Source organism: Synchiropus splendidus, chromosome 5 (assembly GCF_027744825.2).
Source record: "Synchiropus splendidus isolate RoL2022-P1 chromosome 5, RoL_Sspl_1.0, whole genome shotgun sequence".
Classification (NCBI taxonomy): domain Eukaryota; kingdom Metazoa; phylum Chordata; class Actinopteri; order Syngnathiformes; family Callionymidae; genus Synchiropus; species Synchiropus splendidus.
The window spans coordinates 2,239,722-2,383,900 of record NC_071338.1 but is presented as its reverse complement, the minus strand read 5'-3'; the positions used below and the strand labels follow the sequence as shown (position 1 = coordinate 2,383,900).

General features: G+C 44.0%; 1 protein-coding gene across 1 annotated transcript; it reads left to right on the top strand.

The window, feature by feature from the left end:
- Positions 1-41,885: 41,885 nt before the first annotated feature.
- On the top strand, positions 41,886-108,338 carry LOC128758621 (translation initiation factor IF-2-like). Its single transcript, XM_053864761.1, has 8 exons — positions 41,886-41,890; positions 96,147-96,154; positions 97,774-97,995; positions 99,250-99,473; positions 101,754-101,975; positions 103,803-104,024; positions 105,887-106,108; positions 107,513-108,338. Exons 1-7 carry the CDS (start codon positions 41,886-41,888, stop codon positions 105,923-105,925), a joined length of 942 nt encoding a protein of 313 aa, XP_053720736.1. The 3' UTR covers positions 105,926-106,108; positions 107,513-108,338.
- The last annotated feature ends 35,841 nt before the right edge of the window (positions 108,339-144,179 follow it).

Genomic DNA, 144,179 nt, shown 5'->3' with positions numbered 1-144,179 from the left:
GGGTTCCGGAACGCCAAACATAAAAATGTTGATAACTTTGGAAAAACACTTCAGACAGCTTAGATTTGATGTACAACTACTAGAAAGACCCTTTCTGCTATAGTGGGAGGTGAAAATTTCATGTTCTGAAGCTTCCCTGCAAATTCATGGCACAATGCAGAAAACGCGTTTTCAGCCTGAGATAAGGTTGGTTCCGGAACGCCAAACATGAAAAAGTTGACAACTTTGGAAATACATTTAAGACCGCTTAGACTTGATGTGCGACTACTAGAAAGACCCTTTCTGCTATAGTGGGAGGTGAAAATTTCATGTTCTGAAGCTTCCCTGCAAGTTATGGCACAATGCAGAAAACACGTTTTCAGCCTGAGATCAGGTCGATTCCTGAACGCCAAACATAAAAATGTTGATAACTTTGGAAAAAAACTCTTCAGACAGCTTAGATTTAATGTGCAACTACTAGAAAGACCCTTTCTACTATAGTGGGAGGTGAAAATTTCATGTTCTTAGGCTTCCCTGCAAAGTTATGGCACAACGCAGAAAACACGTTTTCAGCCTGAGATAAGGTCGATTCCGGAACGCCAAACATAAAAATGTTGATAACTTTGGAAAAACAATTCAGACAGCTTAGATTAGATGTGCAACTACTAGAAAGACCCCTTCTGCTATAGTGGGAGGTGAAAATTTCATGTTCTGAAGCTTCCCTGCAAAGTTATGGCACAATGCAGAAAACGCGTTTTCAGCCTGAGATAAGGTCGATTCTGGAACACCAAACATAAAAATGTTGATAACTTTGACAAAACACTTCAGACAGCTTAGATTTGATGTGTATCTAGTAGAAAGACCCTTTCTGCTCTAGTGGGAGGTGAAAATTTCATGTTCTGAAGCTTCCCTGCAAAGTTATTGCACAATTCAGAAAACGCGTTTTCGAACTGAGATTAGGTCGATTCCGGAACGCCAAACATAAAAATGTTGATAACTTTGGAAAAATACTTCAGACAGCTTAGATTTGATATGCAACTACTAGAAAGACCCTTTCTGCTATAGTGGGAGGTGAAAATTTCATGTTCTGAAGCTTCCCTGCAAAGTTATGGCACAATGCAGAAAACGTGTTTTCAGCCTGAGATAAGGTCGATTCCGGAACACCAAACATAAAAATGGTGATAACTTTGGAAAAACACTTCAGACAGCTTAAATTTAGAGATAAGGTCGATTCCATGTGCTACTAACTACTAGATGCTCTGAACTCAGGGTGAACTTGTAAGCAGACAATGTTTTTAAGCTGAGCTTGCAATTATGGTTAACGCTTAGAAGGTACGTCGTATTAATAGAACATTGCGGTCTTCACTTAGAAGATAAGTTACATTTATCAAAACAATGAAAGTAACACTCAGCATGTTCAATAAATCTAAAACATTTGCATAAGACATGATGGGTGTCTCTAATGAAGTTAAAACTTTCCACAAAGGACGACAGCTAGAACACGTGATATAAATTAAAACTTTCCACTGAAGATGACAAGAACACGTCATCCATTAATGACGCATTGGGGGATTGTTTATTGAAATCAGCAATGTTACTATAAATGTCTAGGATAAACTGACCCCTCTCTCTCTTGCTCTCTCGCTTTTGGCTTCATCCGTTTGCTGTAAGGTCTTGTATCTTAACTTGGGACGGTGCTCTTTCTCTTGCTCTTAGGCAATTTGATTTAACTCATTTTGTTGTTCTCTTATGGTTTTTATTATTGATTGGCTGATTTTTATTATTGATTCTTTTGACTTAATCTCTTTTATTGCATATACTTTGAATATATTTTTATGATATTTGACTTAATCCTTTTTATTGTTCGCATTTTGATTTTATGATTTTTTGACATTTATGTATGTGCACTAGCGTCTGGCAGTGCCTTTGACTTTGTTGGGTATTAGCGTCTGGCAATACCCTTGAGCTTATTGATGTTTATTGATTTTATTGTTTTTATTATCCTTTTTTGAATTTTACTGTTTTGTTATCCTTTTTATCATTTTTTGAAGAAATACTTTTGATATAAAAACAAAATAAAACTGAGTACGAATTAAGTACTGAAAAGGCACAACGGCATTGATCCCTGACTACTAAAGAATCGACTGGCTCCTGTACTACCATCAACTGGGTTATAGGTGAGTTAATGCTCGATTGAATTAATGTTTGATTTCCTTCCCTGTGCACATGTAGTGAATGTCTCGACTGGTAGCATTATTCCATCCTGAGTTATTATGTCAATGATAAAGTGGTAGTTCAGAAGGCTGAGGTAATATTTCATTTAAGGAATGGATTGAGGATCTAATCATGTGTCCCTAAACGAAGGTAAGTACAGAGACTACGGTAGAAGGTGTAGCATTGTAAGGTCAAGAACCTGTTTCTCAACAGGTCGGGCGAATTAAATAACCCGTTCAGTGAAGCGCCGACACTACTCACTAATATAATCAGATGAAGTTGATACATCTATTATAGTTTTTGAACCATGTCTGCAACAATAGGCTGACTGAGTTGACCACACGAGGGGGCCCTTTACCAAAAAAGGCAAAGGGAGGTAGTGTACTCGGAACTTGGGACGGCTTATGTTATTGCCAATTGCCCTGTACACAAAAACTTGAAATCCAAACCCGACGACATGGCGCCCGAACAGGGACATGATTGAAAAACGTACAATCTATTTGTGAGTAACTGGACACCAGAGTGAAACTCTGACCGGAAAAGTTCGGTAGTAAATACATAGATCCTACTATCTCTGAGTTTTGAATCAATGATATAGATTCAGACTCTATCACTCGACATAGTACGATTTAGTTGACTCTGTAATTTACCAAATTGTCTAAGGTGACCCTTGACCTCAATCCTCCTGAATCATTGGGGGTTGTCACAAATACGCAATTAGCACGATGGATGACGGCTACTTATGCGACGCTGGCCTCACTGGGTTATTTTGAAACAGTTAAGTGTCTGGTAGGAAACCGACAGCTGGCAAAACCACTCTATGACACAGTATTACTTTTAAAACAGGATAACTTTGCAATGTATCTAGATAATTCTCCTCAGCTGCAGCGTGGCCTAGAGGAGGAGGAGCGCAGAGAGCCAGAGGAGCCTCGGGTTTTCTTCTGACCCTCCTCTGCGTCTACACCATGCCCCCCAACTTCTCTACCCAGGTCCCCACGTGACGAACGCCCCTCAACCCCTCTACCCAGGTCCCCACAGGGCGAACGACCATCAACGCCCCCTGTTAACCGCCAGCCCACCCGAATGGTTCGAGCAAAAGACTCTAGAGGGCGTAGGATAACCTGGGGAGAGTACGACGCCACCAAGTGGCCGTGCGACCCCGGCGAGGAAGAATTAAGAGAACACCCTATGGCTCATGAGTATGATCCGCTGGTACACCAGCAGCCTCCGGAGCCAGGGTGGAATAAAGAAATAATTACACCCCAGTGGTTTCCTCATGATAGGAAGGAAAGGGCCCGGAGAATGCGATCTCCCTCAGCAGAGGAAATAGGTGAGTGGCAAGGAGTGTCAAAATCTTTTAAGCAAGGAGTGTCAAAATCTTTTTAGCGGGCGTATCTTGCACGAGGGTATGATGCACACCGAGATTCATTAACTGATATTTACTCTCATATGCCCAGGGCCACTCGCCAGCCGACGGAGCCCTGGGAGGGACAGTCTCCATGTACGAGATCTGGTTGATAAAGTAAATAGAGGAGAAATGTCTCTTTTACAGGCTTATTCTTTTCTGGCAGAAGAGGGGGCCGATGAGTCACAGGTTAAGAGTTTTCTGATTCAGATTAACTGCCCTGAGCAAGCAAAATTAGTTCTGGAGTTCCTCCAAAGCGAAAGGACTCGATGCAAAAACTGAGGTTATCACACGTCACAGCTCCCTCATGGGTGTGAGAAGAGCTCTTAGACAGCAAAAAGAGAAACAGGATGTATCTGAACCTCGACAGCCAAAAAACGAGCAGAGGGGGAAGTCCCTTCCCGCTACCGAATCGAAACTAGCAAACCAACAGCGCGCCCCGCCTCGCACTCGATCTTCCTTCCCAGCCAGGAAGGATCGAAACCAGCAAGACATCAGACCCGAGAGACAGGGTGGGGCCAAGCGCCCTCCATTCAACAAGAATATGAATAGCTCAGGCATGAATACCCACAGGCAGCCTCGCTGGAGGCAGAATCATGCCGACAATCGACCCCAAACAAAGGGGCAAGATCGCCCCCGTCCGAAACCAGTGTCCGACGAGGACTGGAAAACGATGACCCAAGAGCAAAAAGAAGCGGTAATACTTGCAGCGGCAGGGCGAAATCAGGATCAGGGAAGGGAACTGACCGCAGCCCAGAGGAAAGTGAACCCAAAACCCAATAATGAGGCCTTATAAAGTGCAGATATGGGTTAAAGATCAAAAAAGAGATTGCTATTATGATACTGGAACAGATATATCCATATTACCGAGAGAATGGATAGATGAAGAACTCGATCGATATTTAATGGAAAAACTGTGGCAATAGGGCCTAACCCTTTACTTTCTCCGAATGATTCAGAATGGATTATTGATGCCCCTTCCTCAAATTGGATGAGAGAACAGGATTACGGCCATAGAAAAATTAGTATGTGCCTCGCACATAAAAGACAAGGCACGCTTAGAAAAGATTCTCTATTCGGCCGAAAGGGCTCGATTTAAAAATGATGTAGGATTAATGAAAACAGAACCATATGTCATTAGGGGTGGTCTCCCCGGTAAACATAAACAATACCCATTAGGAAAATATGAAGATCAACTGCTGGCAGTGTTTAAAGAATTAGAACAATTAGGGGTCATTGAGAAAATTAAAGAACCACCCTGCTTAATGCCAGTGCAGGCAGTACCAAAAAAGGACAGTACCGTTAGGCCTGTCCATAATCTGAAAATGTTAAATGACGTGACAGTGAAAGATACTAGACAAATAATCAATCCCCGACAAACCATGTTAAAAATACGCCCGGGAGAATATAACTCCAGTATTGACCTCGCCAATGGATTCTGGTCAGTGCCACTGGCGGAGGAGAGCAGGCCAAAAACTTGTTTTATGATAAAAGGACAGGGCTACATGTGGACCAGGCTGCCCCAAGGATTTGTAAATTCCCCAAACGCATTTCAGGAAAGAATGGAGAAATTGTTGCATGACTTGCCAGTCACGTGTTATATAGACGATATATTTATCTCCACAGAGACAGAAGAAAAACATCTCGAGCTTTTAGAGGAAGTGATCCGGAGACTGAAAGATCATGGAATGAAGATTGGAATTGCTAAATGTGAGATAGGAGTACCGCAAGTTAAGTATCTGGGTGTTTTGGTTACAAAGCCCGTGATAACTTCCACTAACGAATATCTCCAACATGTGCACCCTACTACGCTTAAAGAGCTAGAAAAATGCTTTGGAAAATCGGGGTGGCTGAGAAGCATGATTCCTTATTACTCTACTTTAGCGAGACCTGTTGAGATAATTAAAAATAAGGTCACGTCATTCGACAAGCGGTCCCTAAAATTAATAGAGCACAATAGAATGCTAACGCCGGAAGAAACAGAAACCTGGAACTGTCTTATTCAACACATTCTTACAGATGGGGTGAAGCTCGCTCCGTATCGAGATGGACAGAATATCTCCGTGGTAGTGTTGGAGGAAAAGGAAAATGGGGGATACTCGGCAGTCTACGAGGAAAGTAATGACACACCGATTTGCTACGTATCTGTTAGATATTCACCCACTGAAAGTCGATTTGCCCCAGCAGAAAGAGAACTGAGGTTATTATGGAAAGTCAATACTGAACTGCCTTCTAACTTAGGCCAGGTTTATGTAAAATGTACAGTACAGAATGACCTCACCAAAGAAATGGTCAAGGACACGGTGGAGTTTGCTAAAGCTTATGCCTCTAGATGGGGAAAGTGGAAGCAAATGCTTCTAGATCCAAATTGGTCATTTGTAATGGCTAAGTCTAGACAGCAGCCTAAAATCCCTACGATGTCTCAACCAGACTATATAGGGATATACACACTTTTTCCCGAGGGATATTGGGGTTTTCTGTTATACAAACGAGACAACCCGATATATCAGGAAAAAGGAAGAATAGGCAAAACAGCACAGGAAGCCGTGCTACAGGCAGTTGTCAGCGGGCTACAATATGTGAAAAAGAAGGGAATAAAATCCATACGGATTGTGAAAGTGTGAAAGATAACCTTAAATACTGGCAGCAACGAGACTTCCAGAATTATAAAGGTAAAGAGCTGGAGCACCGTGACTTATGGACAGTGGTGAACCAGGTGCTGGAACATATAAAATTGTGGGTGACACATGTCAATAGTCACATGGGACTACAAGATTTTGATCACATGGGAAATGATGTGGTCGACAGACTAGTGCAGACGAGAGCAGTTGTAGTGGGCACCTTGATTTTTCCTGATAAATGGAAGAATGATCAAGGGAAGCTTGTCATCCCTCAGGAAGAGAGGCTGGATTATGTCCAGCATATATATTGCGCTTTGCTACATGTTGGTAATGAGAGAACGCGGCGATGGATGGTTGATAACGGGATTGACGCCGGCCCTCTCAAAGACACAATATCGCTGGTTAGACATAATTGTGAGATATGCATGGAGAAGGGATTGTTACCTCCTATTGCTTATCAAGAAGGCAAAATAGCTGAAGAATTCCCAGGCGTCTATGGACGTAGGTGTCCTGGGGAGTCACTTTGGTCATTCTAAAAAATTCCTGGTAATAGCTGATAATGGGGGAGGACACACCCGAGTCTACCCCATCAAAAAAGAAACCACAACGACAGCAAAATAGTGTGTGATGTCATTTATTCAGGGGAACCCAGTCAGAAGCCTCAGATCGGATAATGCCGCCATGTTTACTTCTCAACACTTTCGTTCGTGGTTGGAACAGGAGGGGATACGACATGTCTTATCTATCCCGCACCAATCCAACACTAATGGAGTCGCGGAAGGAGGAGCTGAAAACCTGGTGGGCGGGGTTGAATTAATGAGATCTGCCCCTTTCACGTTCTGCATGTGGTGCTGGGAGTCGTGGGGGGGTCGATACCAAATATTACGTAAAGACACCAACTGCAAGCCATGCATCTGTGGCCGAAGTGCGGGGGACTGGGCCGTGTGTGATACAGGCACCCCCTGGCAGATAAGCCCAGCACAATTTTTCATCGTTTTCATTCAAACGATCACCTCATGCAGCTCCCGCTTGCCTTAAGGGCCAGTACTGTTGATTCCTGGAACTGCCCCATCCTGATATATCAGACTATGATGTCTACTAGTGATGATAAATTGTCATCGAAGCTGAAAAGGAAACTTTCATTGATCCCCAAGGATACCACCATGAAATGGGAAGACTTCCTCCCGTGGAAGTGGGAGAATGGCTTACATCTGTCTAGAGACGGAAACCTATCTTTGCCAGGCTTTAGTTGGAGAAATTGGGAATCCACCTCTTTGGGAAGGTGGTGGACCGAACAATTATGGCCCCACAATAAGGAGGTTAAGGGGAAAGTGTACCACCCTGATGTGTACAACTACCCCCATTTATCCAACAATAAAAGGATTTTTACAACTTCTGGGACCTTGCCCAGACATCCTAATGAAGCAAAAGAAGTTAGGGTCTGCACTATTAAGCGTACTCTTATTCTTGTTACTGAGGTGGCCCTCGAACAGTGTCCGGGGCGGCCCATGTCCTTATTGCGTCCACCCGCATCGCATGGTACCCGTTGGGGGTCTTCATAGAGGTAAAGACTGGGGATTTGATGATTTTGACCAATGTCTCGATCCCGGTTGTGCCCTTAGCAAAAGAAAAATTGACTTGGTGGAGGTCAGCTTGGCTGAGGAAAAAATCTAAGCTAAGTCGTACTGGATTTTCTGAGGCTGTTCTGGCTCTGGAGATGCCAGGCAGCACATTTTTCCAGCAGCACCTGAGGCCCCGCCTAGCTGTATATGAGATTGGTCCAGAGGGGGAGAGGAATAATCCCAAAAACAACTCGGCTATTATGAACCAATCAGGAGAAAAAAGGGAGTCCGAGTTGCAAGAATTAATGCCACCGCCCACTTCTCACCCGCAGGATCTCGATAATCCTGGGTCAGAAGAGGGAGGGCCCTTAAAAAACGCGATAAAATTAAAAACAGTACACTGTAAAAACTGCACCATTCTGACTCCAGAAACTAGAGAAATACCCCTACCAATTGCAACAGAGAAAAATGGCACTCAATTTGATCAAGCTTTATGGATGAGACAAGCAGTTGTCTACCTAATATACACGGAGCTGTAAGTGGCACGTGTCAATATGCTGAGCAAAAATCTGCTGAACAGGAAATGACAGGTCGGGCTGTCACCGCAAAACCCAGACAGAGACAGCGCCGGAGTGTGAAAAGCTCTGTGAACAAAATCACAGAAGCAGCTACTATTTGGACAGCTACCATCATGACAATTACCCCCACTATAAATAGTCAGAAACAAAATGCCAATACTACTCAAAACCAAATGACCACTAGCACAGCTACTTCTGAATCTGAAAGCACCACCATGGCGATAACAGACGGACAAAATCAGGAAGTCACGACCACGGCCCCGACAAATCCTGTAGCTACACCTATCTCCACCCTGATCTCTGACCAAATAGAAACCTATGTTTCCCCGCCTGCTATTAATAAGACAATCCCATTATCAAACCACATTGAAATTAATAATGACACTTCAGAATCTGCGAGTCCAGATAAGAAGGACACCGCAGATTGTGATATCCAATTTAAAAGTGCCAACGTGTCAGATTGTGATAAAGGACTCATGAGCTGGCTTCTTCAGGCATCTCAGGCAGCATATGAAAGGCTGTGTAGATACAAGGCTCAGTGTGGTCAGCAGAACGAAACCTTATGTAGTTACAATACCTGGGAGGATATAGTATCTCGTTATGGACCCACATCCAAGGAATTCGTAACAGTAAAAGTAAAGCTAATAAATCATGAGGAGATGAGACTCTCTGGATGGTCCATCGGCATTAGCCATGTTAAAACCTGCCATTATAGAGTTTTTGCCCAACAGACGAGACGAGGCTGGACGATGGGAGAAGATAGGTATTATCAGACGAAAACATGTCAGAAGATTAATGCTACCCATATATGGGATGCCCCGATTATCAAAAGAATTGAACCAGACAGCTATGATAATAAGACATGGGAACAAGAACTGTGGGCAACCACGGAAACGCATGGAAATGATGAATGGGATAAATGTAATCAAATAGGACAGCTCCTGTTAGATATAGCCCCCCTGCCTTTTTCGGCCAACCCTGACCCCGATGTGTTAAACACTGATCCGTCTGACCCTGCTCCTAGAAGAGTGAGAAGAGGGCAGGAGTACACACTTGAGAGCCTATGCACTAAAGGAATGTTCCAAAAGGTAGAGGCATAAACCACGTTGTTATCATCTAGTGTTATTTTTGCCTCTATAGTAGCAGCGAATCAAACTAAACACAAAGGAAAGAAGAAACAACAAATTGCGTTCCTTCTCTCCAAACACGAAGACAGACAATTTGAGAATTGTTTTTATTTGATGGCAAATGGTTCCAGACCATGGTCGGACGGCAAGCCTCCCCCTGACACTCATTTCAGAGAAGAGGAGGTTTATCCGAGGTGTCAACCAGGAAAAAATTGCAGAAACAGAGGACCTGAAAATGATGGAGATGATGCCGACGCACGAGACACCGGATTACGCAATGTTTATTGGAGATGGCATTTGCTATCCACCACCAGTGAACTAAATAAGAACAAAATTAACGGGACAGGAAAGGCGTACATTGCAGATCAGCACTCAGATAGTAAATTTTGGAAATTATGGCTAAAATACCCTGTCGTGCAGCGAAGGGTCATGTGGTACAAATTAGGGGCGCTGCAAGAAAATGGTATATTTTGCCATAACATGCAGTTTAATGATAAAGGAGTGGAAAAAGGAAATGATTGTCACAAAGAGCCCTGTGAGTGTCGAAGGGATCAGATAGGACTAGCAATTCCCATGATGACTCAACAACCCTGGAGGAATTGGGTCAATAATAATCAGTCGACCTGGTGGGCTGAGGCTAAGCAATGTTTGTCCAAAGTACTAAGGATAAACATTACTCATGTAAGATATGCATATCAGCTCATTAATGAAAAACCTAACAATACAGAAAACAGAATATTTTATCCTATGAGGGGAGAAGACTGGGCAAGAGCAATGGAGGACTGTACCAAAGACCTACCGGTCAATCTATCCTGTCCACTCCCATCTAGAAACTCCATTGGTCGACGACCTAGTGGTCAAGGGCAAGGAGACCATAAGTATACTATTTCTCCGACATGTCTAAATAATGAGGCTGAAAAAGACCCCACGGTTTTCTTTAAAGCATGGGAATGGTCTCAGTTAGCCGGCCTTTTGTTAGGAAAAGGATTAGGATGGAACTCGTTTGACACAGAAAGCTTAGGAATGCTGATATGGCCCCATATTGTGTCATATAAAGAACTAAAAGAAAATACTCTTACTGCTCACCAGAAAGGAAAAAAGAATACTACGATAATACATCAATTTCTGGTGGGCTCCGGACTCCCACATCTAACAAACCCATTGAACAATTTGAAGGAAAGAGCTAAAAGATATGAGATAGAAGTACAGACTGAGCAAGGGATGTGGGGTTACGACTCAGTGTTCCAAGAAAATATTACTGAATGGAAGAGACCATCTACGGAAGGACTCCGAGATAATGACCAAAGGACGTGGTATGCTACACTTAAAGAAGCAACATTATTGTTTAACCCAAGCCAACTGTGGGGAGATATTACACAAATTACAGGAGGTGAAAGAACCTCGGGAATGGCCCTTCAGGATCAATTAGCTAATTATCAGAACTTTCTCAGAAGGAAAGAAGTCTCCTGGAATGATTCCAATGGAGAAGTGTCTATTCGGGCCTGGCCCCATTTTAATAACATGATAATTGTCCCGGGGAAAAATAGTGTACAAAAGGAGGGAATGGGGGTAGAACCTCCCATGAAGTACACAGCGCAGTTTCTGTTGCCCAATCATCTGAAAACAGTCAGACAATATTTTAAATGATACTCGGAATGGCACCGCGTAAGAACAATTCAGTCATCATTCCCGTTTGTCCACACTACTCTAATGACTACGGAGAGGTTTTTAATAGCAGGTCTAGACCTCTTTGAGATCAATAATATGAAGAAGACAAAAAACAAAAGATTTGACAAAACTGAATTTAGGAAAACCTGGTTCCCCATCCTAAGCAACATTCAGTACCCACAGCTCAGATGGCAACCCAATGACCCTGAGTATTTTAATTTAAGCATTACAGGATACCAAAAATGCTTTCGTGCACCTAATTTGAAACCTGAGGCGGTATACAGTCATGATTCTAATCCATGCGATCCACACCTCTGGGGTTATATTCCGTGTAATACCTCCAGATGTTTTAATGGATCTCGAATAGCTAAACAATTAAAAAGAAAACATGAGTCCTATTTTACCACAAGGTGGAGGACACATGGTATACTGTCGAAAAATAGGGAAGAAATGTGTGGACGACTAGGAGTCCATGTAGCCGTACCACACTGGCCAAAAGTAGCAGCTCCATTCGGGTTTCTGGAAAGCATAAACCCGGGATTCTTAATGTACAATCGCTATGAAACATACCGGGATCAGCTATGTGATAAAGACAATGTGCATGCTAAATCACGGACACAGGTATACTCTATAGATGATAGGATTCTTTCAAAAATATCCTATGCCGAAACATCCCCACTAGGAAATAGGAGTTGTGTCTATGAAGATTATAGTGCCCCTAAGATTGATACAACTCAAGATATATTTGCTTGTGAAAAATTGGACGACTATTTGCATATTGTACGTGATTTCCGCACTAAAACCCCGACAGCAGGATGGTTAGGATTCATAGGTATGGTAGCAGAAGCGACGGTGTATGGGGTAGGACAAGGAGTTCTAGACACGGTAGACGCCGTGTGGGAAATAATTGAATTAATGTGGTGGTACATAAAATGGATACTTATTGTGTTAGCAGTCCTCATAGGTCTTGCTGCAATCTCTAAAGTAGTCACCTCATGTCGGTGTTTTAACAGTATATGCTGCTATCCGTGCCGTGCAGCCAGCAGACGAAAAGATAGACAAGAAAGAGAGTTCTTGAAGAAAGCTCTTCGAGACGTTAAGGAAGACATAAGGAAAAAGAAACAAGGAAAATGGAAAAAATCATCGGACGAAGGCTATAGTGAGGTTTAACTCAGGGACCTTGCTTATGTCTTACAGATATGAAGACCAAGGTATCGGCTACAAAAGTACCTGAGGGGGAAGCGAATAAGGAAAACCTCAGGATTAAATTTATGACCTTAATATGGGTGTTCGGCACCATCATAATAATATATGAATCACTTAATTTTAAAATTACCTACTTCTCCAACAGAGAAGATTGGTGTCAGAGAACAAACATTACTCTTTGTAGATCCATAACCACTCAGAGTACTTATAGATCTCTACTGGAATGGAGAAAGGTTGAAACAACCACTATAATAACAGAAAAATACATCCTAATCAGTGCCAAGGCATTGGTTTATGACATCACTGTAGGATTGACTAAATGGCAAAATGATACAATGTTACAGAACGATACACTGAGCTCCATGGCTTATTACCCACGTTACATTAAACACCCAAAAGTGTTTGAACACTGCACGGATCCAGGAGATAGTGTTTGGACTATCATCTGGATGATGCTGACATGGGCATACATTGGAGCAGACATGCTGATGTTCCATCTACGTCAACAGGAAACTGAAGGTAGCACCTCCATCTACAAGCACACAGGCAAAGCTGTGCAGGAAGTATCTCACATTTAGTCGCACTGAGCATGGCAAGCAACCAGACGAACAACACCGGGTATGACCCAGCAAATCCTCCTCAGGTAGGGACAGATTTTATTGATCTTATGATACTGTCCATGTTACAAGTAGTATTTGTTCCTCCATTACACAAGCAAAAAACTTGCCTAGGGTGCATCTTCGGATTAGTAGTAGGATGCATTCGTTTTTTAGTTAGGAAAGTAACCCCTTTACACACATCATTCGGCCTCATTGGAGTCGCTGCATTGAATCTTAATCCTCAGAAACCGTGGCTTTGGCCGACCGCGGTCACCGTAGTATACATTCTGGACAGTTTGTACACCGAATTGACTTTACTATTTTGCACAGATTCTCAGTGCACCTATTGCAATATAGCAGGGACAGTGATATATCTTATACTCATAGGTTTATTGCTGACATTAATTTGGTCAACCCTGGGGAGGTATAAAAAGGCAGCACTAAATCTTACAGGACAATGGATGATTCTGATGATATGGGTCCTGATTAAAAAATTAGCTGGAGGAACTTCCTTGTATGTCTCTATGTTTTATATAGGTTATCTGATGGGGACTTGTTATCCCATGAAACTATGGAAAACTCCTAACGACATTAGGTTGTTTGGAATGGCGTCTGCTGTTAGTAGACCTTCTCAAAATTGACATTTTGTAATGTTTCTGCAGGGCCCAATTGTGATTACGGACGGGAACGACAAGGCGGATCAATGGGATCCATGGGGCACAAAGGAGACGAATGTGCTGTTAGCTCTGGATGTGATCATGGAGCCCCTTGATCCTAAAACCAAAGTCCGCCCTGCAGACATAGGACGCCGTAGGGTTTTTAGTTGGGGACCCTCCACCAAAATGATTGAATATTGGAGGAATAAGCCCCTCATGAGATTTACAGCAAAAGTATCACGCGGCGTCGTCACCCAAGAACAACGAAAGAAGGTTCAAAAGATATGGGTGCCCCTGGAAATCAAACCATCGAGAAAGATCGTGTGGTCATTTGAAAAAGAGACCCCGTTCATCCTCCAGGCATGGCCACGTTTCGTGGTAATGTGCCAGGAGAATGAGCCATTAGTACACTGGCTTCCAGTGGTATGTGCCGAACACTGGGAGTTCACGTTCCCAGGGGATGATAAGCTGCCCCCATTGACCACGTACGCCCTTAGGGTGTACCACTGTACTATAGGACCTGGGCAGACATCCTGGATTGAACAGGGAGGATTTCATCCTCCATATGTGGTGCAGGGAATGTTGTTGAAAACGGAACAGGTGGGAGAAGTGTATGATAAAGATTTGGGGTTCATTAGTCCCGCTAGACCTTGGGGGCCGGGAAACATACAGCCAGGTTACCGATGTCCAGGGGACCAGATTCACCTCTGTGACCCAAACTTACTGATGGTGACTCAGTGGCAAAGAGACGCTGTGAGCGTGTATGAGGACTGGGAGGACTTGATACTCAGTGAACATGGTAGATTATGGCATGGGGGGTATAGTCTACACCATTATCAGGGAGGATTTTGCCCTCGTGTTTACTTCGAGTGGATGAGCGAATTATTGAAAAATAGAACAACAGTGCCCACCGCATTGGGGTGGCATGTTCAAGGACCAGTCTCATGGCAGAATTTTGCCCAACTGGTAATAAGCGGAAATGAGAAAGAAGTTCTGGCTGTGTTGAAGGGAGAACGTGACTGGAAGCGCCCTGCTATGCTCGAGCAGCACAAGCAGAGATTTAGGCGCGGTGGGAGGCCCTTTCCTCGGAGAACAAATCCGGCGAGACGCTGGGTAGAGAGAGCTGCGACATCCAGAAGCGGTTGGGTATTTCAGTTTGCTTCGCCTCCTGGGCAGGGGAACAACTGTCTGCCTGATAAAGGACCATCTGCTAACTCGGATTCGGGAGCTACTCCCGCCCCAAGGGCACCCAGACGTCCAAGGGCCTCCGTGTCCGTACCAACGTACGTACACCTGCAGTCCTTTCCCCGATCACAGCAGAGTGACACCTCGCTAACTGAAGGTGAGACGGATGAAGAAAATCCGAAAGATCAATCAAAATCTCCGGAAGACACCGGTGAAACAAATTGCAACTATTGTGAAGGTAATGTAATGACTCTCAAAAATCTACTCCTATGTAAACATGAGGGCCATGTCCTGAAAAATTGTCATCAATGTGGGTTAAATATGATAAAAAACAAATTTGTCTTCCCAGACTCAAAACAGCTCACAGATGTCCCAGCTAATGTTACCTCCACAGGGTCGGCTGACCCTGTGAACACATCTTCAGGGTCGGCTGATCCTGTGAACACATCATCTCCGGTGCGTCCGAATACCCCCAGAGTTTCGGCCCCTGTTACGCCTGAGCGGAACGAATACTCTCCTACCACCCCCCGAGATGAGAGTCCAGATCCCACCATGCCTAATCGTCCGAGCAGAGGAAGCGACCTCACTCCTCCTTCAACGCACGCCGCCGCGACATCTACCGGTAGAGGCAAGGAGTCTGCACAGAAATTGTTCGATTACTATATGAATGTGCTGAGAAGGCTGAAGGAGGAAGATTTGAAGGAGCTTGAGTCCCGAATGAATGAAAGAGATGAAAAAGATGAAGAAGATGAATCAATGGACTTAGACAAATGGTGAAGGAGGATATTTTGGGAGGGGGATGTTGTATATACTGGAAAATCGAAAATATTATAACCATGCTTTGCACTTATTATGAGCACTTATTGAACCTGTATGCTTTGCACTTTTGAACTTACAAGCAGGGCATGCTCTAACCTCAGGGTGAATTTGTAAGCAGAACATGTTTTTAAGCCGAGCTTGCGATTATGGTTAACACTTAGAAGGAACGTTGTATTAATAGAACATTGTGGTCTTCACTTAGAACATAAGTTACATTTATCAAAACAATGAAACTAACACTCAGCATGTTCAATGAATCTAAAACATCTGCATAAGACATAAGGGGTGTCTCTAATGAAGTTAAAACTTTCCACTAAGGACGACAGTTAGAACACGTGATGAAAGTTAAAACTTTCCACTAAGGACGACAGCAAGAACACGTGATGAAAATTAAAACTTTCCACTGAAGATGACAAGAACACGTCACCCATTAATGACGCACTGGGGGATTGTTTATTGAAATCGGCAATGTTGCTATAAAGGTCTAGGATAAACTGACCTCTCGCTCTCGCTCTTGTTCCACGCTTTTGGCTTCATCCGTTTGCTGTAAGGTCTTGTATCTTAACTTGGGACGGTGCTCTTGCTCTTGCTCTTAGGCCATTTGATTTAACTCTTTTTGTTGTTCTCTTATGGTTTTTTATTATTGATTGGTTGATTTTTATGATTAATTCTTTTGACTAAATCTCTTTTATTGCATATACTTTGAATATATTTTTAGGATCTTTGACTTAATCCTTTTTATTGTGTATGCATTTTGATTATATGATTTTTGACATTTATGTATGTGCACTAGCGTCTGGCAGTGCCTTTGACTTTGTTGGGTATTAGCGTCTGGCAATACCCTTGAGTTCATTGATGTTTATTGATTTTATTGTTTTTATTATCCTTTTTTGAATTTTATAGTTTTATTACCCTTTTATCATTTTTGTATTGAATTTTGTTCTTTATTGATTTTACTGTTTTGTTATCCTTTTTATCAATTTTTTGGAGAAATACTTTTGATATAAAAACAAAATAAAACTGAGTACGAATTAAGTACTGAAAAGGCACAACGGCATTGATCCCTGACTACTAAAGTATCGACTGGCTCCTGTACTACCATCAACTGGGTTATAGGTGAGTTAATGCTGGATTGAATTAATGTTTGATTCCCTTTCCTGTGCACATGTAGTGAATGTCTCGCCTGGTAGCATTATTCCATCCTGGATTATTATGTCAATGATAAAGTGGTAGTTCAGAAGGCTGAGGTAATATTTTATTGAAGGAATGGATTGAGGATCTAATCATGTGTCCCTAAACGAAGCTAAGTAAAGAGACTACGGTAGAAGGTGTAGCATTGTAAGGTCAAGAACCTGTTTCTCAACAGGTCGGGCGAATTAAATAACCCGCTCAGTGAAGCGCCGACACTACTCACTAATATAATAGGTGAAGTTGATACATCTATTATAGTTTTAGAACCGTGTCTGCAACAACAGGCTGACTGAGTTGACCACACGAGGGGGCCCTTTACCAGAGAGGCAAAGGGAGGTAGTGTACTCGGAACTAGGGACGGCTTGTTACAGCCAATTGCCCTGCACACAAAACCTTGAAATCCAAACCCGAGCGACATGAGATAAGGTGGATTCCGGAACGCCAAACATAAAAAAGTTGATAACTTAGGAAAAACACTTCAGACAGCTCAGATTTGATGTGCAACTACTAGAAAGACCCTTTCTGCTATAGTGGGAGGTGAAAATTTAATGTTCTGAATCTTCCCTGCAAAGTTATGGCACAATGCAGAAAACGCGTTTTCAGCCTGAGATAAGGTCGATTCCAGAACGCCAAATTTAAAAATGTTGATAACTTTGACAAAACACTTCAGACATCTTAGATTTGATGTGCAACTACTAGAAAGACCCTTTCTGCTATAGTGGGAGGTGAAAATTTCATGTTCTGAAGCTTCCCTGCAAAGTTATTGCACAATACAGAAAACGCGTTTTCAAACTGAGATTACGTCGATTCCGGAACGCCAAACATGAAAATGTTTATAACTTTGAAAAACACTTCAGACAGCTTAGATTTGATGTGCAACTACTAGAAAGACCCTTTCTGCTATAGTGGCAGGTGAAAATTTAATGTTCTGATGTTTCATTGCAAAGTTATGGGACAATGCGTAAAACGCGTGTTCAGCCTGAGACAAGGTCGATTCCGGAATGCCAAACATAAAAAAGTTGATAACTTTGGTAAAACAGTTCAGACAGCTTAGATTTGATGTGCAACTACTAGAAAGACCCTTTCTGCTATAGTGGGAGGTGGAAATTTCATGTTCTGAAGCTTCCCTGCAAAGTTATGGCACAATGCAGAAAACGCGTTTTCAGCCTGAGATAAGGTCGATTTCGGACGCGAAATATAAAAACGTTGATAACTTTGACAAAACACTTCAGACAGCTTAGATTTGATGTGCAACTACTAGAAAGACCCTTTCTGCGAAAGTGGGAGGTGAAAATTTCATGTTCTGAAGCTTTATGCAAAGTTATGGCACAATGCGTAAAACACGTTTTCAGCCTGAGATAAGGTCGATTCCGGAACGCCAAACATAAAAATGTTGATGACTTCTGAAAAACAATTCAGACCGCTTAGATTTGATGTGCAACTACGAGAAAGACCCTTTCTGCTATAGAGGAGGTGAACATTTCATGTTCTGAAGCTTCCCAGCAAAGTTATGGCACAATGCAGAAAACGCGTTTTCAGCCTGAGATAAGGTGGGTTCCAAAACTCCAAACGTAAAAATGTTGATAACTTTCGAAAAACACTTCAGACAGCTTAGATTTGATGTGCAAACACTAGAAAGACCCTTTCTGCTATAGCGGGAGGTTAAAATTTCATGTTCTGAATCTTCCCCGCAAAGTTATGGCACAATGCAGAAAAAAAGTTTTCAGCCTGAGATAAGGTGGGTTCCGGAATGCCAAACATAAAAATGTTGATAACCTTGGAAAAACACTACAGACAGCTTAGATTTGATGTGCAACTACTAGAAAGACCCTTTCTGCTATAGTGGGAGGTTAAAATTTCATGTTCTGAAGCTTCCCTGCAAAGTTATGGCACAATGCAGAAAACGCGTTTTCAGCCTGAGATAATGTCGATTCCGGAACGCCAAACATAAATAAGTTGATAACTTTGGAAAAACACTTCAGTACGTTTAGATTTGATGTGCATCGACTAGAAAGACCCTTTCTGCTATAGTGGGTGCTGAAAATTTCATGTTCTGAAGCTTTATGCAAAGTCATGGCACAATGCGTAAAACGCGTTTTCAGCCTGAGATAAGGTCGATTCCGGAACGCCAAACATAAAAATGTTGATAACTTTGGAAAAACACTTCAGACAGCTTAGATTTGAAGTGCAACTACTAGAAAGACCCTTTCTGCTATAGTGGGATGTGAAAATTTCATGTTCTGAAGCTTCCCTGCAAAGTTATGGCTCAATGCAGAAAACGCGTTTTCAGCCTGAGATAAGGTGGGTTCCGGAATGCCAAACATAAAAATGTTAATAACTTTGAAAAAACACTTCAGACAGCTGAGATTTGATGTGCAACTACTAGAAAGACCCTTTCTGCTATAGCGGGAGGTTAAAATTTCATGTTCTGAATCTTCCACGCAAAGTTATGGCAGAATGCAGAAAACACGTTTTCAGCCTGAGATAAGGTGGGTTCCGGAATGCCAAACATAAAAATGTTGATAACTTTGGAAAAACACTTCAGACAGCTAAGATTTGATGTGAAACTACTAGAAAGACCCTTTCTGCTACAGAGTGAGGTGAAATTTTCATGTTCCAAAGCTTCCCTGCAAAGTTATGGCACAATGCAGAAAACGCGTTTTCAGCCTGAGATAAGGTCGATTCCGGAAAGCCAAACATAAAAATGTTGATAACTTTGGAAAAACACTTCAGACAGCTTAGATTAGATGTGCAACTACTAGAAAGACCTTTTCTGGTATAGTGGTAGGTCAAAATTTCATGTTCTGAAGCTTCCCAGCAAAGCTGAGGCACAATGCAGAAAACGCGTTTTCAGCCTGAGATAAGGTCGATTCCGGAACGCCAAACGTAAAAATGTTGACAACTTTGGAAAAGTACTTCAGACAGCTTAGATTTGATGTGCAACTACTAGAAAGGCCCTTTCTGCTATAGTGGGAAGTGAAAATTTCATGTTCTGAAGCTTTATGCAAAGTTTTGGAACAATGCGTAAAACGCGTTTTCAGCCTGAGATAACGTGGGTTCCGGAACGCCAAATGTAAAAATGTTGATAACTTTGGAAAAACATTTCAGACAGCTTAGATTTGATGTGCAACTACTAGAGAGACCCTTTCTGCTATAGTGGGAGGTGGAAATTTCATGTTCTGAAGCTTCCCTGCAAAGTTATAGCACAATGCAGAAAACGCGTTTTCAGCCTGAGATAAGGTCGATTCCGGAACGCCAAACATAAAAATGGTGATAACTTTGGAAAAACAATTCAGACAGCTTAAATTTGATGTGCAACTACGAGAAAGACCCTTTCTGCAATAGTGGGAGGTGAAATTTTCATGTTCTGAAGCTTCCCCGCAAAGTTATGGCAAAATGCGTAAAACGCGTTTTCAGGCTGAGATAACGTCGATTCCGGAACGCGAAACAAAAAAATGTTGATAATTTTGGAAAAACACTTCAGACAGCTTAAATGTGATGTGCATCTACTAGAAAGACCCGTTCTGCTATCGTGGGAGGTGAAAATTTCATGTTCTGAAGCTTCCCTGCAAAGGTATTGCACAACGCAGAAAACCCGATTCCAAACTGAGATTAGGTCGATTCCGGAACGCCAAACATAAAAATATTGATAACTTTGGAAAAACACTTCAGGCAGCTTAGATTTGATGTGCAACTACGAGAAAGACCATTTCTGCTATCGTGGGAGGTGAAAATTTCATGTTCTGAAGCTTCCCGGCAAAGTTATGGCACAAAGCAGAAAACGCATTTTCAGCCTGAGATAAGGTGGGTTTCGGAACGGCAAACATAAAAATGTTGATAACTTTGGAAAAACACTGCAGACAGCTTAGATTTGATGTGCATCGACTAGAAAGACCTTTTCTGCTATAGTGGGAGGTGAAAATTTCATGTTCTGAAGCTTTCCTGCAAAGTTATTGCACAATGCAGAAAACGTGTTTTCAAACTGAGATAAGGTCGATTCCGGAAGGCCAAACATAAAAATGTTGATAACTTTGGAAAAACACTTCAGGCAGCTTGGATTTGATGTGCAGCTACGAGAAAGACCCTTTCTGATATAGTGGGAGGTGAAAATTTCATGTTCTGAAGCTTCCGGGCAAATTTATGGCACAAAGCAGAAAACGCGTTTTCAGCCTGAGATAAGGTGGGTTTCGGAACGGCAAACATAAAAATGTTGATAACTTTGGAAAAACACTGCAGACAGCTTAGATTTGATGTGCAACTACTAGAAAGACCCTTTCTGCTATAGTGGGAGGTGAAATTTTCATGTTCTGAAGCTTCCCTGCAAAGTCATGGCAAAATGCGTAAAACGCGTTTTCAGCCTGAGATAAGGTCGATTCCGGAACGCCAAACATAAAAATGTTGATAACTTTTGAAAAACACTTCAGACAGCTTAGATTTGATGTGCATCGACTAGAAAGACCTTTTCTGCTATAGTGGGAGGTGAAATTTTCATGTTCTGAAGGTTCCCTGCAAAGTTATGGCACAATGCGTAAAACGCGATTTCAGCCTGAGATAAGGTCGATTCCGGAACGCCAAACATAAAAATTGTGATAACTTTGATAAAACACTTCAGATAGCTTAGATTTGAAGTGCAAGTACTAGACAGACCCTTTCTGCTATAGTGGGAGGTGAAAGTTTTATGTTCTGAAGCTTCCCTGCTAAGTTATAGCACAATGCAGAAAATGCGTTTTCAAACTGAGATTAGGTCGATTCCGGAACGCCAAACATAAAAATGTTGATAACTTTGGAAAAACACTTCAGACAGCTTAGATCTGATGTGCAACTACTAGAAAGATCCTTTCTGCTATAGTGGGAGGTGAAAATTTCATGTTCTGAAGCTTCCCTGCAAAGTTATGGTAAAATGCGTAAAACGCGATTTCAGCCTGAGATAAGGTCGATTCCGGAACGCCAAACATAAAAATGTTGATAACTTAGGAAAAACACTTCAGACAGCTTTTATTTGATGTGCAACGACTAGAAAGACCCTTTCTCATGATGTGGGAGGTGAAAATTTTATGTTCTGAAGCTTCCCTGCAAAGTTATGGCATAATGCAGAAAATACGTTTTCAGAATGAGATAAGGTGATTTCCGGAACGCCAAAAGTAAATATGTTGATAACTTTGGAAAAACACTTCAGACAGCTTAGATTTGATGTGCAACTACTAGAAAGACCCTTTCTGCTTTAGTGGGATGTGAAAATTTCATGTTCTGAAGCTTTATGCAAAGTTATGGCACAATGTGTAAAACACGTTTTCAGCCTGAGATACGGTCGATTCCGGAACGGCAAACATAAAAATGTAGTTAACTTAGGAAAAACACTTCAGACAGCTGAGATTTGATGTGCAACTACCAGAAAGACCCTTTCTGATATAGTGGGAGGTGAAAATTCCATGTTCTGAAGCTTCCCTGCAAAGTTATGGCACAATGTAGGAAACGCGTTTTCAGCCTGAGATAAGGTGGATTCCGAAAAGGCAAACATAAAAATGTTGATAACTTTGGAAAAACACTTCAGACAGCTTAGATTTGATGTGCAACTACTAGAAAGACCATTTCTGCTTTAGTGGGAGGTGAAATTTTCATGTTCTGAAGCTTCCCTGCAAAGTCATGGCAAAATGCGTAAAACGCGTTTTCAGCCTGAGATAAGGTCGATTCCGGAACGCCAAACATAAAAATGTTGATAACTTTTGAAAAACACTTCAGATAGCTTAGATTTGAAGTGCAAGTACTAGACAGACCCTTTCTGCTATAGTGGGAGGTGAAATTTTCATGTTCTGAAGGTTCCCTGCTAAGTTATGGCACAATGCGAAAAACGCGATTTCAGCCCGAGATAAGGTCAATTCCGGAACGCCAAACATAAAAATTGTGATAACTTTGATAAAACACTTCAGATAGCTTAGATTTGAAGTGCAAGTACTAGACAGACCCTTTCTGCTATAGTGGGAGGTGAAAGTTTTGTGTTCTGAAGCGTCCCTGCAAAGTTATAGCACAATGCAGAAAACGCGCTTTCAAACTGAGATTAGGTCGATTCCGGGAACGCCAAACATAAAAATGTTGATAACTTTGGAAAAACACTTCAGACAGCTTAGATTTGATGTGCAACTACTAGAAAGACCCTTTCTGCTATAGGGTGAGGAGAAAATTTCATGTTCTTAAGCTTCCCTGCAAAGTTTTGGCACAATGCAGAAAACGCGTTTTCAGCCTGAGATAAGGTTGGTTCCGGAACGCCAAACATAAAGATGTTGATAACTTTGAAAAAACACTTCAGACAGGTTGGATTTGTTGTGTAACTACTAGAAAAACCCTTTCTGCTATAGTGGGATCTGAAAAATTCATGTTCTGAAGCTTCCCTGCCAAGTTATTGCACAATGCAGAAAACTCGTTTTCAGCCTGAGAAACGGTGGGTTCCGGAACGCAAAACAAAAAAATGTTGATAACTTAGGAAAAACAGTTCAGTCAGCTTAAATTTCATGTGCAACTACTAGAAAGACCCTTTCTGCTATAGTGGGACGTGAAATTTTCATTTTCTGAAGCTTCTCTGCAAAGTTATGGCACAATGCAGAAAACGCATTTTCAGCCTGAGATAAGGTCGATTCCGGAACGCCATACATAAAAATGTTGATAACTTTGGAAAAACACTTCAGACAGCTTAGATTTGATGTGCAACTACTAGAAAGACCCTTTCTGCTATAGGGTGAGGAGAAAATTTCATGTTCTTAAGCTTCCCTGCAAAGTTTTGGCACAATGCAGAAAACGCGTTTTCAGCCTGAGATAAGGTTGGTTCCGGAACGCCAAACATAAAGATGTTGATAACTTTGAAAAAACACTTCAGACAGCTCAGATTTGATGTGCAACTACTAGAAAGACCCTTTCTGCTGTAGTGGGAGGTGAAAATTTCATGTTCTGATGATTCCCTGCAAAGTTATGGCAAAATGCAGAAAACGCGTTTTCAGCTTGAGATAAGGTGGGTTCCGGAACGCCAAACATAAAAATGTTGATAACTTTGGGAAAACACTTCAAACACCTTAGATTTGATGTGCAACTACGAGAAAGACCCTTTGTGCTATAGTGGGAGGTTAAAATTTAATGTTAAGAAGCTTCTCTGCGAAGTTATAGCACAATGCAGAAAACACATTTTGAGCCTGAGATAAGGTCGATTTCGGAACGGTAAACATAAAAGTGTTGATAACTTTGGAAAAACACTTTAGACAGCTTAGATTTAATGTGCAACTACTAGAAAATCCCTTTCTGCTATAGTGGGAGGTTCAAATTTCATGGTCTGAAGCTTCCCTGCAAAGTTATGGCACAAAGCAGGAAAATCATTTTCAGCCTGAGATAAGGTGGGTTCCGGAACGCCAAACATAAACATGCTGCTAACTTTGAAAAAACGCTTCAGACAGATTATATTTGAAGTGCAACTACTAGAAAAACCCTTTCTCCGATAGTGGGATCTGAAAAATTCATCTTCTGAAGCTTCTCTGCAAAGTTATTGCACAATGCAGAAAACGCGTTTTCAGCCTGAGACCTGGTGGGTTCCGGAACGCCAAACACAAAAATGTTGATAACTTTGGGAAAACACTTCAGACAGCTTAGATTTGATGTGCAACTACTAGAAAGACCCTTTCTGCTATAGTGGGAGGTGAAAATGTCATGTTCTGAAGCTTCCCTGCAAAGTTATCGCACGATGCAGAAAACTCGTTTTCAGCCTGAGACAACGTGGGTTCCGGAACGCCAAACATAAAAATGTTGATAACTTTGGAAAAAAAACTTTAGACAGCTTAGATTTGATGAGCAACTACTAGTAAGACCCTTTCTGCTATCGTGGGACCTGAAAATTTCATGTTCTGAAGCTTCCCTGCAAAGTTATTGCACAATGCAGAAAACGCGATTTCAAACTGAGATTAGGTCGATTCCGGAACGCCAAACGTAAAAATGTTGATAACTTTGGAAAAACACTTCAGGCAGCTTAGATTTGATGTGCAACAACGAGAAAGACCCTTTCTGCTATAGTGGGAGGTGAAAATTTCATGTTCTGAAGCTTCCCTGCAAAGTTATGGCACAATGCAGAAAACGTGTTTTCAGTCTGAGATAAGGTGGGTTTCGGAACGTCAAACATAAAAATGTTGATAACTTTGGAAAAACACTGCAGACAGCTTAGATTTGATGTGCAACTACTAGAAAGACCCTTTCTGCTATAGTGGGAGGTGAAATTTTCATGTTCTGAAGCTTCCCTGGAAAGTCATGGCAAAATGCGTAAAACGCGTTTTCAGCCTGAGATAAGGTCGATTCCGGAACGCCAAACATAAAAATTGTGATAACTTTGACAAAACACTTCAGACAGCTTAGATTTGATGTGCATCTACTAGAAAGACCCTTTCTGCTATAGTGGGAGGTGAAAATTTCATGTTCTGAAGCTTCCCTGCAAAGTTATTGCACAATGCAGAAAACGCGATTTCAAACTGAGATTAGGTCGATTCCGGAACGCCAAAAATAAAAATGTTGATAATTTTGGAAAAACACTTCAGGCAGCTTAGATTTGATGGGCAACTACGAGAAAGACCCTTTCTGCTATAGTGGGAGGTGAAAATTTCATGTTCTGAAGGTTCCCTGCAAAGTTATGGCACAATGCGTAAAACGCGATTTCAGCCTGAGATAAGGTCGATTCCGGAACGCCAAACATAAAAATGTTGATAACTTTGGAAAAACACTTCAGACAGCTTAGATTTGAAGTGCAAGTACTAGAAAGACAGTTTCTGCTATAGTGGGAGGTGAAATTTTCATGTTCTGAAGGTTCCCTCCAAAGTTATAGCACAATGCGTAAAACGCGTTTTCAGCCTGAGATAAGGTCGATTCCGGAACGCCAAACATAAAAATTGTGATAACTTTGACAAAACACTTCAGACAGCTTAGATTTGATGTGCATCTACTAGAAAGACCCTTTCTGCTATAGTGGGAGGTGAAAATTTCATGTTCTGAAGCTTCCCTGCAAAGTTATTGCACAATGCAGAAAACGCGATTTCAAACTGAGATAAGTTCGATTCCGGAACGCCAAACATAAAAATGTTGATAACTTTGGAAAAACACTTCAGACAGCTTAGATTTGATGAGCATCTACGAGAAAGACCCTTTCTGCTATTGTGGGAGGTGAAAATTTCATGATCTGAAGCTTCCCTGCAAAGTTATGGGACAATGCGAAAAATGCGTTTTCAGCCTGAGATAAGGTCGATTCCGGAACGCCAAACATAAAAATGTTGATAACTTAGCAAAAACACATCAGACAGCATAGATTTGATATGCAACTGCTTGAAAGACCCTTTCTGCTATAGTGGGAGGTGCAATTTTCATGTTCTGAAGCTTCCCTGCGAAGTTATTGCTCAATGCAGAAAACGCATTTTCAAACTGAGATAAGGTCGATTCCAGAACGCCAAACATAAAAATGTTGATAACTTTGGAAAAACACTTCAGACAGCTTAGATTTGAAGTGCAAGTACTATAAAGACCCTTTCTGCTATAGTGGGAGGTGAAATTTTCATGTTCTGAAGCTTCCCTGCAAAGTTATGGCACGATGCGTAAAACGCGATTTCAGCCTGAGATAAGGTGGGTTCCGGAACTCCAAACATAAAAGTGTTGATAACTTTGGAAAAACACTTCAGACAGCTTAAATTTGATATGCAACTACTAGAAAGACCATTTGTGCTACAGTGGGAGGTTAAAATTTCATGTTCTGAAGCTTCACTGCAGAGTTTTGGCACAATGCAGAAAACGCGTTTTCAGCCTGAGATAAGGTTGGTTCCGGAACGCCAAACATAAAAATGTTGATAACTTTGGAAAAACACTTCAGACAGCATAGATTTGATGTGCAACTACTAGAAAGACCCTTTCTGCTATAGGGTGAGGAGAAAATTTCATGTTCTTAAGCTTCCCTGCAAAGTTTTGGCACAATGCAGAAAACGCGTTTTTCAGCCTGAGATAAGGTTGGTTCCGGAACGCCAAACATAAAAATGTTGATAACTTTGAAAAAACACTTCAGACAGGTTGGATTTGAAGTGCAACTACTAGAAAAACCCTTTCTGCTATAGTGGGATCTGAAAAATTCATGTTCTGAAGCTTCCCAGCAAAGTTATTGCAAAATGCAGAAAACGTGTTTTCAGCCTGAGATAAGGCGAGCTCCGGAACGCCAAACATAAAAATGTTGATGACTTTGGAAAAACACTTCAGTCAGCTAAAATTTGATGTGCAACTACTAGAAAGACCCTTTCTGCCACAGTGGCAGGTGAAAATTTAATGTTAAGAAGCTTCTGTGCAAAGTTATAGCACAAAGCTGAAAACGCATTTTGAGCCTGAGATAAGGTCGATTTCGGAACGGCAAACTTGAAAGTGTTGATAACTTTGGAAAAGCTCTTCAGACAGCTTAGATTTGATGTGCAACTACTAGAAAGATCCTTTCTGATATAGTGGGAGGTGAAAAGTCCATGTTCTGAAGCTTCCCTGCAAAGTTTTGGCACAATGCAGAAAACGCGTTTGCAGCCTGAGATAAGGTTGGTTCCGGAACGCCAAACATAAAAATGTTGATAACTTTGGAAAAACACTTCAGACAGGTTGGATTTGAAGTGCAACTACGAGAAAGACCCTTTCTGCTATAGTGGGAAGTAAAAATGTCATGTTCTGAAGCTTCCCTGCAAAGTTATGGCACAATGCAGAAAAGGTGTTTTCAGCCTGAGATAAGGTCGGTGCCGGAAACGCCAAACATAAAAATTGTGATAACTTTGACGAAACACTTCAGACAGCTTAGATTTGATGTGCAACGACTAGAAAGACCCTTTCTGCTATAGTGGGAGGTTAAAATTTCATGTTCTGAAGCTTCCCTGCAAAGTTATGGCACAATGCAGAAAAAAGCTTTTCAGCCTGAGATAAGGTGGGTTTCGGAACGCCAAACATAAAAATGTTGATAACTTTGGAAAAACACTTCAGACAGCTTCGATTTAATGTGCAAATACTAGAAAAAACTCTGTTTGCTATAGTGGAATGTGAAAAATTCATGTTCTGAAGCTTCCAAGCAAATTATGGCACTAAGCAGAAAACGCGTTTTCAGCCTTAGATAAGGTTTGTTCCGGAACGCCAAACGTAAAAATGTTGATGACTTTGGAAAAACACTTCAGTCAGCTTAAATTTCATGTGCAACTACTAGAAAGACCCTTTCTGCTATAGTGGGAGGTGAAATTTTCATTTTCTGAAGCTTCTCTGCAAAGTTATATATAGCGGAAGGTTGTTGGAAGTTGGACTCGCGTACTCGTCACGGCCGCCGGCTGTGATCACGTGGTGTGACTGGGCCGTTCCTGAAGGAGGCTCTGGCTTGGCAGACCGCTGTAGGACGAGGGCGACGTTCAACTTTGGAGAAGTTCTCGATCACTCTCACACTTGGATGGGCAGCGAGTGGAATGCTGGCACGGCTTCAAGGGTGGAGGAGAAGCAAGAGTCTTTGCAGGAACTTGAGCAGGAACCGTCGAAGAAGTTGGTTGTAGTTGGTTGTAGGAGGCGAAGGAGCCAGAGGAAGCGGCAGAAGGAGGGCAAAGAGCGCAACCGAGGGCAACAGAGGGACAGAGGGGAGAGGAGCACAGAGGGACACAGAGGGCTGAACAGAGGGGTGAACAGAGGCTGAACCTCTGTAAACTGGGTCTTTTAAACTCTCATGAAGAGTCTCCTTGTCCAGTCTTGATTGGTTGAAGGAGTTCCATCACCTATTGCTGATTGGACGAGGATTTCCAAGCCTGGCCTTCCTCCTCCTCCTCCAACGGGGTCGTAAATTCCAGTCTTGAGATGGGAGATTTTGATCCCCCCAGTACCAGAGTTTTATTTGACAATAAAACATTACCTGAGTTGTAAAGTTGCTCACAATCTGTCAAAACTTTCCCATCTCAATTCAAGCATTCAAACGACACCAAACATGACCATTCTAGCACATTGTCTTCTTATAACGATCAACATAACAATCAACCATTCATGTCAAGTTTAACATCACATGTTCAGGGCATCTGGTTTGCTTGAACATCCTGTGGAAACCATGGGTTAAGTGGGAAACAAAAGTCCTTTTTCAGAAATACACATTAAGACACATTCACATACAAGTCTGTCTTTGTTCATCTGGAACCAGGAGAAGGGGGAGCTGTGTGTGTCCCCCACCAAACAGGGTTCACGAGTTGGTCAGGGTTTTTCCTCTTACGGCACAGCATCCTGGACTGTTGCTCTAGTCTCTCCCCCCTTTGACCATTCCAATGATTTATGACCCTTTCTGCTATAGTGGGAGGTGAAATTTTCATTTTCTGAAGCTTCTCTGCAAAGTTATGGCACAATGCAGAAAACGCATTTTCAGCCTGAGATAAGGTGGGTTCCGGAACGCCAAACATAAAAATGTTGATAACTTTGGGAAAACACTTCAAACACCTGAGATTTGATGTGCAACTACGAGAAAGACCCTTTGTGCTATAGTGGGAGGTTAAAATTTAATGTTAAGAAGCTTCTCTGCAAAGTTATAGCACAATGCAGAAAATGCATTTTGAGCCTGAGATAAGGTCGATTTCAGAACGGTAAACATAAAAGTGTTGATAACTTTGGAAAAACACTTTAGACAGCTTAGATTTAATGTGCAACTACTAGAAAAACCCTTTCTGCTATAGTGGGAGGTTAAAATTTCATGGTCTGAAGCATCCCTGCAAAGTTATGGCACAAAGCAGGAAACTCATTTTCAGCCTGAGATAAGGTGGGTTCCGGAACGCCAAACATAAAAATGTTGATAACTTTTAAAAAACGCTTCAGACAGTTTAGATTTGAAGTGCAACTACTAGAAAAACCCTTTCTCCGATAGTGGGATCTGAAAAATTCATCTTCTGAAGCTTCCCTGCAAAGTTATTGCACAATGCAGAAAACGCGTTTTCAGCCTGAGATAAGGCGGGCTCCGGAACGCCAAACATAAAAATGTTGATAACTTTGTAGTGAAAGTGACGGATTGTCGGGTCACGGACGCCTGCGTCTGTGACGTGGATATTATGAAAAATAATATCTCCTCGAAAGTTTGGGGCACCACCTGAAATATAGTTTCCAGGAGACTATTAAGCTCTCTTGATTAACACTTAATTAATTAATTAACTTTGGTAACTTAATTAATTATTAGCGTAATCAATCTATTTATCTGAAGTCACTACTCGTGATGTAATGTCCTTTACTGATCAGAGGCTCTTAGATTGATTATAATACACTCCAAAGTAACGTGATCAAGACCAACGTAATTTTATAGATTTATTTAGGAATAAAAGAACAGAAAGAAACAGGAAAGATGCAGAAGTAGAATAATATGGTCCCAACAATATCGCGATGGAAACGCAAACCAGTTATGAAGCAATGTCAATACTGCATCAGACGCGTATGTAACTGATGGGAAAGTTGAGACGTTCTAGTCTAACTGTGAACCTCAGGCAAGTAATGATATTACTAAACCCCAACACACCACTCTGTGCAGAGATGACAAGCAGCGGCTTACTTTGGCGATGAATGGAGGGATGAATGGGATGGATGGATGGATGAGAGGGTGATGAGTAGATGCAAAAGGTCGGTCAGGAGGTGAGGGAGGAGGCAGGCGGCTTTGGAAGGAGGCGTCCTGGTTCTCAGCGTGGTGGCTTGGAGGTGATGAGGACCCGCAGCTTCAGGCGTCGATGGCACTCTTGGATCGTCTTCCGGACCGCCGTGGATCTTTCGTCGCAGACGGGGTGATCGTAGCTGGCAGAGAGCGGCGTAGGACCGAAGGCGTATCTTTCTCTCGTGCCAGGTGATTCACCGGTCTGAACAACCTTCTAGAGTGGTCGCCTTAATGACACACTCCAGGCAGCGGAAGGTTGTTGGAAGTTGGACTCGCGTACTCGTCACGGCCGCCGGCTGTGATCACGTGGTGTGACTGGGCCGTTCCTGAAGGAGGCTCTGGCTTGGCAGACCGGTGTCGGACGAGGGCGACGTGCAACTTTGGAGAAGTTCTCGATCACTCTCACACTTGGATGGGCAGCGAGTGGAATGCTGGCACGGCTTCAAGGGTGGAGGAGAAGCAAGAGTCTTTGCAGGAACTTGAGCAGGAACCGTCGAAGAAGTTGGTTGTAGTTGGTTGTAGGAGGCGAAGGAGCCAGAGGAAGCGGCAGAAGGAGGGCAAAGAGCGCAACCGAGGGCAACAGAGGGACAGAGGGGAGAGGAGCACAGAGGGACACAGAGGGCTGAACAGAGGGGTGAACAGAGGCTGAACCTCTGTAAACTGGGTCTTTTAAACTCTCATGAAGAGTCTCCTTGTCCAGTCTTGATTGGTTGAAGGAGTTCCATCACCTATTGCTGATTGGACGAGGATTTCCAAGCCTGGCCTTCCTCCTCCTCCTCCAAAGGGGTCGTAAATTCCAGTCTTGAGATGGGAGATTTTGATCCCCCCAGTACCAGAGTTTTATTTGACAATAAAACATTACCTGAGTTGTAAAGTTGCTCACAATCTGTCAAAACTTTCCCATCTCAATTCAAGCATTCAAACGACACCAAACATGACCATTCTAGCACATTGTCTTCTTATAACGATCAACATAACAATCAACCATTCATGTCAAGTTTAACATCACATGTTCAGGGCATCTGGATTGCTTGAACATCCTGTGGAAACCATGGGTTAAGTGGGAAACAAAAGTCCTTTTTCAGAAATACACATTAAGACACATTCACATACAAGTCTGTCTTTGTTCATCTGGAACCAGGAGAAGGGGGAGCTGTGTGTGTCCCCCACCAAACAGGGTTCACGAGTTGGTCAGGGTTTTTCCTCTTACGGCACAGCATCCTGGACTGTTGCTCTAGTCTCTCCCCCCTTTGACCATTCCAATGATTTATGGTCCTTATCGGAGGGTTCCGAAACCTCTGAGCTGCCAAAGGCATGGTGGGAACCCAAGGAGATGTCTCCGAGTTGAAGTTACACATTCGGGAAAAGTTCACCAGGTCCATGCTTGAATCTCTGGAGAAGGAATCACTACATATCCCCCCTCTTGGCGTCGTGTGGAATTGTCGCAGGTATTCCATCGGGGCCAAGATGAGTTGAGTCCTTCGGGTGGTCGTAGATGCCGCATGGATCCTGGTGATGAGAGTCACTCATACACTGACTGGTGTGTTCTAACATCCCCCACTCCCCTTAGTCAACTGAGAGAGAGTGAGTCAGTAGAATGACCCCCGGGGGTCGCATGCATTTAGCTAATATCACCTAGACCGAGGTTGATGGAAACTAGATTCACGAGGGAAGTGTAGTTAGGTGGGTGAAGGTGAACCCGGTTCACCTAACATTGTTTGTGGCGAAGTTTGGAGTTCGGACTTGAATAAGGGTAAGTTGAGAGGAACTGGTGAGACTACGTGAGGAAAATTGTTAGATTTATCCTTCTCAAGTTCACTTTATTTAATTTCTTGAACTAGGCATAAGACAGCTTCATAGTGAATGGAATAAGTGTGGCTTAACTGATGAGGAAAATGTTTTTTTTCAAAAAGAAGGAGAAGGAGAAGATAGAAGAAGAAGAAGAAACATGCAATAATCAAGATCGACACGCCTATGAACACAACTATCACAGAGACTAGATATGTTTTTTTTTTGGTGAGAGAGATAATAGTTGACCTTTGAACTTGTATCAAGGTGGAGCCATGTTCTGCTGTTGGAGGAGCGCTTACATCATTAAGTCTTCTTGAGTGTTCTTTAGTTTTGGTTTGAACACCTAACAGAGATTAAACGAGTCCTTGAGATCTTTTATTCTTCTGAGAGAGAATGAAGCTGACGCTGACTATGGAAATTAGCAGGGTATTGGCTCCCGACCAAACACGAGTTAAAGGGGTAACCAGGTTTCTTATGGTGGTGTCGAGGTCTTGAAAGGCAGAATTGATAGGGGCCAGGTAAATGGTTTGTTCATGTTGTGTGTGTTGAACGAAGCGAAACATTAGAATATTTCAGTCTTGACTCCCTAGACAGTGATTTGATGTTAATTTTTAACCGTAAAGCTTATTCTCATGCATTCATCACACATTGGCCACTTCATCTTAACAGTAACAGCAACCAAACAGCAACCAAACAACACGGATATGACACAGGTGTAAATTCAATAACTTATCATTTTTATACAGTCTGTAGTTATGCTTGATGCGGGTTTTCGTATCAGCCTATCCTAGTTATTATCCGGTGTTAGTTTTTTTTTTTGGAGATGTTGGGGTGTGGTGCCCTTTAATTTGGTTTCGGTGAGCCCAGTTGCAAGAAGATTCATTGCTTCTGGTAGATTTGACCAGGGGTCCCACCCAATCGGTTTGCAGGTCTGACTATGGGGAATGTGACTCCCCTGTTTCAGATTAGGTTGAGTCGGCTGGAACTGACAGCATGTTAAGCACCCTTTTATGTAGTCAGCTACATCTTGATGCATGCATGGCCAGTAGGCTACCTGCTGTAGTGCATCAACAGTTGCTTTGACACCCCTGTGACCTGTGCATGGTGCAACATGTGCATATGCTAGCATTACCCCCCTTAGGCTCAGTGGAACTGCAAGTCTTGGCGTGGCATGTTCATCTGAGACATAAACCAGCAAGCCATCAACCATGCGCAGTTTGTTTTTGACCGTGAGCCACTGGGACAGTTCCCTGTCCGGCGGGCCGCTATTGGGATTGGGGACGTCATTGTCATGGTCAGCCGTGACGCTGCGAATGAGAGATGACAGGGTGGGATCTTGGTTCTGCTGATTTACCAGATCTGAGTTTTGAAAAACCTGGTCGCATGCCAAATGTAAAGATGTGTTACATTGTGTGGGAGTACTTCTGGATTGTTGGCGAGTTGCGGCCAACACGGATGGCATGGACTCTGTGTGGATCCGAGCAGGTCGAACGCTCCATGGCTTCCCGTGGGGAGCACCTTCTTTGGCCAAAGTATCTGTGAGGTCATTATACTCTCTGTCTCGGCTGGGAATGTGTGATTGACCCCGTACCTTCTTCCAATGCACTCGCATGTCATGGGTGCTGACTGGGTGATCACAGACAGTGAACAAGTCTTTGTGTTTCACTGGCTTGCGTTTGGCCATGAGGAAACGGTTGCGTTTCTGGCCTGGAAGGTGGTAGAGAACGGTGTCAACATTTGAGTTTGAGGGTGTTCGTGGGTTGCTGCACGGGTCGTGTCTCGCCGAGTCACCCCCATTTGCTACTGTATAGTAAGAAGGGTGTGAGTCATGCTCTAGCGGCAGAGGTTGACGAACTTGGGCCCAGATTTTAAGACGTTGGAAATCTATAATCGGATCAAACCTGTTGAGTAAATCTTTGCCGATAAGCAGAGGGATGTTGTTATGTGGTGACACATAGACCGGGTGGACTACAGTCATGGGTCCAATGGTCCAGTGTATTAGCGTTAAGGGGTTCAACTGTGTGCCAACGGTGGAGAATGCCCAGACATCTAATTTACATTTCTGTAATTTGAGAGTTTTATCTTGGGCGTGGGCAGCTCGCTGTAATTGGTCAAACACCTGTGTCGACATGGTAGTGATGTCTGCTGCCGTGTCAACGAGGGCTTCATAGTGAAGCAGATCTTCGAGAGTCGTGGCAAGGTAAAACTTGCGAGCCACCCCCCTTTCTGTCAACTCACCCAAAAGCTGTTGTGTGGGTTGAGCTGGGTGTTTGACCCATGAGTTTTCACCCAAGGGTGGCGAGTCCTGATCATAGTTGACGACTAGGACTGCTGGGTTTGGTGGGTTTGAGGTTAGGTTCTTGTCTGCCGGTGGTGTGGCTTGACTCTCAGTTGCCTCCAGGCCTAGTCTGGAGGGAGGCTTCTTTGGATTTTGTTCCTTGTACCACTGGGCGAACAGCTTGTACATCTGTTCCTCCTCAGGACTGGGATTTTTCTGATTGTCACTTTTCTTACGACGACGGTTAGCCTGGGAATCTGCTTGAGTGGAGGGGACCGGTTTTACGTGGCCATCTCCATGGTTAGCGTGACGACGCCAAACGTTTCCAGGGTGTGGGGGTTTGTGGAAACCCGTCTGGTTGACCACGGACTGCGGTGGCGCTGTGGAGTCATCTGACCATGCCTTCTGTGAGAAGAATGCCTTACGGGCCTGACGAGGACTCGCTTTGCGCTCTGGTTGTCGGTGTGTCTGTGACAAAGGTTTTACTTCTGGCGGGGATACTGGTGCATCCCCTTCAAGTTCCATGTGGGAACTTTGGACACCCAGTGGCAGCAGTGAGTAAGGTGGTTCACCATTTTTCCAGTTGCCCAGCATCTGTTTTGCGAAGCCTTTATCTGCTAGGTCACGCAACTGAAAGCTATTCATAGTGCGGGGGCAGGCTGTCACTCCAAGGTGGTGGCTTGTGCCAGGATGAAGATTTCGGAGGAACAGGGCTTTGAAGTTGAGGTCTTCTTCCATATTTTGCTCATTTTTGTCACCGAAGAATGCTTGTCGGAGTCGGTGATAGTTAAACAGGAGTGATTGCACGGGTTCAATTAGGTGCTACAGCAGTTCAAGATGGGGTATCGATTAGAATACCGGAGGAGGTCGAAGAGAGGAGGAGGATGGTCCTGATTCAGAGGTGTTTATTTGCAGCACTCAGTACAGCATCAATATTAGTTTCTGTAATAAAGGAAATCACAATTCACGTCAGGTTACTAACTACTGAACAAAGATGCAGGCATCTCTAAGTCCACATACAACACAAGCAACACAGATCCATAAACGGCCCAACGGCGACACCTAGTGACCGACATAGAACTACACGCAACTCGGACTCTGTGACGAACGTTACGGGCACACATAAACGACGACCAAACATGTGCATCCGTACAACACTGTGCTTAACATGAGTGAAGCTCAACTTACTTCTGCTCAGTCACTCGAACGCTTGAGTGCTGCTGAACTAGGACCCGACGCGACCACGACCGAACACGAGCTCCACACATAGGGAAAAGGAACGATGGGAAAAGGAACGATGGGAAAAAGGGAACGTGACGTAAATGCAAATGAGCAAAAGGCTCTTAAAGTGACAGACTCATGGTGGGAGCCTTTTATACAGCCGCCCCCAAATGTGTAAGGCACATTTGCTACAATAAATCTTAACCGTTCCTGACCATTGACCCTGAACACGGTGGAGGTTCTTCCTCCCCAGATGGAATAGCAGGTAGCACCACGAGCCGGGCAACTGGTCGAGTGTAGACATGTCCCTTGATGTTCACATCAGCTGACCGGATGCACCCGTCAGTACTGCGATGAACTTTCACCACGCGTCCTACGGACCATTGGGCGCGTGGCAATTGAGGCTCCACCACCATGACGACTACTTCGTTCAGGAGTTCAGGAGGGGAGGAATTCCATTTCTGGCGGACCTGCAGACTGGGTAGATATTCCCTGATGAACCTGGACCAAAACTGATCCGCAAGAACCTGGGAGTGCCTCCATCGTTTACGGCTCAGAATCTCTGTTTCTGGGTAGACTACTTGGGGGAGGGATCCGTCAGGCCGCCCCATGAGTAGGCTATTTGGAGTGATGGGGTCGAGATCTGCAATATCCGCGGACACGTAGCCTAATGGCTTTGAGTTGAGGATGGCTTCGACTTCCAGCAGAACGGTAAGTAGGACCTCTTCTTGGACTGGTTGGGAGCCTAGGCAGGCATAGAGGGCAGCTTTGACCGACCGAATTTCCCTTTCCCACACTCCTCCGAAGTGTGGGGCCGCTGGAGGATTGAAAGAGAACTTGATCTGTTGCTGTGCCAGTTGGATTTGCAAGCTTTGGACCATGCTGCTATAGGCCTCTTGGAGTTCTCTTTCTCCAGCTTTAAAGTTGGTCCCTCTGTCTGACCACACCTCTGCAGGGGTCCCTCTTCTTGCAATGAATCTCCGCAAGGCCATCAGGTAAGCATCAGCATCCAGGCTATTGAGGAGATCCAGGTGCACAGCTCTGGTCGTCATACATTTAAATATGAGCCCCCAGCGTTTCTCATGTCGTCTTCCAACTTTCACCACCATAGGCCCAAAACAATCCACGCCTGTGGAGTAGAATGCTGGCTTGTGCAGTCTGAGGCGGGCAACAGGGAGATCTGCCATCCTAGGAACCGAAGGCCGCGCTCGCCAGCGTTGACAGTCAGGACACGTACGTTGGTATCTTCGAATCAGTTCCCGCCCTCGAAGGATCCAGTATGATCTTCGCAGCTCCGCAAAGACCCGTTCTGAGCCAGGGTGGTGTAGGTCTTTATCATACTTCTGGACAAGTAGGTGTGTCGTAGGGTGAGAGGCATCCAGGACTATAGGGTGCAATGATGGGTGTTCTTGACCGGCCAAACGTCTGAACCGACCGCCGACCCTGATAAGGTTCAATGACATGTCCATTTCTGGGGAGAGGGTGAGCAAGCGACTCCCCGCTGAGACGGGCTTGCCTGCTGCTAGGAGCTTGTAGTCTTCAGGAAAGGACTGTTGTTGGGCTAGTCTAAGGACCTGATTCTCCGCTTGGTGGTAATGCTCTGCGATCAGGGAAGGACTACATGTCTCTGACTGGTACATGTCTTGTACAGTGGCATCTATGAGCTCCTGCCATGTGTTGTGCACCTTGTCACCTGTAAGAGGGGGTGAAGTAGCTGTTAGTCCACAGTGAGTGACCTTTCGGAGCTCGGTTTCCTCTTCGGCTGATGCCAGGGAAGGTTGCTCAGGCCAATGTTCAGGGCTTTGGAGGAGGAAGGTAGGTCCACAAACCCATCTATTTGGCTCTACCAGAGATGCTAGGGTCTTCCCCCTTGTCAGGTCATCGGCTGGGTTATTCTCGGACTCAACATAGCGCCAAGTGCACTTCTCAGTTAACTCCTGTATCTCTGCTACTCTCACCCCTACAAAGACCTTGTACCGGCAGGACTGAGATTGTAACCAGGTCAAAACAGTTGTGGAGTCTGACCACAATACAATGCGATCCAGATTCAGGGTGAGTTCTTTCTCAATGAGATAGGCTAATTTGGCACCCACCAGGGCTGCACAGAGTTCTAGGCGTGGAATGGATTGGATACGCTTGGGGGCCACTCTTGATCGAGCCATGATGAATGACAAGCAGGTCCCTACAGAAGGGCTTTGTGTCCTGAGGTAGGCAACTGCTCCGTAGACCTGCTCAGAGGCATCTGCAAAAATGTGGATCTCGTGAGTAGCACCCTCTAGCTGGATGTCCTTAGGCATATATGGTCGTGGGAAGGATAGGTGAGGTAGGGACTGCAGTTCGGCCTCCCAGTTCGACCAGGCCTGTAGGAGCTCGGGAGGTAGATTGGGATCATCCCAGCTGCGCTGCTTGTCCCATAGCTGCCGAATGATGAGCTTGGCCCGAGTAGAGAAGGGCAGTAGGAGGCCTAAAGGGTCATATTGAGAGGCAAGAACTCGATAGATGTTCCTCAAGGTAGGTATCTCATAGGTCACTGGCCGGTGTCTATAACTCAGGGTGTCCGTGCTCCAGTTCCAACTGAGGCCAAGTGTTGACTCGAGGGGGTTTGACTTGTCCTGCACAAGCCACAGGTCAAGGCTCTCTGACCTGGCTTCATGAGGTAGGTGACTCAGGGCATCTGGATTGTTGCAGGCCCATTGTCGCAGATCAAAACCGGCGGGGGCCAGAAGTTCTCTGAGCTGATCAACTAAAAGTTTTGCTTCATCAGGAGTGCGCACACTCTGCAGGCAGTTGTCCACATAGAAACACTTTTCAACTGAAAATCTCAGCTTATCACCTGGCTGGCTGTTGGCTGCAACGTGACTCTGCAGGGCGTAGGTGGCACAGCATGGGCTACATGTGGTGCCAAATGGAAGGACTTGCCACTCATATACCCTGGGAGCTTCATCCCCATTTAGGTCACGCCACAGGAACCGCAACAGTGGTCGATCTTCAGGTAGGAGTCGAACCTGGTGGAACATTCCTTTGATGTCTCCACTAACCGCCACAGGATATTCACGGAACCTTAGCAGGACTCCGAGCAGGGAAGCGCCAAGAGTAGGTCCAGGAAGAAGGTATTGGTTAAGGGTCTGTCCCAAGTATTGGTGTGAACAGTTAAACACAAGGCGATTTTTTCCATTGTGGCTGACAAGGTGGTGAGGAATATACCAACATTCTTTTGGTGGAATGGTTTCAGGAGCCACTTCTTGCACAATGCCAGAGTCGATGAGCCTTTGCATCTCCACCTTATAGGCTTTAGCTTGAATAGGGTTCTTACGGAGACGTCTCTCGGTGCTACGCAACAGCGGCATGACTGAATCAGTTGGAGCACGGAGCTGTGGCATGTTGGGATGGCGCAACAATGGGGTGGCATACCTCGAAATTCCATCCACCTTGGTCCGGGCAGTCTTGGTCTCAAGCACCGCAACAGCCAGCTTATCTTGCTTTGAACGAGTAGCCTCTTTCTCGTTTCGGTAGGGGACTGTATCTATCTCCCAAAGCCTTTTGACGTGCTTGAACAATTCATCGCCAGTCGATGGTGAGGAGATGAAGAGACACTGGGTTTCGTCAGTGAGCCGCCCCGTGCTTCTCACAGGACCCTGGAGGGTCCACCCGAGTCTTGTGTGGATAGCTGCTGGACCCCCAGGCGGTCCAAGTCGGACAGGCTCCACAGGGGTGATAAGATGAGGCTGATCTGATCCAATGAGAAGGGAGGGCTGGGCTCCCTTCAAAGCTGGAATGGGAAGCCCTCTGAGGTGTCGAAACCTCCTCTGCAAGCGATCAACAGGATAGCTGTGCTGAGCCAGGCTGAGACGGCTAGCTGTGAACGCTCCTGCAATGTTGTATCTGTTCTCAGGGTTGGTAGCTGGGGAGACGCTGAAAGACACCTTATGGCCATGGAGCACCTGGATGTCCTGACGTACTGTCCGCAGTGGGAGATCTTCAGGAAGGCCCTTCATATCAAGGAACTTAGCTGCAGCAGGGAGAAGCATAGTTCTCTCTGACCCGTCATCGAGAATGGCAAAGGTCTCCAGAGTTCGCTTCCCATACTGTACGAGCACTGGCACAACTTTCAATAGGACTCTGTTCCCAGTTCCATGACGGTCAAGGTAGAGGGCATCTGAGGTGGAACTAGTTAGGCAGGCTTCTTCTCTAACTGCAGTATTCATGCTCCCACTTGTTGCTCTTGTATTTATTTCGTGAAGGGCCAATAGGTGTTTCTTCTGGCAAATGTTGCAGGCTTTCTTCAATGTGCACTGTGCTGCTTGGTGTTGTCGAGCACATCGCCAGCACCGATTATTAGCCTGGATCCATTCTTTCAGTTGATCTTTGGAAAGCTTGGCGACGTCACTGCATTGACTGAAATAATGCTCCTTGCTCTCACAGTAAGCACAGTAGGCTTTTGTCTTAGTTTGGTTCTTCACTGAACTCTCTTTACCTGGCTGTATGGGGGGCACTGGTGGCTCTTCAGCACCATGCAGGATTGTAGTTGTTTGTTTCTTGGGGCTCTCACTCTTAGCATAGCTTCGATCTCGGCTTCCTCTTCCCCCGAGCTGATTATCGAATCCTTGACACCATGACTCATAACGGAGCCACTCGGATAGCTCATACAATGTATGTCCAGCTCTTGGTTGCTTGCCCTGGTGTCTACGAAAGTCAGCTCGCTGTTCTGGAGGTAGTTTGCTCAGCAATCGAGCTGCATGTGAGCCACAGTTCAGTTCAATTTCACCTTCAGGTCCCAGGGTCTGCAACAGGCCTACCAATGACTGGATTTGAAGTGAAAACCTTTGGAATGCTGCGGCATCTCCCCGCCTAACTTCAGGGGCCTCTAATACGCTAGCTATTTTTCGTAGAGCCAGGTGATGAGGTTGGCCAAACTTGTCATGTAGGGCCATCATTGTGTGAGTGTAGGGGGTTGGTGAGTTTAAATAAGCATCCGCTATGAGTTTGGCTTCATCGAACTTTAAATGATCAACCAGTACTTGGTACTTAAAGAGTTCAGTAGCATCGACTGGCAGGAGGTTTTCCAAAGCTATGCGAAGCCTCGCAAACTCACTTGGGTCAGGGTGCAGGAACTTTGGGATGGTCGGCTGTGGGCCTCTATATACCTGCTCAGGCGCATGACGACCCGGGTTGGGTGACGTTGCATAGACTTCTGGAAGCTGATAGGCTGATGTAGACGTGGGGCGTGTGCGGCCTGGGTAGGAGGGAGTAAGCCGTGGCTGTGAGAAAGTTGGTTGTCTTCGGGGAAAGGGTCCCGAAGCATGGGAGTGATCTGGTTGGCCTGGTTTCACCAGCAGTGGAGGGGGAGGAGGGTAGGCAGCAGCGTTGTCCGCGTAGTAGATTGGACCAGCATGTTGTCGTTGATCAAGCTGAAGGTTGTGAATACTGTCATAAAGGTCAGTCTCCGCTGAGGGCCAGGGTGGAGGATCAGGCCAGTTCTCTTCCTCGTCTTCATCTGTTGCACTATAGGTTTGGCCACCAACGAGGACAGGTCTTGGCTCCCGACCTATGCGTGATGGAGCTCGACTAGCAGCTTGACCAATGTCTGCTTTCAAGGAACAGGCCAACTGGAGGAGCTCTTTAATCTCGCACCGCGCCTCGTCCAGTGCTCTCATGCCGGACTGAAAAACTTGTTGTTGGTGCATAAGTCGAGCATTCTCCTCTTGGATGGCTCTCATCTCGGAGTAGTAGGGCTCCTGACTTGAGTAGGAAGGTGAAGGGTTATCGGGACAGTGCCAGTCGCTTCCCTGGAGATGACCGGGGGTTCGTCGAGGGGTCTCTGGTTGAGCCGCATGCCCTGAAAGTCCACTGTAGGGGGCTTGGTCTGAATAGCGGGGCATGGTACGCGATAAATCTTCTCTGGTGGTTGATGATGTTAATCCCTTCTGTCCACTGTGAGGGAGGCCTGCATACTCCACTTCAAAGTCTAGAAGTCTGACAGGAGGACGTGTTCGTCGCCGAGGTCTGACGACAGGGTGGATCTCTCCATCTGAGTCCATCTTGGACGCTGTATCCGGCTCGAAGGACCAAATAAACAGGAGTGATTGCACGGGTTCAATTAGGTGCTACAGCAGTTCAAGATGGGGTATCGATTAGAATACCGGAGGAGGTCGAAGAGAGGAGGAGGATGGTCCTGATTCAGAGGTGTTTATTTGCAGCACTCAGTACAGCATCAATATTAGTTTCTGTAATAAAGGAAATCACAATTCACGTCAGGTTACTAACTACTGAACAAAGATGCAGGCATCTCTAAGTCCACATACAACACAAGCAACACAGATCCATAAACGGCCCAACGGCGACACCTAGTGACCGACATAGAACTACACGCAACTCGGACTCTGTGACGAACGTTACGGGCACACATAAACGACGACCAAACATGTGCATCCGTACAACACTGTGCTTAACATGAGTGAAGCTCAACTTACTTCTGCTCAGTCACTCAAACGCTTGAGTGCTGCTGAACTAGGACCCGACGCGACCACGATCGAACACGAGCTCCACACATAGGGAAAAGGAACGATGGGAAAAGGAACGATGGGAAAAAGGGAACGTGACGTAAATGCAAATGAGCAAAAGGCTCTTAAAGTGACAGACTCATGGTGGGAGCCTTTTATACAATAGTATTGAGCTGGTGGCTCATTTCTCCCTTGTTTGACAGCGATAGCTGACAACAGACCTAGTGAGGGTTCGGGGCTGGAGTATTCCCTCAGCATCATTTTGGTGAGGGTGTCAAAATCATTTTGAACAGCTGGTGGCTGCCTGTCAATGAAGTTGCCTACCTCCCTGCTGGATGTGATTTTGAGGAGGTAGATTTTGTCTGGGGTGGTTGCCTCTGGGAACCGCTGAAGGTGATATTCGATGTCCCTCAGATATGACCTGGTCTCTGTATTACCTCCAGGTTTGGGCTCAAACCGAGGTATGTTGCGAGCCAGTTTGTTTAGTACATTTGTGGTCAGGCCCTGTGTTGGGGCTCTGTCGGGTGGGGCTGCGGCTGCATAACCTCCCTGGTGAGGAGGGTTATTAGGCCAGTGAAGGGAAGCAGAGTCATAGTTTGGTTGTGATCTGCTGCCTTCTGGGTGAGCGGTCCACTGAGAGAAGGGATTGAGAGATTTAAAGGTGATTGGTTGTTCCTTGGAATCTCTGAGCAGAGACCCTGGCTTAGATGGGGGCTTGTGGGCCGCGTCTCTAGCTCTTTGGGTTTGCTCTACTGTGTTTTGCAGCTCATTCTTTGTCCTGCTAAGGTCTTCTTGGAGCTGACTTACATGGTCCTCTAAGGACTTTACGTGGCGGAGGAGGTGGTAGTCCTTTTCTACTTCTTCCTCCTTTTCCGCCGTAATTGAGTCAACCTGACTTTGGAGGGACTGGACCTTTTCATTGGCTTGTTGTAACAACTGCCTGGTTTTATCATGTTCGTCCAGAAGTCGAAGGTAGAGCTCTGTTTGTCGAGGTGCTTGTTTCCTTAATGCTTCTGACAAGGTCTCCACTTCTGCAAGTGCATCAGACAGTTCTTTCTGACAAAAGGATAATCTTGCCTCCACCCGCTTGAGTTCATTCTGAGAGGTCAGTGACTCAGCCAGGGCATCGAGGAGGTCTTGCGTTTGTTGATCTCTGACGGCCTCATGGTCAGTTAGATCTTGTCTCAGTTGAGACACCTCTTGAGTAAGCTCTAGGTTGTCTTGTTTCAGCTTACTAAGTTCTGTGGTGTTTGACTGAGATTCAACCATGTCGAGTCTCTCTGTTAAGAGGGACTCCCTTTGTCTCAGCAGGGCTAGGTCCTGTTGTCCACGCTCCCATTGTCGTTCCCTGTTTTCAATTTCTTTGTCTTTAATTTTTAATTGTGCCACCAAGTTCAGGGTCATGCAACTTAGGGCTTTAACCAGGGATTTATCTTTGGGGTCCGTGGACTCCAATTGGCTCATGAGCTGAGCGATATTATCATTGATAGCGTCAGGTTGATCTGCTGCCAGGGTTGTGCTATAACCTGGGCACATCTTATCAGTGATTGTGGCGAGCAGGTGCTCTAACGAATCCAGGTTTTCGTAGTCGACCGGGGATTCTCTGCTTTCAGCCATTTAATCGTTTGTTTTGTTTTATTGCTGAATTCCTTAATTTACGCTTGTAAGCTAGTTAAAATGTTAAAGGAAAACTTATCAGCGAATTGTTCTTAAGTTATTGAAAACCAACTTAAATTATTGGGATGTTAAAAGTAACGGTTCAAGTAATTGCTATTGTTATTACTCAGGTTGTTGAGATAACCAGGGGATCACTTTAGGTGCGTTACTTTTAGCGGATTTGATTTCTAAAATTTCAATGTTAATTTAAAATTTGTTTGAATCAAATCTCAAATTGTTTAATTGTTTCTACTAATAACTCTTTAAGTTATTTAAGTGAGTAACAAGTTTTTTTTTTTTTTTTTTTTCAAATTCAATAGTTGGTTTGTCAACTTGGATGCGAGATTTAATTGTGTGGGCTATTTATGGACTGGTTGAATTATTTAATTAATAAGTAATTATTAATTAAAAAGGCAAGGTTTGTTTCTATTGTCGATGTTTCTAATTGAGTAGTGAGACAGCTATTCAATAAAAATATTCAAGTGTATCTGTGTATAAATTTGTAATCTTAATTCTTAATTAAAATTATTTTTATACACAAGTGGGGTTGGAATTACTAGGTTTGTAATTTTAAATCCAAACTGTAGTTTGACTTTGGGTTGGTGACAACAGGTGAAGCGTGTAAGCTGGACAGGTAGAGAAAGACTGTGGAGCAAGAATCTGCAAACACTGAAAAAAAAAAAAAAATAGACAAAGCTTTTTTTTTTTTAAAACACACTGCACAATGGACAGGCAGCACCACAAGCATCAGCAATTTGCAGGATGGCAGAAAGCAAACAGCTAATTTGTGTGCAAAGCAAAACAAACAACACAAGCTAATCGTGGCAGATTAGCATTACCAGCTATTGCAGCTGCAGACTGTAACACCGCTAGTGGTGGCCTCGCAAGTAGCACAGCACAAACAAGGCACGGAGGCCCCAACTGTCAACTTAAACAAGTTGGCACTGTAACAAAATAAGCCAAAGACTAAAGTTATCCAACCTCAGTACCTTAGCATCTGACATGGTAACTAAACAATAGCTTTCACCGCAGTTAGGCTATCAGTAGAAGTGAGCATCACACGCCTTAGCATTAGCAACAACAAATAGCCTTCAACAGTGTTAAACCTATTGTCAATGGCAGGCTAGCTGTGAGCCGGCTAGCCTAGCAACAGTTGCTACGCTGACGTCACTTCCTTTAATGAGGCGGGACTTCCTGTCCGCCCTCCAGTGGGGTACAATTACTACAGAGACGTGCGCTTCTTTCACTGGGAAGAAGAAGCTGCGACCACGCATGCGCGAAAGTCTTATGAGATCAAAATCTCTGCTCTACACACAGCAATAAATAAGTGAATGAGGCGGGACTTTCTGTCCGCCCTCCAGTGATGTGGAATGACTCCAGAGGAGCGCGCTTCTTCCACTGGGAAAAAGAAGCTGCGACCACGCATGCGCGAAAGTCTTATGAGATCAAAATCTCTGCTCTATGCACAGCAATACAAGAATAGGTCAATTACGCTCACCACACCCAACACAAGCTCACGTCAATTGATCACTATTGTTCCCGTAGGCAGAAACTCGTGCGCCGGGCAAATGTAAGACTCCCGTCGTGTTGGAACAACGTTTTAATAACTGGTTAGCTACGCCAATTATTAAAGTTGGAGTTGGACGTGAAGGTTCACTGTTGGTTAGACGCTCGTAACTCGGTCGTGAATTCCGTCCGCAGGCCTGATGAATTAATGCTCAGCGTTTGTCACTAGAGCAAACACATGTATATTCTCTCGATAAGACTTGTAGTCTTTTTTTTTTTTTTTTTTTCGAGGCAGTAGGTACCATCAAAGTAATTTCAGTGCTTTTGAAGCACAGACAAAGTGGTTTAAACGCGTTATTAATTTTGTTCTTATTTTTATTTATTTATTTTTCTTAATAATGTCTCAGCGCAGGCTGGGCACACGCTTTGAAGAGAGTGAGAGGGAAGAAACGGGGTGAAGCAAGGGGGGGGAACACTCTACCTTTATGGAATGGTTTACAATCAAAATTTAGCAATTAATCAGCCTCACACGGGGCACCAATAAGGCTGTAGTGAAAGTGAAGGATTGTCTGGTCACGGACGCCTGCGTCTGTGACGTGGATATTATGAAAAATAATATCTCCTCGAAAGTTTGGGGCACCACCTGAAATATAGTTTCCAGGAGACTATTTAGCTCTCTTGATTAACACTTAATTAATTAATTAACCGTGGTAACTTAATTAACTATTAGCGTAATCAATCTATTTATCTGAAGTCACTACTCGTGATGTAATGTCCTTTACTGATCAGAGGCTCTTAGATTGATTATAATACACTCCAAAGTAATGTGATCAAGACCAACGTAATTTTATAGATTTATTTAGGAATAAAAGAACAGAAAGAAACAGGAAAGATGCAAAGGAGAATGAGATGATCCCGACAATATCGCGATGGAAGCGTAAACCAGTTATGAATCAATGTCAATACCGTATCAGACACGTGTGTAACTGATGGGAAAGTTCAGACGTTCTAGTCTAACTGTCAACCTCAGGCAAGTAATAACATTACTAAACCCCAACACACCATTCTGTGCAGAGATGACAAGCAGCGGCTTACTTTGGCGATGAGTGGAGGGATGAATGGGATGGAGGGATGGATGAGAGGGTGATGAGTAGATGCAGAAGGTCGGTCAGGAGGTGAGGGAGGAGGCAGGCGGCTTTGGAAGGAGGCGTCCTGGTTCTCAGCGTGGTGGCTTGGAGGTGATGAGGACACGCAGCTTCAGGCGTCGATGGCACTCTCGGATCGTCTTCCGGACCGCCGTGGATCTTTCGTCGCAGACGGGGTGATCGTAGCTGGCAGAGAGCGGCGTAGGACCGAAGGCGTATCTTTCTCTCGTGCCAGGTGATTCACCGGTCTGAACAACCTTCTAGAGTGGTCGCCTTAATGACACACTCCAGGCAGCGGAAGGTTGTTGGAAGTTGGACTCGCGTGCTCGTCACGGCCGCCGGCTGTGATCACATGGTGTGACTGGGCCGTTCCTGAAGGAAGCTCTGGCTTGGCAGACCGCTGGAGGACGAGGGTGATGTGCAACTTTGAAAAAGTTCCTCAATCACTCTCACACTTGGATGGGCAGCGAGTGGAACGCTGGCACGGCTTCAAGGGTGGAGGAGAAGCAAGAGTCTTTGCAGGAAACTTGAGCAGGAACCGTCGAGGAAGTTGGTTGTAGTTGGTAGTAAGAGGTGAAGTATCCAGAGGAAGCGGCAGAAGGAGGGGAAAGAGGGCAACCGAGGGCAACAGAGGGACAGAGGGGAACAGAGCAGAGAGGGGAACAGAGGGCTGAACAGAGGGTCACAGAGGGCTGAACAGAGGGGAACAGAGCGCACAGAGGGCAGAACCTCTGTAGACTGGGTCTTTTGAACTCTCATGAAGAGTCTCCTTGTCCAGTTTTGATTGGTTGAAGGAGTTCCATCACCTATTGCTGATTGGACGAGGGTTTCCAAGCCTGGCCTTCCTCCTCCTCCTCCAACGGGGTCGTAAATTCCAGTCTTGAGATGGGAGATTTTGACCCCCCCCGGTACCAGAGTTTTATTTGACAATAAAACATTACCTGAGTTGTAAAGTTGCTCGCAATCTGTCAAAACTTTCCCATCTCAATTTAAGCATTCAGACGACACCAAACATGACCATTCTAGCACATTCTCCTCTATAATGATCAATATAACAATCGACCATTCATGTCAAGTTTACCATCACATGTTCAGGGCATCTGGATTGCTTGAACATCCTGTGGAAATCATGGGTTATTATGGGAAACAAAGTCCTTTTTAAGAAATACACATTAAGACACATTCACATACAAGTCTGTCTTTGTTCATCTGGAACCTGGAGAAGGAGGAGCTGTGTGTGTCCCCCACCAAACAGGGTTCATGAGTTGGTCAGGTTTTTTTTTCTCTTACGGCACAGCATCCTGGACTGTTGCTCTAGTCTCTCCCCCCTTTGACCATTCCAATGATTTATGGTCCTTATCGGAGGGTTCAGAAACCTCTGAGCTGCAACAGGCATGGTGGGCACCCAAGGAGATGTCTCCGAGTTGAAGTTACACATTCCAGAAAAGTCCACGAGGTCCATGCTTGAATCTCTGGAGAAGGAATCACTACAGTGATATAATAGCGATCGACAAACGTCCTATAACTTGTCATGTAACACAATGTAGGAGGGACTGAACATTCATTGAATGAACATTCATTTATACTTGATGCTATCCCTAGTCAGACAAGTAGTGTAGAAATATCCAAAGTATGTCAACCCTTAATTTTATTTTATTTTATTTTATTTTACTTATTTTTTGCCTTACCAGTGGCTTAAATGTGTATATTACAAGCCGTGCTTTTCACTGATTTAAATGTGTCTTTATTCTGTATTTTCAGGTGAAAACAGCCAAATGCGGGAGCAGTACGGTGCAACATGTTCGTTTTGTAGTGTGCATTTTGTGTTTAGCATTTTTTAAAAAGTAACTTGTGACTATTCAAAACCAGGCAACTAGTGTAGAAATAATTGAATGTTTTAACTCTTTAAAAGTTGCACCAAAGGATAAAAATAAATATCACTGTTGTTAGGTATTATCAGGATTAATCAACCAGTTATGCATGCATTACGCAATGACTCCAGCATCATATGTGGTATTTAGATCAGATCCAGAGACTAACCTGCTTCTAGCTGAGGTGAAACTATGAATGTACGAATTGAGAATTATAAAAAAAAAAGTAACCCGAGTCGAAATCGAAATGTGTTGAAATTAAATCTTTCCATTTAAAAAAAACTGTGTTTCTATTGTTCATTTTCACAAAATTTTAATGCTGAAGTAAAGCTTGTGAACAAATTCAGATATTGTATTTTCATATTTCTTCACAAGTTACAGGTGTATTCTAAGTTTTTATTTATCAACTGTGTCTCAAATTTTAAAACTTTTTCAGTGTTTTTAAAAACAAACAACTGGCAATCATTAAACTGGTTGACATTGTAGGTTCGTGAACCTGTTTTTGTCTTGTCTGTTTTGTCTGTGTTCGCAAGTTACCATAAAAGAATAGTTTTGGTAGGCAAGCTGTTCATGCTATAAAATCTAAAAGTACATTTTTCCTTCTAATTCAAACTTTTCTCCATCCATTAGATTCTCAAATATCTGTTTCACTGTTAAAAACTCCTAATTGTCAGTACAATAAATTGAATTGTTTGTAAAAACAACAAATTTCTTTCAGCAGTTTTCTTTCAGCACTCACTCACACACACACACACACACACACACACTCGTGCATCAAATTTAAGACTTTCCATTCTCACTATAAGACAACAAGCCATTTTAGCATGTGCGAGCAGCATGTTCCCAATCTTCTTAATCTTTTCATTCACCTGACACTGTCTGCTTACACAAATTGTACTAGTAATCCTGAACTAAAGCCTGACATTTTTGTACAACCATCTACGATATGGTAAATAAATGAATATTATTAGAAATGTTATTAGAAACTAGATATAGTTTTATATAATTTTGACAAACTTTTTTCATTTGTTCAGCCATTTTTCAAATTTGAAAAAAAATAAAAGATGTATAACTTTTGAGATGTCAAGAACTTTTTATTTTTCGCTACCGGTCACAACCCCACTTTTGCATGAAATAGTATGAAATATAATTTTTTTTTTTTTTACAAGTAAAGCTTTTTACTACTCACTGTCAATTCTAACTGACAAACAACAAATCACAGGGTTGACATTGTAGTTTCTGACATACTTTCAGTTTTTTCATTTTTAATCGTCCTAGACCTACATTTTCTTTACATATCTTCAAGCTAAAGAGTATATTATCTTTTATTTGTTTACATTCACAAGGTGTACGAATTGCGTGGAAGCATTTTTTTTTTTTTTTTACATTAGTAGTCTCTCAATGAGGCGCTGAATCCTGCAGAAGGCTTTTATTCCTTTTTATGAACTTGCATCTACCTATCCATCCATCAGTCAGTTAAGTTTTAAAGTGTAACTGCATAAGACGGAATATGCACACAGAAAATATTAGAACAAATAAATACGAGAATATACTTCAAAGAACAACTCTGTTCATTGAGAAGGGAGAGAATAGAAACTCCATAGAAAGAACATCTGAGAAAAACAACAACAACAACAACAACAAGAAAAACAATATAACAAAACTAACAAAGATTTTTGAAAGCAACAGTGTGATTATATCTCATTTTTCACTCAAATTAAATTTTTAACTGAGTGAATGTCTGCAAACACATGAAAGCATGTTTGTGAACATGACAACGCTTGGTGATCCAATATCCAATCCTATGGGAAGATGTCCCGGATCATACTCAGGTCTTCATTCAACATATACAGCCAATGACTAGTTTCTCGCCCCTAAAATCAGCCTCGATGCACTTTTTAAAAACGGTGGCAAAATTCGCTGTTCTGCCCATAAGAGGGGGAAAGTGATAGAATGAGATTAAGATTTGTCTTTTTTTTCTTGAACAATTACAGTAATTGTGTGTGTCATTCTCCCTTAAATCGGTTGCTATCATTTAGCGTAAATGTCGCGAGCCGCCCAAAATGTCGAGGGTGACCACGGTGATGAATACAATCTTGAATCTTGAGCACAGAGTGCCCCTTGTTTGTCCCGCAGTGGGGAAATGTTGGACTTGTTGGATCTACGCATACGTAGGTAAATGCGGAATTGATGAACATCTCATAAACATCTCATACGAGAACTTTAAACGGAAGGAAGGAACACATATTGGATATGAAGTTCTATGAAGCTTTTCCACTGGACCTTTGGAGTCAAAGCGTAGACTGACATTCATGTTTGCATGTTACTACAGTACTTTTTGGGTTTTATTTTGTAATTATGTATGTATTGTTTCTGTTGGTTGGGGAGAAACTCTTGAAAGTGCTGCAATTTCTGGGACCACGTTGAAATTTTCAAACGTTACTGTCAACGTTTGCGTCAAAAGGATACTTCTGCAAGGAATCTCAATTAATTCCAAAAGCAAACGGATTCCTACAATATCCTTGAACAAAATCTGAAATTTTGAAAGAGTTAAATGTAATGCTGTTGTAATATATTCTCACTATGATGTGGTTTAAACATAAATGATGCAATAGTTATCTCCTGCAAAAGATAATGATGATGATGATAAAAGTTGAAAATTAAAAGTTGAATGCAGGCAAATATTTATGTTGAATGTTTGTGAGTAGCTTGTAAAATCTTCGATGTATGACTTCATTTTACCCTTTCCTCACTAATAGCCATCACAAATTGGCGACCTCCATCTTGATCTGAGATGCACCCTCCTCCTATGAAAACCTGGCCATCAATTCAGACATATGTGACTCTGCTTGTCTGCCTGTGTAGCAGTCTCTAAACCATACATCATGGCAGGTCCTTTGTATTGTATTGTTTGTAAAGAACAAGTACAACAATACGTGGTATCCTCAGTTTAGACAGAACGTGGGTGATTCAACAAGTTACACATGTTCAATGGTGCTCATTCAGAGAACCAATGATTGAGACCTAACAGATATTTCTTGTTGATGCCAGTGAGGAGAGAGTGACTGTACGTCTCGCAGAAGAATATAAACGCATTAATTGATAATCTGAGGATCAAAAAACTTGAACAATGACCCATCTTTCAGGATGGCCTCAAATTTTCATCCACGATCTAACAGTCATGTGTAAAGGGTTCCCGGGTTGTTTGTGGTGACATTGGATGACTTGTTTTGACATAATTCACCTGATGGGCTGCCTGAGACCCGTCAACACAGCATTGTCAGGGATAAAAAGAACATCACTTTAAAAAACAGATCAGTTACTAAAAAAACTCTGGGTCGTGTACACTAAGAGGCGATTGTTTTCAGACGCACAACCAAACCTTTTGGGTTCTGAGTTTTGAGTGGATGAGGGGTCATTATGGAAGAAATTCATTTCGATCCTCGTTTGAAAACACCATTTTCATGTCTAGTGGTGGGACCATCAGGGTCAGGAAAGACCCATTTTGTAAAATGTATACTTGAAAATTGTGAACATGTTATGGATGATGCCAATGTAAATATTGTATGGATTTATACTTCTTTTCAACCGATGTACAGTGAATTGCAAAAGATGAATAAAAATATCAAATTCATTGAAGGTTTACCTGACTCTTTTGAAAATGAAGATGTATTTCCTTCTGATAGAAAACATTTGATTATTCTTGACGATGTTTTTTGTTGATTTTTGAAGCTTCTGAAAACCCTGAGGTTGTTCGCATTTTTACACAGTACAGACATCATAAAAATATGAGTGTTATAATGCTGACGCAAAACTCATTTCATCGTGGTAAATATAGTCGCAGTATTAGTCTGAATAGCAATTACTTTGTACTGTTTAAGAATCCTCGCGATAAAATGCAGGTAAAAGTTCTTGCTCAACAGGTTTACCCGTCTCAGAGAGCTTTCTTTCTAGAAAGCTTTGAAGATGCTACAGCTGACGCACACGGGTACTTAATTGTTGATCTAACACCATCATGTCCAGAACGCTACAGACTAAGGACCGGGATACTTCCTCATCAACGTCACACGGTGTACATACCAAAAACGTCTGCTTAAGTTATGTCAGCGCGTACAAAAAGAAACACGGGTTTACTTAAGGAACTATACCATGCTCCGTCAAAGAAACGTAAAGACATTTTGATGCGTAGTTCTCGGGACTTTATTCAAGCTCTCGGTGAGATCGCCCTGAATGTTTTGAAGGGGAATGTACCATTGTCACAGGCTCAGTTCAAAAAACTGAAAAAACAGAAGAAAAACATCAGACTCTTGGCTAATAAAAAGGCATGCGTGAAGCGTAAACGAAGGATTCTTAAAAAGCAATCGTGAGGATTCATTTTGCCATTGCTAGCGGCTGCCGTTCCAATCATTGGAAATCTAATAGGAGGACTTGTAAAGAAGTAAAACACCATGAAGACTGTCCAGAAAATGTATCTCGTCTCTCCTCAGCAAATTAACCAGTTATCACGTCCAACCTCCGACATCCGTGAAACTGCCGAAGATGAATTAAATGACAAGATGAGGTCCATTCTAAATGATTCTCAGTTAAACCCGTATGAGAAGATTAAAAAGTACGATGCTCTATTGCAAAGATATTTAACCTTTGCAAAACAGGATCAGAGAGACCAAAGGAGAGTAACTCAGACTTTACAACGAGACGGAGTCAGCGATCATCCACACGACTCTGACGGTCGTGTCGAAAGTGTTCTAAAAACACCCTCTGTAACAGATGACTTCGGTAAGGATATTCTAAATAGCCTTCTGGCAAAAGCTCGAAGAAATGCTGAATACATTATCCAGAGGATATCCAAAAACGGTGATGGTTGGAATATGAATGGCGAATTTATGTATGAAGGAAATGCTGTAAAAGGCTCTCATGTGATTGATTTATTCAAGTACCTTTCCCTACCGTATAAGAAAACAAGTTCTTCATTACCTGAGGGCTGGTCCGAGTTTCTCGTCACATTATTAAAGCTAAACATCCCTCTCACACTGCTGTCCAACCCTGAAGCGAGGGCTCAATATCAGAGACTTAAATCGAATTCTATCTCGCGAAAGAAAAGTATAGCTGAGAGCTGGTCTCCCGACCCAAAGGATCCTAAAGCGACACCTCGACGACGCTTGACGCGTGTAGTGACCAAAGGGAAGAAATTGTCTCTAACACCTTGATGGGTTTCCTGAATAATTGTCTTGTACACGGTTATTGTCATTTCATCAATGAAATGTTTTATTGAATTATTATGTGATTACAGATTTTTCTTTTAAACACACGTACAAACAAAATAAGATTAGTCGCACGTTACAATAGTCTTTAAAATACAGAAGAGAACCGTTTTGTTGTTTCCACGGACAGTGTGCACATCTTTTTAGACATTTTTGATGTCCATTCACAAAGTTGTATACCATGAGGTCGTTTTTTAAGGTATCGTCGCTTTATAGACTTAATACTTCTTCCATAGACAGCCCTCTAGCACGATGACAGAGGTAGAAGACGCAATGATGACCACATACAAACGATAGAGCGTGCTGTAGTTGGCCATTGTTGTACTTGATGTCGCTTGAATGTTTCTTGAGAAACTTTAAAATATTTTCAGGGTAATGTGAAAAGTACGGCCCCATTCCAAATGAGTCAAAGAAAGTTGTTCTACCGTCTTCTTTGAGAGTTAAAGCCACCAGTGCTCTCCTGGTTTATGTGCCGGATGTGTGTTGACGACGAAATATGCAGGCGGTCTGAGGGGTTGAGTGAATTGAGGCAACTCATCCGGCGGCCATACACCGTAAAATGTGTCGCCCAAGAGACCTCTGAGCAGCCTCTGTAACTGGAGACTATCCATAACTTTTTTTAATAATAGTCCACCAGCACTTGTCTTTTTGCATCAATCTCCAGAATGGAATCGTAACAAGCGTACACAATCAGTGTTACGGTGTTCGGTAAGGGTACTCTGAATCTCATCTCCAGTCTTAAATTCCCTTTTGAGACAGGGGAGAGAGCGTCGTTGTCGTCGGCTGGATTGAGATTAAACGCAAACAATGAATAACCGCCTTAAAACCTTCGCGGTCAATGCTTAGCGGTAGATCCTTCAAATGTCTTCCTGTAGCTAGAATCATGTTATAAAACTCTCTGACCGCCATACTGTTATTAAACTGAGGTTGAAAAGCTTTAGCGGGGATCTGTCGGCCGTCCTGACAGAGGGCGAGATATTCGGTGTTGTAATGATGAAAATTGAACGGGGAGAGATCTCTCCTACCGGTAAATGCCTCATGATGCACCATCCCTAAAACCACGTATTTAGGTATTGAACCCAGAAATAAATTCTCCTGGGTACATATTCTTGAGTTTTCAGGAATGGAGTATGTTTTTACGTTGACTCGTGAGAGGGGGTAGAGAGCATTTCCTTTTAACAAACCCGCTGCATGACCTATTCTCACAGCTGGCGAAACAGTGACTTTCTTCACAAACAGAGAGGCGCCGAGGATTTTCAGACGAAAGGTGGAGTCGCGGGGTCCGGTCAGGCAGAAGGCATCGTTCGCCCTGGTGAGTTTAATTCTTAAATCGACCGAGTTTAATAACAGTCTCTCGCAGAAAAATATGCCGCTGTGGAGAGGACCGAGAAGGTGTACTTCTCTGGATCTGCTCGTGAACTCTGCCCCTTTATTAAGGCCTGCGTTGGGTCCGTTTACAGTGACGATCGAGTCAACTGACCCGGGTAAAAAAGACCGGCGCTAAACTGTGTTTTAAGAGTGTCGCCGGAAAAGTTGAGAAGTGTTTCAATCATAGCTCTGTACGGATGTGTGGAACTGGACTGCGAAATCATCCGATCCCCCAGAACCACATCGCACTGATCAAAGATTGTGTTTAGAGGATAATTGATGAGACCGACTGCTGCGTCGTTAGCCAGCGGTGTGCCATCGGCGTTAGTAATTCTTGCACGCACGTGTAGAAGGGTGTCGTTTAGGTCTAGATACTTTTCGCTGTCTCCCGGTATAAAAAACTCAATCGGTCCTCCTTCGCGGATAGCGGCTACTGGAGCAATTTCAGTGTAAATTTTGTCCTCGATGGAAAGCTGCGTCACCGGTGCCGTGAATAAATCCAGTTCTGCTAATGTGCATTCAGCAGATTTCTGGTGTAGGAGCGCCATGTTACTGTATATAAGGTTTTTTAAAATATATCGGAGCTCCCTCTGGACTTCCTCTTGGCCCGTTTGCTTCTGTCAACTGGCTTCTTTCTTTTTTTGTTTGTACGTTTATTAGAGCTCTGTGTTACACGGCGACCTGGAGGGCGTCTCTTTGTCCTTCGTGATAAGACGGCTATACCGCCTGACCCTTCCTGCCTCTGTTGATCGCTCATTCCTCTCACGGTACGGGTGAACATATCCGAGGCTATGTTACCCACCACTTATTTGAGATGGGGTTTCGCTATGGCAATACCTCTTTTCAACAGAGGTGATACAAACCGAAACATTTTTGAGAAGAGGGAACCGATGCCTCGTCCGTACATAACCGGGGCACCGTAGAACCCGGGTAGATCTCCGCCCACCTGTTTTTCATAATATTGTACAAATCTGTGCGGGTCGTCTCTTAAGCCTGCATGTACCATTGTGTTTGTTTATGACGGGTCTACACAGGGGGTTATCTCTCTCCGGCGTTGTGATGATGAATGGATTTCCAGACGACGATACGAGGGTTATATAATATCCTCTCAAGTAACAGGTCTAAAGTGTAGAGTCACCACACCTAACATGTAAGCTAAAGGCGAGTTAAAAAGCACTAAGTTCTGACCGTCTCCTTGAAGATCAATTTTTTGCCGTGCACCGTCAAACAGGAAGCGTATATTGTTATTGGTTTTTTTAAAGGTTTGCTCCAACTCGGTTGTAATCTGATTAATAGAGCTGTAATATCCACCCTTGAACTTCAGTTTAGAAATATCTGTTCCTGCAGTTTTGAAATGTCGATCAACCCCTCGTGATTCGTCTTTTTTCGTCTGAGGTGAGGCGCTGGCGTCAGGATCCGGAGCCCGAAGTCTCGCCATGGCTCTATGAAATTCATCTTTATGCCGCCTCGACGTGTTAGCATCTGAATCTGATCCTCTTGGGGGAGCCGTGTTTGTGTTGGAATCAGGTCCTCTAGGGTTCGGTTTCCAGTAAAATAACGCCGGATCCTCTGGAATATTATGCCATGTGTGAGGGTATGTAATCTCCGTCAAAGCCACCTCCCATTTCCCGTTTAAATCAATATGTTGTGCTAAATCAACGCGGAAAGTACCGATCGAGTTGTCTTTAAAAACTTTTGCACTGGCGTTTGATGGTAAAGTCACATAGAAGCCAGTGTTCTTTGAGTTGTACATGATGATATGACGTCTGGTGTAAAGAAGGATCGTCTTATATATTTTTTATATCTGAAGCTTTTACCCAACTGTTGAATTTTTCAGGCCAGTTCTTCCACTGGACAAAGACCTGTCTCTCTCCTTTAACGCAGCGTTCCTTGAGAATCTTTTCTACGTGAAATACTTTATCCTTATCGAGTTGTACTTTTTGTAATTCTTGATCATAAAATGACCCCTGGATGGGTTCGCCGTCGAAATCTTTCAATTTATACACAGACGGGTTGCGGTGAATACATTCAGTTATCGTAAATATCTCGTCTGTAAAACTCTGCTCATACTTTTTGTCAAATATACCTCGTAGTTTTGATATCCTAACATGATCGCCCTCCTTAAATTTTGGCTTCTGTCGACCTTTCGACGGTCTAATGTAAAGATTGTCAAACACTTGCAGAGTATTTTCTTTAGTTACTTCCATCGGTGTCATTTTTATACTACTGTGATAGCTGTGATTATAACTCTTTACTAGATCCTGTAAAACTTCGATGTAACGTAGAGTGTTTTTAGCTGTAAAATATCTCCACATCCGATTTTTAAGAGTGCGGTTAAATCTCTCAACCACAGAGGCCTTAAAGTCACTCGCTGTTGAAAAATGAATAATTCTCTTCCTTTCCATCAAAGCCCGGAAACTCTTGCTAAAAAATGCTTTCCCATCATCCGTCTGTAGCTTTGCAGGCGTCCCGCTCTCATCCAGCACTGATTCAAACGCCTTCATTGTCTCAATCGCAGTCTTTCTTTTTAAAACGCGTACATAGGCCTTCTTTGAAAATACATCTATAACGGTCAACAAGTAATTTTGATCGTCGTTATATCTAGCCAACGCCTGCATGTCGCATAGGTCGGCCTGGAATTGTTGAAGCGGCCTGTGAACAAATACTCTGTTTCTCGGAAAGTTTACTCTGGCCGGTTTATGCAGGGTGTAAGCATCCTGTTTTGATAAAAAATCTTTAATAGATTTAGAACTGACTGGTTTTCCAGTCTCAACCTGCACCCCTTGACGAAGGCGATCCGCGCCTCCGTAGCTCCCGGGGTGAAGAGGATTGTAATAAACTCTTTTAATGATGTGTTTCACCCACATGTTAAATGAGAAATGAATGAGCCGAGATCCGAATATGCTTCTTAATGTTTTTTTATTAAACAGGTTATGTCAGGATTCGATCGTAAAGTTATACAAAGACAGTAAAAGCAAAAAAAAAAAAAAAAAAAAATATCACATACGAGGGTATCTCGTGTTTGTGACATTGCCCAGGACCGGCGTTCTATTCCAGATTCTACTTGCTGATTCCAGACGTTCAATTAGAAGATCCTCTGGTTCGTGTTTGATGTATTCGTTCCAGACGCTTGATTTTGGAGACCTCATTTCGAGCAAGACTGTCTCAGCCGTAGCCTTGGTTCTCATTTTCTCCGGTTGTACGTCATTCAGGGTCAAGTAGTGTTGTATAGCAGGCAGAAAGTTGTTGTTACAGAGTCTCTTCATCAACGGGTAGAAGTTAAGGCTGTAGAAATCATCCTCCATCTCTTCAAGACAGCTGTGTTGTACTTGGCTCGGATGGTCTACTTGGCAGCCGTAGCAGATCTCCCTCCAATATCTGCGCATGATTTTACCTAGTAGATGAAATACAACTGTCTTTACAGCTTTCAGGAAGAAACCGCTTATCCATCCATCCGTTTCATCATTAGCTGCTGGTTCTTGGTCTTGAGAAGCTGAGGATGAAGCAGGCGGATGCACGCAGACAGTTCCGTTCTCGGGACAGGAGGTTGTTGCTCTCCCTACAGGTTCCTCTTCATCGTCCACGTCTTCCATTTCACTTGCATCAGAGTCGTCTGTGTCGTCTTTGATGGTCAATGAAGGACAGGCTCCGTCCGCCATGCCGTTGTTAGAACCCTCGTACTCATGACCATCACCTGTAACGTCTTCTACCACAGGAAGTAGACGGGTCGGGGAGGGATTGTTCATTCCGTACCCAGCACCGCCTGTAGCAGCTCCGAGGAAGATAGTGGCAATACGTCTCGGAACACCTTCGGTCCTCATTGTTTTCCTGGATGCGTTTGTTCCGCCGGATACGTCTGCAGGGTGTCGCTCTGGAAAACACCCTCTTTATAACAACCGCCAGCCAGTAGGCGGTCCAAAGGGCGGGACTAAAAGGTCAGTGCTTTTTTCAACACAAGGGTATCAACCCATAAGCGGCTATGGTAGAAGAGGCCGTCGATTTTTGCAGAAATCTCGCGGATTTTTTCACTCCAAGCATCCAAAGGTATGGTTAACAGAGTACGAAATACACCGCAATCAGAATTAAAATACTCCAGGACGAAATCTTCTTCTTCTTCACCCGTGACTCCTGTTGATACTTTATGGAGGGCTCTGAAGGACCATCGTCCTGATCCTGAGATTTTAGCCAGCCATATAGCCACGAAGGACGGCATCCTCTCCGTTCGATCAGGTTTGTTAGACACAGCTCCAGCCTTCTGACGTTGTTGTTGTTCTTCTTCTTCTTCAGCCCTTGGAAAATTTTCCGGCTTCACCTCTCTCAGCACACCCCAGTCGTTAGACGATAACACGGCCATCTCCGTATAGGCACTCAAGGTTTCGTTGTCATCCAGTTGATAAATGTACAATTCAGCTGTTTCATACTTAAACGCGTACCCCCATCTCCCTCAACGTCCGTAAGGCTCTAGAGACCACTCATCCTGCAAAGATTCCCCGGGCGGCGCCTGCGTACGCCGTAGGTACATTACAGATTTACGGGGAGCCCCAGCACCCATCCACGGGTCCTCAATAACAGTCACAGCTGTCTCGCTGATCACTGGTGATCCACGCGCCGTTGTAGGGATAGACATTGCGAGTTGGTTGTGTTTGCCGGTTCCTTGCTCCTTGCGACGGTCTGAAGGTTACATATATATACACACAGGTTGATGTTTATTCAGCGGTCAGAACCCTCCCTTTGTTATTTTCCTTCCTGTTATAAAACAAGGAATGATAGGGTTAATTATTACCCTTCCTGTCATAAAACAAGGGGGAGGGTTATAATTTTAATTCCCTGTTGATATAAAAAAGGGGGAGGGGTATTATTTTAATTTCTTTTTATATAAAAAGGGGAGGGGTTATTATTTTAATTTCTTTTTATATAAAAAAGGGGAGGGGTTATTATTTGAATTTCTTTTTTATATAAAAAGGGGGAGGGGGTGGTTTTATTACCTCCGGAAGGGGAGGTGTTTTATTATCTCCAGGGCCATAAATCAAACAATTTTGACATTTTGGTGTATCCTTCTTCTCTCTCATGACCCTTGATGAGGAAAAGTCACAAGATTTCACGAAGAAAAAGTCAGGATAACCACTACGTTTTTCAACACAAAAACGGATATCGGTCAAATTGACCCTCAGCATAATATGAGGGTTAAAGCTTTTCTAGGTCTGCTAAGCTTTTATAACAAATTCTTGCCAAACTTGTCTACTGTGCTCTCTCCATTACACAAGTTACTGAGGAAAGATGAGAAACGGAGGTGGGAGGTTGAGCAAGAAGAGGCTTTTAAGCAGGCCAAAAAGTTACAACAAAGCGTTTAAGTGTTGGTTCATTATGATGAACAAAAAGAACTGGCACTGTCATGTGATACCTCACCTTATGGGGTGGGGGCAGTCTTGGCACATAGGCTGGAAAAGGGAGCAGAAAAGCCTATTGGATATGCCTCACGCACACTCACAGCAGCACAAAAAAACTATTCGCAGTTGGATAAAGATGGGAGTTATCAGCAGTTATTTTTTGGGTGCAGTACTTCCACAAATATTTGTGTGGATGTAAATTTGTGATTTGTACACAGACCATAAGCCCTTAATCAGTCTGTTTCATGAAGGAAAAGCTGTGCCACACATGAGTTCTCAGAGGATCATGAGATGCGCTATTCTGTTAAGAGCAAATGAATATGCCGTGGTGTACCGACGTGGACAGGACAATGCAAACGCAGATGCTCTCAGTAGACTTCCACTTCCAGAGAAAACTGGGGATCCAGACTCAGAAGACCAGGTATTGATGGTAGAGCAGGATCAGAGTTCAGTGGTCAACTCGGAAGAGCTTCGTAACCATCGTGGACCAGTGAAGACCCCGTACTCGCACCAGTCCGTGAATACATACTCAGAGGGTGGCCTTGTAACCTCGATGTTGCTTTCAGGCCATACACTATGAAGCAACAGGAGCTGAATGTACAAGATGGGTGTGTACTGTGGGGGTGCTGTGTGGTGATTCCGGAAACAGGATGTGGTCTGATGTTGAAGCAGTGGTGGTGATTGATGCACATTCAAAGTGGTTGGAGGTCTACCCTGTTTCATCAGCATCTGCAGTGGCTACTGTGAACTGCTTGAGGGCCAGTTTCAGCACTCATGGTATCCCAGAAATGATAGTGTCAGATAATGCCCAGTGTTTTGTGAGCGAACACACTAAAGAGCTTTTGGCACGCAATGGGATCACTCATGTCACATCAGCACCGTATCATCCTTCTTCTAATGGGATGGCAGAGAGAGCGATACAAACGTTCAAACAGTTGATGAAAAAAACATCCGGTGATCCTCCGGAAACCAAACTGAGTAGAGCTTTATTCAGTTATCAGATGGGGAGGAAGTTGAGGTGCATGTTGGATCTGATATACCCAAATTTGAAGACGAAAGTGGAACTGAAACTGGCAAACCAGAAAGTTCAGCATGATCAACATGCTCGGTTCAGAAGTTTTCAGACAGGTGACCGGATGTTCACAAAAAACTATGGTTATGGGTCTAAGTGGGTTCCAGGGTTAATACAGGAATGCACAGGACCAGTCTCCTACACAATGGTGCTGGGAAATGGGCAAACTGCGTAGACTCGTAGACCAGGTTTTCAGTGGGAAACTGTCCATTTTAACAGGTCAGACATCCTCCGCGCCCACTGTGGAGGATGTCAAAGTGGAGAATCCACTTGGGGATGGGATCTCACTGGAGACTGAGACAAGTGAAGGGAACAGTGAAGAAGTCAGTCTGAAAAAAAAAAAAAAAAAGCAGACCGACAGTGATCTGGTATGCTCACCGTCTCAAGGAAGAGTACGACCACAAAAGAACAGGAATCCCCCAGTGTATCTGAAGGACAATGTTCAAAAAGTGGAATAGGAGATAAAAGTTTTGGACCAAGGTGCTTGCAATTTTCTTATTCTTTAGCGTAAAGAGGCATGTTTTTGTTTTGTTTTGTTTTGGGTTAGTCGTTTAAGTTGCATTCTATTTTATGACTGTTTTATTATTTTATTAAGTTTTAGGCTTACCCAAGTGTTTATGGTGGTTTTGGGGACATGGGTTTTGGGAGTGAAGTTGGAAGACGTGAACAGTTTGGCGAAGAGGTGTTATGATGTGTCATGGGATTATTTGGGGTCACAACTTGGGGGCGCTCTTGTTATGTTGCCGTGTCATCATCCGGTTTGTTGGAAGTTGGAACCGTGAATAAAACCTGCTGTGTTGATACCTCCTGTGTGTTTTCCTTTCCGCTTCGGCTATCACAGGGTGTGTCACTTCAACCCACTTGGGAGAACGAATCAAATGTCCGGACCATCATTGAGCAGTGTCACCAGGTTCGCGGACAGGACCCCAGGCGACAAGGCCCGGATTAGCGCTCGAGGCCGAGGCGCTGGAAGGAGCGAATTCAATACGAATAAAAAAATAAAAATAAAAAAAAACGCAAATACTATGCTTCAAGCAATTGTTTTATTTAAAGCAAATTTTCCACACAAACAGAAATTTCCTGAGAAGCTGCTGCCGAAGAATAGGAGGATGTCGGCATCACTAGCTATGAAAGACCAGCGCGTCACGGCACGCGGCAATCATTCTCCCCTGACTGCGATGAGACCTCAGTCCTGCCTGAAGTTTTCATGGTCCAGACAAGGCACTCCGCTCGTCTTCAGGTCTCAAGCTTCTTCTCTTGTTGTGCCAGATGCGCCAGCTTCGGCTGCAATTTCAAAATTACAGAGTCACTCACTCACGCCTCGGTAATTTCACAATCACATTTTGCGGAGTGCCCTGGCACTTCCAGTGAAGTAGAAAGGCTGGTGTAATATTCCTAGCAAAAATTATGAGCGGACCTCCGATCCTGGGGCGTCCCCTCAAAGTGTGGCTACTTCAAGCTTAGCAGGCAGTCCTCTGTCCCCCGAAATGCAGTTCACTATTCGAAATCCTAAAGCAACTGCAACACTCAAAGGATATAATGCCAAATGGGTGTGGACTGCCGTCTGTTGGGTAAACATCCACTGCTAGTCCAATTCAATCCGGACTATTCCTGGTGCAGCTCTGAAACTCCACTGGCACTAGGCCCGCACGTGGTCAGGTACGGAGCCCCCCCTGAGGAGGGACCATCCCACCCGGCGTTGACAGAGCCACTTTCGCACAGTAGAATGGCGTCTACGCTGTCGGCAACCGGCTCATAGCACTTGAGAACATCATTGCGCTCTTTATGAGCTCCATGGACAGGCTCATCCATCACAGAACCTTTCTTACTCCACCTGAGATTTTGGAGATTCAACAGTCCATCGGCGTGGTGCTCTACTCGCAGCGCTTCCTCCACACATAGCTGCTGCCCGGGAGGAACAGCCGTATAATAGCCGCGCTGATCATCGCTGCTCCTCTTGGAGAGACCAGTCGGCTGCTCTCACATCTGCTCCCTCCAAAAGCGTAGAAAGAACTTTGTATCTAAAAGTATGCATCTAAACCAAAGTCTAACTTGAATAAAAAATAAGATGCATTACTTTGGTATCGAGTCTGTTTTTTCTCTGCCCAAAATGAGGGTTTATCACCTGCCAAGTTCTCTTCCGGTTCCAGTCAGTGCGAACTCTGGCTTCATTTTTTTTTTTTTTTGTTTGACATTGTCTCAGGAGACCAAGCAGTATAGTAACAGACTCTCTGCCTCCTTATCCCTGACATCCTTTGGAAGTATCTGGAGCCAAGAAGTTATGTTTTTCCTCAGCTTCGGCACAATAAGAAGCGTAGGCGTAAAATAACTCTTTCCCGTCTCTCAACAGATTCCGTTTCCAACCAAACGTCAGGAGAGTTTCAATTCTGCCATTAACTCTTCTGATTCCACAGACTCGGCAGTTTCCAGCAGGGGTCGCCAGAGGACCGCGAAAGCCACCGCGCTGCGTGCGAGACCTGCTCTGTTCTCAGCTCCCTCGTGCGATGTCTGATGGGATGTCCGTCTGTGACTCTGCAGCCCTCCAAACCTCTCAGAGGCAAGCAGGACGTTGACATCTAGAGAGTCATCTCTTTCTGAGGATGATTGGGCCGGTACCTCGGGGCTCCATCTTAGGAGAATTGCAGTGTCAGATCCAGGTACACTGCAAGTTTGGGGTACTTCCTCTGACGGCTCAGCTGACAAAAGCGAATCTATTTTTGAAGAACCAGCCGGACCTGAAGTCCCCAGAGGAGTATGATCATCGACGACCCTTTCGTCTTGTACCCGCCCTGGAGGCCGGGTCCGCTCCTGTGCTCAGGCCGCCTATCATGACAGAGTATCTTCTGAATTGAAAGCGCCTGTGTCCTCACCTGCCCATATGGATCAAGAATATACTCGATCATTGACACGCCCTTCAGTTTCACAGTCAACCTCCAGGTTCTGCGACACCACGTGGACCTGAGTGAACTCAAAGAAACAACATGTCTGATGGAGGAGGACCACGCTCTCCTGTCAAAGGAAATAATCGAGCTAGTACCAATGCGATCCTCTTACACTGGCTATTACTCCAGGTACTTCCTGGAACCCAAGAAGACAGGAGAGTGGAGACCTGTTCTGGATCTCAGTCTCCTCAACCAATTTATGACCAGACAGCGGTTCCGGACTACCAGCAGACTCCTGGAGTGTGTCAGAGTGTGAGAGTGGATGACCTCCATAGATCTTGCAGACTCCTACTTCCACAACACGGTCTCCAGTGTCTTGTGCCTCGTAAATTCGCCAAGTGCGTGGAGGCATTGCTCGAACCACTTAGAAGACAGCGTCTGCGGATTCTGACATACTTGGACTACTCGTTGATTCTAGCCAGGTCCAAACAGGAGTCATGAGCGCACACCAGCTTAGCAGAAGGGGTCTTTTTCGTAGCTGCAGAACAAATTCAACGTCTCTGAAGTGGTTTCAGAGAGTTATCAACAATTTTATGTATGTTGTTCTGAAAGACACAGGTCCCTCGTGCTGAAAACGCGTTTTCTGCACTGTTCACTCACTGCTCAGGGCTGTCTCAGAACATAAAAATTTCACCTGGCACTATATCAGAAGCTGTTATTCTAGTAGGTGCCGAACTAATTCAACATGTCTGAAGTGGTTTCAGAGTGATAACATTTTAATGTTTGTCGATTCCGAAAACGACCTTCGCTTGGGTGAAAACCCGTTTACTGCACTGTTCACACAGTGATCAGAATAGTCCCAGAGCATGAAAATATCAGCTGCAACTGTTGGAAAAAGACTCTTTTGAATATATTCCGCACTAAATCCACGTTACTGAACTATTTTCAGGGTGTAATCAACAATTTTATTTTTTTTTTGGTCGGATATCTCGCGCTGAAAACGCGTTTTCTACACCTTCACTCACTGCTCAGGGATGCCTCAGAACAAGAAAATTTCAACTGAATTTCCACCAGAAGTGGTATTTCTAGTAGTTGCAGAACTAATTCAACATGACAGAAGTGATTTCAGAGTGATAATAACATTTTTTTATTTGTCGATTCTGACAACTCGGGCCGAAAACGGGTTTTACATACTGTGCACTCGCTGGTCAACGATTCCTCAGAAGATGAAAATTTCACTTGCCACAATAAAAAAAGGCATTTCTATTGGGTGCAGAACTAATTCAACCTGACTAAAGTGATTTAACAGAGTTATCAACATTTTTATTTTTATCGGTCTTTAAACCACCATTCCTTTGGCTGACAACGTGTTTTATGCACTGTTCACTCACTGCTCAGGGATGCCTGAGAACATGAAAATGTCTCCTGCAACTATAGAAAAAACACTCTTTCTCGTAAAATTAACACTAAAGCTACATTTCTGAACTGTATTTCAGGGAGTTTTGAACTTTTTTTTTTCCTGGTCAGAAACCGAGCCTGGAGAGTTTTCTGCACAGTGCACTCACTTATCAGAATACACTCAGAACAAGAAAATATCACCTGCAACTGTTAGAAAAACACTCTTTCGAGTACATTCAACACTAAACATACATTTCTGAACTGTTTTTAAAGGGTCATAAACAATTTTATTTTTGACGGTCCGAAACCCACTTTCTCTTTGTCTGAAAACACTTTTTACGCACTGTTCACTCACTGCTAAGCGATTCCACAGAAGATGAAAATTGCAACTGCCTCTATAACATAAATGGAATTTCTACTGGGTGATGAACTAATTCAACATGTCTAAAGTGATTTCCGAGAGTTATCAACATTTTTATTTTTGTCGGTCTTTAAACCACCTTTTATTTGGCCGAAAACGCATTTTACGGACTGTTCACTCACTGCTCAGGGATACCTGAGAACATAAAAATTTCTCCTGCAACTATAGGAAAAACACGCTTTCTAATATAATTAACACTAAACCTACATTTCTGAAATATATTTCATGGGGTTATCAACTATTTTTTTCCTGGTCAGAATCCGAGCCTCTCTCGGACTGAAAACACGTTTTCTGCACTGTTCACTCACTGTTCAGGGATGCCTCTGAACATCAAAATTTCACCTGGCACTATAGCGGAAGCAATCTTTCTAGTAGGTGCCGAACAAATTCAACATGTCCGAAGTGTTTTGAGCGAGGTAACATTTTTATTTTTGTTGGTCTGAAAACATTCGGGCTGAAAATGCGTTTTCTGCACTGTTCACTCACTGATCAAAATAGCCTCAGAACATGAAAATATCACGAGCAACTATAGGAAAAAGACTCTTTCTAGTATATACAACCCTAAACTTACATTTCATTCAGGGGGTTATGAACAATTTCATTTTGCCGGTGCGAAACCACTTTCTTTCTTGCTAAAAACTCATACCTAAGATAAAGTTATCAACATTTTTATGTTGTTCTGAAAACCACAGTCCCTCGGGCTGAAAACGTGTTTTCTGCACAAGTCACTCACTGCTTAGAGGGGTTACTCGAATCATGAAAATTTCACCTGCAATTATCGGAAAAACAGTTTTTCTCGTATATTCAACACTAATCCTCTCCGAAAAGGGCACTGCGACAGGCCTACAAACAGCCGAACCGTTCCACAATTTTCTGCTTCCAAGCCATGGGATGAGTTTGACGAAAGCCAGGCGCTGCTCTGACGTGGATCCGGAGACTCTGTTCCCAGAGTTGGATGAGTTCCGTTTGGTGGAGTCAGGCAGGTTCCCGTTTGATCTGCACCTGTGCCTCATGGCATCCGCCGCCCATCGTATCGAAGTTGAGCTCTCTCTCCGATGCCTGTTCAAGAATCATCCCACTTCACTAACGGCGTGCTGGTGTTGCATGGTGAGACAACACACGGTGCACGCCCGCATGTTGTCTGCCCACAACTGGAAGAAATCCGGACTATTCCCGCCACAGTTCTGACACTCCACTGGCACTGGGATCGCACGTGGTGCGGAACAGAGCTTACTGCCAGGTGGAGGTTTTGGATTTGCGGTGCGGCGTTCCCTTTCACTCAGCCGTCATGCGCGATGTGCGATGCATGATGCCCTCGCCCCTGGAGCTCGACCTCTCTCCTGAGGTGTGACCATCCCACCTGTGGACAGGCTCATCCATCGCAGAACCTCTCTCACTCCACCAGAAATTTCGGAGACTCAACACTCCGTCGGCGCGGTGTTCCGCTCGTGGCCCCTCCTACACACAGCCACTGCCCTTGGGGAACACCGTCGCTGGTCGAAGGGGCGGGGTGAGCACAGCCGCCTGGATCATAGGTGCCCTGATCATTGCTGCTTATCTTGGAGAGACCAGTCGGCTGCTCTCACCTCTGCTCCTTCCACAAGCGTAGGAAGAAAAAGGTATCTAAAATTATGCATCTAAAGCAAAGTCTAATTTGAATAAAAAAATAATATGCTTTACTTTGGTATCGGTTCTGTTTTGTCTCTGCCCAAAATTAGGGTTTATCACCTGCCAAGTTCTCTTCCGGTTCCAGTCAGTGCAAACTCGAGTGGCAGCTCTCTGGCTTCAAAAATTTGTTTTTGTTTGACATCGTCTCAAGAGTCCGAGCAGTATAGTAATAGTATAGTCTCTCTGCCTCATTAACCCTGATGCCAGAACTGTCCGTGTGAAGTTTCTTGAGCCAAGAAGTTTTGTTTTTCCTCAGCTTCGCCACAATAAGTAGCATGGGCGTCAAATAACTCTTTCCCATCTCTCAACAGATCCTGGTTCCATCCAAAAGTCGAGAGAGTTTCAATTCTGCCATTAACTCTTCTTATTCCTTAGACTCGCCAGTTTCCAGCAGGGGTCGCCACTGGACAGCGAATGGACCTCTTCAGAGGATCACTTAGTAGGCACTGCATGCCGGCTCTGTTCTCAGCTCCCTCGCGCGATGTCTAATGCTCTGTCTGTCTGTGATTCTGTTCTCTGCCGCCCTCCAAACCTCTCAGAGGCAAGCAGGACATCTTCATCTAAAGACTCATCTCTTTCTGAGGATTGCTTCGCAGAGAGAACTTCAAAAGTCCTCTCTGGTTCTCTCTCTATAGATCCAACGACCCTCCACTTGGAGTGGACGCCCTGGCTCATCCAAGGTGGACAGAAGGCCTCCTATATGCCTTTCCTCCTCCTTGCCTTCTTCTTTCTCTGATGAGGAGAATTCAGCTGGAGAGAGTGAGAATGATTCTCGTGCCTCCAGAAAGCCCCAGCTCCAGCTGGTATCCGGAGATGTATCAGATGCGGATCAAAGGCCCCTGGGAGTTTCCTCCATCCAGGTCAGGGCATCTGCAAGCATCAGGAACCCCGAGGGCTCCCCCGGCTCCCCCAATACTAGGACGACCCCTCAAGGTTCGGCTTCTCCAGGGTTAACAATTAATCACATGCCCCCTGATGTTCAATTAACTCTTCAGAACGCTAAAGCTCTGTCAACCGTCAGAGCATACAATGCTAATTGGACATTTTTTTCCCGGTGGTGTGGAACCCAGTCAGCTTCCGCAGATTCAGCACCTCTTTCTCTAATCCTCTCTTTTCTCCAGTATCTGGTTAGCGAATGTTGTAGCAGCGCTACATTACGGGTTTTTGTAGCAGCCCTTTCGATGCTACACAATGGTCTGGACAGCCACCCCGTCGGTGAGCATGGTCAAGTGAGCCGTTTCATGAGAGGAGTGAAAAGGCTTAGACCGACCTCAAGACCTTTATGCCACGACTAGGACCTGCAGCTGGTCCTCAATTCACTCTCCAAAGCCACTTGATCAGGCCTCCCTGGTGCTACCAGCTGGGACACCAGTATCTGCTTCATTACAATGCTGTGGAGTGTGCAGCGACCCAAGATTCATCGGATTCCTGCATAACTTTCTGTTCTTTTGTTAATAAACTCATTCTTTCTTGCTCAGCTCAGACTAGAACCCTGACTGCCTACTTATGGAGGATTGTTAATGCCACTTTCTGTTTCAGCCGTATATTGGCTAAAAGAAGGCAACACAGTTCCTACTGATCCAGAGTGTAAGTTACACTCTATATATGAGGGGTCGTTAATGCCACCTTCTATTTCAGCTTACGGTGGCAAAGGCGAGGCAGTAGCTCCTGCCACCCAGAGTGTAAAATTTAACCCTATGTATTACCTCATAGGTGTTCCAGAGTCCCTGGAGGTGTTCCGGACTGCGTGACTCCGCCACCTGTGCTCACACACACACTCACACAAGGTTGTGCTGCAACCTGTTCAAGTCCTGCAAACAGTCCTGCAGGAGGGGGCAGAAATTATGAGGGGTCCGCCGATCCCGGGCCGTCCCCTCAAAGCATGGCTACTTCAAGGTTAGCAGGCAGTCCTCTGCCCCTCGAGGTGCAGTTCACTATTTGAAATGCTAAAGCACCCTTAACACTCAGCTCATATAATGCTATATGGGTGTGGACTGCTGTGCTTTGGGTAAACATCCACTGCTAGTCCAGTTCATGCAGGGATCTCGAAGACTCAGACACACCTCCAGACACATGTGACCCTATTGGGATTTTCAATTGGTATTAAAGTCTCTCTCTGAAGCTGCCTTCGAGCCACTTGAAGAGGCTCCTTTGGAGCTGGTGGCTTTCAACGGAGCTCTACTCCTGGTCCTGGCCTCCATCAGGAGGGTTTGGAGAAATTTGTGCCTTGTCGAATAGACTCTTTTCCCCAAATCTCTTTGTGTCTCTTCTGAGGTCAGCAATTTTTCAGTGAATGCTTTCTGTCCTACCCCCCACCCGGAATGGCCAAAAATGCATTTTACGCATTGTTCTCTCACTGCTCAGCGATTCCTCAGAAGATTAATATTTCGAAACCCTGATCTCCCTATCACGAGACTGACACTCTACCCACTGAGTAAAGCAGCTAAATCTTTCTTCATTATCCTTCAGGGATTTGAACCCCTCACCCCTGATGACTAGACGGACACTCTATCCACTGAGCTAGCCAGCCACTCAGCTAACCAGCCACTTCTCTCTCCATCGCAGTTCAGGCATTCAAACCCCCGACCTCCTGATCACTAGACGGACGCTCTACCCAATGAGCGACTGAGCTACTTCTTTCTCCATGGCACTACAGGGATTTGAACCCCTCACCTCTGATCACTATACGGACTCTCTGCCTTCTGAGATAATGAGCCACTGAATTAACTAGCCACTGCTGTCTCCATGTCAGTTCAGGGATTCGAACTCCCGACCCCCTGATTACTTGATGGATGCTCAACCTACTGAGGTAACCTGCCACTTCTCATTCCATGGGTCTTCGGTGATTCGAGCGGCTGACCCCCGGATCACTAGACCGATGCTCTACCCACTGACCAAACCAGCCACAACTCTGACCATGGCTCTTTGGGGATTCGAAACGCTGAACCCCAATCACTAGACGGCCACTCTACCGACTTGACTAACCAGCCACTTCTCTATCGATTGCTCTTCAGTAATTCGAACAACTTACCCCCATTGCTAGACGGACGCTCTACCCGCTGATCTAACAAGCCACTTCTGTCGATCACACTTCAGGGATTTAAAGCCCTGACCGTAAAAAGCCCTGAAGCGATGACTACACGGACGCTCTACCCGCTGAGCTAACCAGGCACATCTGTCACCATGGCTCTTCAGGGATTAGCACCCATCAATCCCTGATCACTAGTCTGATACTCTACCCACTGAACTAAGCAGCCACTGAGCTAACCTGCCACTTCTCTCTGCATGGCCCTTCAGTGATTCAATCCCTCGACTCCCCCGATCACTAGACGGAGGCTCTACCCACTGAGCTAACCAGCCACTTCTCTCCATGGGTCTTCGGGGATTCGAACCGGTAAGCCCCCATACCCGATCACTTGACGGAAGCCCTACCCACTTCTCTCTCCTTGGCACTTCAGGGATTCGAACCCCTGACCAACCAATCACAAGATGGCCGCTCTACCCACTGAGCAGACCTGCCAGTTCTCTGGCCATGGATCTTCAGTGATTCGCACAACTTACCCCCGATCACGAGACAGACGCTCTACCTACTGAGCTAAACAGACCCCTCTCTCACCATGGCCATTTAGGCATTGAAACGCCTGACCCCCGATCACTAGACGAACACTATACACACTGAGCTAAAGAGCCACTTCTCTCTCCATGGCTCTTCAAGGATTTGAACCCCTGACGACACGATCACTAGACGGACGCACTATACCCAGAGCTAACCAGCCACTGGGCTAACAAGATTCAATCCCTCGACCACCCGATCACAATACTTTCGCTCTAGCCACAGAGGAAAGCAGCCACTTCTCACTCCGGAGCTCATCAGGGATTCAAACCCCTGACGGCATGATCACTAGAGCGATGCTCTACCCACTGGGCTTGCCAACCACTGAGCTAATAAGCGACTTGTATCTCTTTGGCTCTTCTGGAGCTAACCTGCCACTTCTCTCTTGATGGCTCTTCAGTGGCAGGTTAGCTCAGTGGCTAGAACGTTCGTCTAGTGTTCGGGGGTTTGGGGGTTGGAATCACTGAAGTGGGTCACCGGTTCGAATCCCCAAAGAGCCATTGGAAGAGATGAGATGGAAGTGGCTTGTTAGCTCAGTGGCTGGTTAGGGTAAGCGGTTCGAATCCCTTAAGTGCCATGCAGTGAGAAATGGCTGGTTAGCTCAGTGGGTAGAGCGTCTGTGTCGTGGTCAGGGGGTGAGGTGTTCAAATCCCTGAAGAGCCAAAGAGATTGTAGTGGCTTGTTAGCTCTGTCGGTACAGCGTCCGTCTAGTGATCAGGCGGTCAGGCGTTCAAATCCCTGAAGGCCATGGTGAGAGTTATGGCTGGTTAGCTCAGTGGGTAGAGCGCGCGATGGAGATGAGAACCGAGCAGGTCTGGCACGCAGCGGCTACTGTGTGATCCTTTGAAGAAGTGGCATTCGCAGCAAACTGGCGAGTCTGAGGAATAGGAAGAGTTAATGGCAGAATTGAAACTCTCTTGACTTTTGGCTGGAAGCGGAATCTGTTGAGAGACGGAAAAGAGTTATTTGGGGCCGATGCTTGTTATTGTGTCGAAGCTGAGTAAAAACAGAATTTCTTGCCTCCAGAATCTTCCCCAGGGACAGTTCTGGCGTCAGGGATAAGGAGGCAGAGAGGCCGTTACTATTCTGCTCGGTCCCCTTAGACGATGTCAAACGAAAACAAAATTTTGAAGCCGGAGTTCGCATTGACTGGAACGGGAAGGAGAACTTGGAGAGTAACAAAGCCTAATTTTGGGCAGAGAAGAAATGGACCCGATACCAACGTAATGCATCTTGTTTTTTATTCAAGTTAGACTTTGGTTTCGATGCTTACTTTTAGAAATAAAGTTTTCTTCCTACGCTTTTGGAGGGAGCAGAGGTGAGAGCAGCCGACAGGTCTTTCCATAAGGAACAGCAATGATCACCGCGGCTATGATCCGGACGGCTGGGCTCACTCCGCCCCTTCGACCAGCGACGGTGTTCACCCCGGGCGGTGGCAGTGAGTGGAGGAGGGGCCGCGCACCACGCCGACGAACTGTTGAATCTCCAAAATCTCTCGTCGATTGAGAGAGGTTCTGCGATTGATGAGATTGATGGGTGGCGGATGACATGAGGCACGGGTGGAGATCAAGCGGGAACCTGCCATCCACCTCATAGCAGCGCCTGGGTTTTGTCAAACTCATCCCATGGCTTCGAAGCAGGAAATGTGGAAAGGTTCGGCTGCTAGTAGGCCGGTCGCAGCGCCTTATTCGTAGAGGTTTAGTGTTCAATATACTACAAAGAGTGTTTTTCCAATCGCTGTAGGTGATGTTTTCATGTTCTGAGGCTATTCTGATGAGCGAGTGAACAGTGCACAAAACACGTTTTCAGCCCGAGTGAGGGTGGTTTTCTGATTGACCTGAGCCTTCGGTTTCAGAAGGCCAAACATAAAAATGTGGATAACGTTCAAAAACGAGTTCAGAAATGTCATGTTCTGAAGCTTCCCTGAGAAGTTGTGGCACAATGCAGAAAACGCGTTTTCAACCTGAGATAAGGCGGGTTTCGGAACACCAAACTTAAAAATGTTGACAACGCACAAAAAACACTTCAGACAGCTTAGATTTGATGTGCAACTACTAGGAAGACAATTTCTGCTATAGTAGGAGGTGAAAATGTCATGTTCTGAAGCTTCCCTGACAAGTTATGGCACAATGCAGAAAACGCGTTTTCAGCCTGAGATAAGGTGGGTTTCGGAACGCCAAACAAAAAAATGTTGATAACTTTCAAAAAACACTTCAGACAGCTTAGATTTGATGCACAGCGACGAGAAAGACCCTTTCTTCCATAGTGGGAGGTGAAAATTTCATATTCTGAAGCTTCCCTGAGAAGTTGTGGCACAATGCAGAAAACGCGTTTTCAGCCTGAGATAAGGTGGGTTTCGGAACGCCAAACATAAAAATGTGGATAACTTTCAAAAAACACTTCAGACAGCTTAACAACAGGTATTATGCAGGTATTATGCTTGACTCTTTCTCAGACACTGAAACAGAGTCTGTGATAATCGGTTAATTTGCAGGGGAGACGTGAGTTCTTTCCCACACGATTGAATCTTCAAAAGAGACAATTTGAAGGCAGACCTCATTGTCTTTCAGACAACGTTGTTTAGGCCGAGTTCACACCCAGGCCGCCCCACCTGTAGACCTTCCTTTTCAAATTGTGCCATTTGGTGGAGGGTCAGTTCACACCTCTTAGCTACCTAGCAGACACTGGGCTCTTCCTCCCTATTGTTTTGAAGTATTCAAATCAACAAAGGCGTCACCTAGGCCCTGCCCACACAAACGGAGTATTTAGGTGACCCTGATTCAGACCACATTTTACACCAGTTCAGGGGTAACCTTTGCTGTTGACCAGACCTTCCAGAACCTCAGCCACCTCTCCAAACGACTCCAGACTTGGCATGGACGCCTCTTCCTCTGCACATCGTAGGTGAATATTTATCTGTCTATCTATCTATCTGTCTATCTATCTATCTATCTATATCTATACAGTATACAGTACATATATGTATATACATATATGTATATCTATGTATCTACATTTACATATATAAGTATAATAAAAACGTTACGCCATGTTTATCACGTACCATGTCTCTTTTCATTGACAGATGTCGTCACTCATCTGTGTGACGTTCATTTAACGCAGAGTGATACAGGTAAAAAGATTTCATTATTCGAGCAGCTAATGCGACTAACTTTTGAAGACGGTGGCGTACACGCGGATCCGACGGCGGTGCTCCCTTCAATAGATACCAGTCTAGCCACGGATGCTTATAGGTGAATATAAAAAGCTATTATAAAAACTTTGTCATGTTGGTTTATCATATTCATCTCTACTTTTATAGGAATTATTACCCATCTGGGTGATGTTCATTTAACGCAGAGTGATACAGGTAAATATATTTAATCAATTATAAGCTGCTCTTAATATCTCATAATATTATGTACTAGATGCATTGTCTCTTCTAATATTAGATTCGAGTCAGCCGATAACCTTCTGGTGGCGATAGAAGGACCTCTGGAGCTGGAACAAACAGAGATTTTATTATTTTAAAGTTACATGATGCTGTTTCAAGTCAGACGATAAAATATAGAAACATTCTATTTTCATCAGTCGTTGCTTGACTGAGTCATGCTTTTCGAAAAAAATCTCGTCACACTAAAGGTAAAAAAAACGACTACTTTTTGTTTGTACTGTACCCTGTAATTTAGGGGTAAAACAATCAAACGTGCAAGCAGTACAAAATTACTTCATCATTAGCTGTGACATTTAGATCAGACCAGACTGAGCAACACAACGTTTGAGCCTTCGAGAAGTTACTACTCAACACTAATACATACATACTGAACACAAGCACAAAATGTACTGTAACACACAACAAAGTTAACACACACACACAGCGACACGCAAACACTGTGGCAAAAATGAGGGAAAGTGAGAATAAGTTACAAGAACTGTTCTTCACTCTGCTTCTTTTCAATCCCTGTATCATGCAAGATGAAATGACTGAATGTGTTCCTGCAATGTAACAATTGTGAAGCAATGCGATATAATAGCTATACAAACGTCCTATAACTTGTCATGTAACACATCTACAATGTAGGAGGGACAGAACATTCATTGAATGAACATTCATTTATACTTGATGCTATCGCTAGTCAGACAAGTAGTGTAGAAATATCCAAAGTATGTTAACCCTTAATTTTATTTTATTTTTTTTTTTTTTGCCTTACGAGTGGCTAAAATGTGTATATTACAAGCCATGCTTTTCATTGATTTAAATGTGTCTTTATTCTGTATTTTCAGGTGAAAATAGCCAAATGCGGGAGCAGTACGGTGCGACATGTTAGTTTTGTAGTGTGCATTTTGTGTTCGGGGGTCGGGTCGCGGAGGCAGCATTCGGAGAAGGGAAGCCCAAACTTTCCGGTCCGCACAAACCTCCTCCAGCTCATCCCGGGGGATCCCGAGGCGTTCCCAGGCCAGACCGGAGACATAATATCTCCAGCGAGTCCTGGGTCTTCCCCGGGGTCTCCTCCTGGTAGAACATGCCCGGAACACCTCCCCAGGGAGGCGTCCAGGGGGCATCCGGATCAGATGCCCGAGCCACCTCAACTGGTTCCTCTCCATGTGGAGGAGCAGCGGCTCCACCCCGAGTTCCTCCCGGATGACCGAACTCCTCACCCTATCTCTAAGGGTGCGCCCAGCCGGAGGAAACTCAATGACGCAATTACTCCAACATCATATGTGATATTTAGATCAGATCCAGAGACTAACATGCTTCGAGCTGAGGTGAAACTATGAATGTATGAATTGAGAATTATAAAAAAGTAACCCGAGTCGAAATCGAAATGTGTTTAAATTAAATCTTTCCATTTTAAAAAACAGTGTTTCTGTTGTTCATTTTCACAAAATTTTAATGCTGAAGTAAGGCATGTGAACAAATTCAGATATTGTATTTTCATATTTTTTCACAAGTTACAGGTGTATTCTCAGTTATTATTTATCAACTGTGTCTCAAATTTTAAAACTTTTTTTTTCAGTGTTGTAAAAACAAACAACTGGCAAATTAAACTGGTTGACATTGTAGGTTCGTGAACCTGTTTTTGTCTTGTCTGTTTTGTCTGTGTTCACAAGTTACCATAAAAGAATAGTTTTGGTAGGCTGGTTGTTCATCTTATAAAATCTAACCGACGCACTGAAGCCTGTAAGTACATTTTTCCTTTTACTTCAAGCTTTTCTCCATCCATTAGAATCTCAAATATCTGTTTCACTGTTAAAAACTTCTAATTGTCAGTACCAGAAATTGAATTGTTTGAAAAAACAACAAATAAAGTTTTTTTCAGCACACACACACACACACACACACACACACACACACACACGTGCATCAAATTTAAGACATACCATTCTCACTATAAGACAACAAGCCATTTTAGTATGTACGAGCATGTTGGCATGTTCCCAATCTTCTTAATCTTTTCATTTACCTGAAACTGTCTGCTTACACAAATTGTATTACTAATCCTGAACTAAAGCCTGACGTTTTTGTACAACCATCTACGATAGGATAAATAGATGAATATTATTAGAAACTAGATATAGTTTATTTAAAAATTTTAACAAACTTTTTTCATTTGTTCAGCCATTTGTCAAATTTGAAAAAATAAAAGATGTATAACTTTTGAGATGTCAAGAGCTTTTTATTTTCGCTACCAGTCACAAACCCCGCTTTTTTCACGAAATAGTATGAAATATATATATAAATATTTTTTTTTTTTTTTACAAGTAAAGCTTTTTTACTAATCACTGCCAATTCTAACTGACAAACAACAAATCACAGGGTTGACATTGTAGTTTCTGACATACATTCAGTTTTTCATTTTTAATCGTCCTAGACCTACATTTTCTTTACATATCTTCAAGCTGAATAGTGTTTTATCTTCTATTTGTTTACATTCACAAGGTGTACGGATTGCGCGGAAGCATTTTTTTTTTTTACGCTAGTAGTCTCTCAATGAGGCACTGAATCCTGCAGAAGGCTTTTATTCCTTTTTATGAACTTGCATCTACCTATCTATCCATCAGTCAGTTAAGTTTTAAAGTGTAAATGCATACGACGGAATATGCACATAGAAAATATCAGAAAAGTAAATATGAGAATCTACTTCAAAGAACAACTTTGTTCATAGTGAAGGGAAAGAATAGAAACTCCATAGAAAGAACACCTGAGAAACAACAACAACAAAAAAAAAAAACCAATCTAACAAAGCTAACAAACATTTTTGAAAGCAACAGTGTGATTATGTCTCATTTTTCACTCAAATTGAATTTTAACCGAGTGAATGTCTGCAAACGCATGAAAGCATGTTTGTGAACACATCCTGATAACGCTTGGTGACCCAATATCCAATCCTATGGGAAGATGTCCCGGATCATACTCAGGCCGCCTTCGTTCAACGTATACAGCCAATGACTAGTACCTCGCTCCTAAAATAAGCCTCGATGCACTTTTTTTAAAAACGGTGGCAAAATTCGCCGTTCTGCCCATAAGAGGGCGAAAGTGATAGAATGAGATTAAGATTTAAAATGAGAAGACCCAAAATGTCGAGGGTGACTACGGTGATTAATACAATCTTGAATCTTGAGCACAGAGTGTCCCTTATTTGTCCCACAGAGGGGGAATGTTGGACTTGTTGGATCTACGCATCCGTAGGTAAATGCGGAATTGATGAACATATCACTTACAACTCCGAGACAATGCTTGTTATTGGTTTGGGTGTGTTCTTCTTGGTAGAATTTGTATGAACATCTTATAAACACCTCATCAACAACTCATACGAGAACTTTAAACGGAAGGAAGGAACACATATTGGATATGAAGTTCTATGAGGCTTTTCCACTGGACCTTTGGAGTCAAAGTGTAGACTGAGGTTCATGTTTGCATGTTACTACAGTACTTTTTGGGTTTTATTTTGTAATGATGTAGTGTTTCTGTTGGTTGGGGAGAAACTCTTGAAGGTGCTACAATTTCCAGGACCATGTTACGATTTTCAAACGTTACTGTCAACATTTGCGTCAAAAGGATACTTCTGCAAGGAATCTCAACTAATTCCAAAAGCAAATGGATACCGACAATATCCTTGAACAAAATCTGAAATTTTGAAAGAGCTAAATCTAATGCTGTTGTAATATATTCTCACTATGATGTGCTTTAAACATAAATGATGGAATAGTTATCTCCTGCAAAAGATAGAAATGATAAAAGTTGAAAATTAAAAGTTGAATGCAGGCAAATATTTATGTTGAATGTTTGTGAGTAGCTTGTAAAATCTTTGATGTATGACTTCATTTTACCCTTTCCTCACTAGTAGCCATCACAAATCGGCGACCTCCATCTTGATCTTAGATGCTCACTCCGCCTATGAAAACCAGGCCATCAATTCAGACACATGTGACTCTGCTTGTCTGCCTGTGTAGCAGTCTCTCAACCATACATCATGGCAGGTCCCTTGTATTGTATTGTTTCTAAATAACAAGTACAACAATACATGGTATCCTCAGTTTAGACCTAGAACCTGGGCGATTCAACAAGTTACACGTGTTCAAAGGTGCTCATTCAGAGAAACAATGATTGAGTTCTGGACCAGCAGGAGACCTTACAGATATTTCTTGTTGATGCCAGTGAGGAGAGAGTAACCGTACGTCTCGCAGAAGAATATTAACACATTAATTGATAATCTGAGGATCAAAAAACTTGAACAATGATCCCTCTTTCAGGATGGCCTCAAACTTTTCATCCACAATCTAACAGTCATGTGTAAAGGGTTCCCCCATTGTTTGTGGTGACACTGGATGACTTGTTTTTACAGTATTCTCCTGACGGCGTGCTTGAGACCCGTCAACACAACATTGTCAGGGATAAAAAAGAACATCACTTTAAAAAACAGATCAGTTACGAAAAAACTCTGGGTCGTGTACGATAAGAGGCGCTTGTTTTCGGACGGCACAACCAAACCTTTCGGGTTTTGCACTGAGTTGCAAAAGATGAATAAAAATATCAAATTCATTGAAGGTTTACCTGAATCTTTTGAAAATGAAGATGTATTTCCTACTGATAGAAAACATTTGATTATTCTTGACGATGTTATTTTTGAAGCTTCTGAAAACCCAGAGGTTGTCCGTGTTTTTACGCAGTACAGACATCATAAAAATATGAGTGTTATAATGCTGACGCAAAACTTATTTCATCGTGGTAAATATAGTCGTACTATTAGTCTGAATAGCAATTACTTTGTATTGTTTAAGAATCCTCGCGATAAAATGCAGATAAAAGTTCTTGCTCAACAGATTTACCCGTCTCAAAGAGCTTTCTTTCTAGAAAGCTTTGAAGATGCTACAGCCGACGCTCACGGGTACTTAATTGTTGATCTAACACCCTCATGTCCAGAACGCTACAGACTAAGGACTGGGATACTTCCTCACGAGCGTCACACTGTGTACATACCAAATACGTCTGCTTAAGTTATGTCAGCGCGTATAAAAAGAAACGATGGTTTACTTAAGGAACTATACCACGCTCCGTCAAAAAAACGTAAAGACATTTTAATGCGTAGTTCTCGGGACTTTATTCAAGCTCTTTGCGAGATCGCCCTGAATGTTTTGAAGGGGAATGTACCATTGTCGCAAGCTCAGTTAAAAAAACTGAAAAATCAGAAGAAAAACATCAGACTCTTGGCTAAAAAAAAGCGTGCGTGAAGCGTAAACGAAGGATTCTTAAAAAGCAATCGGGTGGATTCCTGTTGCCGTTGCTAGCGGCTGCCGTTCCAATCATTGGAAATCTAATAGGAGGACTTGTAAAGAAGTAAAACGCCATGAAGACTGTCCAGAAAATGTATCTCGTCTCTCCTCAGCAAATTAACCAGTTATCACGCCCATCCTCTGACATCCGTGAAACAGCCGAAGATGAATTGAATGAGAAGATGAGGACCGTTCTAAATGATTCTCAGTTAAACTCGTATGAGCAGATTAAACAGTATGATGGTCTATTGCAGAGATATTTAACCTTTACAAAACAGGATCAGAGAGACCAAAGGAGAGTAACTCTGACTTTACAACGAGACGGAGATCATCCCCACGACTCTGACAGTCGCGACCAAAGCGTTCTAAAAACACCCTCTGTAACGGACGTCGTGGGTAAGGATATTCTAAACAGCCTTCCGTCAAAAGCTCGAAGAAATGCTGAATACATTATCCAGAGGATATCCAAAAACGGCGACGGTTGGAATATGAATGGTGAATTTATGTATGAGGGAAATGCTGTAAAAGGCTCTCATGTGATTGATATATTCAAGTACCTTTCCCTACCGTATAAGAAAACAAGTTCTTCATTACCTGAGGGATGGTCCGAGTTTCTCGTCACATTATTAAAGCAAAACCTCCCTCTCACCCTGCTGTCCAATCCTGAAGCGCGGCCTCAATATCAGAGACTTAAATCGAATTCTACCTCACGAAAGAAAAGTATAGCCGAGGGCTGGTCTCCCGACCCAAAGGACTCTAAAGTGACACCTCGACGACGCTTGACGCGTGTAGCGACCAAAAGGAAGAAATTGTCTCTAACACCTCGATGGGTTTCATGAATAATTACCTTGTACACGGTTATTGCCTTTTCATCAATAAAATGTTTTATTGAATTACTATAAGATTACAGATTTTCTTTTCAACACACGTACAAACAAAATAAGATTAGTCACACGTTACAATAGTCATTAAAATACAGAAGAGAACAGTTTTATTGTTTCCACTGACAGTGGGCGCATCTTTTTAGACATTGTTGATGACCTTTCACAAAGTTGTATACCATGAGGTCATTTGTTAAGGTATCGTCGCTTTATAGACTTAATACTTCTTCGATAGACAACCCTCTAGCGCGATGACAGAGGTAGATGACGCAGTGATGACCACATACAAACGATAGGGGGTGCTGTAGTTGACCATTGTTGTACTTGATGTCGACTGAATGTTTTTTGAGAAACTTTAAAATATTTTCAGGGTAATGTGCAAAGTAGGGTCCCATTCCAAATGAGTCAAAGAAAGTTGTTCTACCGTCTTCTTCGAGAGTTAAAACCAGTGCTCTCCTGGTTTATGTGCCGGATGTGTGTTGACGATGAAATATGCAGGCAGTCTGAGGGGTTGTGTCAATTGAGGCAACCTGTCCGACGGCCATACACCGTAAAATGTGTCGCCCAAGAGACCTCTCAGCAGCCTCTGTAACTGGAGACTATCCATAACTTTTATAATAATAGTCCACCAGCACTTGTCTTTTTGCATCAATCTCCAGAATGGAATCGTAACAAGCGGACACAATCAGTGTTACGGTGTTCGGTAAGGGTACTCTGAATCTCATCTCCAGTCTTAAATTCCCATTTGAGAGAGGAGAGAGAGCGTAGTTGTCGTCGGCTGGATTGAGATTAAATGCAAACAACGAATAACCGCTGCTAAAACCTTCGCGGTCAATGCTTAGAGGCAGATCCTTCAAATGTCTTCCTGTAGCTAGAATCACGTTATAAAACTCTCTGACCGCCATACTGTTATTAAACTGAGGTTGAAAAGCTTTAGCGGGGATCTGTTGGCCGTCCTGACAGAGGGCTAGATATTCAGTGTTGTAATGATGAAAATTGAACGGGGAGAGATCTCTCCTACCGGTAAATGCCTCGTGATGTACCAACCCTAAAACCACGTATTTAGGTATTGAACCCAGAAATAAATTCTCCTGGGTGCATATTCTTGAGTTTTCTGGAATGGAGTATGTTTTTACATTGACTCGTGAGAGCGGGAAGAGAGCATTTCCTTTTAACACACCCGCTGCATGACCTATTCTCACAGCTGGCGAAACAGTGACTTTCTTCACAAACAGAGAGGCGCCGAGGATTTTCAGACGAAAGGTGGAGTCGCGGGGTCCGGTCAGGCAGAAGGCATCATTCGCTCTGGTGAGTTTAATTCTTAAATCGACAGAGTTTAATAACAGTCTCTCGCAGAAAAATATGTCGCCGTGGAGAGGACCGAGAAGATGTACTTCTCTGGATCTGCTCGTGAAATCGGCCCTCTTATTAAGACCTGCGTTGGGACCGTTTACAGTGATGATCGAGTCAACTGACCCAGTTGTGTCTTGGTAAAAAAGACCGGCGCTAAACTGTGTTTTAAGAGTGTCGCCTGAAAAGTTGAGAAGTGTTTCAATCATAGCTCTGTACGGATTTGTGGAACTGGATTGTGAAATCATCCGATCGCCCAGAACCACATTGCACTGGTCAAAGATTGTGTTTAGAGGGTAATTGATGAGACCGACCGCTGCGTCGTTAGCCAGCGGTGTGCCATCGGCGTTAGTAATTCTTGCACGCACGTGTAGAAGGGTGTCGTTTAGGTCTAGATACTTTTCACCGTCTCCCGGTATAAAAAACTCAATAGGTCCTCCTTCGCTGATAGCGGCTACTGGTGCAATTTCAGTGTAAATTTTGTCTTTGATGGAAAGTTGCGTCATCGGGGGCGTGAATAAATCCAGTTCTGCCAATGTGCATTCAGCAGATTTCTGGTGTAGGAGTGCCATGTTACTGTATATAAGGTTTTTTAAAATATATCAGAGCTCCCTCTGGACTTCCTCTTGGACCGTTTGCTTCTGTCAACAGACTTCTTTCTTTTTTTGTTTGTACGTTTATTAGAGCTCTGTGTTACACATCGTCCTGGAGGGCGTCTCTTTGTCCTCCGCGATAAGACGGCTGTACCTCCTGACCCTTTCTGTCTCTGTTGATCGCTCATTCCTCTCAAGGTACGGGTGAACATATCCGTAGCTATGTTACCCACCGCTGATTTGAGATGTTGTTTCGCGATGGCAATACCTCTTTTCAAGAGCGGTGAATCAAACCGAAACATTTTCGAGAAGAGGGAACCGATGCCACGTTCGTACATAACAGGGACACCGTAGAAACCGGGTAGATCTCCGCCCACCTGTTTTTCATAATATTGTACAAATCTGTGAGGGTCGTCTCTTAAGCCTGCATGAACCATTGTGTTTGTTTACGACTTGGCCTGCAAAGACTGGTTATCTCTCTCCGGCGTTGTGATGGTGAATGAATTTCCACATGACGATACAAGGGTTATATAATATCCTCTCAAGTAACAGGTCTAAAGTATAGAGTCACCACGACCTTTCCAAAGATAAAATTGACGGGTTTGTTAAGATTCGATTTAATTTGTATCTGAATATTTTCAATATGGTTCTTGGCCACCGGTAAATAGTAAGCAGGGTTAAAATGTTGTGTGATTATATCTGAGTAGCTACCCTTGATTTCCACAGTTCTTAAAAGCGGTGCATATGCATCCCCTACAAGCTGCGGTCTTACAACGTCGCTGTAACAGTAGAGATGGTAAAACCCCACTTTTAAATCAACTGGATGGGGCGCTCTGTAGTCGCAAAAATGTATCCAATTACCAGGCTCTACACCTAGCATGTAAGCCAAAGGCGAGTTAAAAAGCACTAGGTTCTGCCCGTCTCCTTGAAGATCAATTTTTTGCCGTGCACTGTTAAACAGGAAGCGTATGTCGTTATTGGTTTTTTTAAAGGTTTGCTCCAACTCGGTTGTAATCTGATTAATAGAGCTGTAATATCCTCCCTTAAACTTCAGTTTGGAAATATCTGTTCCCGCCGTTTTGAAATGTCGATCAACCCCTCGTGATTCGTCTTTTTTCCTCTGAGCAGAGGCGCTGGCATCGGGATCTGGAGCCCTAAGACGAGCCATGGCTCTATGAAATTCGTCTTTATACCGTCGTGTTGTGTTAGCCTCCGAATCTGATCCTCTAGGGGGAGCCGTGTTTGTGTTGGAATCAAGTACTCTATGGTTCGGTTTCCTGGAAAATGATGCTGTATCCTCTGGAATATTATGCCACGTGTGAGGGTATGTAATCTCCGTCAAAGCGACCTCCCATTTTCCGTTTAAATCGATATGTTGTGCTAAATCAACGCGGAAAGTACCAATGGAGTTGTCTTTAAAAACATTTGCGCTGGCGTTTGATGGTAAAGTCACATAGAAGCCTGCGTTCTTTGAGTCGTACATGGTGATATGATGCCTGGTGTAAAGAAGGACCTTCTTATATATTTTTTATATCCGAAGCTTTTACCCAGCTGTTGAATTTTTCAGGCCAGTTCTTCCACTGGACAAAGACCTGCCTCTCTCCTTTAACGCAGCGTTCCATGAGAATCTTTTCAACGTGAAATACTTTATCCTTTACGAGTTGTACTTTTTGTAATTCTTGATCATAAAATGACCCCTGGATGGTCTCGCCGTCGAAATCTTTCAATTTATACACAGGCGGGGTGCGATGAATACATTCAGTTATAGTAAATATCTCATCTGTAAAGCTCATACTTTTTGTCAAATACACCTCGTAGTTTTGATATCCTAACATGATCGCCCTCCTTTAATTTTGCCTTTTGCAGATCTTTCGATGGTCTAATGTAAAAATTGCAGAGTATTTTCTTTAGTTACTTCCATCGGTGTCATTTTTATACTACTGTGATAGCTGTGATTATAACTCTTTACTAGATCCTGTAAAACCTCGATGTAACGTAATGTGTTTTTAGCCGCGAAATATCTCCACATCCGACTTTTAAGAGTGAGGTTAAATCTCTCAACCACAGAGGCCTTAACGTCACTCGCTGTTGAAAAATGATTAATACCCTTCCTTTCCATCAAAGCCCTGAAACTCTTGTTAAAAAAATCTTTCCCATCATCCGTCTGTAGCTTTGCAGGCGTCCCGCACTCCTCCAGCACTGTTTTGAACGCCTTCATTCTCTCGATCGGAGTCTTTCTTTTTAAAACGCGTACATATGCCCTCTTTGAAAATACATCTATAACGGTCAACAAGTAATTTTGATCGTCGTTATATCTAGCCAACGCCTGCATGTCGCATAGGTCGGCCTGGAATTGTTGAAGAGGCCTGTGAACAAATACTCTGTATCTCGGAAAGTTTACTCTGGCTGGTTTATGCAGGGTGTAGGCATCCTGTTTTGATAAAAAAAATCTTTAATAGATTTAGAACTGACTGGTTTTCCAGTCTCAACCTGCACCCCTGGACGAAGGCGACTCACACCTCCAGAGGTCCCGGGGTGAAGAGGATTGTAATAAACTCTTTTGATGATGACGAGAAATGAATGAGCTGAGATCCAAATATACTTCTTAATGTTTTTTATTCCACAGGTTATGTAAGGATTCAAACGTAATGTTATACAAAGACAGGTCCAGGGTGGGGCGGTCCTAAAACACAAGGGCATCATTCCATAAGCGGCTATGGTAGAAGAGACCGTCGATTTTTGGAGAAATCTCCTGGATTGTCTCACTCCAAGCATCCATCGGTATGGTTAACAGAGTACGAAAAACACCACAATCGGAATTAATATACTCCAGGACGAAATCTTCTTCTTCTTCACCTGTGACTCCTGTTGATACTTTATGGATGGCCCTGAAGGACCAACGTCCTGATCCTAACATTTGAATCACATCGTCTTTTGCACCTGCACGTCACTAACATGCTGGTGCTTGACCTCGGCTTGCTTGCACCGTCACTTGAAATTACTGCATTTAATAAAAACAAGAGAAAAGAAACGCCCTTTAAACTTGACTGTAGCTTGCTGAATAAACGCATCCAACATCCGCACTGGTGGATGCATTTAGACAATCATCAGCAGGTCATTTGGTCGATGCTGAGCCAGGATAATTAATAATTTAGCGATAACTTCCTTGGAGAAACATCTCACCCGTCCAGCTGGAGTTGCTGTCCTGGCAGCTGCCTCACTGTCCAGCTCATATTTGATGTCACAGCAGTGTTTCTGTGAATGGAGATGCACTGCCAGTGTCCAGCTGAATCAGGTGTAACTGGATCACACGTCACCATCTTTGTATCTGCGGCCAATTTAAGCGCAGAAAAACAAGGCGTTTGACAAATTTTATTGATGGTAAAGGCATAAAGGGAAATTTTAGGCGTGTTTTCCTTCTCCCATAGCTATTAATAGTAATATTGAAATGTTTATTTTTATCTTTGCTGAAGGGGACCCCACATATGACCTTGAAATGAATAAGGATCGGGCATGCGCATGATGTAACTTACTGAAATTCAGTGACCGTTTTCTCCCACCAACTTTCATCTATTTGAAAACCTGATTCCCTGTTGTATGCTCCTCTCGTTTTTGACCTCAATCTCATTAATATATTTCAGAAACAATTCTTTTCTAGGGCTGAGTAGATTGTTGCTGAGTCAGGAGGTAGAGAAGGAAACCTGTGAAAGTTTTTATTTTTTTATTTATTTTAGACAAAATATATGATTTGATATTGTTTTGAGAGACTATTGTACGAGCGTGACAAGCATTTCTCCAAGTAAGAGGGAGGAAACACACGATTCTCTTTTTGGGCCAGAATTCTGAGTGGCTGAATTATATTTACAGCGCTTCTGAAATTGGGAGCAAACTTTAATAGCATGGAACGTAACCTTGGGATTCTTGACATTGGTAGGTCTTTTCATAGGCAGTGAGGAATATACCGGAGCATTAATAGAGGATGAGCATGAAAACATTTCCAGTTTGGACTAAGGTAAACATCAGTAAGACAGCAGATTTTATGAATATAAGAGGCTCAATAATAAAACTGTTTTGAATTTACACTTATGGAGTAACGATCTGCTGACCCGAGGAGACTTCCCACTCCAAACAAAATCACTTGCTGTAGTTTATCAATGATTTTTTTTTTTTTCTTTTTAAATTTCTCCACCTCTGAAGGTCAGATTTGACTAGAGTCGTGCGTGAAGGTAAAGGTAGAGGATTTATTGTCAATTCTGCCATATGCATTACATATCAAGGATTGAAATGTGCAGCCACATGAACGCAGAGAGATTTAAAACAAGATTCTTTAAATCAAAGTGCAGGTTCTTGAAGCCTACCCCTTTTAATTGGATGACATATGCTTTTCTCATTTTTGACCCTATATCCTGAAAACATGAATAATAATTCACTATTGTTATGCATGATGCCTTTAAACCCTAGAGATGAGCTCTGTGTGACTCTGCTAAAGACTTAATGCCCAAGTGGTTTCCATAATACCTCTTATGAAGACCCTCCAATATTTATAACGTACAGAACATTAAGAATCACCCGTTATAATGTACTTAAATATGTAATAATAATGTATATGTAATAATGTATAATCAAAAAACATGTTTTATTAGTGCATAATTTACATTTTCCCTTTGGTTTCCTTGTTTATACATTCTGTTTATAAATGCTAATGATAATGCTAATAACAGACATATGTAGATCGTAGTTATGAGAACACAGAAGTGTAAGAGCTGTTGCCACGAAAGAGCAATACAAGGGTACTGTGCTATAAAACGGTTATTATTCATGATGCTAATGTCGAATCAGCGTAGCATTTTTGTGTGGTCATCTTTGCTAAGTATGGAAGTCAAAAGTCGTGGGACAACCTGGGAGTAAGTTCAGGTGGTCATGGAAAAGTGGACAGGAAGTTAATATACTGTAGGATTTCACAGCTTCTATTGACTGAATTGACTGATCTGCATCTTGTGACATTTATGAGACATTTATCTGAGAAACTTAAGGGAAATCAAACATATGCAGTGGCAGGAAGTAGCAATGAAAGCAATCGTGAAGCTATTTAGTGAAATCTCGCAGAAAAGCATTGCCTCCTCCCAGAGGCTCTTTGACTGTGTGTGTGATTGCAATGGCAATGATCTTGAATCCACTTCGTGGGGACTGTCTTTCCTTATTTTATACTGAACAACAAGCACGGCTCTATTTACTGTTTCGTTCAAATGAAACACAACATACCAGGGCCCATCACTGTGTTCTGAAACCTCCTTTGAGTTGGGTCTGTTTCAAGCACTGAGTCAATAAGCGTCATGCAATCTTGAGCTGCGTTTTTAATGTGTGCAGTTTTGGCGCGTGTTGCTCGCTCGGTGCCCAGAGAGTACAGAGAGCTGCAGATGGTAACAGGCAGGGAGGTGGGAAACCTTTGTCTCTCTTGCACCTCAGACTGTGCTGAAACCTGATTTGTAAACATGCTCACAGGAACCATCTGCCGCTGAGTTCATGTTTTCCTCTGCATTTTTTGATTTGGGATTCTATAAATAGACAGAGAGATGAAGGAGACCACTATATGTCAAATCTGTATGATTGATGGTCTCCCGGGAGTAATAAAACCCTCCCCTTCCGGAAGTAATAAACCCCACCCCTTTTTATATCAAAAAGAAATTAAAATAATTACCCTCCCCATTTTTATATCAAAAGGAAATTAAAATAATGAAGGTCCAAGGGGTAGCTTCACCCTTGTGTGATGCAGGGGGTGGGGGTCAGCTACATCCTCACAGACACAAGGGTCAGGCAGGGTCAGCGGGAGGGTGGGTGTGTGATGAGACACCGGGAGGATTACCTTAGGGGTGTGGGTAAAAAAAAAAGGGGTAAAACAAAAAGAAAGAAATACTTTTAGTTTTCAGCATGAGTCAATGTTTGAACTGTTTCTGCATTGCAGGCTAAATAATCAAAACACATTAGTAGCTACAATATTATTTCGGGTTTAAACATTTTAGAAGTTATTTAACATCTTATGAAGAGGTTTTTCATTCTTGAAATATTTCTTAAAGATAAAACAGTAGAAAGAAAACACTTTTTAGTCTTCACTAATAGTTCAAACGACGCAGCTACCCAACTCATGCACCATTTTTCAAAATGCATTTAAACAGATAATTTGTACTTGTTTGAGAAATACTTTTAGTTTTCAGAATAGAACAAAAGAAAGAAATACTTTTAGTTTTCAGAAAATAAGGTTGAGTGAACAAGGATAAAACAAAAGAAAGAAATACTTTTAGTTTTCAGAAAATAAGGTTGAGTCAACAAGGATAAAACAAAAGAAAGAAATACTTTAGTTTTCAGCATTAGTTCAAATGACACAGCTATTCCACTCATATGAGTTTCTGTTGAATCAGTCTATTTAATTTTACACCCTGTGTGAGTTTGAAACGATGCAATTTTACTGACTCAGGAAATACTTAAAAAAGGGGTAAACAGCGGTGTGACAACAGGCATTATGCCTGACTCTTTCTCAGACACCGAAACATACCACATTTTACATCAGTTCCGGGGTAACCTTCGCTGTTGACCAGACCTTCCAGAACTTCATCCTCCTTTCCAAAAGGACTCCAGACTACCCATGGATGCCTCTTCCTCTGCACGTCGTAGGTGAATATTTTTCTGTCTATCTATCCATCTATCTATATCTATACAGTATACATATAAGTATATACATATATGTGTATCTATGTATTTACATTTACATATATAAGTATAATAAAAACGTTACGCCATGTTTATCACGTACCATGTCTCTTTTCATTGACAGACGTCGTCACTCATCTGTGTGACGTTCATTTAACGCAGAGTGATACTGGTAAAAATATTGAATTGTTTTATAATTCGTTGTTAATATCTCTATTATGTGTTACAACAGCCGCACTTCTATTTTTCAGATATTATCGCCTCCGCGAATAACTTCCCGGAGACGCTGATCGGCGCTGAGGAGCTTGAGCGGTTAATGTGTGTAACTTTTGAAGACGGAGATGCCCGTGCGGATCTGTCGGCTGTGAATCTGAGAGCGAGTCTTCAAGACAGCGGCACCAAGGCTCAGAACACGCCGTGTATTATAATAATCGACAGCGAGGACGAGTTCGTCCGGGGCCGAGTACAGGAAATCGAGCGAAGGGGAGTAACCTACGCTCTCTGAGCCGTAAGCGACGGTATAATTCGGCACGGAAGACAGGACCGGCGCGAGTCATTGGTGAGAAGGAGACAGCGATTCTAATCATAATTACGATAACTAGGTAAAGAATAGCGGTATTTATTAAGTGTATATACATGCGTATGTGTGTGTGTGCGTGTGTGTGTGTGTGTGTGTGTGTGTGTGCATGAAAAGATCACCTGGAACCCGGAAATCAGACACGACCGGGAAGTCATCCGGACCCTGTGGATGCTGATCATTCATTGAACGGGTCGCTCCAACTGTTCAACGGTGAGAGCAAAACATTCAGTTCAATAAAAAAAAAGTATTTTAACCACAGTCTGTCGATGTATTTTATATTTAACTACCTATGTTTTTTGTTTTATTCAACGCCTGTGCGTATGAAAACAGACGATCAGTCAGAGGTCGAAGGAGTAGGGCACCCGCTCGTTGATTCTTTAACTCACCAGACGCCTCAGCTGATAGGAGGTGGGAAAAAACATTTTGGAGTGATAGTTTACGTTTCACTGCTGTATTTATTTATTTATTTTTTCACATGAAAACAGATACAAAGACAACGAGCACGCCACACCTTCTACCTGTCGCTTCAACACCAACACCAACACCAACGTTTGGGAAGATACGAATCTCAATTTTTTTCAACACATCTCTACCGTTCAGTATCAGTTGAATGGTTGTATGTTCGCTATTGTGTGTGTGTGTGTGTGTGTGTGTGTGTGCGCGTACGTGCGTGCGTGCGTGCGTGCGTGTGTGTGTGTTTTATCTGTAATGCGGTTTGTCTATGTTCCGGCTATGTGCTTTTAGACGGTGTCATTTTACTATTGAAGGTGTTTGAGTAACTGTTGCTGCTAAGCGTCATTGTGATTTTACTACTATGCTTTAACGATGGCGACCACTAGAGGTCGGGATTACTATTTTACACTATGCTTTAACGACGGCGGCCACTAGAGGTCGTGATTTTACTAACTGTAATGTGCTTTAACGACGGCGGCCGCTAGAGGTCGTGATTTTACTAACTGTAATGTGCTTTAACGACGCCGGCCGCTAGAGGTCGTGATTTTACTAACTGCAATGTGCTTTAACGACGGCGGCCGCCAGAGGTCGTGATTTCACTAATTGTAATGTGCTTTAACGACGGCGGCCACTAGAGGTCGTGATTTTACTAACTGTAATGTGCTTTAACGACGGCGGCCACTAGAGGTCGTGATTTTTACTAACTGTAATGTGCTTTAATGACGGCGGCCACCAGAGGTCGTGATTTTACTAACTGTAATGTGCTTTAACGACGGCGGCCACTAGAGGTCGTGATTTTACTAACTGTAATGTGGTTTAACGACGGCGGCCGCTAGAGGTCGTGATTTTACTAACTGTAATGTGCTTTAACGACGGCGGCCACTAGAGGTCGTGATTTTACTAACTGTAATGTGGTTTAACGACGGCGGCCGCTAGAGGTCGTGATTTTACTAATTGTAATGCGCTTTAACGACGGCGGCCACTAGAGGTCGTGATTTTACTTTTTTATATTTAACTACCTATGTTTTTTGTTTTATTCAACGCCTGTGCGTATAAAAACAGACGATCAGTCAGAGGTCGAAGGAGTAGGGCACCCGCTCGTTGATTCTTTGACTCACCAGACGCCTCAGCTGATAGGAGGTGGGAAAAAACATTTTGGAGTGATAGTTTACGTTTCACTGCTGTATTTATTTATTTATTTTTTCACATGAAAACAGATACAAAGACAACGAGCACGCCACACCTTCTACCTGTCGCTTCAACACCAACACCAACACCAACGTTTGGTAAGATACGAAGGTCGTGATTTTACTAATTGTAATGTGCTTTAACGACGGCGGCCACTAGAGGTCGTGATTTTACTAACTGTTATGTGCTTTAACGACGGCGACCACTAGAGGTCGTGATTTTACTAATTGTAATGTGGTTTAACGACGGCGTCCACTAGAGGTCGTGATTTTACTAACTGTAATGTGGTTAAACGACGGCGTCCACTAGAGGTCGTGATTTTACGAATTATAATGTGGTTTAATGACAGTATACACTAGTGATTTACTATTTGTTTTTACGCTTTAAATGTTGATCCTTAGTAGATCCCTACATTTACACTCTGTTTATATTAATATCATATTAACTGCTATCCGAGGTCTTGCTTCTAGATTGTATTTACATTTGTATTGTTGTCGGTATTCTGTTTCAGCTCTCCCCTCTGGGTCTTGGCCTTTGTGGGAGACATCGACGCCGGTTTCCTCAGTACCTCTGGATCTACTATCCGGACCGTTCCCTGCTGAAGACTCGACGTCGGCATCTGGGCTATCCGCACCTCCACAGCCACCGTCGCCGACACCATCAGCACAGCCAGCAACCACAGACAAGCCGCGGACATCGCCCCGGATAGCAAAACAAAAAGAAAGAAATACTTGTGTGTGTGTGTGTGTGTGTGTGTGTGCATGAAAAGATCACCCGGAACCCGGAAATCAGACACGACCGGGAAGTCATCCGGACCCTGTGGATGCTGATCATTCATTGAACGGGTCGCTCCAACTGTTCAACGGTGAGAGCAAAACATTCAGTTCAATAAAAAAAAAGTATTTTAACCACAGTCTGTCGATGTATTTTATATTTAACTACCTATGTTTTTTGTTTTATTCAACGCCTGTGCGTATGAAAACAGACGATCAGTCAGAGGTCGAAGGAGTAGGGCACCCGCTCGTTGATTCTTTAACTCACCAGACGCCTCAGCTGATAGGAGGTGGGAAAAAACATTTTCACATGAAAACAGATACAAAGACAACGAGCACGCCACACCTTCTACCTGTCGCTTCAACACCAACACCAACACCAACTTTTGGTAAGATACGAATCTCAATTTTTTTCAACACATCTCTACCGTTCAGTATCAGTTGAATGGTTGTATGTTCGCTATTGTGTGTGTGTGTGTGTGTGTGTGTGTGTGTGTGTGTGTGTGTGCGCGTACGTGCGTGCGTGCGTGTGTGTGTGCGTGTGTGTGTGTTTTATCTGTAATGCGGTTTTTCTATGTTCCGGCTATGTGCTTTTAGACGGTGTCATTTTACTATTGAAGGTGTTTGAGTAACTGTTGCTGCTAAGCGTCATTGTGATTTTACTACTATGCTTTAACGACGACGGACACTAGAGGTCGCGATTACTATTTCACACTATGCTTTAACGACGGCGGCCACGTGAGGTCGAGATTACTATTTCACACTATGCTTTAACGATGGCGACCACTAGAGGTCGGGATTACTAATTTACACTATGCTTTAACGACGGCGGCCACTAGAGGTCGTGATTTTACTAACTGTAATGTGCTTTAACGACGGCGGCCACTAGAGGTCGTGATTTTACTAATTGTAATGTGCTTTAACGACGCCGGCCGCTAGAGGGCGTGATTTTACTAACTGTAATGTGCTTTAACGACGGCGGCCGCTAGAGGTCGTGATTTCACTAACTGTAATGTGCTTTAACGACGGCGGCCACTAGAGGTCGTGATTTTACTAATTGTAATGTGCTTTAACGACGGCGGCCACTAGAGGTCGTGATTTTACTAACTGTAATGTGCTTTAACGACGGCGGCCACTAGAGGTCGTGATTTTACTTACTGTAATATGCTTTAATGACGGCGGCCACTAGTGGTCGTGATTTTACTAACTGTAATGTGCTTTAACGACGGCGACCACTAGAGGTCGTGATTTTACTAATTGTAATGTGATTTAACGACGGCGGCCACTAGAGGTCGTAATTTTACTAATTGTAATGTGGTTTAACGTCGGCGTCCACTAGAGGTCGTGATTTTACTTATTGTAAAGTGGTTTAATGAGAGTATACACTAGTGATTTACTATTTGTTTTTACGCTTTAAATGTTGATCCTTAGTAGATCCCTACATTTACACTCTGTTTATATTAATATCATATTAACTGCTATCCGAGGTCTTGCTTCTAGATTGTATTTACATTTGTGTTGTTGTCGGTATTCTGTTTCAGCTCTCCCCTCTGGGTCTTGGCCTTTGTGGGAGACATCGACGCCGGTTTCCTCAGTACCTCTGGATCTACTATCCGGACCGTTCCCTGCTGAAGACTCGACGTCGGCATCTGGGCTATCCGCACCTCCACAGCCACCGTCGCCGACACCATCAGCACAGCCAGCAACCACAGACAAGCCGCGGACATCGCCCCGGATACCAAAACAAAAAGAAAGAAATACTTGTGTGTGTGTGTGTGTGTGTGCGCGTACGTGCGTCCGTGCGTGTGTGTGTGCGTGTGTGTGTGTTTTATCTGTAATGCGGTTTGTCTATGTTCCGGCTATGTGCTTTTAGACGGTGTCATTTTACTATTGAAGGTGTTTGAGTAACTGTTGCTGCTAAGCGTCATTGTGATTTTACTACTATGCTTTAACGACGACGGACACTTGAGGTTGCGATTACTATTTCACACTATGCTTTAACGATGGCGACCACTAGAGGTCGTGATTTTACTAACTGTAATGTGCTTTAACGACGGCGGCCACTAGAGGTCGTGATTTTACTAATTGTAATGTGCTTTAACGACGGCGGCCGCTAGAGGTCGTGATTTTACTAACTGTAATTAGCTTTAACGACGGCGGCCGCTAGAGGTCGTGATTTTACTAATTGTAATGTGCTTTAACGACGGCGGCCACTAGAGGTCGTGATTTTACTAATTGTAATGTGCTTTAACGACGGCGGCCACTAGAGGTCGTGATTTTACTAACTGTAATGTGCTTTAACGACGGCGGCCACTAGAGGTCGGGATTTTACTAACTGTAATGTGCTTTAACGACGGCGGCCACTAGAGGTCGTGATTTTACTAATTGTAATGTGCTTTAACGACGGCGGCCGCTAGAGGTCGTGATTTTACTAATTGTAATGTGCTTTAACGACGGCGGGCACTAGAGGTCGTGATTTTACTAACTGTAATGTGCTTTAATTGACGGCGGCCACTAGAGGTCGTGATTTTACTAACTGTAATGTGCTTTAATGAGGGCGGCCACTAGAGGTCGTGATTTTACTAATTGTAATGTGCTTTAACGACGGCCGACGCTAGAGGTCGTGATTTTACTAACTGTAATGTGCTTTAACGACAGCGGCCGCTAGAGGTCGTGATTTTACTAACTGTAATGTGCTTTAACGACGGCGGCCGCTAGAGGTCGTGATTTTACTAACTGTAATGTGCTTTAACGACGGCGGCCACTAGAGGTCGAGATTTTACTAACTGTTATGTGCTTTAACGACGGCGGCCACTAGAGGTCGAGATTTTACTAACTGTTATGTGCTTTAACGACGGCGGCCACTAGAGGTCGTGATTTTACTAACTGTAATGTGGTTAAACGACGGCGTCCACTAGAGGTCGTGATTTTACTAATTGTAATGTGGTTTAATGACAGTATACACTAGTGATTTACTATTTGTTTTTACGCTTTAAATGTTGATCCTTAGTAGATCCCGACATTTACACTCTGTTTATATTAATATCATATTAACTGCTATCCGAGGTCTTGCTTCTAGATTGTATTTACATTTGTATTGTTGTCGGTATTCTGTTTCAGCTCTCCCCTCTGGGTCTTGGCCTTTGTGGGAGACATCGACGCCGGTTTCCTCGGTACCTCTCGATCTACTATCCGGACCGTTCCCTGCTGAAGACTCGACGTCGGCATCTGGGCTATCCGCACCTCCACAGCCACCGTCGCCGACACCATCAGCACAGCCAGCAACCACAGACAAGCCGCGGACATCGCCCCGGATAACAAAACAAAAAGAAAGAAATACTTGTGTGTGTGTGTGTGTGTGTGTGTGTGCATGAAAAGATCACCCGGAACCCGGAAATCAGACACGACCGGGAAGTCATCCGGACCCTGTGGATGCTGATCATTCATTGAACGGGTCGCTCCAACTGTTCAACGGTGAGAGCAAAACATTCAGTTCAATAAAAAAAAAGTATTTTAACCACAGTCTGTCGATGTATTTTATATTTAACTACCTATGTTTTTTGTTTTATTCAACGCCTGTGCGTATGAAAACAGACGATCAGTCAGAGGTCGAAGGAGTAGGGCACCCGCTCGTTGATTCTTTAACTCACCAGACGCCTCAGCTGATAGGAGGTGGGAAAAAACATTTTGGAGTGATAGTTTACGTTTCACTGCTGTATTTATTTATTTATTTTTTCACATGAAAACAGATACAAAGACAACGAGCACGCCACACCTTCTACCTGTCGCTTCAACACCAACACCAACACCAACGTTTGGTAGGATACGAATCTCAATTTTTTTCAACACATCTCTACCGTTCAGTATCAGTTGAATGGTTGTATGTTCGCTATTGTGTGTGTGTGTGTGTGTGTGTGCGCGTACGTGCGTGCGTGCGTGCGTGTGTGTGTGTGTGCGTGTGTGTGTGTTTTATCTGTAATGCGGTTTGTCTATGTTCCGGCTATGTGCTTTTAGACGGTGTCATTTTACTATTGAAGGTGTTTGAGTAACTGTTGCTGCTAAGCGTCATTGTGATTTTAATACTATGCTTTAACGACGGCGGCCGCTAGAGGTCGTGAATTTACTAACTGTAATGTGCTTTAACGACGGCGGCCACTACAGGTCGTGATTTTACTAATTGTAATGTGCATTAACGACGGCGGCCACTAGAGGTCGTGAATTTACTAACTGTAATGTGCTTTAACGACGGCGGCCGCTAGAGGTCGGGATTTTACTAACTGTAATGTGCTTTAATGACGGCGGCCACTTGAGGTCGTGATTTTACTAATTGTAATGTGCTTTAACGACGGCGGCCGCTAGAGGTTGTGATTTTACTAATTGTAATGTGCTTTAACGACGGCGGACGCTAGAGGTCGTGATTTTACTAACTGTAATGTGCTTTAACGACAGCGGCCGCTAGAGGTCGTGATTTTACTAACTGTAATGGGCTTTAACGACGGCGGCCGCTAGAGGTCGTGATTTTACTAACTGTAATGTGCTTTAACGACGGCGGCCGCTAGAGGTCGTGATTTTACTAACTGTTATGTGGTTTAACGACGGCGGCCGCTAGAGGTCGTGATTTTACTAATTGTAATGTGCTTTAACGACGGCGGCCACTAGAGGTCGTGATTTTACTAACTGTAATGTGCTTTAACGACGGCGTCCACTAGAGGTCGTGATTTTACTAACTGTAATGTGGTTATACGACGGCGTCCACTAGAGGTCGTGATTTTACTAATTGTAATGTGGTTTAATGACAGTATACACTAGTGATTTACTATTTGTTTTTACGCTTTATATCTTGATCCTTAGTAGATCCCTACATTTACACTCTGTTTATATTAATATCATATTAACTGCTATCCGAGGTCTTGCTTCTAGAATGTATTTACATTTGTATTGTTGTTGGTATTCTGTTTCAGCTCTCCCCTCTGGGTCTTGGCCTTTGTGGGAGACATCGACGCCGGTTTCCTCAGTACCTCTGGATCTACTATCCGGACCGTTCCCTGCTGAAGACTCGACGTCGGCATCTGGGCTATCCGCACCTCCACAGCCACCGTCGCCGACACCATCAGCACAGCCAGCAACCACAGACAAGCCGCGGACATCGCCCCGGATACCAAAACAAAAAGAAAGAAATACTTGTGTGTGTGTGTGTGTGTGTGCGCGTACGTGCGTCCGTGCGTGTGTGTGTGCGTGTGTGTGTGTTTTATCTGTAATGCGGTTTGTCTATGTTCCGGCTATGTGCTTTTAGACGGTGTCATTTTACTATTGAAGGTGTTTGAGTAACTGTTGCTGCTAAGCGTCATTGTGATTTTACTACTATGCTTTAACGACGACGGACACTAGAGGTCGCGATTACTATTTCACACTATGCTTTAACGACGGCGGCCACGTGAGGTCGAGATTACTATTTCACACTATGCTTTAACGATGGCGACCACTAGAGGTCGGGATTACTAATTTACACTATGCTTTAACGACGGCGGCCACTAGAGGTCGTGATTTTACTAACTGTAATGTGCTTTAACGACGGCGGCCACTAGAGGTCGTGATTTTACTAACTGTAATGTGCTTTAACGACGGCGGCCACTAGAGGTCGTGATTTTACTAATTGTAATGTGCTTTAACGACGGCGGCCGCTATAGGTCGTGATTTTACTAACTGTAATGTGCTTTAACGACGTCGGCCGCTAGAGGTCGTGATTTTTCTAACTGCAATGTGCTTTAACGACGGCGGCCGCTAGAGGTCGTGATTTTACTAATTGTAATGTGCTTTAACGACGGCGGCCACTAGAGGTCGTGATTTTACTAATTGTAATGTGCTTTAACGACGGCGGCCACTAGAGGTCGCGATTTTATTAACTGTTATGTGCTTTAACGACGGCGGCCACTAGAGGTCGTGATTTTACTAATTGTAATGTGCTTTAACGACGGCGGCCACTAGAGGTCGTGATTTTACTAACTGTAATGTGCTTTAACGACGGCGGCCACTAGAGGTCGTGATTTTACTAATTGTAATGTGGTTTAACGACGGCGTCCACTAGAGGTCGTGATTTTACTAACTGTAATGTGGTTAAACGACGGCGGCCGCTAGAGGTCGTGATTTTACTAATTGTAATGTGCTTTAACGACGGCGGCTACTAGAGGTCGTGATTTTACTAACTGTAATGTGGTTTAACGACGGCGTCCACTAGAGGTCGTGATTTTACTTATTGTAAAGTGGTTTAATGAGAGTATACACTAGTGATTTACTATTTGTTTTTACACTTTAAATGTTGGTCCTTAGTAGATCCCTACATTTACACTCTGTTTATATTAATATCATATTAACTGCTATCCGAGTTCTTGCTTCTAGATTGTATTTACATTTGTGTTGTTGTCGGTATTCTGTTTCAGCTCTCCCCTCTGGGTCTTGGCCTTTGTGGGAGACATCGACGCCGGTTTCCTCAGTACCTCTGGATCTACTATCCGGACCGTTCCCTGCTGAAGACTCGACGTCGGCATCTGGGCTATCCGCACCTCCACAGCCACCGTCGCCGACACCATCAGCACCGCCAGCAACCACAGACAAGCCGCGGACATCGCCCCGGATACCAAAACAAAAAGAAAGAAATACTTGTGTGTGTGTGTGTGTGTGCGCGTACGTGCGTCCGTGCGTGTGTGTGTGCGTGTGTGTGTGTTTTATCTGTAATGCGGTTTGTCTATGTTCCGGCTATGTGCTTTTAGACGGTGTCATTTTACTATTGAAGGTGTTTGAGTAACTGTTGCTGCTAAGCGTCATTGTGATTTTACTACTATGCTTTAACGACGACGGACACTTGAGGTCGCGATTACTATTTCACACTATGCTTTAACGATGGCGACCACTAGAGGTCGTGATTTTACTAACTGTAATGTGCTTTAACGACGGCGGCCACTAGAGGTCGTGATTTTACTAATTGTAATGTGCTTTAACGACGGCGGCCGCTAGAGGTCGTGATTTTACTAATTGTAATGTGCTTTAACGACGGCGGCCACTAGAGGTCGTGATTTTACTAACTGTAATGTGCTTTAACGACGGCGGCCACTAGAGGTCGTGATTTTACTAACTGTAATGTGCTTTAATGAGGGCGGCCACTAGAGGTCGTGATTTTACTAATTGTAATGTGCTTTAACGACGGCGGACGCTAGAGGTCGTGATTTTACTAATTGTAATGTGCTTTAACGACGGCGGCCACTAGAGGTCGTGATTTTACTAACTGTAATATGCTTTAACGACGACGTCCACTAGAGGTCGTGATTTTACTAACTGTAATGTGGTTAAACGACGGCGTCCACTAGAGGTCGTGATTTTACTAATTGTAATGTGGTTTAATGACAGTATACACTAGTGATTTACTATTTGTTTTTACGCTTTAAATGTTGATCCTTAGTAGATCCCTACATTTACACTCTGTTTATATTAATATCATATTAACTGCTATCCGAGGTCTTGCTTCTAGATTGTATTTACATTTGTATTGTTGTCGGTATTCTGTTTCATCTCTCCCCTCTGGGTCTTGGCCTTTGTGGGAGACATCGACGCCGGTTTCCTCAGTACCTCTGGATCTACTATCCGGACCGTTCCCTGCTGAAGACTCGACGTCGGCATCTGGGCTATCCGCACCTCCACAGCCACCGTCGCCGACACCATCAGCACAGCCAGCAACCACAGACAAGCCGCGGACATCGCCCCGGATACCAAAACAAAAAGAAAGAAATACTTGTGTGTGTGTGTGTGTGTGTGTGCGCGTACGTGCGTCCGTGCGTGTGTGTGTGCGTGTGTGTGTGTTTTATCTGTAATGCGGTTTGTCTATGTTCCGGCTATGTGCTTTTAGACGGTGTCATTTTACTATTGAAGGTGTTTGAGTAACTGCTGCTGCTAAGCGTCATTGTGATTTTACTACTATGCTTTAACGACGACGGACACTAGAGGTCGCGATTACTATTTCACACTATGCTTTAACGACGGCGGCCACGTGAGGTCGAGATTACTATTTCACACTATGCTTTAACGATGGCGACCACTAGAGGTCGGGATTACTAATTTACACTATGCTTTAACGACGGCGGCCACTAGAGGTCGTGATTTTACTAACTGTAATGTGCTTTAACGACGGCGGCCATTAGAGGTCGTGATTTTACTAATTGTAATGTGCTTTAACGACGGCGGCCGCTATAGGTCGTGATTTTACAAACTGTAATGTGCTTTAACGACGCCGGCCGCTAGAGGTCGTGATTTTACTAACTGCAATGTGCTTTAACGACGGCGGCCGCTAGAGGTCGTCATTTTACTAATTGTAATGTGCTTTAACGACGGCGGCCACTAGAGGTCGTGATTTTACTAACTGTAATGTGCTTTAACGACGGCGGCCACTAGAGGTCGTGATTTTACTAATTGTAATGTGCTTTAACGACGGCGGCCACTAGAGGTCGTGATTTTACTAACTGTAATGTGCTTTAACGACGGTGGCCACTAGAGGTCGTGATTTTACTAATTGTAATGTGCTTTAACGACGGCGGCCACTAGAGGTAGTGATTTTACTCATTGTAATGTGCTTTAACGACGGCGGCCACTAGAGGTCGTGATTTTACCAATTGTAATGTGCTTTAACGACGGCGGCCACTGGAGGTCGCGATTTTACTAACTGTAATGTGGTTTAACGACGGCGTCCACTAGAGGTCGTGATTTTACTAATTGTAAAGTGGTTTAATAAGAGTATACACTAGTGATTTACTATTTGTTTTTACGCTTTAAATGTTGATCCTTAGTAGATCCCTACATTTACACTCTGTTTATATTAATATCATATTAACTGCTATCCGAGGTCTTGCTTCTAGATTGTATTTACATTTGTGTTGTTGTCGGTATTCTGTTTCAGCTCTCCCCTCTGGGTCTTGGCCTTTGTGGGAGACATCGACGCCGGTTTCCTCAGTACCTCTGGATCTACTATCCGGACCGTTCCCTGCTGAAGACTCGACGTCGGCATCTGGGCTATCCGCACCTCCACAGCCACCGTCGCCGACACCATCAGCACAGCCAGCAACCACAGACAAGCCGCGGACATCGCCCCGGATACCAAAACAAAAAGAAAGAAATACTTGTGTGTGTGTGTGTGTGTGTGTGCATGAAAAGATCACCCGGAACCCGGAAATCAGACACGACCGGGAAGTCATCCGGACCCTGTGGATGCTGATCATTCATTGAACGGGTCGCTCCAACTGTTCAACGGTGAGAGCAAAACATTCAGTTCAATAAAAAAAAAGTATTTTAACCACAGTCTGTCGATGTATTTTATATTTAACTACCTATGTTTTTTGTTTTATTCAACGCCTGTGCGTATGAAAACAGACGATCAGTCAGAGGTCGAAGGAGTAGGGCACCCGCTCGTTGATTCTTTAACTCACCAGACGCCTCAGCTGATAGGAGGTGGGAAAAAACATTTTGGAGTGATAGTTTACGTTTCACTGCTGTATTTATTTATTTATTTTTTCACATGAAAACAGATACAAAGACAACGAGCACGCCACACCTTCTACCTGTCGCTTCAACACCAACACCAACACCAACGTTTGGTAAGATACGAATCTCAATTTTTTTCAACACATCTCTACCGTTCAGTATCAGTTGAATGGTTGTATGTTCGCTATTGTGTGTGTGTGTGTGTGTGTGTGTGTGCGCGTACGTGCGTACGTGCGTGCGTGCGTGCGTGTGTGTGTGTGTGCGTGTGTGTGTGTTTTATCTGTAATGCGATTTGTCTATGTTCCGGCTATGTGCTTTTAGACGGTGTCATTTTACTATTGAAGGTGTTTGAGTAACTGTTGCTGCTAAGCGTCATTGTGATTTTAATACTATGCTTTAACGACGGCGGCCGCTAGAGGTCGTGATTTTACTAATTGTAATGTGCTTTAACGACGGCGGCCACTAGAGGTCGTGATTTTACTAACTGTAATGTGCTTTAACGACGGCGGCCACTAGAGGTCGTGATTTTACTAATTGTAATGTGCTTTAACGACGGCGGCCACTAGAGGTCGTGATTTTACTAACTGCAATGTGCTTTAACGACGGCGGCCACTAGAGGTCGTGATTTTACTAACTGTAATGTGCTTTAATGAGGGCGGCCACTAGAGGTCGTGATTTTACTAACTGTAATGTGCTTTAACGACAGCGGCCGCTAGAGGTCGTGATTTTACTAACTGTAATGTGCTTTAACGACGGCGGCCGCTAGAGGTCGTGATTTTACTAACTGTAATGTGCTTTAACGACGGCGGCCACTAGAGGTCGTGATTTTACTAATTGTAATGTGCTTTAACGACGGCGGCCGCTAGAGGTCGTGATTTTACTAATTGTAATGTGCTTTAACGACGGCGGCCACTAGAGGTCGTGATTTTACTAACTGTAATGTGCTTTAACGACGGCGGCCACTAGAGGTCGTGATTTTACTAACTGTAATGTGCTTTAATGAGGGCGGCCACTAGAGGTCGTGATTTTACTAACTGTAATGTGCTTTAACGACAGCGGCCGCTAGAGGTCGTGATTTTACTAACTGTAATGTGCTTTAACGACGGCGGCCGCTAGAGGTCGTGATTTTACTAACTGTAATGTGCTTTAACGACGGCGGCCACTAGAGGTCGTGATTTTACTAACTGTAATGTGCTTTAACGACGGCGGCCACTAGAGGTCGTGATTTTACTAACTGTAATGTGGTTAAACGACGGCGTCCACTAGAGGTCGTGATTTTACTAATTGTAATGTGGTTTAATGACAGTATACACTAGTGATTTACTATTTGTTTTTACGCTGTAAATGTTGATCCTTAGTAGATCCCTACATTTACACTCTGTTTATATTAATATCATATTAACTGCTATCCGAGGTCTTGCTTCTAGATTGTATTTACATTTGTATTGTTGTCGGTATTCTGTTTCAGCTCTCCCCTCTGGGTCTTGGCCTTTGTGGGAGACATCGACGCCGGTTTCCTCAGTACCTCTGGATCTACTATCCGGACCGTTCCCTGCTGAAGACTCGACGTCGGCATCTGGGCTATCCGCACCTCCACAGCCACCGTCGCCGACACCATCAGCACAGCCAGCAACCACAGACAAGCCGCGGACATCGCCCCGGATACCAAAACAAAAAGAAAGAAATACTTGTGTGTGTGTGTGTGCATGAAAAGAACACCCGGAACCCGGAAATCAGACACGACCGGGAAGTCATCCGGACCCTGTGGATGCTGATCATTCATTGAACGGGTCGCTCCAACTGTTTAACGGTGAGAGCAAAACATTCAGTTCAATAAAAAAAAAGTATTTTAACCACAGTCTGTCGATGTATTTTATATTTAACTACCTATGTTTTTTGTTTTATTCAACGCCTGTGCGTATGAAAACAGACGATCAGTCAGAGGTCGAAGGAGTAGGGCACCCGCTCGTTGATTCTTTAACTCACCAGACGCCTCAGCTGATAGGAGGTGGGAAAAAACATTTTGGAGTGATAGTTTACGTTTCACTGCTGTATTTATTTATTTATTTTTTCACATGAAAACAGATACAAAGACAACGAGCACGCCACACCTTCTACCTGTCGCTTCAACACCAACACCAACACCAACGTAAGATACGAATCTCAATTTTTTTCAACACATCTCTACCGTTCAGTATCAGTTGAATGGTTGTATGTTCGCTATTGTGTGTGTGTGTGTGTGTGTGTGCGCGTACGTGCGTGCGTGCGTGCGTGCGTGCGTGCGTGTGTGTGTGTGTGCGTGTGTGTGTGTTTTATCTGTAATGCGGTTTGTCTATGTTCCGGCTATGTGCTTTTAGACGGTGTCATTTTACTATTGAAGGTGTTTGAGTAACTGTTGCTGCTAAGCGTCATTGTGATTTTACTACTATGCTTTAACGACGACGGACACTAGAGGTCGCGATTACTATTTCACACTGTGCCTTAACGACGGCGACCACTAGAGGTCGGGATTACTATTTTACACTATGCTTTAACGACGGCGGCCACTAGAGGTCGTGATTTTACTAACTGTAATGTGCTTTAACGACGGCGGCCACTAGAGGACGTGATTTTACTAATTGTAATGTGCTTTAACGACGGCGGCCGCTAGAGGTCGTGATTTTACTAACTGTAATGTGCTTTAACGACGTCGGCCGCTAGAGGTCGTGATTTTACTAACTGCAATGTGCTTTAACGACGGCGGCCGCTAGAGGTCGTGATTTTACTAATTGTAGTGTGCTTTAACGACGGCGGCCACTAGAGGACGTGATTTTACTAACTGTAATGTGCTTTAACGACGGCGGCCACTAGAGGTCGTGATTTTACTAACTGTAATGTGCTTTAATGACGGCGGCCACTAGAGGTCGTGATTTTACTAACTGTAATGTGCTTTAACGACGGCGGCCACTAGAGGTCGTGATTTTACTAATTGTAATGTGCTTTAACGACGGCGGCCACTAGAGGTCGTGATTTTACTAATTGTAATGTGCTTTAACGACGGCGGCCACTAGAGGTCGTGATTTTACTAATTGTAATGTGCTTTAACGACGGCGGCCACTAGAGGTCGCGATTTTACTAACTGTTATGTGCTTTAACGACGGCGGCCACTAGAGGTCGTGATTTTACTAATTGTAATGTGCTTTAAGGACGGCGGCCACTAGAGGTCGTGATTTTACTAACTGTAATGTGCTTTAACGACGGCGGCCACTAGAGGTCGGGATTTTACTAATTGTAATGTGGTTTAACGACGGCGTCCGCTAGAGGTCGTGATTTTACTAACTGTAATGTGGTTTAACGACGGCGGCCGCTAGAGGTCGTGATTTTACTTATTGTAAAGTGGTTTAATGAGAGTATACACTGGTGATTTACTATTTGTTTTTACGCTTTAAATGTTGATCCTTAGTAGATCCCTACATTTACACTCTGTTTATATTAATATCATATTAACTGCTATCCGAGGTCTTGCTTCTAGATTGTATTTACATTTGTGTTGTTGTCGGTATTCTGTTTCAGCTCTCCCCTCTGGGTCTTGGCCTTTGTGGGAGACATTGACGCCGGTTTCCTCAGTACCTCTGGATCCACTATCCGGACCGTTCCCTGCTGAAGACTCGACGTCGGCATCTGGGCTATCCGCACCTCCACAGCCACCGTCGCCGACACCATCAGCACCGCCAGCAACCACAGACAAGCCGCGGACATCGCCCCGGATACCAATACAAAGAGAAAGAAATACTTGTGTGTGTGTGTGTGTGTGTGCGCGTACGTGCGTCCGTGCGTGTGTGTGTGCGTGTGTGTGTGTTTTATCTGTAATGCGGTTTGTCTATGTTCCGGCTATGTGCTTTTAGACGGTGTCATTTTACTATTGAAGGTGTTTGAGTAACTGTTGCTGCTAAGCGTCATTGTGATTTTACTACTATGCTTTAACGACGACGGACACTAGAGGTCGCGATTACTATTTCACACTATGCTTTAACGATGGCGACCAGTAGAGGTCGGGATTACTAATTTACACCATGCTTTAACGACGGCGGCCACTAGAGGTCGTGATTTTACTAACTGTAATGTGCTTTAACGACGGCGGCCACTAGAGGTCGTGATTTTACTAATTGTAATGTGCTTTAACGACGGCGGCCGCTAGAGGTCGTGTTTTACTAACTGTAATTAGCTTTAACGACGGCAGCCACTAGAGGTCGTGATTTTACTAACTGCAATGTGCTTTAACGACGGCGGCCGCTAGAGGTCGTGATTTTACTAACTGTAATGTGTTTTAACGACGGCGGCCACTAGAGGTCGTGATTTTAATAATTGTAATGTGCTTTAACGACGGCGGCCACTAGAGGTCGTGATTTTACTAACTGTAATGTGGTTTAACGACGGCGGCCACTAGAGGTCGTCATTTTACTAACTGTAATGTGCTCTAACGACGGCGGCCACTAGAGGTCGTGATTTTACTAATTGTAATGTGCTTTAAGGACGGCGGCCACTAGAGGTCGTGATTTTACTAACTGTAATGTGCTTTAACGACGGCGGCCACTAGAGGTCGTGATTTTACTAATTGTAATGTGCTTTAACGACGGCGGCCACTAGAGGTCGTGATTTCACTAATTGTTATGTGGTTTAACGACGGCGGCCGCTAGAGGTCGTGATTTTACTAATTGTAATGTGCTTTAACGACGGCGGCCACTAGAGGTCGTGATTTTACTAACTGTAATGTGCTTTAACGACGGCGTCCACTAGAGGTCGTGATTTTACTAACTGTAATGTGCTTTAACGACGGCGGCCACTAGAGGTCGTGATTTTACTAATTGTAATGTGGTTTAACGACGGCGTCCACTAGAGGTCGTGATTTTACTAACTGTAATGTGGTTTAACGACGGCGGCCGCTAGAGGTCGTGATTTTACTAATTGTAATGTGCTTTAACGACGGCGGCCACTAGAGGTCGTGATTTTACTAATTGTAATGTGGTTTAATGACAGTATACACTAGTGATTTACTATTTGTTTTTACGCTTTAAATGTTGATCCTTAGTAGATCCCTACATTTACACTCTGTTTATATTAATATCATATTAACTGCTATCCGAGGTCTTGCTTCTAGATTGTATTTACATTTGTATTGTTGTCGGTATTCTGTTTCAGCTCTCCCCTCTGGGTCTTGGCCTTTGTGGGAGACATCGACGCCGGTTTCCTCAGTACCTCTGGATCTACTATCCGGACCGTTCCCTGCTGAAGACTCGACGTCGGCATCTGGGCTATCCGCACCTCCACAGCCACCGTCGCCGACACCATCAGCACCGCCAGCAACCACAGACAAGCCGCGGACATCGCCCCGGATACCAAAGCAAAAAGAAAGAAATACTTTTAGTTTTCAGCATTAGTCAATGTTTGAACTGTTTCTGCATTGTAGGCTAAATAATCAAAACACGTTAGTAGCTACAATATTATTTCGGGTTTAAACATTTTTGAAGTTATTTAACATCTTATGAAGAAGTTTTTCATTCTTGAAATATTTCTTAAAGATAAAACAGTAGAAAGAAAACACTTTTTAGTCTTCACTAATAGTTCAAACGACACAGCTACCCAACTCATGCACCATTTTTTCAAAATGCTTTTAAACAGATAATTTGAACTTGTTTGAGAAATACTTTTAGTTTTCAGAATAGAACAAAAGAAAGAAATACTCTTAGTTTTCAGAAAACAAGGTTGAGTGAACAATGATGAAACAAAAAAGAAAGAAATACTTTAGTTTTCAGCATTAGTTCAAATGACACAGCTATTCAACTCACATGAGTTTCTGTTGAATCAGTCTATTTAATTTTACACCCTGTGTGAGTTTGAAACGATGCATTTTTAGAGTCTGTGATAACCAGTTAATTTGCTGCGGAGACGCGAGTTCTTTCCTGGACGGTTGAATCTTCAAAAGAGACAGTCTGAAGGCGGACCTCATTGTCTTCAGACAACATTGTTTAGGCTGTAGGAAATACACTTCTGTACCTTCCACGTGTTCATTTTCTCGTGAGAATGACAACCAAAAACACCCCAACTTAAAATCCAAAAGAATTTACACCCTGACAGAGGCGTCTAATTACCCTAACAGAGCTCTGGGCCCGCAACTACACCTGGCTTTGCCTCAGCTCCGATGGTGTAGAGTGACAAAGACTATCTCAGGCCCTGACCCCTTTTATTACACATTTCAGTTCATTTTGGAGTTGCAGTCTCCACTGATTGATCCTGGTCTTCTTACGGTCCAGGTCGTCATTGGTCAAATTCCAGATCTTGTGCTGTCTCCACCACATCTGGAAACACCTTTAGAATATTTATACATCTGTCTTTAATTGGCGACAATGGCAGAGCGGATGACCCAAGCCATTCTTTTTTTGGCATCCTGCTTCTGTCACCATGTCCGTTCTCCATCTGATTATTTGTTTTACGTCGCCGCGGTTCATACCTCTGAGCTACCTAGCAGACATTGATCCTGGTCTTCTTATGGTCCAGGTCGTCATGGGTCAAATTCCAGATCTTGTGCTGTCTCCACCACATCTGGAAACACCTTTAGAATATTTATACATCTGTCTTTAATTGGCGACAATGGCAGAGTGGGTGACCCGATCCAAATCAACAAAGACGTCACCGAGGACCTACCCACACGGACGGAGTATTTAGGTGACCCGATTCAGACCACATTTTACATCAGTTCCGGGGTAACCTTCGCTGTTGACCAGACCTTCCAGAACTTCATCCTCCTTTCCAAAAGGACTCCAGACTATCTATCTATATCTATACAGTATACATATAAGTATATACATATATGTGTATCTATGTATTTACATTTACATATATAAGTATAATAAAAACGTTACGCCATGTTTATCACGTACCATGTCTCTTTTCATTGACAGACGTCGTCACTCATCTGTGTGACGTTCATTTAACGCAGAGTGATACTGGTAAAAATATTGAATTATTTTATAATTCGTTGTTAATATCTCTATTATGTGTTACAACAGCCGCACTTCTATTTTTCAGATATTATCGCCTCCGCGAATAACTTCCCGGAGACGCTGATCGGCGCTGAGGAGCTTGAGCGGTTAATGCGTGTAACTTTTGAAGACGGAGATGCCCGTGCGGATCTGTCGGCTGTGAATCCGAGAGCGAGTCTTCAAGACAGCGGCACCGAGGCTCAGAACACGGCGTGTATTATAATAATCGACAGCGAGGACGAGTTCGTCCGGGGCCGAGTACAGGAAATCGACTGAAGGGGAGTAACCAACGCTCTCTGAGCCGTAAGCGACGGTATAATTCGGCACGGAAGACAGGACCGGCGCGAGTCATTGGTGAGAAGGAGACAGCGATTCTAATCATAATTACGATAACTAGGTAAAGAACAGCGGTATTTATTAAGTGTATATACATGCGTATGTGTGTGTGTGTGCGTGTGTGTGTGTGTGTGTGTGTGTGTGTGTGTGTGTGTGTGTGTGTGTGTGTGTGTGTGTGTGTGTATGAAAAGATCCCGGAAATCAGACACGACCGGGAAGTCATCCGGACCCTGTGGATGCTGATCATTCATTGGACGGGTCGCTCCAACTGTTCGACGGTGAGAGCAAAACAAAAAGCACATTCTGTTGATGTGTTTTATATTTAACTACCTATGTTTTTGTTTTATTCAACACCTGTGCGTATGAAAACAGACAGCCAGTCAGAGGTCGAAGGAGTAGGGCGCCCGCTCGTGGATTCTTTCACTCACCAGACGCCTCAGCTGATAGGAGGCGGGAAAAAACATTTGGAGTGATAGTTTACGTTTCACTGCTGTATTTATTTATTTATTTTTTCACATGAAAACAGATACAAAGGCAACGAGCACGCCACACCTTCTGCTTGTCGCTTCAACGCCACCACCACCGTTTGGTAAGATGTAAATCTCCAATTTTTTTTCAACACATCTCTACCGTTCAGTATCAGCTGAATGGCTGTATGTTCGCTATTATGTGTGTGTGTGTGTGTGTGTGTGTGTGTGTGAGTGTGTGTGTGTGTGTGTGTGTGTGTGTGTGTGTGTGTGTGTGGTTTAATGATGTGTCTGCAATTCGTTGTGTTAGAGCATCAAGGTGCCTGTTATCTGTAATGTGGTTTATCTATGTTCCGGCTTTATGCTTTTAGATAGCGTAATTTTATTATTGAAGGTGTTTGGGTAACTGTTACTGCTAAACAACATTGTGATTTTACTACTATGCTTTAACGGCGCCGGCCACTAGAGGTCACGATTACTATTTGCACTATGCTTCAACGTCACTGGTCGCAAGAGGTCGCAATTACTATTAACACTATGCTTTAATGACTGCGGCCACTAGAGGTCGTGATTACTATTTGCACTATGCTTTAACGTCACCGGTCGCTAGAGGTCGCAATTACTATTAACACTATGCTTTAACGACGGCGGTCACTAGAGGTCGCGATTGCTATTTACACTGTGCTTTAACGATGATGACCACTAGAGGTAATTGTAATGTGCTTTAATACATATACACTATGTATTATACTATATACTATATATATATATATATATATATATATATATATATATATATATATATATATATATATATATATATATATATATATATATATATATATATATATATAGTATTCTTATACACTAATGATTCGTGATTTGCTATTTGTTTTTATGCTTTAAATGACGGTCCTGAGTAGGTCCATACATTGAGTTTTTTATTTATTTATTTTTAACGCTCTTTAGGATATGCTTCTGTTGTGATGATGGTTTTGTCCATGAGTATTGATATGTATGCTACACGTGTTGTTGTTTTATTATAGCCATCGCTAGAAAACAACACGGCTCAACACCGGTTATATGATTACGTAATTTTGTTTTTCCGCAGGTCGTATTTTTTCATATTGTACTTGGGTTATTTTCATACTACTCTGTTTATATTAATATCATATTAACTGCTATCCGAGGTCTTGCTTCTAGATTGTATTTACATTTGTATTGTTGTCAAAATTCTGTTTCAGCTCTCCCTCCTGGGTTTTGGCCTTTGTGGGAGACATCGACGCTGGTTTCCGCAGTACCTCTGGATCTACTATCCGGATCGTTCCCTACTGAAGACTCGACGTCGGCATCTGGGCAATCCGCACCTCCACAGCCACCGTCGCCGCCACCATCAGCACCGCCAGCAACCACAGACAACCCGCGGATAGCACCCCGGACACCAACGTCGACTTGCGCCGCATCACCCCCTGACCAAACCCTGCCTCTACCCCCTGCCCCCGAGCGCTCTGTCACAGCTACCCAAGACAGACCCCACGCTCCAGTGTCGCCGACCCTATTAGCGTTCCATGATGCAACGGCTGTAAAACAACAGCTTGAATTCAGAGTACGTACGCTTGAACGTCGTCTTCATCAGAGTGAAATACAGAGTCGTCGTCTAGCACGTCAAGCGCGTCAAGCACGTAAATACCGCCGTTCTCCGAGAAATATACGTGAAGGTAAGATTAACAACCATTTCAACGAGTAATCAGCAGGGATGCATATGTCTTAAATATTATGATAATCGTTACAGAACTCATCTTTAAGGACGTCACGAATAAAGCGCTGGTGTCTGAAGTTCTGAGACTCCTAAAACAACAAGGACCTGGTGGTAACAGACGTCGTGGACTGATCTGACTGAAGTCCGACCCCAGTAAGGTCCATTTGGATCCTCATTATTTAAAAGCAGTGATGGGTGATTACGGTTTGAGGTTGCTGTTGCACTGCGGGTGATTGTGTTTTGAGGTCGCTGTTGCATCGCGGGTGATTGTGTTTTGAGACTGTTGTTTTGTTTATTAAATGTTTTTTAATTATTATTTTATTGTTATTGTTATTATTGTTATTATGCTATGGCCAACCATGATGGTTTTCCTTCCGGTTCTGACCCTGAATCCACACACAACCAGGACACTACACCACACCTCATTGACCAGAGTGCTTCACCAACACGTATGTTTCTGTCTCACTTGTTTGACAACGTGTCTGAGGAGGATGTAGTGCAGGTCTATGATCCGAGTATAAATGAAAACATGGAGTCAATTTTTTTCGGCGAGAGAGAGGATAACCGAATTTTAAATATGGTTCCTGCATCATCTCGTGAGGGTAGGGCTGATACCTCTTTAGACAATGGCGATCGGTTAGAAAGGTTTGTTGATAATCTGCAGACGACTGATTCAGGGACAACTGCTCTTGACCCTCTGGTAGATGTGTCTGACTCTAACTGTAGCGATGACAATGTTGATGATGACGGTGATTCGCTTCAGGAAGGATGTTGTATTAGAGGTACCGGTATTGAATCAGAAGTCATAGAGCCTTTTAACACCGATAGGATAAGAAGGGTGCTAACACGTCCTGCTGTACCGGACACTCCTGATTTAGCTACTTTCTACAGAGGTTGGATGCAACAGGTCAGGGAGTTGGCTGATGAAGCGCAGAGACTGGCAGATCGAGAGGATGTGGTTCAGCTTGAAGTGGTAGGTGAAGATGTTCAAGAACACGTTAATGTTGTGGTTGAAGGCGACGGTGGAAATATCTACCCTGCTTTTGAGGACCTCCTTAGCAACACAGTGCAATCTGACAGAGTCATCGCTATGGGTAAGAGAATTGAATTAACGGTCCAAATTGTACATATCCCTCGAGGAGGCGCGAAACGCAAGCTCGAGAAGACGCTGGATGCCAAAATTTTTGTTAAAAAAAGACGGCCTTTCTTGTCTCCTTAATCCTAACCGTGCGTATCAAGATTGTGTTGAGTTGGGGAGGGAATTATTAAACAAAGCTGGTTTAGATTCTCAAACACCTATCATATTCACAGATATACCCCTGTTGGAACGGATAGTGAGGCGTAAAATTGTTGTGTTTAATAAAACGACAGCAAACCAGCCATTAGCGCATTATGCCACCGGTTTTGCTGATGGTTCGGAGCCCTTATTCTTGTTTCTACTTCAGGGACACTATTACGGGGTGAAGAACCCTAAAGGTTTGTTAGGAACACGTTACTTTTGCGTCAGCTGTCATAAGGGGTATGAAGATAAATCAAAACACATATGCAAAGCTCACTGTAGCGTTTGTCACGATCCTGTTTGCCCTACAGAGGTCCCAGACCCGGTAACTTGTGACGACTGTCGCAGGGTTTGTCACAACCCAGCAAAGAGACAGGTGGCTAAGGCTTGTCTTAATAGCCTTTGGGGAAAGTTTTGTCAGAGAGTGAACATGTCTCAGGTTTCTGTAGTGTCAGACCCCAACGAGTTTTTCAGTTTCATGTTTTCAGGGAAATACGAGGTCAGCTACTTTAATGTGCTGGATGAGAAAAAAGTTGTGATCCAGTGGCGTTACAATGGTCTCTACCCTCCTGGTAAAAGCAGCAATGTTTTTATCGGAGCTTTTACCACTGCTTATGCTCGTCTGAAGTTGTACAGTTACATGGAGAAATTGCAGGAGAATGTTCTCTACGTTGACCCAGACAGCTTGATATATGTTGTGAAAGACGGCGAGACACCTTTAAAATTAGGTAACTATCTCGGTGATCTGACTGATGAACTCGATGGGGACAGCATCGAGGACATTGTTTCGGCGGGTCCTAAGACGTATGCTTATAGGACCAAAGGACAGAAGATGGTTGTGATGAAAGTTAAAGGTATCACGCAAACAAAAGAATCTTGTCAGCGGATAAACTTTGACTCCGTCAGAGATCTTGTAGAGGGCTATTTGCAGAATTCACCTGATGGGGTGCTTGAGACCCGGCAATGCAACATTGTGAGGGATAAAAAGAACATCGCAGTAAAAAACAGATCAGTTATTAAAAAACTCCGAGTCGTGTACGATAAGAGGCGATTGTTTTTGGACGGCACAACCAAACCTTTCGGGTTCTGATTTTTGAGTGGATGAGGGGTCATTATGGAAGGAATTAATTTCGATCCGCGTTTGAAAACACCATTTTCATGTCTAGTGGTGGGACCGTCGGGGTCGGGAAAGACCCATTTTGTAAAATGTATACTTGAAAATTGTGAACATGTTATGGATGATGTCAATATAAACATTGTATGGATTTATACTTCTTTTCAACCTATGTACAGTGAATTGCAAAAGATGAATAAAAATATCAAATTCATTGGAGGTTTACCTGAATCTTTTGAAAATGAAGATGTATTTCCTTCTGATAGAAAACATTTGATTATTCTTGACGACGATTTTTGAAGCGTCTGAAAGCCCAGAGGTTGTTCGCCTTTTTACGCAGTATAGACATCATAAAAATATGAGTGTTATATTGCTGACGCAAAACTTATTTCATCGCGGTAAATATAGTCGTGCTATTTGTCTGAATAGCAATTACTCTGTATTGCTTACCCGTCTCAAAGAGCTTTCTTTCTAGAAAGCTTTGAAGATGCTACAGCTGACGTTCACGGGTACTTAATCGTTGATCTAACACCCTCCTGTCCAGAACGCTGCAGACTAAGGACTGGGATACTACCTCATCAGCGTCACACTGTGTACACACCAAAAACGTCTGCTTGAGTTATGTCAGCACGTATAAAAAGAAACGCTCGTTTACTTAAGGAACTATACCATGCTCCGTACCAAGAAACGAGTAAAGACATTTTGACACGTAGTTCCCGGGACTTCATTCAAGCTCTCGGTGAGATCGCCCTGAATGTTTTGAAGGGGAATGTACCATTGTCGCAGGCTCAGTTAAAAAAACTGAAAAAACAGAAGAAAAACATCAGACTCTTGGCTAATAAAAAAGCATGCTTGAAGCGTAAACAAAGGATTCTTAAAAAGCAATCGGGTGGATTCCTGTTGCCGTTGCTAGCGGCTGCCGTTCCAATAATTGGAAATCTAATATGAGGACTTGTAAAGAAGTAAAACGCTATGAAGACTGTCCAGAAAGTGTATCTCGTCTCTCCTCGACAAATTAACCAGTTATCACGTCCAACCTCTGACATCCGTGAAACTGCCAAAGATGAATTGAATGAGAAGATGAGGACCATTCTAAATGATTCTCAGTTAAACTCGTATGAGAAGATTAAAAACTACGATGCTCTATTGCAGAGATATTTAACCTTTACTAAACAGGATCAGAGAGACCAAAGGAGAGTAACTCTGACTTTACAACGAGACGGAGTCAGCGATCATCCCCTCGACTCTGACAGACGTGTCGAAAGCGTTCTAAAATCACCCTCTGTAACAGATGACCTGGGTAAGGATATTCTAAATAGCCTTCCGTCAAAAGCTCGAAGAAATGCTGAACACATTATCCGGAGGATATCCAAAAACGGCGACGGTTGGAATATGAATGGTGAATTTATGTATGAAGGAAATGCTGTAAAAGGCTCTCATTTGATCGATATATTCAAGTACCTTTCCCTACCGTATGAGAAAACAAGTTCTTCATTACCTGAGGGATGGTCCGAGTTTCTCGTCACATTATTAAAGCTAAACATCCCTCTCACCCTGCTGTCCAATCCTTAAGCGAATCGAATTCTGTCTCGTGATAGAGGATTCTTTCAATTTCAGGAGTGAAGCTATTCACTATTGTAAAAACGATGTTGACATTCTGGCCAGAGGATGCATGATATTTAGAGACGAGTTTTTTAAAGAAACAGGTGTTGATGCACTCTCGTCCATAACAATCGCCTCTGCGTGTATGGCTGTTGTCAGGACCAACTTTTTAAAACCAGAAACATTAGCCATGTCCCAACAATTATGTAACGAGCGGTAACAAGAGGTTCTCAGATGCTTCCATCCAGTGGCTGCACAATCACACAGACAGGGCATTTTCATACAACATGCCTTGAACCGTGGGGAGATGGTGTTTGGCCAGTATTTTGTTGACGGTTATCCTGAAGTTGACGGTGTTACGCAGGTCTGGGAGTTTAACGGATGTTTATTCCACGGTTGTCCTTCATGTGTTGACCCTCATGCAGTTTTTCCGTTAAGAGGTAGACCATACGGTGAATACTACTCTGCTACGAAGGAGAGAGAGCAGGCGTTAAAGTCTGATCATGGGGTGCGTCTTTTTACCATCTGGGAACACGAATGGCATTCGCTTCGACAGTCGTTTGATGATCTCAGAGATTTTCTCTTAGATTTTGACACCCCTGAGCCTCTCAACCCTCGTAATGCCCTCTACGGCGATAGAACCAGCGCTTTAAAGCTGCGTTACACGGCCAAGCCTGATGAAAAAGTTTATTACGCTGATGTCACCTCTCTGTATCCTTACGTCAACAGCACGTGCTCCTACCTCCTAGGTCACCCCCGAATAATTCACGAAGACTTCGGGGATTCCAGACAGTACTTCGGTCTTATCAAGGCGGTTGTCTATCCTCCTCGGGGTTTATATGTACCTGTTTTACCCTACAGAGGACCGGGGGTAAATTACACTTCACGTTATGCAGTATCTGTTCATGTCGTAATGTTCAAGGCAGTGACTGTACGCATAATGATGACGAACTTGTTTTGACAGGGGTCTGGGTCACGGTTGAGTTCAACAAGGCTCTGGACAAGGGATACAAGGTGGCCAAGATTATCGAAGTATGGCATTTTGATAGATCTAGCAATTGTATTTTCGCAGGTTACATCCGTACATTCCTGAAGGACAAGCAGGAGGCTTCTGGTTACCCTGCTGAGGCCGTTGATCAGGAAAGCCGTGACAAATACATTGAGGATTATCAAGCCCATCAGGGGATTTTGATTTGCGCTGATAAGATTTGTCACAACCCAGCAAAGAGACAGGTGGCTAAGGCTTGAATTAATAGCCTGTGGGGCAAGTTTTATCAGAAAGAGAACATGTCTCAGGTTTCTGTAGTGTCAGACCCCAACGAGTTTTTCAGTTTCTTGTTTTCAGGGAAATACGAGGTCAGCTACTTTAACGTGCTGGATGACAAAAAAAGTTGTGATCCAGTGGCGTTTCAAGGGTCTCTACCCTCCCGGTAAATGCAGCAATGTTTTTATCAGAGCTTTTACCACTACTTATGCTCGTCTGACGTTGTACAGTTACATGGAGAAATTGCAGGAGAATGTTCTCTATGTTGACACAGACAGCCTGATATATGTGGTGAAAGACGGCAAGACGCCTTTAAAATTAGGTAACTATCTCGGTGATCTGACTGATGAACTCGACGGGGATAGCATCAAGGACTTTGTTTCGGCGGGTCCTAGGTCGTAAGCTTATAGGAACAAAGGACAGAAGAAGGTTGTGATTAAAATTAAAGGTATCACGCAAACAAAAGAATCTTGTGAGCGGATAAACTTTGACTCCGTCTGTAGAGGGCTATTTGCAGAATTCACCTGATGGGGTGCTTGAGACCTGCCAACACAACATTGAGAGGGATAAAAAGAACATCGCAGTAAAAAACAGATCAGTTATTAAGAAACTCCGGGTCGTGTACGATAAGAGGCGATTATTTTCGGATGGGACAACCAAACCTTTCGGGTTCTGAGTTTTGGGTGGATGAGGGGTCATTATCGAAGAAATTAATTTCGATCCACATTTGAAAACACCATTTTCATGTCTAGTGGTGGGACCATCAGGGTCAGGAAAGACCCATTTTGTAAAATGTATACTTGAAAATTGTGTGAACTTGAAAAAAATGTAATGGATGATGTCAATGTAAATATTGTACGGATTTATACTTCTTTTCAACCTTTGTACAGTGAATTGCAAAAGATGAATAAAAATATCAAATTCATTGAAGGTTTACCTGAATCTTTTGAAAATGAAGATCTATTTCCTTCTGATAGAAAACATTTGATTATTCTTGACAATGTTATTTTTGAAACTTCTGAAAACCCTGAGGCATTTTTACACAGTAGAGACATCATAAAAATATGAGTGTTATAATGCTTACGCAAAACTTATTTCATCGTGGTAAATATAGTCGTACTATTAGTCTGAATATCAATTACTTTGTATTGTTTAAGAATCCTCGCGATAAAATGTAGATAAAAGTTGTTGCTCAACAGGTTTACCCGTCTCAAAGAGCTTTCTTTCTAGAAATCTTTGAAGATGTTACAGCTGGCGCTCACGGGTACTTAATTGTTGATCTAACACCCTCATGTCCAGAACGCTACAGACTAAGGACTGGGATACTTCCTCATCAACGTCACACTGTGTCCATACCAAAAACGTCTGCTTAAGTTATGTCAGTGCGTATAAAAAGAAACGCGGGTTTACTTAAGGAACTATAGCATGCTCCTTCAAAGAAACGTAAAGACATTTTGATGCATAGTTCTCGGGACTTTATTCAAGCTCTTGGTGAGATCGCCCTGAATGTTTTGAAGGGGACTGTACCATTGTCGCAGGCTCAGTTCAAAAAACTGAAAAAACAGAAGAAAAACATCAGACTCTTGGCTAATAAAAAAGTGTGCGTGAAGCGTGAAGGATTCTTAAAAAGCTGTTGCCGTTGCTATCGGCAGCTGTTCCAATCATTGGAAATCTAATAGGACGACTTGTAAAGAAGTAAAACACGATGAAGACTGTCCAGAAAATGTATCTCGTCTTTCCTCAGCAAATTATCCAGTTATGACGTCCAACCACCGACATCCGTGAAACTGCCAAAGATGAATTGAATGAGAAGATGAGGACCATTCTAAATGATTCTCAGTCTAACTCGTATGAGAAGATAAAAAAGTATAATGCTCGATTGCAGAGATATTTAACCTTTACTAAAGAGGATCAGAGAGACCAAAGGAGAGTAACTCTGACTTTACAATGAGATGGAGTCAGCGATCATCCCCACGACTCTGACAGTCGTGTCGAAAGTGTTCTAAAAACACCCACTGTAACAGATGACTTGGGTAAGGATATTCTAAATAGCCTTCCGTCAAAAGCTCGAAGAAATGCTGAATACATTATCCAGAGGATATCCAAAGACGGTGGTGGTTGGAATATGAATGGTGAATTTATGTATGAAGGAAGTGCTGTAAAAGGCTCTCATGTGATCGATATATTCAAGTACCTTTCCCTACCGTATAAGAAAACAAGTTCTTCGTTACCTGAGGGATGGTCCGAGTTTCTCGTCACATTATTAAAGCTAAAATGCCTCTCACACTGCTGTCCAATCCTGAATCGAGGGCTCAATATCAGAGACTTAAATTGAATTCTATCTTACGAAAGAAAAGTATAGCTGAGAGCTGGTCTCCCGACCCAAAGGACCCTAAAGTGACACCTCAACGACGCTTGACGCGTGTAGTGACCAAAGGGAAGAAATTGTCTCTAACACCTCGATGGGTTTCCTGAATAATTGTCTTGTACACAGTTATTGTCTTTTCATCAAAGAAATGTTTTATTGAATTACCATGAGATTACAGATTTTTTTTAAATACACACACGCACAATAAGATTAGTCACACGTTACAATAGTCTTTAAAATACAGAAGAGAACAGTTTTGTTGTTTCCATGGACAGTGTGCACATCTTTTTAGACATTGTTGATGTCCTTTCACAAAGTTGTATAGCATGGGGTCGTTTTTTAAGTTATCGTCACTGTATAGACTTAATACTTCTCCGATAGACAGCCCTCTAGCACGATGACAGAGGTAGAAGACGCAATGATGACCACATACAAACGATAGAGGGTGCTGTAGTTGACCATTGTTGTACTTGATGACCTCTGAATGTTTCTTGAGGAACTTTAAAATATTTTCAGGGTAATGTGCAAAGTAGGGCCCCATTCCAAACGAGTCAAAGAAAGTTGTTCTCCCGTCTTCTTTGAGAGTTAAAGCCAGCCAGTGCACTTCTGGTTTATGTGCCGGATGTGTGTTGACGATGAAATATGCAGGCAGTCTGAGGGGTTGTGTCAATTGAGGCAACTTATCCGACGGCCACACACCGTAAAATGTGTCGCCCATGAGACCTCTCAGCAGCCTCTGTAACTGGAGACTATCCATAACTTTTATAATAATAGTCCACCAGCACTTGTCTTTTTGCATCAATCTCCAGAATGGAATCATAACAAGCGTACACAATCAGTGTTAGGGTGTTTGGTGAAGCAACTCTGAATCTCATCTCCAGTCTTAAATTCCCTTTTGAGACAGCTGAGAGAGCGTCGTTGTCATCGGCTGGATTGAGATTAAATGCAAACAGCGAATATCCGCTGTTAAAACCTTCGCGGTCAATGCTTAGATACTTCAAATGTCTTCCTGTAGCTAGAATCATGTTATAAAACTCTTTGACCGCCATACCGTTGTTAAACTGAGGTTGAAAAGCTTTAGCGGGGATCTGTCGACCGTCCTGACAGAGGGCTAGATATTCATGTTGAACGGGCAGAGATCTTTCCTACCGGAAAATGCCTCATGACGCACCATCCCTAAAACCACGGATTTAGGTCTTGAACCCAGAAATAAACTCTCCTGGGTACATATTCTCGAGTTCTCTGGAATGGAGTATGTTTTTACGTTGACTCGTGAGAGGGGGTAGAGAGCATTTCCTTTTAACAAACCCGCTGCATGACGTATTCTCACAGCTGGCGAAACAGTGACTTTCTTCACAAACAGAGAGGTGCCAAGGATTTTCAGACGAAAGGTGGAGTTGCGAGGTCCGGTCAGGCAGAAGGCATCATTCGCTCTGGTGAGTTTAATTCTTAAATCGACCGAGTTTAATAACAGTCTCTCACAGAAAAATATGTCGCTGTGCAGAGGACTGAGAAGATGTACTTCTCTGGACCTGCTCGTGAACTCAGCCCGTTTATTAAGGCCTGCGTTGGGACCGTTTACAGTGATGATCGAGTCAACTGACCCAGGTGTGTCTTGGTAAAAAAGGCCGGCGCTAAACTGTGTTTTAAGAGTGTCGCCTGAAAAGTTGAGAAGTGTTTCGATCATAGCTCTGTACGGGTGAGTGGAACTGGACTGCGAAATCATCCGATCCCCCAGAACCACATCGCACTGGTCAAAGATTGTGTTTAGAGGATAATTGATGAGACCGACTGCTGCGTCGTTAGCCAGCGGTGTGCCATCGGCGTTAGTAATTCTTGCACGCACGAGTAGAAGGGTGTCGTTTAGGTCTAGATACTTTTCGCCGTCTCCTGGTATAAAAAACTCAATCGCTGATCGCGGCTACTGGAGCAATTTCAGTGTAAATTTTGTCCTCGATGGAAAGCCGTGTCATCGGCGGCGTGAATAAATCCAGTTCTGCCAATGTGCATTCAGCAGATTTCTGGTGTAGGAGTGCCATGTTACTGTATATAAGGTTTTTTAAAGTATATCAGAGCTCCCTCTGGACTTCCTCTTGGACCGTTTGCTTCTGTCAACTGACTTCTTTCTTTTTTTGTTTGTACGTTTATTAGAGCTCTGTGTTACATGTCGTCCTGGAGGGCGTCTCTTTGTTCTTCGTGATAAGACAGCTATACCTCCTGACCCTTCCTGTCTCTGTTGATCGCTCATTCCTCTCATGGTACAGGTGAACATATCTGTGGCTATGTTACCCACCGCTGATTTGAGATGGGGTTTCGCTATGGCGATACCTCTTTTCAACAAAGGTGATATAAACCGAAACATTTTTGAGAAGAGGGAACCGATGCCTCGTCCGTACATAACCGGGGCACCGTCAAAACCGGGTAGCTCTCCGCCCACCTGTTTTTCATAATATTGTACAACTCTGTGTGGGTCGTCTCTTAAGCCTGCATGAACCATTGTGTTTGTTTTTGACTTGGTCTGCAAAGGCTGGTTATCCCTTTGGTGTTGTTGTGATCAATGAATTTCCAGACGTCGATGCAAGGGCTATATAATATCCTCTCAAGTAACAGGTCTAAAGTGTAGAGTCAACACCACCTTTCCAAATGTAAAATTGACTGGTTTGTTAAGATCTGGTTTAATTTGTGTCTGAATATTTTCAATATGGTTCTTGGCAACCGGTAAATAGTAAGCAGGGTTAAAATGCTGTGTGATTATATCTGAGTAACTACCCTTGATTTCCACCGTTCTTAAAAGCGGTGCATATGCATCCTCTACAAGCTGCGGTCTTACAACGTCAGTAGAGATGGTAAAACCCCACTTTTAAATCAACAGGATGGGGCGCTCTGAACTCGCAATAAATGATGCAATTAGCAGGATCTACACCTAACATGTAAGCCAAAGGCGAGTTAAAAAGCACTAGGTTCTGACTGTCTCCTTGAAGATCAATGTTTTGCCGTGCACGGTCAAACAGGAAGCGTATATTCTCATTGTTTTTTTTTTAAAGTTTGCTCCATCTCGGTTGTAATCTGATTAAGTGAGCTGTAATATCCAACCGTCTTTTTTCCTCTGAGCTGAGGCGCTGGCGTCAGGATCCGGAGCCCAAAGTCTCGCCATGGCTCTATGAAATTCATCTTTATGAAGCCGCGACGTGTTACCATCTGAATCTGATCCTCTCGGAGCAGCCGTGTTGGTGTTGGAGTCAGCTCCTCTATGGTTTGGTTTCCAGTAAAATGACGACGTATCCTCTGGAATATTATGCCACGTGTGAGGGTATGTAATCTCCGTCAAAGCAACCTCCCATTTTCCGTTTAAATCGATATGTTGTGCTAAATGCGGAAAGTACCAATTGAGTTGTCTTTAAAAACTTTTGCACTGGCGTTTGATGGTGAAGTCACATAGAAGCCCCATTCTTTGAGCCCTACATGATGATATGATGCCTGGTGTCAAGGAGGATCGTCTTATATATATTTTACATCTGAAGCTTTTACCCAGCTGTTGAATTTTTCAGGCCAGTTCTTCCACTGGACAAAGACTTGTCTCTCTCCTTTAACGGCGCGTTCCTTGAGAACGAGTTGTACTTTTTGTAATTCTTGATCATAAAATGACCCCTGGATGGGTTTGCCATCGAAATCTTTCAATTTATACACAGGCGGGTTGCGATGAATACATTCAGTTATTGTAAATATCTCATCTGTAAAACTCTGCTCGTACTTTTTGTCAAATACACCTCGTAGTTTTGATATCCTAACATGATCGCCCTCCATAAATTTGGCTTCTGCCGACCTTTTGACGGTCTAATGTAAAGATTGTCAAACACCAATCTAAAGAAATTTCGACAGGAGGCAAAATTTATTTACTTACTTCCATCGGTGTCATTTTTATACGACTGTGATAGCTGTGATTATAACTCTTTACTAGATCCTGTAAAACCTCGATGTAACGTTTGTGTAATGTAATGTTTTTAGCTGTAAAATATCTCCACATCAGATTTTTAAGAGTGCGGTTAAATCTCTTTACCACAGGGGCCTTAACGTCACTCGCTGTTGAAAAATTTCCATTTTGCAGATTGATAAACGGGTCGGTGCAGCGGCAGCAGTGATGCGGTCGCTGTATCGGACCGTCGTGGTGAAGAGGGAGCTGAGTCGCAAGAGGAAGCTCTCGATTTACCGATCGATCTACGTTCCCACCCTCACCTATGGTCACGAGCTTTGGGTAATGACCGAAAGGATGAGATCGCGGATACAACCGGCTGAAATGAGTTTCCTCCGGCCGGTGGCTGGGCGCACCCTTAGAGATAGGGTGAGGAGTTCGGTCATCCGGGAGGAGCTCGGGGTGGAGCCGCTGCTCCTCCACATCGAGAGGAACCAGTTGAGGTGGCTCGGGCATCTGATCCTGGACGCTTCCCTGGGGAGGTGTTCGGGGCATGTCCTACCGGGAGGCGAAGGCGATCCACCCCTCCATAGCTCCTGGGGTGAAGAGGATTGTAATAAACTCTTTTAATGATGTGTTTCACCGACATGTTAAACGAGAAATGAATGAGCTGAGATCCGAATATGCTTCTTAATGTTTTTTATTCAACAGGTTATGTCAGCATTCGAACGTAATGCTATACGAAGATATAAGATATAAAAAGATATTAAATATATATACATATATACACATAAAAAATATGTGTATATATATATATATATATATATATATATATATATATATATATATATATATATATATATATTCTTGCATTTCACAAAACAGGTACTTGTTTTACTGTCAGATCTGGCATCTTTTCCGTTTCTTCACAACTGTATCCAATGCATCCATTGCAGATTGGTTGGGTGATGTGAGCTTGACCTTTTCAATGACGGCAGTTGCTGGGCATCGAGGTGGCCTGGCTCGACTCTGCAGCTTGGTAGTGACAAGTGCTTTGCCAAGTTCTTCCAGGAAAAGCCGACGTATATACATATATATATATATATATATATATATATATATATATATATATATATATATATATATATATATATATATATATATATATATATATATATATATATATTTATACACACAGGGTGATATTTATACAGCTGTCCAAACCCCTCCCTTCGTTATTTTCCTTCCAGTTATAAAACAAGGTAGGATAGGGTTAATTATTCCCCTTCCTGTCATAAAACAAGCGGGGTGGTTACTATTTTAATTTCCTTTTGACATAAAAAAGGGAGAGGGGTATTATTTTCATTACTTTTTGATATAAAAAGGGGGAGGGGTTGTTATTTTAATTTCTTTTTTATATAAAAAAGGGGCGGGAGGGGTTTTATTACCTCCGGGGGACCATAAAGCAATACAGGTTTGACATTTTGGTGTATGCTTCTACTCTCTCACACCCTTATTTTACAAACCCAGGTCGGTTTCATTTGCCATTAAAAGAAAAGTGGAAATGGAACTTCAAAGTCTCCACGACCGAACAGCATCCGATTCCAAGAATGGAGGATATGATGTCAAGCCTGGCAGGGGGACAGAAGTTCACAAAACTCAATATGAGCCATGCATATCAGCAAATAGTCCTTGAAGAGGAATCAAGGAAGTTTGTGAGTGTCAGCACTCACAAAGGTCTTTTTACATATACACGTCTGCCTTTTGGAGTAAACTCCAGTCCTGCTATTTTCCAACGCACCATGGAGAATGTACTTCAAGGTATGGCAAATGTGGCAGTGTTTTTAGAGGACATTATATTGAGAGGAAGAGATGACAGCATCTGCAAACACTCAACGAAGTGCTGCAGAGGTTGGAGGATAAAGGGCTGTGGTTGAAACGGAGCAAGCGTCAGTTCATGGAAAACAAAGTAACATTCTTGAGTAATCAAGTGGACAGGACAGGCCTGCATCCAATGTCAGCGAAGGTCAAAGCAGTCCAGGATGCTCTGGTACCATATCTGCCCCATTTTTCAATGTTCATCTTGTTCAATGCTCTCCACATAATGGACAGAATGTAACAGATGTTATTCTTGCATTTCACAAAACAGGTACTTGTTTTACTGTCAGATCTGGCATCTTTTCCGTTTCTTCACAATTGTATCCAATGCATCCATTGCAGATTGGTTGGGTGATGTGAGCTTGACCTTTTCAATGACGGCAGTTGCTGGGCATCGAGGTGGCCTGGCTCGACTCTGCAGCTTGGGAGTGACAAGTGCTTTGCTAAGTTCTTCCAGGAAAAGCCGACGTCGGTTCCGTTTGAGCAAATATTGAGCAATGCAGAGGTCTGCCCTGCACCTTCAGAATTTCCTTGGGAAGTTCTGGCTTATTTTTTCTGACTGTTCCCGCTGTTCAGCTTTCTATTCTGCAGTTCATCTCCAAGGCGATAGGATGTAAATGTAAATGTGACGTCACGTGATTTTATGACATTGCAGCCCTTTATTCATCTCCAGCACCACACGCATCCCCTGATTCTTCTCGGCTGCTCCTCCAGGTAGCTTTCCACTGTATACGTGCATATTCCCGGCATAGCTAGATTTTGCTTCACAGGCCACCCATATTTTGATGCCATACTTGGCGGGCTTGTTAGGCATGTACTGTAAACCTTCTGGAGCTCATTTTTGGTGTGTTTGTCAAAGAGACTACATGAGAACACTGACAAGAACAAGGGAGAGAAAGTTTCCCCTCTCCACACAGCTGGGTCTGAATGGCTATTCAGACAATCAAATCAATCAAAATACACATAGCTGGGCAGTCTAAATAGGTATATCAGAGAGACATGTTTATTTTGGGTCTGAACAGCCACTTACCCACATTAAAGAATCCGGGTCAAAATGACCTGCAACATCATCTTTGTGTACCAACTCTGTACAGACACTTCACTTGACATCAAATTGTCCAGATTTTACACATCTGTTCATGACCCTTAATGAGGAAAAGTCACAAAATTTCATGAAGAAAAAGTCAGGATAACCACTACTTTTATGAACACAAAAACGGATATGGGTCAAATTGACCCTAAGCATAATACGAGGGTTAAAGCTTTTCTAGGTTTGCTAAACTTTTATAACAAATTCTTGCCGAACTTGTCTACTGTGCCGGCTCCATTACACAAGTTACTGAGGAAAGATGAGAAATGGAGGTGGGCGGTTGAGCAAGAAGAGGCTTTTAAGCAGGCAAAGAAGTTACTACAAAGCAGTCAAGTGTTGGTTCATTACGATGAACAAAAACAACTGGTACTGTCATGTGATACCTCACCTTATGGGGTGGGGGCAGTCTTGGCACACAGACTGGAAGGGGGAGCAGAAAACTCATGGGAGGCACAGCTTTTCCTTCATGAAACAGACTGAATAAGGGCTTATGGTCTGTGTACAAATCACAAATTTAAGTCCACACAAATATTTGTGAAAGTACTGCACCCCAAAAATAACTGCTAAGCCCTCTTTATCCAACTGCAAATAGTTTTTTTCTGCTGCTGTGAGTGTGTGTGACGCATGAGTTCTCAGAGGATCATGAGATGGGCTATTCTGTTAAGAGCATATGAATATGCCATGGTGTACCGACGTGGACAGGACAATGCAAACGCAGATGCTCTCAGTAGACTTCCACTTCCAGAGAAACTTGGGCATCCAGACTCAGAAGACCAGGTATTATTGGTAGAGCAGGATCAGAGTTCAGTGGTCAACTCGGAAGAGCTTTGTAGGTGGACCAGTAAAGACCCCGTACTCGCCCGAGAGAATAAATACATACTCAGAGGGTGGCCCTGTAACCTGGATGTTGCTTTCAGTCCATACACTATGAAGCAACAGGAGCTGAGTGTACAAGATGGGTGTGTACTGTGGGTGTGCCGTGTGGTGATTCGGGAAAAAGGATGTGGTCTTACGTGGAAGCAGCATCAATTGCACCCTGAAATGAGTTAAATGAAGGGTTTGGCTCGTAGCTATATGTGGTGGCCTAATATAGACAGTGATATTGAAAGTTCGGTCAAATCGTGTTCCACTTGTCAGGAACACCAGAACGCTTCGGCCTGTGCACCGCTACACCCGTGGGAGTGACCTGACCAACGGTGACGACGACTTTATGTTGATTATGCTGGGCCGTTCATGGGAAAGATGTTCTTGGTGGTGATTGATGCACATTCAAAGAGGTTGGAGGTCTACCCTGTTTCGACAGTAGACTTTTATTCAGTTATCGGATAACTTCATAGTCAACAACAGGACTGTCTCCTGCAGAAATGTTGATGGGGAGGAAGTTGAGGTGCATGTTGGATCTGCTACACCCAAATTTGAAGAAGAAAGTGGAACTGAAACAGTCAAACCAGAAAGTTCAGCATGATCAACATGCTCGGTTCAGAAGTTTTCAGAATAGGCGACCAGGCCCGGAAGAGCGCTCGAGGCCGAGGCGCTGGAAGGAGCGAATTCAATACGAATAATAATAAAAAAAAAAGTCAGCCAACTACCCCGGGAGAACCTGCTGCCGATGATCGTCCACGCACAGAGCGGCACAAGCGCTGTGTCTCCTGCTGTTAAATCCACTCCTGCGGTGATGCGACAAGTCTCTGCCGTCACTGCGATGAGACCTCAGTCCTGCCTGAAGTTTCCGTGGTCCAGATGAGCCGCTCCACACCCCTTCAAGTCTCAAGCTTCTTCTCTTGATGTGCCAGATGCGCCGGCTCCAGCTGTAATTTCACAATTACAGAGTCACTCATTCACGCCTCTGTAATTTCACAATCACATTTTGCGGAGTGCCCTGGCACTTCCAGTGAAGTAGAAAGGCTGGTGTAATATTCCTGGAATATGTTTGTGTCCAGCTGTCCGTGGAGCCTGCCTCCCTCGCAAACAGTCCTTTAGCACGGGGCAGAAATTTTGAGCGGACCTCCAATCCTGGGGCGTCCCCCCAAAGCATGGCTACTTCAAGGCTAGCAGGCAGTCCTCTGCCCCCCTAAGTGCAGTTCACTATTCGAAATGCTAAAGCACCCGCAACACTCAAAGCAAATAATGCCAAATGGGTGTGGACTGCCGTCTGTTGGGTAAACATCCACTGCTAGTCTCATTCAATCCAGACTATTTCCCGGCGCAGTTCTGACACTCTACTGGCACGAGGACCGCACGTGGTCAGGTACGGAGCTTAATAGGTGGAGGGTTTGGATTTGTGGCGCAGCGTTCCCTCTCACTCAGCGGTCATGCGCGATGCCCTCGCACCTGGAGCTTGACCTCCCCCTTGAGGAGTGACCATCCCACCCGGCGCTGACAGAGCCGACATCGCGCAGTAGAATGGTGTCTGCACTGTCGGCAACCGGCTCATAGCGCTTGAGAACATCATTGCGCTCTTTATGAGCTCCGTGGACTCCCACAGAGATTTTGGAGACACAATAATCCGTGGTGCTCTGCTCGCGGCGCCTCCTCCACACACAGCCGCCGCCTGGGGGGAACAGCCGTATAATAGCCGAGCTGATCATCGCCACTCCTCTTGGAGAGACCAGTCGTCTGCTCTCACCTCTGCTCCCTCCAAAAGCGTAGGAAGAACTTTGTATCTAAAAGTATGCATCTAAACCTAGTCTAACTTGGAAAAAAAATAAGATGCATTACTTTGGTATCGGGTCTGTTTCTTCTATGCCCAAAATTAGGGTTTATCATCCGCCAAGTTCTCTTCCGGTTCCAGTCAGTCCGAACTCCGGCTTCAAAATTTTTTTTTTGTTTGACATCGTCTCAGGAGACCGAGCAGTATAGTAACGGTCTCTGCCTCCTTATACCTGATGCCAGAACTGTCCCTGGGGAAGTTTATGGAGCCAAGACGTTATGTTTTTCCTCAGTTTCGCCACAATAAGAAGCATAGGCGTCAAATAACTCTTTGCCGTCTCTCAACAGATCCCGGTTCCAGCCAAAAGTCAGGGGAGTTTCAATTCTGCCATTAACTCTTCTGATTACTCAGACTCGCCAGTTTTTAGCAGGGGTCGCCACAGGACCGCGAAAGCCACCACTTCAGAGGATCACTCAGTAGGAACTGCGTGCCAGACCTGCTCTGTTCTCAGCTCCCTCGTGTGATGTCTGAAGCGATGTCTGTCTGTGATTCTGTTCAGAGGCAAGCAGGACATCGTCATCTACAGAGTCATCTCTTTCTGAGGCTGATTGGGCCGGACCCTCGGGTCTCCATCTTAGGAGAATCTTGATCAGATCTTGATCTTTGTACACTGCAAGTTTGGGGAACCGAATTCCTCTGACGGCTCAGCTGACAAAAGCGAGTGTGTTTTTGAAGAACCAGCGGGACTTGAAGTTCCCAGAGGAGTGGGCACTGTGCACCGATGACCCTTTCGTCCTAGACCCGCCCCGGAGTCCGGGTCCGCTCCTGTGCTCAAGGCTCCTATCTTGAAAGAGTATCTTCCGAATTGAAAGAGCCTGTCTCCTCACCTGCCCATATGGATCGAGAAAATACACGGTCATTGAAACGGCCTTCAGTTACACAGTCAACCCCCAGGTTCTGCGTCACCACATGGACCTGAGTGAACTCAGAGAACCAGCGGTCATGTCTGATGGAGGAGGACAGCGCTCTCCTGACAAAGCAAATAATTGAGCTACTGCCAAAGCAATCCTCCTACACTGGATTTTACTCCAGATACTTTCTGGAACCCAAGAAGACAGGAGAGTGGAGACCTGTTCTGAATCTCAGTCTCCTCAACCAATTCATGACCAGACAGCGGTTCCGGACTACCAGCAGACTCCTGGAGTGTGAGAGTGGATGACCTCCATAGATCTTGCAGAGGCCTACTTCCACAACACGGTCTCTAGTGTCTAGTGCCTCGTTTTTTCACCAAGTGCGTGGAGGAGTGGCTCGAACCACTAAGAAGACAGGGTCTGCGGATTCTGACGTACTTGGACTACTGGTTGATTGAGTCCAAACAGGATTCATGAGCGCCCACCAGCTTAGCTTAAGGGGTGTTTCTCGTAGCTGCAGAACAAATTCAATGTCTCCGAAGGGGTTTCAGAGAGTTATCAACATTTTTATGTTTGTTGGTCTGAAAGGTACAGGTTCCGCGGACTGAAAACACGTTTTCTGCACTGTTTAATCTCTGCTCAGGGCTGTCTCAGAACATGAAAATTTCGCCTGGCACGATAGCTGAAGCGGTCATTCTAGTAGGTGCTGAACTAATTCAACATTTCTGAAGTGGTTGCAGAGTGATAACATTTTTATGTTTGTCAATTCTGAAAACCACCGTCACTCGGGTGAAAACCTGTTTTTCTGAACAGTTCACTCACTGCTCAGAATATTGCCAGAACATGAAAATATCAGCTGCAACTGTTGGAAAAAGAGTCTTTCGAGTATATTCGGCACTAAATCCACTTTTTTGGACTATTTTCAGGGTGGAATCAACAATTTTTATTCTTCCTGGTCAGAAACCGAACCTCTCTCGGGCTGAAAACGCATTTTTGCACTGTTCACTCACTGCTCAGCGATGCCTCAGAACATGAAAATTTCACCTGACACTGTAGCAGAAGCTGTCTTTCTAGCAGCAGCAGAACTAATTCAACCTCTCTGTGTGGTTTCAGAGAGTTATCAGGATTTTAATGCTTGTTCGTCTGAAAACCACCTTTTCGTGGCCTGAATACGTGTTTTCTGCTCGGTTCACTAACTGCTTAGGCGGGACTCAGAACATGAAAATGTCACCTCAAACTATAGCAGAAGTGGTATTTCTAGTAGTTGCAGAATTTAATCACGATGTCTGAAGTGGTTTCAGAGGTAAGTACATTTTTATGTTTGTAAAAATGTAATTACCACAGTCACTTGCGCTGAAAATGCGTTTTCTGCACTGTTCACTCACTGCTAAGGACTGACTCAGAACATAAAAATTTCACCTGCTACTAAAGCAGACCGGGGTCTTATTAGTAGGTGCCGATCTAATTCAACATGTTAAAATGTTGACTCGTTCCTGCCTCCTGTGACTTTCACCACTGCACTTGGGTCCTGCTCCACGTCTTGACCCGTGACAGTCAGAAGTGGTTTCAAAGATGTAACAAAATCTTTATCTTTTTCGGTGTGAAACGCAGCTTCTCTCGGGCAGAAAACGCATTTTTTGCGCTGTTCACTCACTGATCAGAAAAGCCTCGGAACTTGACAATATCACCTGCAACTATAGGCAAAACGTTTTTAGAGGGTTATCAACTATTGTATTTTTGACAGTCTGAAACCAAGCTTCTCTCAGGCTGAAAATGCATATTCTGCACTGTTCACTGACTGATCAGAATAATCTCAGAACATAAAAATATCACCTGCCTCTATTCCAGAAGGGGTCTTTCTCATAGCTGCAGAACGAATTCAACCTGTCAGAAGAGTTATCAACATTTTTATGTTTGTCGGACAAAAAAACACAATCACTCGGGCTGAAAATGCGTTTTCTGCACTGTTCACTCACTGCTCAGCGATGCCTCAGAACATGAAAGTTTCGCCTGCAACTACAGAAAAAACACTCTTTCGACTATATTCAACACTAATCCCATACGAATAGGGCGCTGCGACTGGCCTACAAGCAGCCGTTCCACATTTCCTGCTTCCAAGCCATGGGATGAGTTTGACGAGAGCCAGGTGCTGCTATGAGGTGGATCTGGAGACTCTGTTCCCAGAGTTGGCTGAGTTCCGTGTGGTGGAGTCAAGTACGTTCCCGCTTGATCTTCTCCTGCGCCTCATGTCATCCGCCGCCGTCGTATCGAAGTTGAGCTCTCTCTCCGCCGCCAGCTCAAGAATCATCCCACTTCACTAACGGCCTGCTGGCGTTGGATGGCGAGACTACACCAAGGGCACGACCGCATGTTGTCTGACCACAACTGGAAGAAATCTGGACTATTCCCGGCGCGGTTCTTACACTCCACTGGCACTAGGACCGCACTTGGTCAGGTACGGAGCTTACTGCCTGGTGGAGGGTTTGGATTCCCACCGCGGCGTTCCCGCTCATTCAGCCGTCATGCACTATGCATGATGCGTTCGCCCCGGGAGGAGTGACCATCCCACCCATGTTTACACCGTCGGCAACCAGCTCATAGTGCTTGAGAACATCACGCGCTCTTTATGAGCTCCGTGGACAGGCTCATACATCGCAGATCCTCTCTCACTTTACCAGAGATTTTGGAGTTTCAACAGTCTGTCGGCGTGGTGCTACGCTCGTGGCGCCTCCTCCACACACAGCCACTGCCCGGGGGGGAACACCGTCACTGGTCGAAGGGGCGGGGTGACCTCAGCCGTCCAAATCATAGCTGTGCTGATCATCGCTTCTCATCTTGGAGAGACCAGTCCGCTGCTCTCACCTCTGCTCCCTCCAAAAGCGTGAAGAAAACTTTGTATCTGAAACTATGCATCTGTAACAGGTCTGAATACTGTGACCTTGTCTTCAGTTCAAACGTGGCGTCTCAATGTGGTCAGTAGAACGCCGTCTGAAACAAAATGCGGACAGAGCCACACAAAGCTTTCACATTTGTCGATGGTGAGAAAAGTAATCCAAGGGATTCTGTTTTTTCTTTGTGGTAACCCACACCACAATTAGATGTCTTTCTGAAACATCACTCCCAAACATCTCACTTTGTCATACAACAACTGTCATACATCATGAACCACATGCATAATTTATTTTCATCTGAATGTATAACTCTGCCATTAAACCTTTTGGCTAGTGTTGGGAAATAATAAAACTTTACTTTTCACCGTTATTCACCACAAGGAAACCGAACTCCACACAACTCAATCACCCGTGCCATGTCAGCGTAGGTTGTCAGTATGAGCTTACAAGTGCCACATCCACACAGAGCGAACTCAAAGTACGAAGGAAAAACAGTATACTTAAAAACCATGTCACCATCCACACACTCAGACCCCCAATCAATCAATCCCAAGTGGAACAAGCATTATAAACAAATGGATTTGACTAACCTGAAACTAAATGAGGACAGAGTCACACTAGGCTTCCACATTTGTCGATGGTGAGAAAAGTAATAAAAAAAAGTGTCACTTCCTATTTACCCACACATCTTCAATGCCTAACCTCTGTCCTTTCCTGCCCTCTACTGACCTAATTATATACCTGCCGGTTAATCAACTCCATTAAATTATTTAATTAAAATAATTAAATGACATCTAACACATACTCTGTGACCACACATAAATGGCCGTCACACTAGAAAGGCAGTTTTTTGTCATCAAATTGTCATGTTCTGAGGCCTTCGCTGAGCAGTGACTGAACATTGCAGAAAACGCTTTTTCAGCCCGAGGGACTGTGGTTTTGAGACAGATAGACATGAAAATGTTGTAACCTCTCTGAAACCACTTCAGACAAGTTGAATTAGTTTGGCACTTACTAAAAACACTCCTTCTGCTTATATTGGCACGTGAAATGTTTATGTTCTGAGGCATCCCTGTGCAGTGAGTGAACAGTGCATAAAACATGTTTTCAGGCTGAGAGAAGCTCGGTTTCTGACCAGGAAAAAAGAAGTTGATAACACACTGATAAACAGTTCAGAAAGGTACATTTAGTGCTGAATATACTAGAAAGAGAGTTTTTCCTATTGTTGCAGTTGAAGTTTTCATGTTCTGAGTCACGACTGAGCAGTGTTTGAACAGTGCAGTGAACGCCATTTTCAAAATATAAAATCGCTTTGAATGTGTGAGTGCTGAATATACTAGAAATAGTCTTTTTGCTATATTTACACTTGATATTTTCACTGCTCTCAGGCTATTCTGATTAGTCAGTGAAGAGTGCAGAAAATGCTTTTTCTCCCGAGGGACAGTGGTTTTCAGACCGACAATCATTAAAATGTTGATAACTCATTGAAACCACTTCAGAGAGGTTGAATTAGTTCTGCAGCTACTAGAAAGACTATAGCAGATTCTGCTATAGTATTAGTTGAAATTTTCATGTTCTGAGGCATCGCTGAGAAAAAGTCTAAAAAAAGTTCTGAAATGTACGTTTAGTGTTCAATATACTAGAAAGAGTGCCTTTCCTATAGTGGCAAGTGAAATTTTCATGTTGTGAGGCATCCCTGAGCAGTGAGTAAACAGTGCATAAAACGTGTTTTCAGCCAAAGGAATAATAGTAATAGAGATAGAAGTAAAAATGTTGATAACGCTCTTAAATCACTTTAGACAGGTTGAGTTAGTTCTGCACCTTGTCGAAATACCTTTTCTGCTATAGTGGCAGGTGAAATTTTCATCTTCTGGGGAATCGCTGAGCAGTGAGTGAACAGTGCGTAAAATGCGTTTCCGGCCAAAGAGAATGTAGGTTTCGGAACGGCAAAAATAAAATTGTTGATAACCCTCTAAAAACAGTTAAAAAATGTAGGTTTAGTGTTGAATATATTAGAAAGACTGTTTTTGCAGGTAATATTTTCAGGTTCTTAAAATATTCTGATCAGTGAGTGAACAGTGCAAGAAAACACGTTTTCAGCTCGAGAGAAGCTCGGTTTCTAAAACAGGAAAAAAAATAGTTGATAACCCCCTGAAATACAGTTCAGAAATGTAGGTTCAGTGTTTATTTTACGAGAAAGAGTGTTTCTCCTATAGCTGCTTGAGAAATTTTCATGTTATCTGGCATCCCTGAGCAGTGAGTGAACAGTGCATGAAATGCGTTTTCACCCAAAGAAAACGTGGTTTACAGACCGACAAAAATAAAAATGTTAACACTCTTAAAACACTTCAGACAGGTTGAGTTAGTTCTGCACCTTGTAGTAATACCGTTTCTGCTATAGTGGCAGGTGAAAATTTCATTTTCTGGGGCATCGCTCTGCAGTGAGTGAACAGTGCGTAAAACGCGTTTTCGTCTGAAGAGAATGTGGGTTGGGGACCGGCAAAAATAAAATTGTTGATAACCCTCTAAAAACAGTTCAGACAGCGTAGATTTGCTGCAACTACAAAAAAGACCCTTTCTGCTGTCGTGGGAGGTGAAAATTTAATCTTCTGAAGCTTCCCTCAGAAGTTGTGGCACAATGCAGAAAACGCGTTTTCAGTCTGAGATAAGGTGGGTTTCGGAACGCCAAACCTAAAATGTTGATAACTTTCGAAAAACACTTCAAACAGCTTAGATTTGATGTGCAACTACTAGAAAGACCCATTCTGCTATACTGGGAGGTCAAAATGTCATGTTCTGAAGATTCCCTGAGACGTTATGGCACAATGCAGAAAATGCTTTTTCAGTCTGAGATAAGGTTGGTTTCGGAACGCCAAGCACCTTTATCTGCCCTTTATCTTCTCTTTATCTGCTTTCAATCGTTCCTTATTTCCATCTCTCTTTGACCGTAGTCCGAGTGTAGGAGAAATGGAAGGAATATTGAGATCAGGAGGCAAAGCCCTTGCTTCGCCTGCTGGTCTCTCCCTCTGGCCAAGAACTTGACCGTGCAGAAGAGGAGACCACATGGCGATGGATGCACCCCCACCAGGAACCTTGTGTGACCCAGCTGGATTGCTCCGTCGCTTCTCCCATCCATCAATGACCGAAGTCCGGGTGTAGCAGAGATGGGAGAACCTTTGGCTAATGTGGAGATGCGCTAGTCGGGGCTCCGCCCGTAACTCCAGGTTCGCCAGGCAGGTCAACTTGACTAGGTGGAGAGAGAATCCTCACCACATAGACTGTCCTGAGATAAACAATGCGGAGTGCAAACAGGAAAGAACTACAACGTCCAGACGCCTTAATGATTGGAGCTGGACCTTGTGTGGGGAGCAACACTGCGGATAAGTGCGCAGGAGAAGCGTCACCAAATTAGGTGAAGATTCACCGGTGGCCTGTCTCTAATCACAGAGGGGTGGCGTGCCAAGAGACCTGCTGCTATCTCCAAACGCCAGGTCTCACGCCAGTCCGGCCTACTCGATGTCTTACGGCAATGACCTCACCCCCAAGGTCGCGCAAAATGTTGTTAGTCCGAATGTAGTGAAGTTTCACGAGTAACCCTCCATACAGCGGGTATGGGTGTCCCCCTGGGGCCCTCTTGTTGCCAAACCAGGCACTTCCCTGCTCCGGCGACTACACAGGGGAACCTGACGCCATCCCATGGCCACAGCACTAGTTTGAGCCCAACGTGGAAGAACTAGGCACTAATAACCGTCCATATTTGGAGGGAGAACTCGCCAGTGGAGACACGTTTGGCCCATGACAAAGCACTGCCAAAGAGAGCGATTCTCTCATCTATTGTCCAGAGCTGCTGGAAGCACCTGTAAACAGGACAACGTGAGGCAAAGAAGAAGGTGCTCCGTCAGACAAATAGAAATCTGCAAAAGATGAGGCAGAAGCCGAGGAGGCTGCTTGGCAGGTTTCTGCCAAGGAAACTCCTCTGATGGCAGCTATGGATGTTGTCCCTTTTTACCACCTGCCAGAGCCACCCACAGCTTATCTGTTTTCCTGAAGGCTCTCACTGCAAGCGCCAGTGATTCTCATCCGGGTGGCGGGTAAGACAGAAAGCCTTCACTGAAAAATTGCTGACCTTGGCACAAAGAAATTTGTGAAAAAAGACTAATCGAGAAGGCACATAGTTCTCCAAACCCTCCTGATGGAGGCCAGGCCCAGAAGGAGAGCTGCTCCAAAGGAGCCTGATCAAGGGGCTTGAAGGGAGCTTCAGAGAGAGTATTATATACCAATTGAAGATCCCAATAGGGGCAGATGCGTCTGGAGATAGGTCTGAGTCTTCGAGATCCCTGCATGAACTGGACTAGCAACGGACAACAGTCCACACCCATTTAGCATTACATGCTTTGAGTGTTGAGGGTGATTTAGCATTTAGGACCACCTGCTAGCCTTGAAGTAGCCCCCTGCTGCAGGACTGTTTGCAGGACATGAACTGGTTGCAGCACACCCTTGTGTGAGTGTGTGTGTGAGCACAGGTGGCAGAGTTACGCAGTCCAGAACACCTCCCGGGACTCTGGAACACCTATGAGGTCATCTTGACCACAAAGCTTAAACCCCAGCCTTGCAATGTGGCCTGACCTGAGAACCATGAGCAATTACCATGGCCATCCATACCGGACGTCTGACTGGCACCGCTGGCTCCTTTGCAGACAGCCTTCAAGGAGATGCACGTTTTACTGCACTGAACCGCCTGTAATGTCACCGGCGATGTTGCTTTGGTATGACGGAAGGTGGTGTGCCCATGGTCCTGTCAATATCTCCGATGGCCAGGGCCTCACACGGGACCGGCCTATGAGACTTCTTATGCAACCGCCACGCCCAGGGTCTATCCAGCGTGAATGAATTAATGAATGGGTTGTGAAGATGTAGCATTAACAACCCCTCATACATAGAGTGTAATTTTACACTCTGGGTGGCAGGAGCTGCCGCCTCATCTTTGTCACCTTAAGCTGATATAGAAGGTGGCGTTTACAACCCCTCATATATGGTGTGTACCCTACACTGTGGATCAGCAGGAACTGCGTTGCCCTCGTTTAGCCACTCTGCAGCTGAAATAGAAAGTGGCATTAACAGTCCTCCAAACCTATAGGGAAAACATTTACTGAGCAGCTACAGTCAGGGTTCTAGTCTGAGCTGAGCAAGAAAGAGGGAGTTTATTCACAAATGAATAAACAGTCATGCAGGAATCCGGTGGATCTCGGGACGCTGCACTCTGCACAGCACTGTAATGAAGCAGATACTGGTGTCCCAGAGCCAGTGCTGTGAATGAGGGCCGAAGGTTTGCAGGGTTCGGCTGCTCCTGAAGACAGAATGACATGAGACATGAGATACTCCCTTGAAAGCAGCCACAGATGTTGCCAGGCATCTCGTCAAGTGTGCTCTCAGGGATTCCGGTGCCCGTTTTTTTCGCAGTCTCATAGGCTTTCATGATGGCAATTCTAAGCCAATGTGAAAACCTTTGAGTGGACAGCGCCTGCCCCTTCTTACCACCAGGGAGAGCCACCCACAGACTGTCCGTCTTTCCGAAGGTTTGGACTCGATCCAGTTAAGCTTTTAGCGCTGCTCGTATGAATGGGGAGGAGGGCAGAAAGTCTTTACTGATAAGGTGCTGACCTGTGAAGAAGAAGAGAGACATTTAGGTGCGATGGCAGGGTTGGGTCTAAGTGATACCGCCGAGTCATCGACACCAAAAGAGATGCAATCAGGGCTGATCGAAAAAGAGCTACTAGCTCCTTGGAGGCCTGATCAAGTGGCTCAAAAGGGGCTTCGGAGAGTGAATTGAGTACCAGCTGCAGGTCCCAGTAATGACATAAAGGTCTTGAGGTTGGTCTAAGCCTTTTCACTCATCTCATGAAACGGCTCACTTGACGATGCTTGCCGAAGGGGTGGCCGTCCAGACCATTGTGTAGCATGGAAAGGGCTGCTACATAAACCCGTAATGTAGGGCTGCTCCGACCTTGGTTAACCAGATGCTGCAGAAACAAGAGGATGAGAGAAATAGTTGCCGATAATGGGCAGGCTGACTGGGTTCCACACCACCGGGGAAACATGTCCAATTAGCATTGTATACTCTGAGGGTTGGCAGAGCTTAAACGTTCTGAAAAGTCAATTGGACATCAGGGGGCAAGTGACTGATTGTTAACCCTGGAGAAGCCAAACCTTGCAGGGTGGTTCTAGACCTCAGGGTTCCTGATGTTTGCAGAAGCGCTGACCTCGATGGAGGGAACTCCCAGTGGCCTTTGATCCGCATATGACACATCTCCGGATACCAGCTGGAGCTGGGGCTGTTTGGATTAAGGGAAGGAGGGGGAAAGGCAAACAGGAGGCCTTTTGGCCACCTTGGATGAGCCAGGGCGTCCACATCCAGTGGAAGGTCATCAGATCTACGGGGAGAGAACCAGAGAGGACATTTGAAGCTCTATCTGCTGGCAAAGACATCAGCCACTGGGTGGCCGAAAAACTCGCTGATCATGTTTGCCATCTCCTGAGATAAACTCCATTAATCTGGCAGAGCCCTCAATGAGGCTAAATGTACATCAGCCCAGAGAAAAAATCTTTGTGGCGAGGTTGTGTGACACAGACGACCTCACGCCACCGGTTGATGTAGGCCACTGTGGTGGCGCTGTCTGATCTCACCATAACGTCGTTCCCAATTAGATGGAGAGAAAGGGCCACCAACACTCTAAAACCGCCAACAGTTCCATCGGGTTCATGTGACGACCTTCGGAACTGCTCCAGATCCCGCTGACGCAGATCTGATCCAGGTGGCCTCCCCCGCCGGACAGAGATGCATCTGTAAAGACTTGTAGGAATTGTTGGATCCTGAAAAGCGCGCTGAGTCCCAGTCAGAGCACGACTTTCCTGGGGGTCATGCTGGACTCAGTCTCCGGTCAGGCCCGACACTCGAGATTTGTCTTCTGGTCTTTGGTCTGGAGTCGGGTGAGGGTGCAGACCGCGAAACCACTTCTGAAGACCTCGCATGTTGAGCAGACCAAGGCGTGGGCCCCTGCCTCAATCGCGCGATGTGGTCCAACACCAATCTGGTGTGTGCTCATGACTCCTGTTTAGACCTGGCTAGAATCAACCAGTAGTCCAAGTACGTCAGAATCCGCACACCCTGTCTCCTTAGTGGTTCGAGCCCCGCCTTCATGCACTTGGCGAAGGTGCGAGGCACAAGACACTAGAAACTGTGTTGTGGAAGTAGGCGTGTGCAAGATCTATGGAGGTCATCCACTCTCACACTCTGACGCACTCCAGGAGTCTCCTGCTGGTCCGGAACCGCTATCTGGTCATGAATTGGTTGAGGAGACTGAGGTGCAGAACATGTCTCCACTGTGTCTTTTTGGGTCCTAGAAAGTACCTGGAGTAAAACCTAGCGTATCTGGATCGCTTTGCCACTCGTACAATTACTTCCTTTGACAGGAGAGCGCGGTCCTCCTCCATCAGACACGACAGCTGGTTCACTGAGTTCACCCAGGTCCACGTGGTGTCGCAGAACCTCGGGGTTGACTGTGAATCTGAAAGACGTGTCAATGACCGAATATCTTCTCGATCCATATGGGCAGGTGAGGAGACAGGCGCTTTCAATTCAGAAGATACTCTTTCAAGACTGGCGACCTGACCACAGGAGAGGACTCCGGGTAGGGTCCAGGATGACAGGGTCGTCGGTGCACAGCGCCCACTCCTCTGGGCATTTCAAGTCCCGCTGGTTGTTCAAAAACAGACTTGCTTTTTTCAGCTGAGCCATCAGAGGAAGTAGGGCCACCAAACTTGTATTGTACCTTGATCTGACACAGCAATTCTTCTGAGATGGACACCCGAGGGACCGGCCCAATCTCAGAAAGAGATGACTAGGCAGGACGATGTCCTGCTTGCCTCTGAGAGGTTTGGAGGGCTGCAGAGAACAGAATCACAGACAGACATCGCATCAGACATCGCGTGAGGGAGCTGAGAACAGAGCAGGTCTGGCACGCAGCGCCTACTGTGAGAGCCTCTCAAGTGGTGGCTTTCACAGTCCTGTGGCGACCCCTGCTAAAAACTGGCGAGTCTGAGGAATAAGAAGAGTTAATGGCAGAATTGAAACTCCCCTGACTTTTGGCTAGAACGAAACGTGAGAGAGTGGAAAGAGTTATCTGACACCTCTGCTTCTAATTGTGGAGAAGCTAAGGAAAAACATAACTTCTTGGCTCCTGAAACCTCCCCGTCTCCTGAGACAACGTCAAACAAAAACACATTTTTGAAGCCGGAGTTCGCACTGACTGGAACCGGAGGTGAACTTGGCGGTGATAAGCCCTAATTTTGGGCAGACAGGAAACAGACCCGATACCAATGTAATGCAGCTTATTTTTTATTTTACATACAATGATTTATTTGTAGGCTTTTGGAGGGAGCGGAGGTGAGAGCAGCCGACTGGTCTCTCCAAGAGGAGCTGCGAGGATCAGTGCAGCTACGATCCAGATGGCTGGGCTCACCCCGCCCCTTCGACCAGCGACAGTGTTCCACCTGGGCGGCGGCTGTGTGTGGAGGAGGCGCCGCGAGCAGAGCACCACGCCAACGGGCTGTTGGATCTCCAAAATCTCTGGTGGAGTGAGAGAGGTTCTGCGATGGATGAGTCTGTCCATGGAGCTCATAAAGAGCGCGATGATCTTCTCAAGCGCTATGTGCTGGTTGCCGACTGCGTTGACACCATTCCACTGCGCGATGCTAGGATGGTCACTCCTCAGGGGAGAAGTCAAGCTCAAGGGGCGGGGGTATCGCGCATCGCAAATCGCGCACGACTTCTGAGTGAGAGGGAACACAGCGCCACAATTCCAAACCCTCCACCTAAGCAGTAAACTCCTTACCTGACCACGTGTAGTGCTAGTGCCACCGGAGTGTCAGAACTGCGCCGGGAATAGTCCGGATATCTTCCAGAATCAGAATCAGAATCAGAATCAGAATCAGAATCAGAATGAGATTTATTGCCATGGTCAGTGGGGAGCCCACTGACTAGGAAAGTGCCTTGGAATAAAGTGCAACAAAAAACAAATAAAATAAAATAAAATAAAATAAATAGAATAACATAACAACAAGGCTGTTCACAAATTTAACAGTCTGATGGCCGAGGGGAAGAAGCTGTTCCTGTGACGGGAGTTTCTGGTCGGGATGGACCGTAGCCTCCTGCCAGAGGGAAGAGGAACAAACAGTCCATGTCCAGGGTGAGAAGGGTCGGCTCTGATCCGACCTGCACGTCTCTGGGTCCTAGAGGCATACAGGTCCTGAAGAGGTGGCAGGCTGCAACCGATCACCTTCTCAGCAGAACGTACGATGCGCTGCAGTCGGCTCTTGTCCCTGGAGGTGGTGCTGTTGTACCAGACGGTGATAGAGGAGGTGAGGATGGACTGGATGATGGCCGTATAGAACTCCACCAGCAACTTCGTCGGCAGTCGTAGTTTCCGTACCTGCCTCAGAAAGAACATTCTCTGCTGGGCCTTCCTGATGAGGGACCTGATGGTTGGCTCCCATTTGAGGTCCTCATTGATGGTGGTTCCCAGGAAGTAGAAGGAGTCCACAATAGGAATAGGTAAACCAGCCAACATGAGAGGGGACCGAGAAACTGTGACTCTCCTGAAGTCTATGACCATCTCCACTGTCTTCTGGGCATTGAGCTCCAGGTTGTTGTGGCTGCACCAGGACACTAGCCGCTCCACCTCCCTCCTGTAAGCCGACTCATCTCCATCTTAGATGAGCCCAATGATGGTGGTGTCATCCGCAAACTTGATCAGCTTCACGGACTCGTGGCTGGAGGTGCAGCAGTTAGTGTACAGAGAGAAGAGCCATGGTGAGAGAACACAGCCCTGAGGAGACCCGATGTTGAGGGTCCGAGTGTCGGAGACAGTCGTCCCCAGCCTCACACGCTGACTTCGGCTGGTCAGGAAGTCTGTAATCCATCTGCAGAGGGAGTCAGGCACGTCCAGCTGGCCAAGCTTGTCTTCAAGCAGAGCTGGAAGAATTGTGTTAAAGGCAGAGCTGAAGTCCACAAACAGGATCCTGGCATAGGTTCCTGGGCAGTCCAGATGCTCCAGAACGAAATGAAGGGCCTGGTTCACTGCATCGTCCGCAGATCTGTTGGCTCTGTAGCCAAACTGCAATGAGTGCAGGTGAGAAGCAGTGATAGATTTCAGGTGGGACAGAACCAGGCGCTCAAAGGACTTCATGACCACAGACGTCAGTGCCACCGGTCTGTAGTCATTCAGTCCTGTGATCCATTGCCTTCTTGGGAACAGGGATGATAGTGGTGGACTTAAAGCAGGCAGGTACATGACAGGACACCAAGGAAGCATTGAAGATGTCCGTGAACACTGGAGCCAGCTCAGCAGCACAATGCCTCAGGATGGCAGGGGAAACTCTGTCCGGACCCGCCGCCTTCTGAAGGTTCAGCCTCCTGAACTGAGTGCGCACGTCCTGCTCCATGATGTCAAGAGAAAGAGGAAGAGGGGGGAGGTGAGGGGGTGGCTCATCAAAAGTGTCTGTGATCGACTTTGCTGTCTCAGTGACATCGTTCATCTTAGTTGTGTCACTAAGAGACAGCATAGTCCTTTGTTGTAAAGTGGAACATGGGGCTGGAGAGACCGCAGAGGTGTTGGTGCAAAAGGGCTGCTCAAAGCGACAATAGAAGTTGTTCAAGTCCTGTGCAAGAGCGAGGTTGTTCAGAGTGTGGGGGGCACGTGGCTTGTAGTTAGTGGGCACCTTGAGCCCTCTCCACACCACAGCCGAGTCATTGGCTGAGAACTGCTGCGTTAGTTTGTCAGAGTATGCGGCCTTAGCTTTCTTCAGCTCCCTCTGAAACCGATACTTCATCTCTTTGTAGCAGTTCCTGCCCCCACTCTTGCGAGCTGCCACCTTCTCCTGTCTGATCTGGTTGAGTTTAGTTGTGAACCAAGGTTTGTCATTTGCATAACTCACCTTGGTGCGGGTTGGAACTATGCACTCTTCACAGTAGCTGATCCATGAAGTCACAGTGTCTGTATACTCATCCAGATTGTTGGTGGCAGCCCTGAACACTTCCCAGTCTGTGGTCTCCATGCAAGACTGCAGCTCCTCTTTAGCTTCACTTGTCCAGATCTTCATGCTCCTCACAACAGGCTTTGCCAGCTTCAGCTTCTGCTTGTATGTAGGAACAAGATGAACCATCAAGTGTTCAGAGAGACCCAGTGCAGCTCGAGGGAGGGCGGTATAAGAGTTGCGGAGCGATGAGTAACAGTGATCCAGCACGCTCTG

Bases quoted from the DNA above. Each gene is read 5' to 3' on its own strand.
- LOC128758621 (XM_053864761.1), top strand. The intron at 99,474-101,753 runs GTGTGTGTGTGT...ATTCTGTTTCAG, and splicing joins AAAAAGAAAGAAATACTTGT to CTCTCCCCTCTGGGTCTTGG. The intron at 101,976-103,802 runs GTGTGTGTGTGT...ATTCTGTTTCAG, and splicing joins ACAAAAAGAAAGAAATACTT to CTCTCCCCTCTGGGTCTTGG.